This window comes from Lagenorhynchus albirostris, chromosome 9 (assembly GCF_949774975.1).
Source record: "Lagenorhynchus albirostris chromosome 9, mLagAlb1.1, whole genome shotgun sequence".
Lineage (NCBI taxonomy): Eukaryota > Metazoa > Chordata > Mammalia > Artiodactyla > Delphinidae > Lagenorhynchus > Lagenorhynchus albirostris.
In genome coordinates this window covers 84,852,054-84,996,232 of record NC_083103.1, presented here as the reverse complement: position 1 = coordinate 84,996,232, position 144,179 = coordinate 84,852,054, and the positions used below count along the sequence as shown (strand labels likewise).

General features: G+C 39.4%; 3 protein-coding genes across 11 annotated transcripts in view; 2 read left to right on the top strand and 1 right to left on the bottom strand.

The window, feature by feature from the left end:
- The window catches only part of DDX10 (DEAD-box helicase 10), a 288,455-nt gene extending 277,529 nt beyond the window's left edge, over positions 1–10,926 (bottom strand). For all 3 annotated transcript variants that reach the window (XM_060160341.1, XM_060160342.1, XM_060160343.1), the window contains exons 1-3: positions 10,661–10,926; positions 2,758–2,818; positions 399–529 (exon numbers count right to left, since the gene is read on the bottom strand). In XM_060160341.1, coding sequence (XP_060016324.1) covers positions 399–529; positions 2,758–2,818; positions 10,661–10,846 — 378 coding nt within the window. In that variant the 5' untranslated portion in view covers positions 10,847–10,926. The remainder of the gene's footprint in view (positions 1–398; positions 530–2,757; positions 2,819–10,660) is intronic.
- Positions 10,927–36,784: 25,858 nt separating this feature from the next.
- EXPH5 (exophilin 5) lies at positions 36,785–111,855 on the top strand. 4 transcript variants are annotated; one of them, XM_060160335.1, is made up of 6 exons: positions 36,785–36,984; positions 83,883–84,043; positions 85,886–86,048; positions 93,313–93,358; positions 101,581–101,716; positions 104,493–111,855. In XM_060160335.1, the coding sequence occupies exons 1-6, from the start codon at positions 36,866–36,868 to the stop codon at positions 109,874–109,876; spliced, it is 6,009 nt and encodes a 2,002-aa protein (XP_060016318.1). In that variant the 5' UTR covers positions 36,785–36,865; the 3' UTR covers positions 109,877–111,855. The 4 variants fall into 4 exon arrangements, with proteins under 4 accessions (XP_060016318.1, XP_060016315.1, XP_060016316.1 ...); XM_060160332.1 differs by lacking the exons at positions 36,785–36,984; positions 83,883–84,043; positions 85,886–86,048; positions 93,313–93,358 and adding an exon at positions 86,936–87,056; XM_060160333.1 differs by lacking the exons at positions 36,785–36,984; positions 83,883–84,043; positions 85,886–86,048; positions 93,313–93,358 and adding an exon at positions 94,313–94,431.
- Positions 86,953–143,065, top strand: POGLUT3 (protein O-glucosyltransferase 3). 4 transcript variants are annotated; one of them, XM_060160340.1, is made up of 9 exons: positions 86,953–87,056; positions 113,548–113,726; positions 128,826–129,023; positions 131,261–131,547; positions 133,961–134,177; positions 135,588–135,784; positions 137,062–137,256; positions 139,334–139,438; positions 141,038–143,065. In XM_060160340.1, the coding sequence occupies exons 3-9, from the start codon at positions 128,927–128,929 to the stop codon at positions 141,161–141,163; spliced, it is 1,224 nt and encodes a 407-aa protein (XP_060016323.1). In that variant the 5' UTR covers positions 86,953–87,056; positions 113,548–113,726; positions 128,826–128,926; the 3' UTR covers positions 141,164–143,065. The 4 variants fall into 4 exon arrangements, with proteins under 4 accessions (XP_060016323.1, XP_060016322.1, XP_060016319.1 ...); XM_060160339.1 differs by lacking the exon at positions 86,953–87,056 and adding an exon at positions 101,585–101,716; XM_060160336.1 differs by lacking the exons at positions 86,953–87,056; positions 113,548–113,726 and adding an exon at positions 123,298–123,535.
- Positions 143,066–144,179: the final 1,114 nt, after the last annotated feature.

Genomic DNA, 144,179 nt, shown 5'->3' with positions numbered 1-144,179 from the left:
CAGGTGGCAAGTATAAATGCGATTGGCAGGTTTGCAAGGGTGAGTACAGAAACAGCCTTCCCTGCCATGCCACCGGGCTCATTGCAGAGAAGAACCATTCTGACCTGCCACCCTGGAACCTGCCACCCCCACATCCTTCAGGAATTCAGGCTTGTCGGCACACGATAATTCATTCATTCAGTAAGTTATTGAGTGCCCATCCTGTGCAAGGTGCTGTGCTAGGACATGGGGGATACAGTAGAGAACAAGACAGATGTGGCACCAGTCTGATAAAGCTTGCATTCTAGCCAGGGAAACCCAACATGAAACAACTCTTCACGTAGTTATTTCTATCTAGGCACAGAATGTTTTAAAATCATATAACAAAGGATCTGACCCAACATGAAAAAACTACTTACTGGAACAAGGAAAGCCAAAGTCTTGCCAGATCCAGTTTTGGCAGCTCCAAGGACATCTTTACCTCGCAATGCCAACCCAATGGTCTGCTTCTGTATCTCAGTTACCAAACGGTACTGCGCTTCTTGCAAACCTGCCAGTATGGACAGGAAGAAAATGACACTTTAGAGCATCCCTGTAGAACAGTACTATGGGCTGAATTGGGCACCCCCTCAATCGCAGAATTCATATGTTGAACCCCTAATCCCCAGTACTTAGAATGTGACTGTATTCAGACACAGGTGATTAAAGAGGTGATTAAGTTAAAATGAGTCCATTAGGGTAGGCCCAAATCCAATCTGACTGATGTCTTTATAAGAAGGGAAAATTTGGACACAAAAACCACTAGGGTGAGTACACAGAGGGACAACTACTTTGAGAGGCAGCAGAGGGCAACCATCTGTAAGCCAAGGAGAGAGGCCTGGAACATATCCTTCCATCATGGCCCTCAGAGGAAACCACCCCTGCCAGCACCTTGATCTTAGACTTCTGACCTCCAGAACAATGAGAAGATAAATTTCTGTTGTTTAAGCCACCTAGTCTGTGTTATTTTGTTCTGGTGGCACTAGCAAATCAATACAAAAGGTGACACATTTTTGTTTATTCTCTTGCTTATTTTAAACATTTTAATTATTCAGAGGCCCTGGCACCTTGGTTTTTTACTATTGTTTTTTAACCAGTCCAGAAAGAATGAGAATGACAAATTGGTAAAACTTAAATAAATTAATAATGTTTCTTGTTACAGGTTTTCATGATATCAAAATAAGATTTTTTTTAATTTTATTTTATTTTTTTATATAGCATGATTTTTTTTGTTTTAGTTTTTGTTTTGCAGTACACGGGCCTCTCACTGTTGTGGCCTCTCCCATTGTGGAGCACAGGCTCCGGACACGCAGGCTCAGCGGCCATGGTTCACGGGCCCAGCCACTCCACGGCACGTGGGATCCTCCTGGACCGGGGCACGAACCTGTGTCCCCTGCATCCGCAGGCAGACCCTCAACCACTGCACCACCAGAGAAGCCCGCATGTTCTTATTAGTTATCTATGTGATACATATTAGTGTATATATGTCAATCCCAATCTCCCAATTCATCCCACCACTACCACCACCACCACCCCCCGCCTTCCCCCGCTTGGTGTCCATACGTTTGTTCTCTACATCTGTGTCTCTATTTCTGCCTTGCAAACTGGTTCGTCTGTACCATTTTTCTAGGTTCCACATATATGTGTTAATATATGATATTTGTTTTTCTCTTTCTGACTTACTTCACTCTGTATGACAGTCTCTAGGTCCATCCATGTCTCTACCAATGACCCACTTTCTTTCCTTTTTATGGCTGAGTAATATACCATTGTATATATGAACCACATCTTTATCCGTTCGTCTGTCAATGGGCATTCAGGTTGTTTCCATGATCTGGCTATTGTAAATAGTGCTGCAGTGAACACTGGGGTGCATGTGTCTTTTTTTTTTTTTTTTTTTTTGCGGTAAGTGGGCCTCTCACTGTTGTGGCCTCTCCCGTTGCAGAGCACAGGCTCTGGACACGCAGGCTCAGCGGCCATGGCTCACGGGCCTAGCCGCTCCACAGCATGTGGGATCTTCCTGGACCGGGGCACGAACCCGTGTCCCCTGCATCGGCAGGCAGACTCTCAACCACTGCGCCACCAGGGAAGCCCCTGCATGTGTCTTTTTGAATTATGGTTTTCTCTGGGTATGTGCCCAGTAGTGGTACTGCTAGGTCATATGGTAATTCCATTTTTAGTTTCTTAGAGAACCTCCATACTGTTCTCTATAGTGGCTGTATCAATTTACATTCCACCAACAGTGAAAGAGGGTTCCCTTTTCTCCACACCCTCTCACATTTGTTGTTTGTAGATTTTCTGATGATGCCCATTCTAACCGGTGTGAAGTGATACCTCACTGTAGTTTTGATTTGCATTTCTCTAATAATTAGTGATGTTGAGCAGTTTTTCATGTGCCCCTTGGCCATCTGTATGTCTTCTTTGAAAAAATGTCTATTTAGGTTTTCTGCCCATATTTTGACTGGGTTGTTTGTTTTTTTAATATTGAGCTGCCTGAGCTGTTTATATATTTTGGAGATTAATCCTTTGTCCGTTGATTCATTTTCAGATATTTTCTCCCATTCTGAGGGTTGTCTTTTCGTCTTGTTTATAGTTTCCTTTGCTGTGCAAAACCTTTTAAATTTCATTAAGTCCAACAAAATAAGACTTTTTTCAGGTTAAACTTTCTCTAAACATTTTTCCATTTAAAAAAACCATCAAGAAATCCAACAATATGTCCCAAGATCACCATGAACCTACCTTTCAGTGTTTTTTTGGACAAGGGGAAATCTGAAAATCTTGTAATTTCATTTACATTTATCTGAAAAGTAAAAGGGGACTATGTGAGATAAGGCAAAATAACATACTGCATAATTCATTTATTTTACAACAAAACTAATTTTTGTCTACATTGTGCTGCCTAGCGCATCCTTGGTACTGCGGTATTGAATTCAATCATCACTTCTAAGTAAAAACTATCATTCCTTCTGAAAAGAAATATGCCTTGAAGAAGCTATCATCAAAAATATAACTGTAACCATTTCAACTGGTTAAAAAAAAAACTTCACTCAACACACACACACACACACACACACACACACACCTACCTTCAATATCTTCGAACACCTCTAAAATGTTAACAATACAATAAGTCATCATCACATCAATTTTAGGAAGAAAATTTCCCTTCATCCCATCCTTCAAAGAATATCAGTCTAGGAAGTCAAGGGCAAAATGACTATAAACCACAGACCACGATGAGAAAACTTCTCTTTACACACTTTGGAGACTAACTTGAAGTTAGGTGCAGAAATATATCTTGCTAGCACAAACCTTTCAAACGCAACCTGACAACTACTCATTTGGGGGTATATTGGAGGAGGGGTATTATTTAACAATAACCAGGGAAAGTGTCACTGTCATGATCTGAAGTCACAAAAAGTAACATTTTGCCCTTTAACTTTACATTACCTAAATGTTCATCACTGATGTTCTTCATTAGCATAAACCCAATTTTCTGAATTTCATTTCGGATGCTCAGGAGAATTATTTTATCATAGATGCTGAAAGTAGGAACTACTCAGATCTGGGAATGTGCTGCCAAATTATTCATGATTCACAAAAGGGGAAAGCTGCATTTGTAAGGTTCATTTATTAAAATTACACTCCAGGCAGTAAAGGGATGACAGCTTGTATTTCATTTTAGTCTATAGATTCTTAATGTAGTCCAGACAGGGTTATTCTCTGGCCTCAAATGATGAAAACATAATTATTAAAACATTGCCTTAATCCCTACAACTCATTCCAGATAACACTGGAGAGGAGGCAGAATCAGTGTACGAACAGTAGAAGGAGAAAATTTTATTCAAATAATATCCTGTCCTATCAAGGAACCTAAATTAGGAGGTAAGTAATCTCCCAAACCAGACAATAAAATCAGGTGCGGTCCACCCTGCACTTGTGGTATTATCAGCTAAAAATCTGTTTTCACAGCAAGTAGAATGCTTACAGGAGCTAGACGGGCAACACACTCTTTAATCCCCATCATAGATACAGCCCACAGGCAAAGTGGGCTACTCAGACAAAGGACTGCATATCTTTCTAAAGTCTATCAACCTCCTAAAGGGAAAGTCTGGAAGAAACAAACTATTCCAGTACTCTACCAACCATTACAACATAAAACTGCACACCATACGCTTAGAAAGAGGTCACCAAAGAAACAAAAAGGACATTTTTTACTCCACTGATGTCTAGAACAAGGGTCAGCAGACTATGGCCCACAAGCCCAATCTTTTCTTCCCTGTTTTTGTAAATACAGTTTTACTGGAGCACAACTACAACCATTCATTTACATACTGTCTATGTAGTTGTGCCAGAGACCATCTGGCCCACAAAACTTAATATTCACTATCTTAATATTCACAGAAAAATTCTGCCAACCATGTTCTAGAAGACTGTCAATTATAGTCCAAGGAACACTAGGAAGCCACAGCAGAAGATGGCTATGGTTCCTACAAAAAAAATAAAACTCTCTTTCCCCTTCCCTTCATCCTTTTCTTTTCTTAGAAAAAAAATCACTCTTAGAAAAATCATAACATCTCTATCAATCAAAACCTCTAAAAATCTGTATCATCATTCTTCTGAAATCAAAGAACAGATCTTTCAGTGACGGTACTTATTAAGAACGTCCCAGCATTGGTGGAAAAGTTAGAGGGGGCAGAGGAAAGGAGAACAGGGTGGCTATTACTTAACCACTCTCTTATACTTCTTCCAACTGTCTTTTTTTCACAAATGTGAATGATGCTTTTACATCCCGAAGCAGGGAGGAAAAAGTATTTAAAACTTCCTAGAATGCTCCACCTATTGCAATCAAGAGAAGAAAAGCAATCTACTTCAAATTACACCAGACCAAATTCTGATTAAGGAAAACACAAAATCAGATTAGAAAGCAGAGTTCCTATATAGCATAGCTGATTACAATAAAAAATCTAAATGAATCCTAGGTGAGGAGAGCTTGAGTCATTCAGCAAGTGAAAACCATTACTAAACAAATAGTTCAACATTTCTCCATAAGCTTCAATCCCCAGCTCTCCATCAGCCCCTCTAGAACACACACCCTACACAGTGGCCTTAGAAATAAGCCACCCAGAGTTCCCACTTCGGGAAGAGAGCTGACTGATAAATGCCAGCTGTCACCGCTCTAGAGCCACCACTGAAAAAGCCATGCCTGCCTGGCCTGCACCCAGTCAATGACCAAGCACAGCAGCAGTACCCATTCCCGCAGGACAGGGGATTCCTCTATGCGCAACTTTGGTTTGAGGACATCCTGTCAGCTTTCTGAAAACAGTGCTGCAGCCTACGCGCCTCCTACCCCCTCCTCCTGTCCTCTTTCCTTTCCCTCCCTATTCCTGTTCCCTCTCCTTTACCTTTACAGACACTTTCTCCCAATAAATTCCAATTCACTTAACCCCATCTTGGCATCTGCCTCTCAGAGGACCCAAGATCTAGACTATACCAACAGTCTAGCCTCCAGACCCTTTACAGTTTGGATATATTCTCTAATTGTCCCCTGAAACTCACCATTGCTTCTAGATAAAGCTTTTAAAGACAGCCTCTATATAAGTTTCCTACTGTTGCTGTAACAAATTACCAAAAACAGTGGCTTAAACCAATATAAATTTATTACTTACAATTCTGGAAGTCAGAAGTCCAAAACCAGTCTTACTCAACTAAAATCAAGGAGTTGGCAGGGCTGCATTCTTTTGGGTAACTTTACGAGAGAATCCATTTCCTTGCTTTTTCCAGCTTCTAGAGGCTGCCCACATTCCTTGGCTTATGGCCCCCTCCCATCTTCAAAGCCAGCCAGCATGGACAGTCAAGTCTCTCACTTCACAGTGCTCTGACACTGACTCTTCTGCCTCCCTCCTCCACACTTAAGGGCCATTGGATGATTACACTGAGTCCACTCGGATAATCCAGATCAACCAACATATTTTAAAGTCAGCTGATTAGCAACCTGAATTACCCCTTGCCATGTAACTTATTCACAGGTCTGAGGATTAGGATGCTGACGTCTTTAGTAGGTCATTATTCTACCTACTACAGCCTCCAAAGCCATTCAGTCTACTTTCAATCCTCTTCTTCAACCTCATCAACCTCATCAAGCCAATTTTGGAACACATATCACACTCCAAGGAGTATGTCCCCCTCAAAGAACACCATGTATTTTCACATCTTTTTGTATCTCCTCCTGTTGCTCCCTCCACCTACAATGTCCTTGCCAATCCTTTCCACCTGGAGAACACATCATTCAAGAACTGGCTCCACTCATGGCTACCACAAACTGCTGTACAGTTCATGTCCTACCCAAAGGCATCTGGTAAGGCTGAGGTGTGGGTGCTGAAATCCAGCCCACTTTCAGCTCCACCAGCCAGGCCTGAGGCTGCAACCACCAGGAAGAAGGGTAGCGTGCCCAGAGGAAAAACCTTTCTCTAAGTCATCTGGCCAGAAAGGGCTCTGCACATAATAACTCAACCTTCTTCCCCGATTACACCATCCTTTAACTCCAGAGCACTGCACATACTTACTAGCATTACATCTGTCAAAATGTATCAACCCCATCCCACCTCCCTTGAGATACAGACAGGTATTTTTTTTCCACCTACTTTTACCTAAGCCTCAACAACAACCTGTCAAAATGTTCCAAAATGTCTCTGAATCAAATTGTTCAGTATTTCACCAGTGAGGCTACTGAGCACCACCTGTGTACTGTCCACTGTAATAAAACTTCTATGCACAAATTCTACCATCTGAGAGCCATATGGTAGGGTCTGCCCCTTTTTACATACAATCTTCTCTGGTTGTATTCTAGTATTGCTAGCCATGGCAACTGATTCCATGCTGCATTTATTTCTTAAGAAAATATTTCTAAAACTTAAAAAAAAAAACAGAACAATACTTAGCAGGAAAAAAAATGTTCCTTCAACTTAGTGAAAAGATTGGGATTTAAACATTTGTGCAACACAGTAAAGCATGGTGGTCTGGAGCCCTGGCATCAGACCTATACCCGCTGGATTAGAACTTTTCCCCTTACTATCAATAGCATTTTCACTTCCTGTTTAATGTAGTGCAAATTATTTAGCCTTGCTGTGTCTTAAAGTTTCCTCACTTATATAATGGGGACTATCTCATAGGGTTGTTTGTTTTGAGAATATGGCAAATCAACATGTATAAAAACTTGATAAATGTTAATAATTATTATTAAAACAAGAGACCAAAAAGAACGGACCCACGTTACCGAGCAGAATAAAGCCACCTGGAAAAGGTCAGTGTGCACCAAACATCTAAACACTAAAGGTCTTCTCAAGGACAAGCACTGTGGGACCCATCTTTGGGGAGAGCAAAGCAGGTATATCATCAATGACCTAGTGGTAGAGTTGACAAAGAAGTTAAAGCCAGTCATCACAGCCTGCTGATGACTGCTATAATAAAGGCATATACAAAATGCTACGGACACACAGCAGCCCTAACCCTACCTGGGGAGGTCAGGAAGAGAAGCTGGAGGTAAATCTTGGAGGATGAGTAGGTGTCCCTAGGGTTGGGGAAATGGGACTGCTCACTGCAAGCAGTGGAAACATCAAGTACCAGGACAAGAAGCATCAAGGAGCATGGCCAATTCACAAAAGTGCAGGTTGTTCTTTCATGTGTGCCTACCACATACCACTTGGTTTATATACATCACCTCATCTTAGCCTTACAACACTCTGGGTGGTTAATAATCTCTGTTGAATAAAGAAACTGAGACACAGGGACATAAAGAAATTCGGCGAGTCAACACCTGAACTGAGTGAGATTTAAACCAGGTCTGCCTGACCACAAATAACTTACTCTTTCACTGGACTAGAACATGCTGACACATTGAAGTGTTTGACCATTTTCCTGAAAATAACTGTGAGCCAAGGAAGGGTTTTAATCAGGAGTAAAACAATTGGATCTCATCTTGGAAATAAACATTCTAGCAAATATGGAAGACAGATTAGAAGGCAGTAAGGCCTAAGGGACAAATCCCACCACCTGTTTTAGTAACTGAAGTTTTGCTATGCCCATTTAAGTATTTCCATGGCAAGCTTTTGTGTTACAATGGCAGAGTTGAGTAGTTCCACCCTTACAACCTGCAAAGCTAAAACCATTTACTGTCCTGTCCTTTACAGGAAAAGTCTGCTGACCCATGTTACAAGCAATAGCTACTGTAGTAACCCAAGCAAGAGATGATGGAGCCTGAACTAAGGCATGGCACTGGCGATGGAGAAGCATTTGAGAAATTTAAGAAGCAGAGTTAATCACCACTGTGACTAACTGAATGTAAGAGTGGTAAGACGGAGGCCTCTAGGATTACTCCTAGGTTTCTAGCTCATCAGTCTGCTTAAGTGGTGGGGCTAGGATGGGGTAGCCTAAATAATGGTCCCCAAATATGCCCATATCCTAATCTCCGGAATTGTGGATATTATCTTACATGACGAAAGAGACTTTGCACAGTAACTAACGATCTTGAGATGGGGAGATTATCCTCAATTATTTGAGTAAACCCTAAATGTGATCAAAAGTACCCTTACAAAAAAAGGATACAGGTAGATTTGACATAGAACAGGAGAAGGCAGTGTGTCCATGGAGGCAGAGACTGGAGTAATGCAGCCACAGGCCAATGAATACATCCACCAGAAGCTAGAAGCAGCAAGAAACAGAATTTCCCCTAGAGCCTCTAGAGGGAGTGTGTCCCCACTGACACCTTGATTTCAGCCCAGTGAAACTGATTTCAGACTTGTGGCTTCCAGAACTGTAAGAGAATAAATTCCTGTTGTTTTTAGACAACAAATTTGTGGTAATTTGCCATGGTGGCAATACAGAAATAATACACAGGATTGTGAATTTAGAAGAAAAAGATAATGAACTCAGTTTTAGATCTGCAGCATTTAAGGTATCCTATGACACAAATAAAGACATCCAGCACAGTCAGAAAAAAAAAAAAAAGGATATGAACTCAGAAGAGCTCTGGGTAGAATGCAAGAAGGAAGAGTCACAAGAATAAACCTTGGGATTACACAAGAGAAGAGAACAGAGTGAGAAGAAGCAAGGGATGAGGCTCTCCTTCTGAAGTAATTCCAGTCAGATGAAGAAGGGCCCAAAATGCAATCTGACAGTAATTTACCTTACAGTGGCTTCTTGAGGTGCTGTGTATACAGCAGCAGTAATAATGTAACAGGTTATATATGGAATATTTATGCGTCAGGCATTGTGCAGAATACTTTACATGCATTCTTACTAACTGCCCATAACTTATAAAGTAGATATTATTATGCCTTTTAAAGACAAGAGAAGCAAAGTAACTTGCCCAAAGTCACTCATCGGGCAACCAAAAGCCAGAATCAAATCATCATCTTAACTTAAAAGCCCAAAACAAACTCTAAGTTCCATCTAACCTTACTTTTGATCTAATAGTTGTTTAAAGAAAAGCTATACCAGCATGACACATGATGACTTTAATTCCAGATATATTCCATATGTTAAATCCCCGATTACACTGCACTAGAAGGGGGCAATCACTGAAAGGCTACGTGAGGTGGGTGAAGGCCAACAGACGTGGAATTTAGGAGGAAGGAAAAGAAGGGGTAGTGGCAGCCCCAAGAAGCGTGAGCTGGGAAGAGATCTAGAAGTCAAAATGATAACTACAGGGGCTTCCCTGGTGGCGCAGTGGTTGAGAGTCCCCCTGCCGATGCAGGGGACACGGGTTCGTGCCCCGGTCCGGGAAGGTCCAACATGCCGCGGAGCGGCTGGGCCCGTGAGCCATGGCTGCTGAGCCTGCGCGTCCGGAGCCTGTGCTCCGCAATGGGAGAGGCCTCAACAGTGAGAGGCCCGCATAACGCAAAAAATAAAAGAAAAAGAAAAAAGAAAATGATAACTACAGGATAACTACTACATTCATCTGGGAACATCAGCTACATTGTGGGATGGCAGGTACCAGAAACAGACCATGAGTCCAGCTTTTCTATAGCAATTATTGGATGGGGACATGAAACAAGTAGAAAAAATAAGCATAGGAAGGATGGTGATGAGAGATGCAAGACTAGCATAACGATTAAAAGCAAAGGCTTTGGAATCATAAAGACATGAGTCTAGGTTCCAGACAAATTTCTTACCCTCTTGGAGCCTCAATGTTCTCATCTGTAAAATGGAAATAAGACCCAATGCCTCAGATCAAGTCAAATAATTAATGGGAAGCACATGGTGAGTAGCTTAAAATGTGTCATTATTTACCATTACTGTTGTTAGTATTAGTTTTATGAATATTTCTAATACCTATTATAGCAATTAATCTCCCTATGCTTAAGTACCACTGCATTTCCATCATTTTATCAAGACAAGTGTGGTGAGCAGAAGAGCGGCCTGGACGGTCAGGAGGCCTGGGTTGTGGCACCCAGCAGCCCACCTGTGGCCTCAACAGGGCCCCGGGTGGCACCTCTCACCCCACTCCCTTCTCCGGAACTAACGGCTTGTTCCCCAGGCAGGGTACCAGTGACAGGTCGGCCCCCTCGTCTGTGCAGCCCAGCGCGGCAGGGACATGTAGCCCCGCAGCCGGCCCGCGCCCCCTCCCCGGCGCCGGCCTCACCTTCTCAAAGTTCTGCATGAGGCGGCTGATAACCTCGCGCTCGACCTGCCACTCGGGCTTCTTCAGCTGCTTCCTCAACTGTTTTTTTTGGCTCTGCTTGTGGCTGTGTTTCTTCTTCCAACGATTGAAGCTCCGCACCGGGTCGGGCCGAGCTCCTGGACCCTGAGAGGCGGAAGTTTTACCCATCGCGGCGGTGGCGACAGCGCACACGGTGCCCAAACACGAGATCAGGCCAGGAGAACGTACGGCACTAAGACGACGAGGAACCAGCGCGGGGAAAGAGGACGACTACGCATACGCGAAACCACAAGCCCGCCCCCGGGCTTTCGAAACGTGGGCATGCGCGGTGTTCACAGCTAGAAAAAAGTGGGCGGTGATTGGCGACTCGGAATCCACAGAGCGGAGCGGAGCAGGCTCGGGGGAAACGGAAACCGGGCAATCTGAGGAAGAGGGCGGGGCTGAGTGGTTCCTAAAGCACGCCGGCGCTTTAAATACACGCATGCGTGCTAGTTGCTGTTACTATGGTGAGGTCGTACAACTTAATACTTAAAGGCCGTAACTTTGCTCTGGGTTTTCCTCCGCGAACCGGGCGCTAACACCACTGCGCGCCCCTCCACCCCCCGCCACACACACACACACACAGACACACACACACACACACACACACACACACACACACACACACACACACACACACACACACACACACACACACACACACACACACACACACCCGCCCCAACCCCCGCCACACACACATTACACACACCTATCTGTGAATTATAATTGTGATCCTCGTTTTGCATGTTTCAGCCGAGGGAGCCGAATGGTTTGCCCCAAAATCAAACAGCTAGTTAACAACTTCTGATTTCTGTCCACTGCAGGGTAACTCCGTAGGAATAAAAATGAATATTCTGTATTCTTCTTATGTCCTTCTGTGTTTTCCCCTTTTTCTAGCCCGTCAGACTGTAGCTGCAGCAGTAGGGAACTGGAGCAGGGTCAAATTGAATTGCCTTAAAAGGCTATCATGAAGACAAAATAAGTAAAAATAAAGAATTAAAAGAAAAGTTATTTGCAAGTTGGCCATTTAAGTGAATTGGCTTTCAGTGAATTGGTTTTTCTGGTACATTTACCTAGAGCACAAATATACACTAGAGAGGGGTGAGGGCAGAGTTGTGGCAAGGAAAACAGGGAAATTAAGTTCAAAGTTCCCATGTAGAGTATTTGGACCCTCAAATTCCCCTTCCAACCCCACAAAGCCAGATGAATGCCCAAACCACAAGCCCATTCCCTAAACAGAGGATGGAGGGTGAGGGAGTGGGGGAGCAGGTGAACTGGAAAATCTCCACACTCAAGAATCACTAGATGTGGTAGAGAGTAAAGCTCAATATGGAGAGGTTATATAAAAGAATATATACATCCACTAAAAGTTAAAAATAGAACTACCACAAGATCTAGCAATTCTACTTCTGGATATACACACTAAAGAATTGAAAGCACGGTATGGAAGAGACCTGCATTCCCATGTTCATAGCAGCATTATTCACAATAGCCAAAAGGTGGAAGCAAGCCAAGTGTCCATCCACAAATGGTAGATAAACAAAATGCGGTATATGCATACAATGGAACATTATTCATCCTTAAGAAGGAAGGAAATTCTGACAATGCTACAACATTATCGAACCTTGAAGACATGAGGCTAAATGAGATAAGACAGTCACAAAAAGACAAATACCATCTGATTCCACTTATATAAGGTACCTAAAGTAGTCAGATTTATAGAGATGGAAAGTAAAACGGTGGTTGCCAGGGGCTGGGGGGAGGGGAAATGGGGAATTGCTGTTTAGAGGGTAGAGAGTTTCAGTTTTGTAAGATGAAAAGAGTTCTGGAGGTTGGTTGCACAAGGATGTGAATATACTTAATGCCACTGAACTATACACTTTAAACTGGTTTAAATGGCAAATTTTATGTGTACTTTACCACAATTTTTAAAATTATTTTAATTTTTAAGGGTATATACAGAACAATGAGGTTCTCAACTCTAATTCTCACTTTTCTCCTAAATCTGAAGCAGCCAAGCATATACATGCCTCAGGCAAAAAACTGGACCGTTTGTCTCTCAGGAAGCCAACTGGCATAAGAGAAAGACCTGGATATGATGGCATTTAGGCAGTGACCAAATAAATGGCAAGTCACTGACCTCCCCCGGCTCTTCAGTGAAACCTACCAATTAATAAGGCCTTCCAAACACTTGTTTCTGATCAGCCTTACCCATATATGAAATAATAAGTAAAGACCACCAAACATTTGAGGAAATCCTTTAACTAAAAAGTTGGAAGCTAAAACTAACGAATGCAAAGAGCAAAATAAATCTTCAAAAATTAATATTTTTAGAAAGGTTAAGACATGGTATCTACGTGTAAGAACAGAAACTATTCAGAAAATTAAATAGAACTCAATGGAAATTATTTTGTTCATTATATATGTCAAATTTTTGACATAAAATAAGAAAATTCAAAGCTTAATCACAATAAAAAACTCAATATCACATTCCAAAGTCACTAATGGATTTAATGATTTGTAATAACAATAATTCACATCCTGATTGGATAAAATAACATTTTTATGATGGTTTCAATGCTTATTTACTCCAATAACCTGTTTTCTGTAGAAATGACCCTGAGACAGATGTTCAGTGACATTGAGGACATTAAATAGTTGTTAACACATTTTAATTTTCAGACTACATCCTCCACTACCAGCCAATATTCAAAAAGCTCCTGGGAATTCCCTGGTGGTCCAGTGGTTAAGACCCTGCGCTCCCAATGCAGGGGGCCCAAGTTCAATCCCTGGTCAGGGGACTAGATCCCGCATACTGCAACTAAAGATCCCACATGCCGCAAAGAAGATCTCGCACGCAGCAACAAAGTTCCCGCGTGCCACAATGAAGACCCGGCAGCCAATAAATAAATAAATACTTTAAAAAAAAAAAAGGCCCCAAAGGGCTAAAAAGTATATGGAGATATGCCTGGTAACTACTACTACAAATACAGGCAAAACTTCAGTGGGGGCAGGGGCTTTATTAAAATTTAGGGGGAGAAGGATGTAATATCAGTTCCTCATATATTATAATCCACTTAATATTATTCATCATTAGTCTTTAATTTTTACATAGTTATGGTTGTTCATCATCAAAATTCTTCAAATTACATATGTCTCTAAAATTTGAAAAGACCATTATGTGCTTTCTGTACTTTAAAACTGTTTTTTAAAGATTATCTTATCTGCAAAAGCATAGAAGCAATGATACCCAGTAGTGATGAGCCCAACTGCCGCCCAGATCTTGGTCTGTAAATACCCTTTTTTCCAATCAAATGAACCACAGCTCTTTGGAGAAATACCTAATTCTGGGGATGGGGCAGGAAAAGTACAGGATGAGCCTAGAATGTCTTGAGGTGCCAACAAATTTTTAAAAAGAGTTCAAAGAATGATGGGAATAGAGGGCACAGTTCTATTTATTGACCTAGGTGCTAGTCATAAGAATGTTGGCCTCGTAATACTTCATAAGTTCTATACTTGTTTTATATCGTTTTCTATAGGTATGTTATATTTTCAATAAAAATGTTTTAAAATATAAAATGTCCACACCAAAAGAGGCATACAAAAATAGTGCTGAGAAAATACATTTAAACATAGGTATTTTCGGGCTTCCCTGGTGGCGCAGTGGTTGAGAGTCCGCCTGCCGATGCAGGGGACACAGGTTCGTGCCCCGGTCCAGGAAGATCCCACATGCCGCGGAGCGGCTGGGCCCGTGAGCCATGGCCGCTGAGCCTGCGCGTCCAGAGCTTGTGCTCTGCAATGGGAGAGGCCGCAACAGTGAGAGGCCTGTGAACCACAAAAAAAAAAAAAAAAAAAAAAAAAAACATAGGTATTTTCAAAAGTATATCTTTGGCTAGCATTCTAACCTTTATCCAGAAAATTTAGCTTTAAAAATATCAATAATTTATAAAAGAGCATTGTTTATTGCCTCTAATTGAGTTTTAGTGACAGGATGACCTCAACTGGACTTTCACATCATTTATTTTTATAATGATTTCAAAATTAATATTTTAATACCTTTCCATGTTTCAATGAACTAAAAGGTAGATGTATAGTTCTTAGATTATATGAAAATTTCAAATGTATAAAAAAAGATTTTTGCTGTGTTTTTCACCATTAAGTTTGAAGAACGTACAACAGGGATATGGAATTCTCTAGAATTACTTTTTGAGAAACTTCCTGTCAAAATCCATTTGGCTTTTCATTTACAAAATTGTGACACTATCATATCTGTGACTTCCAAGCTATGAATAATAGTAGTAGTAGTATATTAATAATAATATCATTATTACTGCTGAAATTATTATTTGAACCAAATTTTTTTCCAATATCAACCTATGAACCAGAATTTATGTTTTTTTTCTTAAGGATAGATCATTTTCAATTTGCCGTAACATCTTCACCTCAAAACTATAGCATTTCAGGGCTTCCCTGGTGGCGCAGTGGTTGAGAGAACGCATACCGATGCAGGGGACACGGGTTCACGGGTTCACGGGTTCGTGCCCCTGTCCGGGAAGGTCCCACATGCTGCGGAGTGGCTGATCCATGGCCGCTGAGCCTGTGTGTCCGGAGCCTGTGCTCCACAACGGGAGAGGCCACAGCAGTAAGAGGCCCGCGTACCGCAAAAAAGAAAAATGTAGCATTTCAAACTTTAGTCAGGTAACAGTATTTTTTTTCACGGTCACAATTTCTACACTGCTGTCAGAAGCTTTTTTGGCATTTACTTTGAATTCAGCCTTCAGGGAAGCTTTACTTTGGCCAACATGCTCTCATCATGGAGAGAATCATCACAAATCACAAAGATCTCTTCCCTTGACATGATTTTGGTTTCTGTTCTGTGTTTACAAGTAGCCCACTAGATATGTAGATCTGATAATTCTCCAGTTGGGTCATTTGCTGAGCAAAATCTATGTTCATATACAGAAAGAGTGGATTTTAGAAATCCACAAATCTAACAGTAATTGTTATCTCTTTTACATGGGTTCTATGAAGGTTATAACTAAAACAATTGAGCAATATTTAGCATATCTTGCCTTATTCAAATAATCTCATATAATGAGTCTGCTATTGTGTTAATTATCTGGTTTTATATTTTACCCTCTAAGTATAGTCTCTATTCCACAGCACCAACAGTTGCATATATACTTTTCAAATCCAATTTCAATTTTGAATATTTAACATTTTGCTGATGTGCTTTTTCATTCTCTTTATCATTTCTAGGAACATGTGATAAATGAGAGTCTTTGCATCCATTTGCATTTTTTTTCATTCTTTGATAACTTTTGATAAAAACATTCCTTCAAGGTAAAATAAACAGAATCTAGTAAGTTTTCACTCTTTGAAAGAGTTTGTATTTTTTACAAAGTTTCCAAAACTTCCACGTGTGCTGTTTTTTATTTTTTAATTTTAGATTTCTTGCTTGTCACAGATAATTTCCAAGAAGAATGACCTATTCTTTAATATTCAAATTATATGGCCATGTACCTGAATTGGAAGAAAATACATGGGTACAAATGTATATTTAATTTTTTCTCTTCCAGTTTTTATTTCAATTCATGTGTCTTGATTGACATGGAGGTAAGTAAATTCCCACCCTTCTCTCAGTTCCACAGTCTATGAAAATACTATTTTTTCCAGTACTGTATCCCCCCTATATTTTCTCAATTAATCAAATAATATTATTTCACTTTCCTCTATAATAGCTTCCTCTTTTTGTTTTCTGGTTCTATTAATATTTAAAATTATGTTTCTGATATCTAGTAAGAAATTATATGAGCTTTGTATTTTATCTCAAAATTTGTAAAAATTTAAAACAATATATACCCAAAAAAGCTGCTAAATTTCAACACTGATTATTTTTGCCTAATGACATTTTATAAGAACAAGGAAGCGGGGCTTCCCTGGTGGCGCAGTGGTTGAGAGTCTGCCTGCCCATGCAGGAGACACGGGTTCGTGCCCTGGTCCGGGAAGATCCCACATGCCGCCGAGCGGCTGGGCCCATGAGCCATGGCCACTAAGCCTGTGCGTCTGGAGCCTGTGCTCCGCAACGGGAGAAGCCACAACAGTGAGAGGCCCGCGTACCACACACACAAAAAAAAGAACAAGGAAGCATGTACCCTTGTATAATCACATAACGCTTACCTAGGAATTACTAAATTATTGTTATATAACATGTACTTTTGGGATCTTACTTATTTTGACTGCAGAATAAGAGGATCACCCCATTTTCTTAAACAAATCTGATAGTTTTAACAAATAACAAAGGTTGGCAAGGATGTGGGGAAAAGGGAGCCCTTGTACAGCGTTGGTGAGAATGTAAATTGGTGCAGCTGGAAAACATTATGGAGGTTTCTCAAAAAACTAAAAATAGAACTACCATATGACCCAGCAATTCCACTTCTGGGTATACATCTGAAAAAAAAAAAAACACTAATTCAAAAAGATACATGCACCCCAATGTTCATAGCAGCATTATTTACAATTGCCAAAATATGGCAGCAACCTAAGTGTACATCAACAGATGAATGGATAAAGAAGATGTGGCATATATGTACACACACACACAATGGAATACTACTCAGCCATAAAAAGAATGAAATTTTGCCATTTGCAGCAAGATGGATGGACTTGGAGGACATTATGCTAAGTGAAATAAGTCAGACAGAGAAAGACAAATACTGTATGATATAACTTATATGTGGTATCTAAAAAGCACCACAAACCAGTGAATGTAACAAAAAAGAAGCAGACTCACAGATACAGAGAACAAACTAGTGGTTACCAGTGGGGAGAAGGAAGGAGGGAGGGGCAATAAGGGAGAGACAGGCAATTAAGAGGTACGAACTATCAATACTAGGTATAAAATAAACTATAAATACAACATAGGGAATATAGCCAACATTATATAATAACTGTAAATGGAATATAACCGTTAAAAATTGTGACTCATTATATTGTATACCTATAATTTATATAATATTGTACATGAATTATACTTCAATTGAAAAACCCTGATAGTTTTACTATGTTATGTTTTAGAGTTAACTGCTACCGGTCAATTTTTTCCCAGGCACAGAAAGGATCTCTTCAATATTAGTTCTTTGTTTAAGTTTTTCTGCTCCCTATAATGTAACTGCCTCTTACATTGCTACTGAAATTAAATATATTTAAGTTCAAGAGAGTCCCATAGGTGGGAGGGAGGGAGACGCAAGCGGGAAGAGATATGGGAATATATGTATGTATATAACTGATTCATTTTGTTGTGAAGCTGAAGCTAACATACCATTGTAAAGCATTTATACTCCAATAAAGATGTTAAAAAAAAAAAAAAAAAGAGAGTCCCATAGCTGCTGAATAACTTGGCCTAAGAAGCTAAAAGATGATTCATCTAAGTCCTCTTGTCATGTAAAAAGGCAAATAATTTATGGTAAATCAATTCAATTGTATGTCAACTTATTTATTGAAAAGGAAATTAATAACCCTACAACAAAGTATATGCTTATTCAAATAAAAAAATCCCTCTTTGTCTCTTTATGCCTTATAAATATCATCAGTCTGAAGTCATTCTTAGGACACAATACCTCTATGGAATTTTAGAGGTTGCAGCTTAGGTTGGTTCCATCTTCTTTAACTCACATCCTCTAAAACCTGGCAGGGCCAACATGCAGCCACTTTAATCCCAGAGAACCAGAGTGTATGTAACATCTCTGAAATTTTCAACAGCAAAAATATATTTGCTTAATTGGCTAGAACACATAAACTAGAAGGCCAAGAGGTTCTGGCCACAGCTGTCGTGTTTCTAACCTCTGCCAGGAGTCATGAATCAATTACTTTGTCTCTGCACACATTTGTTCATTCATTTATCTAATTTTTGTGGGTGCCTACAGTGTACTGGATGGACATTGTTAAACCTCAAGAATACAAAATGAATAAGAAATTGTCCTTGCCTCAAGGAGTTTATAACCTAGTATGATAATCTCTGAAATTAGCTTGCTGAGAATCACAAAGGGAGTTTTTTTAGAAAATAGTGCTTCCTCAGTTTTACCCAAAAATATTCTGATTCTGCAAGTATGAAATGGAAACTAGGCAATCTGATGTGATCAGCCAGATCAACTGGTCTGCACATTGTTTTTTGGGAACCTCTGGTCTAATAGATTATAATTAATCATAATACTTGAAGCTGATTATAATTAATTATATAATTTGAATCAGTTCAGTTTAATGCCACTAAAATTACACAATAATAAAACTATGAAAGATTAACATATGAAAAGGAAATAGAAATGAATAAATTCTCCATATGCCCTTGAATCACATTTGAACCATAGATAATACTAACAAGCCTAACAAAACCATCTCCACTCATGGAAGTTATCAGTAAAAATTACTGTAGCTCTCACCATAAAGATTCTGATAAAGAGGTCTACTAGTAAAAATATTTGAAAACTCATGCCCTAATCATTTGTCTGAGATAAACTAAACCTCTGCCACTTTTCTCACTTAGTAAGGAATTGAACTTACAGTTAGTTCTTTTTAGTTGGTCATGGCCAGCAGATGGCAGCTCAGGATCACGTACTCTCTTTCCCTTGGGATTAGACCAAATTCAATCTGAGTTTTTATAGCCACCAAGCAGTTGGTTTTCCTTTCAGTTTATCTGCCTTGTAACAATCAGCTTTTAGAACATGGCCTACAATTAGTACTCCTCAAATTCTCTGGAATACTTATGAATTCTTTCTTCCATCACATTACTTTCAATTAAAAGTAACTGCCAGGCTTTCCTGGCGGCGCAGTGGTTGAGAGTCCGCCTGCCGATGCAGGGGACACAGGTTCGTGCCCCGGTCCGGGAGGATCCCACATGCTGCGGAGCGGCTGAGCCCATGAAGTATGGTCGCTGAGCCTGTGCGTCCAGAGCCTGTGCTCCGCAACGGGAGAGGCCACAACAGTGAGAAGCCCACGTACCGCAAAAAAAAAAGTAAAGATCTGAGAAAAATGCCCTTGTGGCCACGGTGAGGGGAAGAGTAATTATTATGAAATATTCCCAAAGCCTTCTCCATGATAAAGGACTACCCTCCAGGAGAAACAACTTTACCAGAACTTTGTCCCAGATTCATGAGGGAAGGACATTCCTCTCACTCCAGCCCTTCCAGTCTTCCTGTCTTACCTAAAGTGAGGGAAGGACTATCTAAGAATAAATACTTGTGAAAATCACAGGCAAGAGACATAGACCCAATAAAAGATTGACACTGAATTGGAAAATTATAGACCCTCCCCCTCCCCTACACCTTACCACCACTCCAGCAAGGCTCCAATGTAATAGTAGTGGGTTATAACTGAAAAAAACTGCAATACACAGGCTCTCTCTAAGGAGAAGAACGTAGGGAAGCCCAAGGTCAATAGAAAATATAAAACCAAGAACACTAGAGGAATCTGAAGCCTCTGGCACCTATAGCTACAGCAAACATTAAACAAAGTTCAACTCCTAGACAGATTACCATAAACTCTCACACACCTCAATTCCTATTACCTAATACAATGTACCAGGCTTCTGACAAAAAATTGAAAAGATACACCAATATACAAGAAAAAAGTCCAAAGAGGCAAAGCAAGCATCAGAACCAAACTTAGATATGAAGCAGATATTGGAAGTATTAGAAAAGGAATTTAAAATAACTATGGCTTCCTTGACTTCATAGGTTTTTACCTTTCTTGCTTCTGCTAAGCCAGTTAACACTGGTCTGTTTGCTTTCCAGCCTCCAAAATTTTTTGCCCAGTTTTTGTTTCTGGACTTTTTTTGTCCTTGTGGATTTTTGGCTATGTTAAATAGTATTTTAGGAGATAGTAAAGGTAAAGGAGTGTATTCAATCCACTCTCTAATAAAACTATATTGCTGAATATTTTAAATATAATGAGCTGTATCATTTTTATGAAGACAATATGTTTTATGAAGAAAAAGTTATTTAGTTGAAAAGAAAAAATATTCCTTTACATCTTCCTGTAATCCTCTCAGAGTTAAGGTCAAGTTTCTCAGCATGTCATGGGAGACCCCTTCTGAACTGGTCCTCTCTCTACACACCCTCACCTATGACCTCAGCAGGACCACTGGAGGAGAAACCATGGGCCAGGATCTTTCAGGTTACCCATGAGATAGATGAGAATTCACTTTACCAATGCTATTGCTGCCCCTAATTTCTCTGTGCCTGTCTTCTTTTTTGTAAGATAGGAACCATGCATGACATTTATCTCATTGAATATGTTTTATCAGATCAGGCCAGGAAATCTATGCTACATTGTTAAAAGTGGCCTTTTTAGAAAGAGGTTTCTATAGAAACACTAAAGTATTGTCAACTGGGTAGCTTACCTTAAGTCTTACCTAGACGACAGCATTTCCAGTTCTTTATACTGACATAAGTGTTTCACCACTCGCTCATTGTGGATTAAGTTGAATTGCCGGTTCCCCACCCACTGTGTCAAAACAAAAGCAACTTAAAAGGAGAAGGCAAGGGACAGAGCATAGATTTTGAAACTGCAGAATCTTAAATGTCATTTAAGTTTCGATCTTTATCCTTTCCTGCTTAATGGAAGCGGAGATTCAGAAGGTGAGGTTCTTCTTCTCAAACATTTCAAATGAATCTAAAAGAACCAGTCAAATGAGAGCTGCTCAATTCTTAAAGGGTAAAAGTTGCTATTTAGCCATAGAACAACTTCACTGCTGTTTGAACATTTGTACTTATAATGTTACTGAACAGGAAGGACATGGAAACTGAGCTCTCCATGGATTTATATGACAATGTAAACCCTGCACCCAGAAAGCATGCTAGATGCAGTGTGTCGATTCTTGAGGTGTGTCTTTCACAATAATCTCAATTACACCATGAAAATTATCTATAATACCCAAGACCCACCTCAAATGAAAAACTTTCTGATGAGACAATGAACATACATTGGCTTGTTTGCTTGGGACAAGCCTATAAACACAATGAAAATGAGCCTGCTACTAGGAAAAAGTTAGAACACCCATGAGTTAAGAAGGCAAATGTTATCAAGCAGATCTTTCAAGCTGGTGGTCTTGAACCCTTGGGAACCTTGAACACAGGTCTTTAAAATTTCGTATTTTTATTTCAATGATAGTCTAAAAAAATTAATATAAGCACTATAAGGCTAAGATTTTTAAAATATTAAGCAGGTTATATTTTTCTTTTCCTAATTAATCATGTTCCCCGGTACCCTACTATCTATCATGCATGCTAAGCCAGATGGAAGCCCCAGGGAAGAAGGTACAAACTAGAAGAAAATTCCATAAATGGGGAGGATATGATAAAAGGCAAAGTAATCCTACTTCAAAATTAGGAAGGGAAGCAGAAGCCCTCTGAAAAGGGAAGGAGATGGGAGAAATGGGGCAAGAGGTCAGAAACTATTGTGTCCTCATTTATCTCCCAAACCTCACTCCTCCTTGTTCCTTTCTTCTCCATTCAAATTGCTTCTTCCTGGAGTAAATCCTTTAGGAGCTTTTTTAGCAAGGATCTGTGAGTGGTAAGTTTTCTCACTTTTGTCTTAAAATATATTTATTTTACCTTACTTTAGCCTTCCAACTGAATGATAATTTAGCTGGGGATAGAATTCTAAGTTGACAGATTTGAAACTTCTATTCGATTAACTCCGAACTTGTTCAGTTCTGTTGGAGTCTACTGTCATTTTAACTAATGTTCACTTTTAGTGTAATTTTTTTTTAAATCCCTGGTTGTTTTAATATTTTCTTTTATTTAAGTGTTCTGTAATTCTTTGTCCTGAGCATTCATGTCTTTCATTAATTCAAGAAAATTCTCAGTCATTATCTCTTGAAACACTGCCTCCCTTTCACTGTCCAGTCTCTCCTTGGAAATTCCTATTAGATAGACATTGTACATCTCCCTTTTTCTTCCATGTCTCTTAAACTCTCTTTCATGTTTTCCATTTCTTAAATAAACCCTTTGAGATTCGCATACTGTATACATTTCCTGAGATCTATAACTTAGGTCATGAATTCTCTATTTAGGGAATAAAGGTTTCAAGTTACAACTATATTTTTCAATTTTTATTTTTAAAAGTTCTGTTTTTTAAAGCTTGCCTTTTATAGTATATCATTTTCCTATGCTTTCTATTTTTTCTTATCTCTTAAACTATTTTAAACATTTGTATTTTGTAGTGCTGTAAGCTGAAGTTTGGGGGAGGGACGTTTTGAGAATGTATCAATCTGCTGTTTATTGAATCTGATAACTTTCACACATGGTGAATTGTTTCCTCCTTTGTTTTGTAATTTTAAAAATGTGAGTTTATCTTCAGTGGGAATTTTTTTCAGTGAAGACTTGGATTTGGAAGTATTCTCCAAAGTAGCTTATTTGTTTATTTGATTTTTGTTTTTTCCAGGCTGCTGAGTGGTACCACCAATGGGGACAAGTTTTTACATTAACTTTTTCATTTCAGGAGTGGGGGCAGGGCAGTTTTTCCTGGACCATGCTGGAAGTTCCAAACCTATACATGGAGAAAACTTGGGGTTTTTGATTTGTTGTTTTGTTTTGTTTTTCATACCTAAAGACCTATAAGCATTGACAAATTCCCTTTGAATCTCCCTGAGACAGTGGGGAGAGTTTTTCTAATCCTTCTTTCACAGAGATACATCCCTTTCAGTGTCCCTGCATAGGTTTAAAATCCATGTCCCTAAATAATAGCATTAATTTCTATGTGTGAAAATTACCTCTGCTCACCAGGGCCACTATATGGTGAGCTATGTGTTCAAAGTAGCACTCATGTTTAACTCTTTTACCAAAGTCAAACTTCTTTTTTTGGAGAGATAGTTCAAAATTAAAAGACATTTCATAGAAAAGTCAATCCATCGAGACTTTCATTTGTTTGTAGAAAGCAATGTGATGCAAGGGAGTTATGAACTACTTTGATTGTTATAGGCCAATGAGAGAAAAAAAAACACAAGAAGCATATATAATACATGAATGATGTGTTCAATCCAAGTGGAGCCTTCATGTATAAATTAGGGAAAGTTTTACAAGTGGTACAAATAAAGACAAGTGGTGGAATAATTGAACTGAGTCATCACACAGCAAGTGCTATAAAGGGCATGTCGTCATAAAAGAGCACTGTGTTATACAGATTCCATCTTTGTACACAGACGCTTTCAAGAGCTCATGACCATTATGTGTAGTGGTAAACATGCAAAGAAAAGTTTCTTTTTTTTCCTTGAATTTTATTTTATTAATTTTTTCACACAGCAGGTTTTATTAGTTATCCATTTTATACATATTAGTGTATATATGTCAATCCCAATCTCCCAATTCTTACACCACCACCACCACCCTGGCCCCTTTCCCCCTTGGTGTCCATACATTTGTTCTCTAGATCTGTGTCTCAATTTCTGCCCTGCAAACTGGTTCATCTGGACAATTTTTCTAGGTTCCACATATATGCGTTAATACATGATATTTGTTTTTCTCTTTCTGACTTACTTCACTCTGTATGACAGTCTCTACATCTATCCACATTTCTACAAATGACCCAATTTCGTTCCTTTTTATGGCGAAGTAATATTCCATTGTACATGTGTACCACATCTCCTTTATCCATTCGTCTGTCGATGGGCATTTAGGTTGCTTCCATGACCTGGCTCTTGTAAATAGTGCTGCAATGAACTTTGGAGTACATGACTCTTTTTGAATTATGGTTTCCTCTGGGTATATGCCCAGTAGTGGGATTGCTGGGTCATATGGTAATTCTACTTTTAGTTTTTTTAAGGAACATCCATACTGTTCTCCATAGTGGTTGTATCAATTTACATTCCCACCAACAGTGCAAGAGGGTTCCCTTTTCTCCACACCCTCTCCAGCATTTGTTGTCTGTAGATTTTCTGATGATGCCCATTCTGACTGGGCTGAGGTGATACCTCATTGTAGTTTTGATTTGCATTTCTCTAATGATTAGTGATGTTGAGCAGCTTTTCATGTGCTTCTTGGCCATCTGTATGTCTTTGGAGAAATGTCTATTTAGGTCTTCTGCCCATTTTTGGATTGGGTTGTTTGTTTTTTTAATATTGAGCTGCATGAACTGGTTATATATTTTGCAGATTAATCCCTCGTCCGTTGATTCGTTTGCAAATGTTTTCTCCTATTCTGAGGGTTGTCTTTTCGTCTTGTTTGTAGTTTCCTTTCCCTTGCAAAAGCTTTTAAGTTTCATTAGGTCCCATTTGCTTATTTTTGTTTTTATTTCCATTACTCTAGGAGGTGGATCAAAAAAGATCTTGCTGTGATTTATGTCAAAGAGTGTTCTTCCAAGAGTTTTATAGTGTCGGTTTTACATTTAGGTCTCTAATCGATTTTGAGTTTATTTTTGTGTATGCTGTTAGGGAGTGTTCTAATTTCATTCTTCTACATGTAGCTGTCCAGTTTTCCCAGCACCACTTATTGAAGAGACTGGCTTTTCTCCATTGTATATCCTTGCCTCCTTTGTCATAGATTAGTTGACCATAGATGTGTGGGTTTATCTCTGGGCTTTCTGTCCTGTTCCATTGATCTATATTTCTGTTTTTGTGCCAGTACCATTTGTCTTGATTACTGTGGCTTTGCAGTATAGTCTGAAATCAGGGAGTCTGATACCTCCAACTCCATTTTTTGCCCACAAGACTGCTTTGGCTATTTGGGGTCTTTTCTGTCTCCATACAAATTTTAAGATTTTTTGTTCTAGTTCTGTAAAAAAATGACATTGGTTATTTGATAGGGGTTGCATTGAATCTGTAGATTGCTTTGGGTAGTATAGTCATTTTCACATTATTGATTCTTCCAATCTAAGTACATGGCATATCTCTAAATCTGTTTGTATCATCTTTAATTTCTTTCATCAGTGTCTTACAGTTTTCTGCATACAAGTCTTTTGTCTCCCTAGGTAGGTTTCTTCCTAGGTAAATTATTCTTTTTGTTGCCATGCTAAATGAGAGTGTTTCCTTAATTTCTCTTTCAGATTTTTCATCATTAGTATACAGGAATGCAAGAGACTTCTGTGTATTAATTTTGTATCCTGCAACTTTACCAAATTCACTGATTAGCTCTAGTAGTTTTCTGGTGGCATCTTTAGGATTCTCTATGTATAGTATCATGTCATCTGCCAACAGTGACAGTTTTACTTCGTCTTTTCCAATTTGTATTCCTTTTATTTCTTTTTCTTCTCTGATTGCCATGGCTAGGACTTTCAAAACTATTTTGAATAATAGTGGTGAGAGTGGACATCCTTGTCTTCTCCTGATCTTTGAGGAAATGCTATAAGTTTTTCACCATTGAGAATGATGTTTGCAGTGGGTTTGTCATATATGGCTTTTATTATGTTGAGGTAGTTTCCCTCTATGTCCACTTTCTGGAGAGTTTTTATCATAAATGGGTGTTGAATTTTGTCAAAAGCTTTTTCTGCATCTATTGATATGATCATATGATTATGCTTCTTCAATTTGTTAATATGGTGTATCACATTGATTGATTTGCATATGTTGAAGAATCCTTGCGTTCCTGGGATAAATCGCACTTGATCATGGTGTATGATTCTTTTAATGTGTTGTCGGATTCTGTTTGCTAGTATTTTGTTGAGGATTTTTGCATCTATATTCATCAGTGATATTGGTCTGTAATTTTCATTTTTTGTAGCGTATTTGCCTGGTTTTAGTATCAGGGTGATGGTGGCCTCATACAATGAGTTTGGGAGTGTTCCTTCCTCTGCAATTTTTTGGAAGAGTTTCAGAAGGATGGGTGTTAGCTCTTCTCTAAATGCTTGTTAGAATTCACCTGTGAAGCCATATGGTCCTGGACTTTTGTTTGTTGGAAGATTTTTAATCACAGTTTCAACTTCATTACTTGTTATTGGTCTGTTCATATGTTCTATTTCTTCCTGGTTCAGTCTTGGAAGGTTATACTTTGCAAAGAATTTGTCCATTTATTTCCAGGTTGTCCATTTTATTGGCATAGAGTTGCTTGTAGTCTCTTAGGATGCTTTGTATTTCTGTGGTTTCTGTTGTAACTTCTCCGTTTTCATTTCTAATTTAATTGATTTGAGTCTTCTCCCTCTTTTTCTAGATGAGTCTGGCTAATGGTTTATCAATTTTGTTTATCTTCTCAAAGAACCACTTTTTAAATTGATCTTTGCTATTGTTTTCTTTGTTTCTATTTCATTTATTTCGCTCTGACCTTGATAAATTCTTTCCTTCTACTAACTTTGGGTTTTGTTTGTTCTTCTTTCTCTAGATCCTTTAAGTGTAAGGTTAAATTGTTTATTTGAGAATTTTCTTGTTTCATGAGGTAGGCTTGTACTGCTATAAACTTCCCTCTTAGGACTGCTTTTGCTGCATCCCATAGGTTTTGGATCATCGTGTTTTTGTTGTAATTTGTCTCTGGTTATTTTTTGATTTCCTCTTTGATTTCCTCAGTGATCTCTTGGTTATTTAGTAACGTATTGTTTAGCCTCCATGTGTTTGTGATTTTTACAGTTTTTTCCCCTGTAATTCATTTCTAATCTCATAGTGTTGTGGTCAGAAAAGATGCTTGATATGATTTCAATTTTCTCTAAATTTACTCAGGCTTGATTTGTGACCCAAGATGTGATCTATCCTGGAAAATATTCCCTGTGCACTTGAGAAGAAAGTGTAATCTGCTGTTTTTGGATGGAATGTCCTATAAATATCAATTAAATCTATCTGGTCTATTGTGTCATTTAAAGCTTGTGTTTCCTTATTAATTTTCTGTTTGGATGATCTGTCCATTGGTGTAAGTGAGGTGTTAAAGTCCCCCACTATTATTGTGTTACTGTCGATTTCCTCTTTTATAGCTGTTAGCAGTTGCCTTATGTTTTGTGATTCTCCTGTGTTGGGTGCATATATATCTACAATTGTTATATCTTCTTCTTGGATCAATCCCTTGATCATTATGTAGTGTCCTTCCTTGTGTCTTGTAACATTCTTTATTTTAAACTCTATTTTATCTGGTATGAGTATTGCTGCTCAAGCTTTCTTTTGATTTCATCTGCATGGAATATCTTTTTCCATCCCCTCACTTTCAGTCTGTATGTGTCCCTAGGTCTGAAGTGGTCTCTTGTAGACAGCATATATATGGGTCTTGTTTTTGTATCCATTCAGTGAGCCTGTGTCTTTTGGTTGGAGCATTTTATCCACTTACATTTAAGGTAATTATCGATATATATATGTTCCTATGACTATTTTCTTAATTGTTATGGGTTTGTTTTTGTAGGTCCTTTTCTTCTCTTGTGTTTTTCACTTAGAGAAGTTCCTTTAGCATTTGTTGTAAAGCTGGCTTGGTGGTGCTTCTTAGCTTTTGCTTGTCTGTAAAGCTTTTGATTTCTCCATGGAATCTGAATGAAGTCCTTGTTGGGTAGAGTAATCTTGTTTGTAGGTTCTTCCTTTTCATCACTTTAAATATAGCATGCCACTCCCTTCTGGCTTGTAGAGTTTCTGCTGAGAAATCAGCTGTTCACCTTATGAGAGATCCCTTGTATGTTATTTGTCATTTTTCCCTTGTTGCTTTCAATAATTATTTTTTGTCTTTAATTTTTGTTAGTTTGATTACTATGTGTCTCAGCGTGTTTCTCCTTGGGTTTATCCTGCCTGGGACTTTCTGCACTTCCTGGACTTGGGTGGCTATTTCCTTTCCCATGTTAGGAACGTTTTCAACTATAACCTCTTCAAATATTTCCTCGGGTCTTTTCTCTCTCTCTTCTCCTTCTGGGACCCCTATAATGTGAATGTTGTTGCATTTAATGTTTTCCCAAGGTCTCTTAGGCTGTCTTCATTTCTTTTCATTCTTTTTTCTTTTTTCTGTTCTGTAGCAGTGAATTTCACCATTCTGTCTTCCAGGTCACTTATCTGTTCTCTGCCTCAGTTATTTTGCTATTGATTCATTCTAGTGTATTTTTCATTTCAGTTATTGTATTGTTCATCTTTGTTTGTTTGTTCTTTAATCCTTCTAGGTGTTTGTTCTTTAATTCTTCTAGGTCTTTGTTAAACATTTCTTGCATCTTCTCAATCTTTGCCTCCATTCTTTTTCTAAGGTCCTGGATCATCTTCACTATCATTATTCTGAATTCTTTTTCTGGAAGGATTCCTATCTCCACTTCATTTAGTTGTTTCTCTTGGGTTTTATTTTGTTCCTTCATCTGGTACATATCCCTCTGCCTTTTCATCTTGTCTATCTTTCTGTGAATGTGTTTTTTGGTCCACAGCCTGTAGGATTGTATTTCTTCTTGCTTCTGCTTCCTGCCCTCTGGTGGATGAGGCTATCTAAGAGGCTTGTTCGAGTTTCCTGATGGGAGGGACAGGTGGTGGGTAGAGGTGGGTATTGCTCTGGTGGGCAGATCTCAGTAAAACTTTAATATGCTTGTCTGCTGAGGGGTGGGGCTGGGTTCCTTCCCTGTTGGTTGTTTGGCCTGAAGCGACCCAACACTGGAGTCTACCCGGCTCTTTGGTGGGGATAACAGTGGACTCTCGGAGGGCTCACGCCAAGGAATACTTCTCAGAACTTCTGCTGACAGTGTCCTTGTCCTCACAGTGAGCCACAGCTCCCCAACCCTGCCTCTGCAGGAGACCCTTGCAAACTCATTATGAGGCCACCATCACCCTGATACCAAAACCAGACAAAGATGCCACAAAAAATGAAAATTACAGGCCAATATCACTGACGAATATAGTTGCAAAAATCCTTAACAAAATACTAGCAAAAGGAATCCAACAGCACATTAAAAGGATCATACACCATCACCAATTGGGATTTATCCCAGTGATGCAAGGATTCTGCAATATACACAAATCAATCACTCTGGTACACCCTATTAACAAATTGAAGAAGAACCATATGATCATGTCAATAGATGCAGAAAAAACTTTTGACAAATTTCAACACCCATTTATGCTTAAAAACTCTCCAGAAAGTGGACATAGAGGGAACCTACCTCAACATAACAAAGGCCATATATGACAAACCCACAGCAAAAATCATTCTCAATGGTGAAAAACTTATAGCATTTCCTCAAAGATCAGGAGAAGAAAGGATGTCCACTCTCACCACTATTATTCAACATAGTTTGGGAAGTCCTAGTCACGGCAATCAGAGAAGAAAAAGAAATAAAAGGAATACAAATTGGAAAAGACGAAGTAAAACTGTCACTGTTGGCAGATGACATGATACTATACATAGAGAATCCTAAAGATGCCACCAGAAAACTACTAGAGCTAATCAGTGAATTTGGTAAAGTTGCAGGATACAAAATTAATACACAGAAGTCTCTTGCATTCCTGTATACTAATGATGAAAAATCTGAAAGAGAAATTAAGGAAACACTCTCATTTAGCATGGCAACAAAAAGAATAATTTACCTAGGAAGAAACCTACCTAGGGAGACAAAAGACTTGTATGCAGAAAACTGTAAGACACTGATGAAAGAAATTAAAGACGATGCAAACAGATTTAGAGATATACCATGTCCTTGGATTGGAAGAATCAATAATGTGAAAATGACTATACTACCCAAAGTAATGTACAGATTCAATGCAACCCCTATCAAATAACCAATGTCATTTTTTTACAGAACTAGAACAAAAAATCTTAAAATTTGTATGGAGACAGAAAAGACCCCAAATAGCCAAAGCAGTCTTGTGGGGAAAAAACGGAGCTGGAGGTATCAGACTCCCTGATTTCAGACTATACTGCAAAGCCACAGTAATCAAGACAAATGGTACTGGCACAAAAACAGAAATATAGATCAATGGAACAGGACAGAAAGCCCAGAGATAAACCCACACATCTATGGTCAACTAATCTATGACAAAGGAAGCAAGGATATACAATGGAGAAAAGACAGTCTCTTCAATAAGGTGCTGGGAAAACTGGACAGCTACATGTAGAAGAATGAAATTAGAACACTCCCTAACAGCATACACAAAAATAAACTCAATGTTTTAGACACCTAAATGTAAGACCAGACACTATAAAACTCTTAGAAGAAAACCTAAGAAGAACACTCTTTGACATAAATCACAGCAAGATCTTTTTTGATCCCCTTCCTAGAGTAATGGAAATAAAAACAAAAATAAGCAAATGGGATTTAATGAAACTTAAAAGCTTTTGCAAAGCAAAGGAAACTACAAATAAGATGAAAAGACAACCCTCAGAATGGGAGAAAATATTTACAAACAAATCAACGGACAAAGAATTAATCTGAAAAATATATAAACAGCTCAGGCAGCTCAATATTATAAAAACAAACTACCCAATCCAAAAATGGGCCGAGGACCTAAATAGACATTTCTCCAAAGAAGACATACAGATGACCAAGAAGCACATGAAAAGCTGCTCAACATCACTAATTATTAGAGAAATGCAAATCAAAACTACAATGAGGTATCACCTCAGCCCAGTCTGAATGGGCATCATCAGAAAATCTACAAACAACAAATGCTGGGGAGGGTGTGGAGAAAAGGGAACCTTCCTGCACTGTTGGTGGGAATGTAAATTGATACAGCTACTATGGAAAGAGTATGGAGGTTCTCTAAAAAACAAAAAATGGAATTACCATATGACCCAGCAATCCCACAACTGGACATGTACCGAGAGAGAACCATAATTCAAAAAGACACATACACCCCAATGTTCATTGCAGCACTGTTTACTATAGCCAGGTTATGGAAGCAAGTTAATGCCCATCGACAGACAAATGGATAAAGAAAATGTGGTACACTTATAGAATGGAATATTACTCAGCCATAAAAAGGAATGGAACTGGCCCATTTTAGAGATGTGGACGGCTCTACAGACTGTCATACAGAGTGAAGTAAGTCAGAAAGAGAAAAACAAATATCGTATATTAACGCATATCTGTGGAACCTAGTAAAATGGTAGAGACGAACCAGTTTGCAGGGCAGAAATTGAGATACAGATGTAGAGAACAAATGTATGGACACCAAGGGGGGAAAGCGGCGGGGGTGGGGGTGGGGTGGTGTGATGAATTGGGAGATTGGGAATGACATATATACACTAATACGTATAAAGTGGATAACTAATAAGAGCCTGCTGTATAAAAAAATAAATAAAATTCCCCAAAAAAAGAATTAGTTCCAGGTGCTATGGTAAAGGTCTGCATGGGTAGAGTGAGGCTTGAGAGAGTGTGTCATCAGGCAGGGATGAATCACATGGAGAGGGTAAGGAAAGTGTTCATATGCAAAGTGAGCTGAACCTTTAGAATGAAACTCTTGTCTTTAAAAGGTTTAATATCAACAAGTTTACAATCTCATTAGAGAGTCCAAATTTAAAATACATGAAAAAATAGTGAATAATTTGGCATTAAGTTGTGTGGAACTGATTAATAGATCTAAAAGCTTTTGGAGAAGTAGTGTAGGTAAGTTGGAGTAGGTGCATAGGGAAGGTATAAAGGAAGTAAAGTTGAGCCAAGCCTTAAAATGAGCAGGATATAGATAAGTACAGTGGAGTAGATGGGTGAGCACAAGGCAGGGAAAGAGTCTAAGCAGACAGAGACCATAATGAAACCAACTGACTGGGGCAGGTTTGGAGGGATAACACGGTCAAATCAAGATGGGGCTTTAGAAGTAGGCAGTTTGGGGATTGACGTAGAAGGTGATGTCCTTTCTCACATATTCCTGATCCTAGAGGAGTGGGATAGGGAGGGTGGGAGGGAGACGCAAGAGGGAGGGTATATGGGGATATATGTATACGTATAGCTGATTCACTTTGTTATACAGCAGCAACTAACACAACAATGTAAAGCAATTACACTCTAATAAAGATGTTAATAAAAAAGATCATTGCTCTCTATCCAACTGCTACCATTAAAAACCAAACTGATGAGTTTCTCTCTAGCTGGGAGGCTGGGCAGGAGGTTGTCAGGTTTACCAAATACTAAGGATGAAAATGGCTGCTTGGAGGTGGCTGAAGGAGTCTGTAAAACAACCCGTTGAGAATTATTTTTACTTTAAAAACACTAAGTTTATAGCCCCACAGAAAGTGCCTCTGTGGTTTCCAGGACAACCCCAATGCCTTATAAATTTCTCAGTATAAAACTTCAATATAAAAATTTCTCAATCATATTCCCCTTTGTGCCATAACCCAAGGCTGAAACATGCCTGGGTGCTGATGTCCCGGGTGGTCATTCAAGGTTCTGAACACAGCCTCTACTTCTATCTCCCCTTTGCTCTGGCCATCTTATCTAGTCTCAGGATTTTGGCAATCATCTTTAAGCAGATGACTTCCTAATCTACTTCTCCATCCATGTGTCAAGAATTTCTGGTCCCACATTTTTCACTTTTGCTCAGTACCTCCATGTGGATAAATTGCAGGTACCTCAAACTCTTTATGTCTAAAACTGAACTCCTAATCTTTTTACAAGCCCTATGCTTCTCCTATAATCAAAAAGACTACACTCCTTTCAGACACTTCTCTTGAAACCTTGCATAATCTTTGTGCCTCTTTCTTTCTTAACTCTCATATCTAATGAGTTACCAAGTCCAGCCAATATCTTTGGACTCCAAGCCTCGTTTCTATTCCCAATTCCACTGCTTTAGTTCTGGTCCTCCTTCCCCTTTCTCCTGCATCAGCTTTCCAACCCAACAGTGCCCCTTGCTACCACCCTCACTCTACTCTTTCTTACCTACTGCTGCCAGAATCGTCATCCCAATATTCAGCTTCAACTTTATCATTGTCATCCTTAAAGCCTGTGTTGACTCCTTACACAGTGGAGTCCACATTCTTACACAGTGGAGTCCACATTCTTCAGCATGGCATTCATAGTCAGGGCTCAGCCTTATTTACTCTTTCCATGCCCTATGCCCTACCTCAGTGGTTTTTCAACCTTTTTAATTATTGTCCCCCAAGGTGTCTTTTAAGGGTTTTATTTTTTTCTTAATCGTCCCTCTCATGAAATTTTAATGCCATAGGTATATTGTCTGTTTATACACTGGGTGTATATCTGTACTTTCCATTTAAAAAGTAAGATGTTTTTACCCTCCAAGAACCAATTTTTGCTCCACCAGGGGCAATATTGCCCCTATTTAGAATTCATACTCTAGCCAAAACACATCTTTTACCAATCCCTGAATATGCCCCTCTATTTCCTAGCTTCCAAGTTTTAACTCACTTTGGCCATTAGCCAGAGGAGTAGAGGAATTATGAGAAGATTCCTAGAGTGTACTTCTGCTACTCAGTGCACTGTTTCCCTTGCCTAGAATAGACTCACACATCTCCTCCCACTACCCTCCATTTCTTCCTATTGAAATATGACTCTTCATGTTGCAACCCAAGTACCATTTCCTCCCCTGAAGCACTCAGCTGGAACTAACTTCTTCCTTCTGTGCTCTAATAGAACTTACTTTATACATCCATTGTGTTCTTCTTTGTTATGTAGTCATTTTTCTATTTGTGTTATCTCCTTCACTGTATTATAAACTTCCTAAAGACAAGGACTATCTTCTTCACAGTGTATAGTGCTTTCATATAGTAGGCACCATTACATGTTATTTGAAATCAATTCACTGCTACACCAGGAACAAAATAAGAGCCTACCTGTGCACACATTTAAAAAGTTCCATATGTATGCTGAATAAATGAACACACTAAAGAGTAGAAAAAATGGACATCATAAACAAGACACATTCCTAAACCATCATTAACACAGAGATTATTTATAAAGAAGTTCTGTGTGTTGTACAACATTGGTGAACTGAATTAATTCCTGTTTCATAGAAATAACAGATGCCCACAGAAGTTAGTTAAAGCCTACCTGCCTAGACATGTCTTAAATAAGTATGATCAAGATGAGTAGAGGATCCAAAGGCCAAAACATAATAGCCATTTTTGACAAATGTTTTTGTTGCAGATAGAAAATCTTTATTGTGCTTATTCACTATGAAAAGAGATGATACATGTGGAAGCACATTTTAACTCTTAGTAACCATCACCACTACATACTATGTGACCACATTAAGGCTATGGGACAATAAAGTTGATCTGATGAAGCTATTTTTGTGTGCAAAGTGAAGCCAAAAGAAGCAAAATGTTTTCTGAAAAAGGCTGGATAATTTTATTTTCAATCCTATCAATCTTTAATGCATTTAAGTGCTGAGGAATCATTCAGTGGAAATGGACAGAGTTCTGTTATAACAGTTTTACTCAATTTTTTTTTTTTGGATGACCACAACAAAAGCAACAATGATTGCAATTACCAAACACGAAACACACTCATACTATGTCATAATATTGACATTCAATCCAGTAATCCTCCACTGTAACAGCTCCTTTACTTTGCAGTGAAAATTGATTTGTATATTTTTTGCCTCTGAGTCCTTGTGGGATTTTTTTTTTAATTCAAACAGAAAGTCACAAAAATTATAATCATCTTCATCAGTTCACTCAGTCCCATGTAATTAATTTTTTTTATCTTGATCTTTGGTTAGCACTTTATGAATTCATCAGTTTTCTATTAGAGTTCTGAAAATGCTTATTCATTCAGTTCAGCAGTATAGTCAGTTACCAGAAACCTGTCTTTTCCATGAATTCCTTGAGGATAGAAACCCTTTTATAGGAACATTTTTGCAAAAGCATCAGCGTATACCCAGAACTGTCTGTAAATGACAAAAGACTTTAAAATGACCATGGTTAAAGATTTGATGAAAGTTCATAATAATGCAATTGACAAGAAAATTTAGTTATTTCTGAGTTATACATTTTAAAGTATGGATAATTTTTTAAATGTATATTTATAAATATATTTAGAAATTTCCATCATATCTTGGAATAGTACTTTCTAGGGAAAGCTATTTCTGTGGTTTCATAAGATTACATTCTACCTTAGAGGATTAGGTGTTTTAAAGTGGCACTTTTTTTTTTTAATTTATTTATTTTATTTATTTATTTTTGGCTGTGTTGGGTCTTCGTTGCTGGGCACGGGCTTTCTCTAGTTGCAGCGAGCGGGGTCTACTCTCCATTGTGGTGCACGGGCTTCTCATTGTGGTGGCTTCTCTTGTTGTGGAGCACGGGCTCTAGGCACGCGGGCTTCCGTAGTTGTGGCACGTGGGCTAAGTAGCTGTGGCTCGCGGGATCTAGAGCTCAGGCTCAGTAGTTGAGGCGCACGGGCTTAGTTGCTCCGCGGCATGTGGGATCTTCCCGGACCAGGGCTCGAACTCGTGTCCCCTGCATTGGCAGGCGGACTCCCAACCACTGCACCACCAAGGAAGCCCCTAAAGTGGCACTTTTATTACTTCCCTGAAACAATTTATTAAGAAGATTATCAAATCTTATAGAAAACTACAAACAGGTGCTTTTTACCATCCTTTGGTCATGTCTTCTGTTAAAATACCACAAACGGCTTTGTGTTTGTTTGATTTTTCTAAAGTCCGAGAATGCCTTCTGTGGACAATGAATTGGGGGTATCTGAGGGATGGGAGACTCGACAAATAATTTATTTCCAAGGATACACTAAATTCAGCCTTGGGGCCTGGTCCGCCTACAGCCAGCTGTATAGTAAATTCAATCCTTCCGGGTCTTTCTAATAGGCTAACCCTTTTGCCAGTTCCAAAGCTCCTAAGCGCAATTCTATTTCCTATAAGCTCTTCTTTGGAAAGGAGGATTAGTCGTGAAACTGTCTCCCTTTCACTCCTGCTAGTCAAGTTCAAGTTTTGTGGGCAAACAACAGCCAAAATAAATACGCTAGAGCCAATACTGAAGCCTCTGCCTCACGAGCAAAATTACGTAGGATCGTCAACAAGTCTGATAGGGGGTGGGGGAGGGAAGGGAGGAGCGTGGAAGGGGCCGCCCCTTTGGAATGGGATTGGTTCCCTCTCTCCCTTCAGCCGTTCATTTTGCATCTCGGTTGGATAGGCTGAGAGAAATATGTCATTGAGAGCCCTGTAGGTGTGGGCTGTTCCCTAGGTTTGTGGTTTTAGATTTTCAAACGGGAGGACTTATCATTGGCTATAGGATCAAGTTCCTGAAACTGGTCTTCTATAGCTTGAAAAATGTCATTGTAACAGGAAGCGCCAAGAGCTTAAGTGTTAATTCACACACAGTAGAGGATATGACGAAAGTTCCTCAGGGGTTTGATTTCAGTTTCCTAAATGAAGAAGAAGCCAGGAAGATCCTTCAGGTGCTGGAAAGAAATGAGGAGCTACAGAGGGCAGAGAAGGACAGGATCAGGTACCGAGCTAATTCCTTTTTCCCCTGGGTCTGGGCCACAGTGGGGGCGTCTGCGGCGTCCCCCGAGCCCGGCGTGAGTGGAGGAAGGGGTCGAGCTTTTGTGGGGCACCTCTCCGAGGCTCGGGGACGCTCAGCGTTCGTCCGGAGCGCGCGGCCCGGCAGGGGGAAATCTGCAGTGAGTCTCTCTTGAGAACGTTGGGAGGCGCTGCTGGTGCAGACACGGCCTTCCGGGCAGGCTGGACTGCGAGCTCAGGTCCCGCAGCGTAGGGCGCGTCCCTGCCCTCGCCGCGCGGGAGCCTGCCTTGGCGCGTTTCTTCTCAGAGTGGATCCTGCGCTGCGGCTCCGGCCCCAGACCGGGACACGTGGGCGGCAATCGCCGCAGGGGGTCCAGGCTGGGTGGCGGATCTCTCAGGTGTCTGCTAGGCTGCCACGTGGCGCAGGCCAGGTGGGCCCATGAAACGGGGTGGGGAGCGAAGTCTTGCCCGCGCGCATCCACGTGCTTACAGAGGCCTCCGGGTCGTCCACTCTCGCCCAACACACTCTTCCTCTGCCCCAGAGAAACCTCCCTCTCCATCCGACGCGGGCCGTCAGCGAGGCCCGGGAGAGCTGGCACCTCACTGGAGGCCAAGTGTTTCCCACCCCAAGGGCTGGAGTTCGAGGAACTTGCCAAATTGTGTGGAGTGAACCCAGCTGGGACTGGGCCGCGTGGGGTGTCTAGAATGGTTCGATCCCCTTGTGTGTGGCGCTTGGGGAAGAAGTTGCTGCGGAATTTCCCCCTTGACTTTACTGTACAGTGTTGGAGGTGAGGGATTAGTTACCAGGAAATGAAATCCAGAGATCATTGCCTGAGATGTAAAGTAACCAGTTTTTCTGCTGGGGAAGTGTGGGATAAGTCTTGGAATGAATTAAAGACTTTCTCACCAATCCTGGAATAAACCCACCCAAGGCCTCCAGTGGACTGTGGAAGAAAATTTAGGGCATCACTCTCAGACCAGAAAGTGTGGCACTGATGGAATTTAGAAAGCCATTTTGTTTGTGAACAACTTCTTGGTGATCTAGGTTCTATGTTTCCACTTCCTTTCAGGCATCCTACTTACCCCTCACCCCCCAAACCCCCAGGAAAAAAACCTCCAAAGATACTCTTCACATAGGGAAACCCTAGCTGGTTTTGTAGAAGCGATTAAAACACACTGGGCCCAAAACCCTGTCTTCTCTCCCCACCCCCTACCCCCCAGATATGACTCTTGTGGGGAGAAGTGAATATTTGAAGTTTGAGGATGTGTATTTCACGCCATCATACTCTGCCTTTAGAAAAATAGGCTCCATAATTTCTTCAAACTATGAAGAAATATGCCCTCGTGAGCACAGTATGTCCACACCCACATACACCCAGGAGCATGTGCCCACACGTATGCACATGCAGTGTACACAGGCACACCCAATGTTGGGAAGCAGAGCTTTAGAACTGCATGCTTGCCTTGTTGTGTTTTCTCTATAGCAGCTCATGGTGCCTGTGGCAGCTGACTTTAGGGGGAACTACACTTAGATGGCAAAGGCCATTGGGCTAGGCCTTAGAAGGAAGGCTAAAACACATTTTCTGATTTCATGGCACTCATATCCTAACTGGAGCATCAGCAAAAAAAGCCATAATGCTAAGACAAAAATCAATACTGTTATGATAGGAATATTGGCATTATCAGAGAGGAAATTTAAAATAATTAAGATTATTTACTCAGGCACAACATTTTTTTCTGCTTTGTTTTTTAAAAAATCTGTTTAATAAAGGTCTGAAGCAGAGAAAAAAAATCAATACTGTTAACTATTAAACAAACTTTGAAAAATAATTACCCCAGCAATTTTTTAAATGTCACCACTAAAGTATACAAATAATTTAAGGAAAGCAGACACTTGAGCCAAATGCTCAAGGCAATTATTTCTAGTACTTTATTTTCCCCTGGTTGATTCCTGTGTCTCACTATCAAATACCTGTCCCTGGATAGCAGTCTCCATGGGATTGCTCTGCTCACCAGCTCACATGCATTGGTTTTAGAAGCAGATACTGGCATGCAGAAAAGTCCTGAGATGACATGCCAACTTAGCTCTTCTGTTCATTTTTGATCATCGTATTTTCCTAATCAAGTCAAGACACGTGACTTATAAATCAAGAGTATTATTTGAGAAAAAATACAACAGTGCTAAGAGACTCTCAGAGGTCTTCTTACTATACTGAGAAACAGTCTTCAGATCTCTTAATTAGGACAAAAAGGGAAGGCACTGGCCTCCCTGGTGGCGCAGTGGTTGAGAGTCCACCTGCTGATGCAGGGGACACGGGTTCGTGCCCCGGTCCGGGAAGATCCCACATGCCGCGGAGCGGCTAGGCCGCTGAGCCTGAGCCTCTGGAGCCTGTGCTCCGCAGCGGGAGAGGCCACAACAGTGAGAGGCCCGTGTACCAAAAAAAAAAAAAGGGAAGGGACTAAATGCAGAAGCTTGGAAGGTTTGCTGGTTAGGGCCTATCTGTGATAGGCTTGAGCTGTCTACAAGACAACTAAGAAGAAGTATCCTACAGTTAGAAATATAGAACTACAGTATCATGCAAGGCCAGAGGTGTCCAGAGGTGGATGTTAATGGCACAGAACTAGTTGAGTTCACCATGCAGGAGACCATAGCCCCACCTGTAGAAATGAGCTTCCCCCGATCTTCCTTCATCAGTACCAGAACTCTTTGGCCCCAGCTTACTGGGAAAGTATTCACATTAAATATTATAATGTTTCCAATATATGAAGAGTTTATTCAGATTTTTAAGAAAAACACCAAGATTCAAACTGATGAATAAGCAAAGATAGAAAGAAATCATTCACACTAGAAGATATCAAAACAGTAAACAAAACATATGGGAAAATGTTCACCCTAACAGTAAAAAAAAAATAAAAAAGAAAAAATCAAAGTAACCTCAAGATATCATACTGCACCTTTAAAAGTAACTAAAAAGACTTGGTGAGGGTTGAAGTGAAATGGATAGATTCTGTATATTGTTAGTGGTATTGTAAGTTGAATATCATCCTTTTGGTGAACAATACTGCAACACCTGTGAAGATATGACTTGCCCTTGACCCAGTTATCCAATTCTTGAATGTTACTCATTAGTCGGAGATTGAGGTGGAGAAAATGACCACACCAACATTTATTAAGTGCTGCCTTTTTAAGTAATAATAGTAATTACTGTGATAATAATAATTGCTAACATTTATTGGTCCCGTACTGTATACTAGGCACTGTATTAAACATGTTGTATATTTTTAATTAATCCTCTCAATAACCTCGTTAGGTACACACTTTAATTTCCATTCCACAGAGAAGGAAACAGCTTAAAAATGTTGAGTATCTTGTTCAAGTTAAGCAGCAGAGCTAGAATTCAAATCCAGATCCATCTCAAAATTATTTTACCCATCAGCATTGACTAATCCTCACAACCATCCCTTGGGGTGAGTATTATTAATGACTTTGTACAGAAGAGAAACTGAAATTTAGCAAGGTTAAGGAACTTGCCCAAGGTCACACAGCTCGTAAGTGGCAGAACTAGAATTTGAACCCAAATCTATCTGGCTCTAAAAACCTGTATTCTTTCCACTATACCATATTTTTCCCTGAGGAAACAATTTAGTAGAGGAAAAACAAGACATATACTCTCAGATATTGCAGTGTTACCTATAATAGCAAAATAGTGGAAAATTTCAAATCTAAGTAAAAGTCCAGTCATTACAAAGGACAATTATGAAGACATCATTATGTCCCATCCAATATGATATTTTAGTTCTATATTTCTGACTACCTTGGTTTTGTAGACACCTCAAGCTTGTCATGGAGGCAGCTGTGGAAAAATGTGTACGAGGCACTGTTCTGTGAAAAAGCAGAACACAAAATAGTGCTTATGTTATTATTTCAGTTTCTTCTGGACATCTGGGCATGTGCATAGCAACTAGAAGAAAATAGCAAAAATCTGTGCTTCTCCTTTCCGTGAATCTCTAGGGCCTGCTGCAGCTCTTGGCCCATGGTGAACAGTCAGTAAATGTTTGCTGAAAGGCATGGGCTTGCCCTGACAGCTGGGGGCTGGGCTCTCCTGCCCTCAAACCCAACACTGCCAAGATGGGATATCAGACCTGGGGGTAAGGATGCTTGGTAGTCTGGGCAGGAATGCCGGACACATGCTTCCTTCTAAGGCTCTGGGAAGGCAGATGAGGGGAAAGATGTAGGATTTCATGGCTAAGAGGAGAGGGAGACCTGGGTCACAAAGGTTTCTGTCTGTATAGGCCCCCTATAAATACTTGATGAAGGAACTAATGGTCTGCACTGGCTGGAGTCAGAGGCTTCTGCTGTCCCAACTTCTCTTCCCATTTCTCAGTCTCTGTTTGTTTCACCTTCTTCTCATCCCTCAATACCCTCTGCCCAGTTACATGGGATTTCTCCCTCCTTTGAACCCTGTAATGGACTATAATCACTCTGTTACATTTATCCTCTTCTGTCCTGTCAGTCTGGGATCTGAGCTACAGAAATTCTCTGAGAGCCAGTTAAAGAAATGGAAATACTTAAATTATAATCTGTCAGTTATGCTTCTTTTTGGATTGTGGAAAGGATTTTGCCTGGAAGTATTCACTTGGTCGTGACTTTTTAAGCCATGTACAGTCTGTGGTTTTAGCTACAGTGAAGAAAAATGGCTGAGAGTTTGAATCACGATTGGCGGGTGAAAAATTTCCCCTTACTACTTCTATCACATCTTGGAGGAAATATATATGTGTGTGTGTATACATATATATACACAAATACTATAGATGATAGATAGATAGATAGATAGATAGATAGATAGATAGATAGATGGAATAAAATCTGAAAAGCATCTTACTTTTTACAAGTCTTTGAAAAACACAACTACCTACCTATAACCCCCACCACCGTCATCTCATAAGTGTGACTGAAATAGAAAGTACCAAGAGATTATATCAACTAGTCAAGCTCACAGAAGAGATATCAATAAATCAAAAATGTTTATTTTTCCTATTGCAGAAAACTTATAAAGTATAAGATGTTACAGCACCAGGTGTACTTAAGTTGAAAAATGGCATGTCTAGATTTAGACTATCTTTGCTCAGTGGCAAGATTGCAGCCCAGGAGAGTTTTCTAGAACTTAGCTGTTTCGATTGATTTACACTAGTGTACTTGAGCTGTGCCTCAGTCCTGAGGGGGACTGTGCATATCAAAGTAGTGAAGTGATCCGTAGCTGGTGGAAACTGCAACATCCTGCGGAGATTAAAAACAAGATACACAAGTCTCCTGTCTCTCATAGGCTTTCTGCCTGCCCTCTCCTCTTCCAGCTGGTGAAATTTGCCTCTGGCTAGGATAGACTTTCAAGAAACTTTGGATGCTTATTTATTGGGCATCTACTCTGTGCCAGACACTGTGTTGGCCCTGAGGATACAGCAAAGAAATTCTGCCCCAAATGGCTTTAGTCTATGAAAGTTTTTGGTTGGTGGTTAAGTCCTCTAAGATGAATACTTCGTACAAATGTAGCTTGCCCTCATGGAGCCCTGCGTGGCTGGGGAAGGGACTGTGAGAACTGCCTGGAGGTCACAAGAGTGCCCTATAGCCTGGAGTGTTCTGATAATATAACAAGGAATGGGATCAATATCATGGATCTCTGAGGCGTCTGCACTTTTCAGTAACATCCAATTTAGTTAATTCCTTTAAACTGAGGGGAGAGCTTTCTCTCAGACAAATTCTCCCGGCTAGTTACTCCTTGGATTGGTCTCCAAGGAGACCAAAAACAGATCAGCACATACACAGTGAGTCAGTACAGCCTTGGCACCTGGGAAGGGAATCATCATCAAAGGAGAACCAGCATTGGTGTCCCAGGAAGGGAGGCATTTAATCTTTACTTTTAACATGGACATTCTTTACTTCTGGTCACTGTGCCCTTTTCTTTAATAATTAAAGCAGATGTACAATGTATGTACACACAGGCTGTTTTAGTTAGCACAAAATTCAAGTTTACTCATGTATAAGCCAGAATGACTTCCCTGTACCTCAATATGTGAAATTTTCTTTTATTGCTGTTTTTTTTTAAAAAAACGTATATGTATTTTGTAAGGATATACTGTAAACTATTAAGATGGTTATCTCTTGGATGTGATATTTAAAGGAACTCTAACCATTTTACTATTATTTTATTCCTTAAAATTATCACGGATTATTTTTTAATGATTATTTCTTTTGATAATAAAGAAATGCAAAATAACTCTTTTTCCTTCATAAATATAACTTTTAAAATATTTGTCTTAAAAATATCTGAATATTTTTCTGCCCTTTTCTTTATAATGTTTTATACATTTTGTAATGTTAATGTATTTATGGGTAAGTTGGTTTCTCTGCATCAATCTCAAGTTCTTTGTGGTCAAGGATTATCTTAGGGATGGAGAGCCTCACACACCTAGTAGGTACTCAGTTCCTAATTAAGTGGACTTTAACTTACTTCTGTGAGGGAGTACAAAGTGAGGGAAGGATAGATCTGGGGAAACCATATGAAGGACAAAGAAGGTCAGATTAAGGTTAATCAGAAAATATTCTTCTTCCTGTTAGCACATTTGGGTTTTAAAACTGAGAACGAGTTGGCTAAGAGCCTTGCTAAAGCAATTCAGGTCCGTTTTTCTGCAGTTAGTTACTGCACAGGCCATAATATTGAGGGTCTAGGTTCACTTCACTCTCCTGCTCAGGAATATTTCCTTATTGGCGTTGCCAATAGCCCTAATTAAAGGCTGTACTCAAAATATCAACTTGGCATACCACAGGAGCCAGCTTCCTCATTCCTCTGTGTGTTAGACTTTCTAATGATGAAAGAGGAAATCAGGGGCTACAGTGACCACCAAACTCCCCACTTCCCAAAGAAAAGTTGTGGTGTTTTATATTTATATCAAGTTTGCCTTGGTTTCAATTTTAAAACAATGCATTTAATGGTAGTTGAAGGAGGGAAGGGTCTGATCTGGTGTGGGGAGAGAGTAACCTGGCAACCACTGCTCTGTTCTTCAGATCTGCTGAAAAGATCTGTCCTCCAGGTATTAAGAAGGGCCATGCTCCCTCTGAAGGCACTTGGGAAGAATCTGTTCCAGGCCTCTCCTAACTTCTGGTAGTTCCTGGGGTGGTGGCAGTGTAACTCCAGTCTTCACATGGCATTCTCCCTGTGTGCATGTCTGCCTCTGCTGTCCAAATTTTGCCCTTTCCATAAGGACACCAATCATACTGATCTAGAGCCCACCCTAATGACCTCATTTTATCTTGATTACCTTTGTAAAGACCCTATCCCCAAAAAAGGTCATGTTCTGAGGTACGAGAGGTTAGGACTCCAACATATCTTTTTTGGAGGACACAATTTAATACATAACAGTAAGGCTGGTTCAATGTTTTTAAATAAATTACTGTAAACCACTATATCAACAGTCTAAAGAAGAAAAACACATGATCATATCAGTTGATGCAGAAAAAGCCAAGATAAAACCTCTTGGCAAGGAAGAAATAGAACCTAATAAAAGGTATCTACAAAAAACTTACAGCTAACATCATATCTAATGGTGAAAGACTGCTTTTCCTTTAAGATTGAGAACAAGACAAGGATGTACAATCAATCCTTCCGTTCCTATTTAACATCATACTTGAGGTCCTAGCAAGGCAAAGAAATGAAAGGTATACATATCAGAAAGGAAGAAATAAAACTATCACTATTTGCAGATGACATGATTGTCTACAAAGAAAATCTCCCCAAAAACCTATCAAAAAAATCCTAGAACTAATAAGTGAATTTAGCAAGGTGGTAGAATACAAGATTAATACACAAAAATCTACTGTGTTTCCATATAATAACAATGAACAGTTAAAAATCTAATTTTTAAAAAATTTTATGAAGAAACAAAGGAACTGAGTAGACAAAACAATTTTGAAAAAAAGAAGAAAATTGAAAGAATCACACTACTTGATTTTAAGACTTACTATAACATCACAGTAATCAAGCTATCATAGTAGTTGTGAAGGGAAAAACATATAGTTTGATGGAACAGAATGTAGTCCAGAAATAGACCCCCAAAATATAGCCAATTGATTTTTTTACAAAGGTATGAAAGCAGTTCAATGAAGGATAGTCTTTTCAACAAAACGTGTTGGGATATTTGGGCACAAGGCTAGAAACATTTTCATCACCCCAAAATTAAACATTAAATAGTTACTCTTCGAAAGACAGATACCATATTATATCACTTATATGTGGAATGTAAAATTTGACACAAATGAACTTATCTACGAAACAGAAACAGACTCACAGACATAGAGAACAGACTTGTGGTTGGTTGCCAAGAGGGAGGGGGTGGGGGAGGGATGGATTGGGAGTTTGATATTAGCAGATGCAAACTATTATATATAAAATGGATAAACAAGGTCCTACTGTATAGCACAGGCAACTATATTCAATATCCTGTGATAAACCATAATGAAAAAATATGAAAAAGAATATATATGTGTGTGTATGTATATATATATATAACTGAATCACTTTGCTGTACAGCAGAAATTAACCCAACACTGTAAATCTACTCTACTTCAATAAAATAAATTTTTTTAAAAGTTACTCTTCATTCCTGCCTCCCTCCAATGCTGGCAACCACCAATCAGCTTTCTGTCTATATGTATCTACCTATTCTGAATATTTCATATAAATGGAACCTTTCATATAATACATAACCTTTTGTGTCTGCTTTACTTAGCATAATGTTTTGAGGTTTATCTACTTTGTAGCATGTGTCTGTACTTCATTCTTTTTTATGACTGAATGATATTGCATTGTATGTACATACCACAATTTGTTTATCCATTCTTCATAAACATTTGGGTTGTTTCCACCTTTTGGCTATTGTGAATAGTGTTGCTATGAATATTTATCTACAAGGGTTTTGAGTACCTGTTCCCAGTTCTTTGGGGTATATACCCAAGAGTGGAATTACTGTGACATTTGGTAATTCTGGGTTTAACTTTCTAGGAATCATCAAAACTGTTTTCATCCACACTCACTTTCATATAATTGTGACTGTACTGTGTATATTTTTGTTTGTGTAATATCTGACATAAAAATAACCCCTTCAAATTAAAGACTCTTAGTCAACATTATTTTTTGTGGCTGCATACTATTCTGCTATATGCATTTTATAATTTAATTAATCATTCCAGTATTTTAGGTTCTTCAGTTTTCTCTTATTCTTTTTGTTTCTCATTGCTATTGTTAACGAGTCCAAGCTCATACTGCTTGCTGCACTACAGGCCAATAAATTGAGAGACAAGTTGTTGGGGCAAGGAATAGTGACTTTATTTGGAAAGCCAGCAGACCAGGAAGAGGTGGACTAGTGTCCCAAAGAACCATCTCACCCAAGTTAGAATTCAGCCTTCTTTTATACTAAAAGGGGAGGGGATGTGGCTGGTTGTTGCAAACTTCTTGGTGCCAGAATTCTTTGTTCTTGCAACTGTCCATTTAGGTCTGGTCACGATGTTCTTGAGAATGGGCTATCCTGTATATTTCAGCCTCTAGGCAACATTCTTGTACAAAAGGTTCAGAACCAGCATGACTAAGCACTGGCAACAGAGCACACAGGTTAGAGCTAAAGGAATAGATTCAATATGGAGTCAGGTTTGTTCTTCTCTGTTACACTATGTTAAATAACACCAGGACAAACATTTGTGCTTACATCCTTAATTCAATTTAAACTGTGTCCCTAAGGTAAATTCCACAATGTAGAATCATTATTTTATAATATAAATACTTGCTAAATTCATGATACCTGTTACCAACTTGCTCTTCAAAAATGTTCTACCGAACACTGACTTGACTTGCAGCGGAAAGCCTCCTATTTTACCATACCCTTCCCAGCCCTGGATCGTATTATTATTATTATTATGTTTAATCTTTGCTAATTTTGTAGGCTAAAATATTCTTATAATAGATTTATCAATAATTTCTGACACTGTGGTTATAATAAATTTGAACTTTTTTCATATGTTTACTATTTATTTACATTTCATGATTTATGAATTCTCTCTTTATACCTTTGCCCATTTATATTTCAGAATTTATATTCAGAATGCTTGTTGTCACAAATAACAGATCTAATCATGGCTTTAATGACTTGGGAATAAAGTTTTCTGACATAAACAAGATATCTAGAAGTAGGCGACTGCTAGCTGGTTTAGTGGTTTAGGATGTCAGGTTGGTGTCTTTGCAATGAAAAATGGCTGCAACTGCTCCAAACATTACATCCATGTTCAAGGCAGGGAGAGAGGGGATAGGGTGGAGCCAACTGCATCTGTCCCCTTTATTATGAAAGTAAAAGCTTTGCCAAATGCTATCCCAGCACACTTCCCCTTATGTCTCATTGACCAGAACCAGGTCATAAAGCCACCCTTTGCTGCAACGGAATTGAGAAATCAAGTAATAGGATTTAAATGTTAGGCTTAAATCATTCGTGATCCATCCCCTGGGGCTGCACACTTTGCTGCCCACAGCAAAACCAAAAAGGAGGGGAACTAGGGGGAACGGATTCTAGAAGGCAAAGAGCACTATCTGACACAGAGTCTCAGTGTGTTTTGGGTTTTTTATTGCTTTATATATTTCTCTATACATTAAGGAAATTGACTTTTATCCTACTTATTACAAATATATTTCCCAGATTTCAGTTTGCACTTAACTGCTATTTATCTGAGAAAAGGCTTGTTTTTTCCTATTTATATAATGTACTAAGTTTAAATTTTTTTGTTTGTTTTTTAGATTAAAAAGTTCTTCCATTTAGAAATTAGATCGACATTTACCTCTAGTTTTTAAAATCTTTTTGAAAATTTAACTTTTTAATTGATCAGATATGTATTTTACCTATAAGGTAGGTTAATTATATAAATTGATTTTTTTCCCAAATAACTAGCAAATTGTCCTGGTACCACTTATTTCCATCTACTTCTAGGGCCCATGGTTATTCCTTTTAGAGAAAGGACTATGGGACAAAAAAACAATATCAACAACAGCAAAGAATTGATGAGGCAAATGCTGCAACATCAGCTTTCATGAAACCTAAGAAGGAAATTGCAGGGAAAAGGCTTTAGTACTGAGAAGTGTGATTGTTTGTTATACGTTTATCAGTGCACAGTTAATGGATCGTGTTTCAGTTTCCTTCCTCTTTCCATTTTCTATGACAGGTAGCAAACCTAATTGAGAGTAGACCTCAATTATCTCATCCTGAGATATCCATCAAGTGACCTGGTTGTCATTTAGATCTGGTTCTTTTCCTAGTCAAACAAATACCTTATTAGGGGGGTATAAGTTTTTAACTTACAACAAAATTAATTTGCTTTAAAAGGATAAGTGATTAACAGGATTACTAGACAAACAAGCAAACAAAATTAAAATCACATATGTTTTGAGTTTAATGTTTACCATTCACAGGGGAACAGGTAAAACTCTTCAGGAGATCATTGCTTATCACTCAGGGTCACACCAGGAAAACAGAAACTACTGGGTATTTAAAACAGAGTGTAGTGCCGTGAATTGGTTAGTTACATGGTGATAAAAAAAGGGAGAGAAACCAATCAGGGGACAGTGAGGCTGACCAGAGATTGGCAGCTGCAGGGAGCCTGGAGGCAGTGGTGCACTGATAACTGGTACTCCTAGAGAAAAAGCCTTGATTTGTAGCATTGGCTAATTTCAAGCTAGAAACAGTTTAACAAACAGCTTGTAAAATTCCTGAATATTTACAATCTGCTCTTGTAAACCAGTACAAGCCAGCTGTAGCACACCACTGGTTAGAGAGGAAAAGGGAGCAGGTGGTGTTAGCCAAGCCCTACAGGCTAGGGTCCCCCATGAGAAACTGGGACCATGGCAGGCCTGTCTGGGGATTTGGAGACGTGGGAGAGACAGTCACTGCCAGAAGTTCTGCATGAGGCAGAGAGAGGGAAGAGGAGAAATACCCTGACTTTTCCCTTCCAGCCCTCCAGTCTTTTGCCAGTGTCTGGCTGAAGCCAGCTGGAAGCATCTAACTGGTAGTGAGAGCCTGGGAAATGCAGCTTACAGGGGTCATCTCCCAGCAGCACAGAGCAGAGCGGGGAAGGGACAGTTTCTTGTCCTCTTTTCCCTTCCATCCCTGTTGTTTTCTTCTGTCGTCCTTTAGATTCTACTTTTTCTCACTGCCCAGTCTTACATTGCTAAGGCTTTGCTTCCCTGCCAGAAAATTGTCTTGAGTTTTCTTTCCAGTTATCCTATACTTATTGTTCCTGCTCACTCTGCTCTTTTACAGTTTCTGTCTCTTGCTTCAGCACCTTTTGGGAGTGGCCCTATTCTGCTCTTGTTTCTCTGTGCTGCTGCTTCTCCCCACCTTTCTGGATATTCTTCCTATGCCATGGTCAGCCTCCAACATGCTCAGGTTAGTCAGGGTCTTTGGGTGGAGAGGAAGAGTCTCACTCAGGACACTTTAGATGGAGAGGGCTTTGCAGAAAGGTTACCTGTGGACTGAATCTGGAATTTGAAGGACTTGGGAAACCAAGACAACTCTAGGGACCAGCTACTCTGCTTGCCTGGCACAGCCCACACTGTTCTTCTCCTAGGATGCCTTTGATTCCCTCACTTCATGCTGCGGCATATTTCAACTGGCTGACTCTTTATACATTCTCTGGTCTGATTCTGGTGCTCATGGCCATTATGCCAGGTCACCTGATGCCTCTCTAGCCAGCCTGTGAATGGGCTGCCCTAGGATAAGGCATCCAATCTGTAGCACCTCCTAGGGAAAACTTATTGCTGGATATTCTAAGTGGGGGCCGTAGACCATCCAGTTCAGCTCAAGATGATATAATATTGACTTGGCAGGCACTGAGATTCACCTGTCCAGGAGGGGGTTGCACTTGGGTTCTTTGTACTCACACTGTCTCTCCTTTCTGTATGCCTACCTGTGCACTAAGATACATTTGATGTGTCTGCTTGGCTTCTGTGATGACAAGTCTTGGACTGCAGGCTCTGCAAAGACAGAGATTCTCAACCCTGGTTGAAATGACAACTACCTGAGGAACTCTCAAAATGCCCGATTCCATGCCCCACCCTGACACTCCAGCCAAATTGGTCTGTGATCAGGTTGGGCATGGGTGTTTTTTTAAAGCTCCCAGATGACCTAATATGCAGTAAGGGATCCCATCTTGGTTGCCTGGACATTGGATTGTGACTTCGCCTGTCACATCTTTCCTATAGGCCACTCCTTTACATGAGTTGAGGGACTGTTGATTTCTCAGGAAACCCTGTGGTTTGGGAAGGGAAAGCCTAGAGTGCTAGTGAAGGACAGTCTGAGAGGAATATGCCTGACACAAATGTAGAAAGCCTTGTTTCTAGTACTTTCCCACTTCAGAATTTCTTGGCAGGATCAAAAAGACCTTCTGCCCCTGGAGCTGTGTAGTCTGACAACTGTAAAAATTGCTTTTCACTTTTTGTTGCTTTTATTTTGTTTTACTGCCCTCTTAGTGTGGTTACACATAAACACAAATGCTGTAATATCCAGGAGCTTATTACATCCTGGCTGTGAACTCGCTTCCTTGAACCAAATTCTAGTCATAGGTTCTTCACATTGGCTGTTGAGTGGTTATGTTCAACGTGAGGAAACAGGACATAGCTAAAGAAGGACAACATGGAAGCCCAAAGAGTTTCTGAAAGGGTAAAGCAGCCTGGTTTCACTACAAGTTGGTCAAAAGAAAGAGAAAGGAATTAGATGTCTTTCTTTGATGATTCTGTGATTATTCAGGAATATGTGATTGGTGACTTTTTAAATATATGCAGTACTTTAAAGCTTACCATGTTCACTGGATCCTCTCAAATATCCTTTAAAGTAGAAACAGCAGATATTATTTTCTTATTTTCCCAGATGAGATATTATTATCCTTATTTTTCTCTTTTCTCAAAATGCCTCAAGACCATAGTAACGCCCAAGGGTGGATGTGAGACTAGAACACAGGACTCTGGGCCCTGTGGCACTTGTGCAGCATGTCCTGTTGCTGTACGGGTGAACCGATCCAGACACTAAGCGATGGAGGTGTGTGGAAATGTGTGGATTCAAAGGGAAGTTAATACCTGAGCTTTAAGGGAGTTAAATAACAGTTGAGAGAATGTGTGAATTGTGATCATAGATTGCTATGATGTGTGTGGGTCAGCTTGGGACCCCTGTGATCTCCGTCAGCCTCACCCCTACAGCCACACCAGATAAACTCACAGTCTAGGTGAGACTCAAGTACTGTCCATGTGACACAGCTTCACAACAAGATCCCCTTTTTCTGAGGCCGACCACTTGCTGTTCTGCAGCCCCTCAGTGAGCTTCCCTGAGGTGCTGCTGTGATACAGGCAGGAGTGACCATGGGGCCAAGGAGTGGTGCAGATAGAATCCTCAAAGGCTCCCGGGGAGCCTGAGGAAAGTCCTAGGGGTCTTAAATAAATCCCCTAAAAAGGCAGCATTCTGATTTAAAATGCATCAGAGCCCAGATGGCAACAAAGGTTTTTCTTTTCTTTTCTTTTCTTTTTACATCTTTATTGGAGTATAATTGCTTTACAATGGTGTGTTAGTTTCTGCTTTATAACAAATTGAATCAGTTATACATATACATATGTTCCTATATCTCTTCCCTCTTGCGTCTCCCTCGCTCCCACCTTCCCTATCCCACCCCTCCAGGCGGTCACAAAGCACCGAGCTGATCTCCCTGTGCTGTGCGGCTGCTTCCCACTAGCTATCTACCTTACATTTGGTAGTGTATATATGTCCATGCCTCTCTCTCGCTTTGTCACAGCTTACCCTTCCCCCTCCCCATGTCCTCAAGTCCATTCTCTAGTAGGTCTGTGTCCTTATTCCTGTCTTACCCCTAGGTTCTTCATGACATTTTTTTTTCTTAACTTCCATATATATGTGCTAGCATACAGTATTTATCTTTCTCTTTCTGACTTACTTCACTCTGTATGACAGACTCTAGGTCTATCCACCTCACTACAAATAGCTCAGTTTCGTTTCTTTTTATGGCTGACTAATATTCCATTATATATATATGTGCCACATCTTCTTTATCCATTCATCCGATGACGGACACTTAGGTTGTTTCCATCTCCAGGCTATTGTAAATAGAGCTGCAATGAACATTTTGGTACATGACTCTTTTTGAATTATGGTTTTCTCAGGGTATATGCCCAGTAGTGGGATTGCTGGGTCATATGGTACTTCTATTTGTAGTTTTGTAAGGAACCTCCATACTGTTCTCCATAGTGGCTGTACCAATTCACATTCCCACCAGCAGTGCAAGAGTGTTCCCTTTTCTCCACACCTTCTCCAGCATTTATTGTTTCTAGATTTTTTGATGATGGCCATTCTAACTGGTGTGAGATGATATCTCATTGTAGTTTTGATTTGCATTTCTCTAATGATTAATGATGTTGAGCATTCTTTCATGTGTTTGTTGGCAGTCTGTATATCTTCTTTGGAGAAATGTCTATTTAGGTCCTCTGCCCCTTTTTAGATTGGGTTGTTTGTTTTCTTGTTATTGAGCTGCATGAGCTGCTTCTAAATTTTGGAGATTAATCCTTTGGCAATTTTTTCATTTGCAAATATTTTCTCCCATTCTGAGGTTCTCTTTTGGTCTTGTTTATGGTTTCCTTTGCTGTGCAAAAGCTTTGAAGTTTCATTAGGTCCCATTTGTTTATTTTTATTTCCATTTCTCTAGGAGGTGGATCAAAAAGGAGCTTTCTGTGATTTATGTATGTCATAGAGTGTTCTGCCTGTGTTTTCCTCTAAGAGTTTGATAGTTTCTGGCCTTACATTTAGGTCCTTAATCCATTTTGAGCTTATTTTTGTGTATGGTGTTAGGGAGTGATCTAATCTCATACTTTTACATGTACCTGTCCAGTTTTCCCAGCACCACTTATTGAAGAGGCTGTCCTTTCTCCACTGTAAATTCCTGCCTCCCTTATCAAAGATAAGGTGACCATATGTGCGTGGGTTTATCTCTGGGTTTTCTATCCTGTTCCATTGATCTATTTTTCTGTTATTGTGCCAGTACTATACTGTCTTGATTACTGTAGCTTTGTAGTATAGTCTGCAGTCAGGGAGCCTGATTCCTCCAGCTCCGTTTTTCGTTCTCAAGATTTGGCTATTCGGGGTCTTTTGTGTTTCCATGCAAATTGTGAAATTTTTTGTTCTAGTTCTGTGAAAAATGCCAGTGGTAGTTTGATAGGGATCACATTGAATCTGTAGATTGCTTTGGGTAGTAGAGTCATTTTCACAATGTTGATTCTTCCAATCCAAGAATATGGTATATCTCTCCATCTATTTGTATCATTTTTAATTTCTTTCATCAGTGTCTTATAATTTTCTGCATACAGGTCTTTTATCTGCTAAGGTAGGTTTATTCCTAGATATTTTATATTTTATTTCTTTTTGTTGCAGTGGTAAATAGGAGTGTTTTCTTGATTTCACTTTCAGATTTTTCATCATTAGTGTATAGGAATGCCAGAGATTTCTATGCATTAATTTTGTATCCTGCTACTTTACCAAATTCATTGATTAACTCTAGTAGTTTTCTGGTAGCATCTTTAGGATTCTCTATGTATAGTATCATGTCATCTGCAAACAGTGACAGCTTTACTTCTTCTTTTCCAATTTGTATTCCTTTTATTTCCTTTTCTTCTCTGATTGCTGTGGCTAAAACTTCCAAAACTATGTTGAATAAGAGTGGTGAGAGTGGGCAACCTTGTCTTCTTCCTGATCTTAGTGGGAATGGTTTCAGTTTTTCACCATTGAGGATGATGTTGGCTGTGGGTTTGTCATATATGACCTTTATTATGTTGAGGAAAGTTCCTTCTATGCCTACTTTCTGCAGGGTTTTTATCATAAATGGGTGTTGAATTTTGTTGAAAGCTTTCTCTGCATCTATTCAGATGATCATATGGTTTTTCTCCTTCAATTTGTTGATATGGTTTATCATGTTGATTGATTTGCATATATTGAAGAATCCTTGCATTCCTGGAATAAACCTAACTTGATCATGGTGTATGATCCTTTTCATGTGCTGTTGGATTCTGTTTGCTAGTATTTTGTTGAGGATTTTTGCATCTATGTTCATCAGTGATATTGGCCTGTAGTTTTATTTCTTTGTGACATCCTTCTCTGGTTTTGGTATCAAGGTGATGGTGGCCTCGTAGAATGAGTTTGGGAGTGTTCCTCCCTCTGCTATATTTTGGAAGAGTTTGAGACGGAGAGGTGTTAGCTCTTCTCTAAACGTTTGATAGAATTCGCCTGTGAAACCATCTGGTCCTGGGCTTTTGTTTGTTGGAAGATTCTTCGTCACAGTTTCAATTTCAGTGCTTGTGATTGGTATGTTGATTTTTTTCTATTTCTTCCTGATTCAGTCTTGGCACGTTGTGCATTTCTAAGAATTTTTCCATTTATTCCAGGTTGTCCATTTTATTGGCATAGAGTTGCTTGTAGTAATCTCTCATGATCTTTTGTATTTCTGCAGTGTCAGTTGTTACTTCTCCTTTTTCATATCTAATTCTATTGATTTGAGTCTCCTCCCTTTTTTTCTTGATGAGTCTGGCTAATGGTTTATCAATTTTGTTTAACTTCTCAAAGAACCAGCTTTTAGTTTTATGGATCTTTGCTATCATTTCCTTCATTTCTTTTTCATTTATTTCTGATCTGATCTTTATGATTTCTTTCCTTCTGCTAAATTTGGGGGTTTTTGTTCTTCTTTCTCTAATTGGTTTAGGTGCAAGGTTAGGTTGTTTATTCGAGATGTTTCCTATTTCTTAAGGTAGGATTGTATTGCTATAAACTTCCCGCTTAGAACTGTTTTTGCCGCATCCCATAGGTTTTGGGCCGTCTTGTCTCCATTGTCATTTGTTTCTAGGTATTTTTTAATTTCCTCTTTGATTTCTTCAGTGATCACTTCGTTATTAAGTAGGGTCTTGTTTAGCCTCCATGTGTTTGTGTTTCTTACAGATCTTTTCCTGTAATTGATATCTAGTCTCATAGCATTGTGGTCGGAAAAGATACTTTTGATACAATTTCATTTCTTAAATTTACCAAGGCTTGACTTGTGACCCAAGTTATGATCTATCCTGGGGAATGTTCCATGAGCACTTGAGAAAAATGTGTATTCTGTTGTTTTTAGATGGAATGTCCTCTAAATATCAATTAAGTCCATTTTGTTTAATGTATCATTTAAAGTTTGTGTATCCTTATTTATTTTCATTTTGGATGATCTGTCCATTGTTGAAAGTGGGGTGCTAAAGTCCCCTACTATGAATGTGTTACTGTCGATTTCCCCTTTACTGGCTGTTAGTATTTGCCTTATGTATTGAGGTGCTCCTATGTTGGGTGCATAAATATTTACAATTGTTATATCTTCTTCTTGGATCGATCCCTTGATCATTATGTAGTGTCCTTCTTTGTCTCTTCTAATAGTCTTTATTTTAAAGTCTATTTTGTCTGATATGAGAATTGCTACTCCAGCTTTCTTTTGGTTTCCATTTGCATGGAATATCTTTTTCCATCCCCTCACTTTCAGTCTGTATGTGTCTCTAGGTCTGAAGTGGGTCTCTTGTAGACAGCATATATATGGATCTTGTTTTTGTATCCATTCAGCCAGTCTGTGTCTTTTGGTTGGAGCATTTAGTCCATTTACATTTAAGGTAGTTATCAATATGTACGTTCCTATTCCCATTTTCTTAATTGTTTTGGGTTTGTTATTATAGGTCTTTTCCTTCGCTTGTGTTTCTTGCCTAGAGAAGATCCTTTAGCATTTGTTGTAAAGCTGGTTTGGTGGTGCTGACGTCTCTCAGCTTTTGCTTGTCTGTAAAGCTTTTAATTTCTTCATCAAATCTGAATGAGATCCTTGCTGGGTAGAGTAATCTTGGTTGCAGGTTTTTCTCCTTCATCACTTTAAATATGTCCTGCCGTTTCCTTCTGGCTTGCAGATTTTCTGCTGAAAGATCAGCTGTTAACCTTATGGGGATTCCCTTGTGTGTTATTTGTTGTTTTTCCCTTCCTGCTTTTAATATGTTTTATTTAATGTTTGACAGCTTGATTAATATGTGTCTTGGCGTATTTCCTGTATGGTGCTCTCTGTGCTCCCTGGACTTGGTTAACTATTTCCTTTCCCATATTAGGGATGTTTTCAACTATAATCTTTTCAAATATTTTCACAGTCCCTTTCTTTTTCTCTTCTTCTTCTGGAACCCCTATAATTCGAATGTTGGTGCATTTAATGTTGTCTCACAGGTCTCTGAGACTGTCCTCAGTTCTTTTCATTCCTTTTTCTTTGTTCTGCTCTGCAGTAGTTATTTCCACTATTTTATCTTCCAGGTCACTTATCCGTTCTTCTGCTCAGTTATTCTGCTATTGTTTCCATCTAGAGTATTTTTAATTTCATTTATTGTGTTGTTCATTGTTGTTTGTTTCATCTTTAGTTCTTCTAGGTCCTTGTTAAATATTTCTTGCATTTTCTCTATTCTATTTCCAAGATTTGGGATATCTTTACTATCAGTATTCTGAATTCTTTTTCGGGTAGACTGCCTATTTCCTCTTCATTTGTTAGGTCTGGAGGGTTTTTATCTTGCTCCTTCATCTGCTGTGTGTTTTTCTGTCTTCTCATTTTGCTTATCTTACTGTGTTTGGGGTCTCCTTTTTGCAGGCTGCAGGTTCGTAGTTCCCGTTGTTTTTGGTGTCTGTCCCCAGTGGCTAAGTTTGGTTCAGTGGGTTGTGTAGGCTTCTTGGTGAAGGGGACTAGTGCCTGTGTTCTGGTGGATGATGCTGGATCTTGTCTTTCTGGTGGGCAGGTCCACGTCTGCTGGTGTGTTTTGGGGTGTCTGTGGACTTATTATGATTTTAGGCAGCCTCTCTGCTAATGGGTGGGGTTGTGTTCCTGTCTTGCTAGTTGTTTGGCATAGTGTGTCCAGCACTGTAGCTTGCTGGTCGTTGAGTGAAGCTGGGTACTGGTGTTGAGATGGAGATCTCTGGGAGATTTTCGCCATTTGATATTATGTGGAGCTGGGAGGTCTCTTGTGGACCAGTGTCCTGAAGTTGGCTCTCCCACCTCAGAGGCACAGCACTGAGTCCTGGCTGCAGCACCAAGAGCCTTTCATCCACACGGTTCAGAATAAAAGGGAGAAAAAGTAGAAAGATAGAATTAGTAGAAGTAGAAAGAAAGAAAGAAAGAAAGAAAGAAAGAAGGAAAGAAAGAAAGAAAGAAAAAGGAAGAAAGAAGAGAGGGAGGGAGGAAGGAAGGAGGGAAGGAGGGAAGGAAGGAAAAAAAGAAATAAGATAAAGTAAAATAAAATAAAGTAAGATAAAATATAATAAAGTTATTAAACTAAAAAATAGTTATTAAGAAAAAAATTAACAACAACAACAAAAAAGCGGACGGCTGGAACCCTAGGACAAATGGTGGAAGCAAAGCTATACAGACAAAATCTCACACAGAAGCATACACATACACACTCACAAAAAGAGGAAATGGGGAAAAAATCATAAATCTTGCTCGCAAAGTCCACCTCCTCAATTTGGGATGATTCGTTGTCTAAAGGAGGGAAGGAAGGAAGGAAAGAAAGAAGATAAAGTAAAATAAAATAAAGTTATTAAAATAAATAATTATTAAGAAAAAAATTTTAAAAAAAACGGACAGATAGAACCCTAGGACAAACGGTGAAAGCAAAGCTATACAGACAAAATCTCACACAGAATCGTACACATACATACTCACAAAAAGAGGAAAAGGGAAAGAAATAATCCATCTTACTCCCAAAGTCCACCTCCTCAATTTGGGATGATTCGTTGTCTATTCATGTATTCCACTGATGCAGGGTACATCAAGTTGATTGTGGAGCTTTAATCCGCTGCTTCTGAGGCTGCTGGGAGAGATTTCTCTTTCTCTTCTTTGTTCTCACAGCTCCCAGGGGCTCAGCTTTGGATTTGGCCCCGCCTCTGCATGTAGGTCGCTGGAGGGGGTCTGTTCTTTGCTCAGACAGGACAGGGTTAAAGGAGCAGCTGCTTCAGGGACTCTGGCTCACTCAGGCCGGGGGGAGGGAGGGGTGCAGCAGAGGCCGCCGTGACATTGCACCAGCCTGAGGCGCGCCGTGCGTTCTTCCGGGGAAGCTGTCCTGGGATCCCGGGACCCTGGCAGTGGCGGGCTGCACAGGCTCCCCGGAAGGGAGGTGTGGAGAGTGACCTGTGCCCGCACATAGGCTTCTTGGTGGCGGCAGCAGCAGCCTTAGCGTCTCATGCGCGTCTCTGGGGTCCGCGCTTTTAGCCGTGGCTCGCGCAGTCTCTGGAGCTTCTTTAAGCAGCGCTCTTAATCCCCTCTCCTCGCGCAGCAGGAAACAAAGAGGGAAGAAAAAGTCTCTTGCCTCTTCGGCAGCTCCAGACTTTTCCCCGGACTCCCTCCCGGCTAGCCGAGCTTCACTAACCCCCTGCAGGCTGTGTTCACACCGCCAACCCCAGTCCTCTCCCTGCGCTCCAACCGAAGCACAAGCCTCACCTCCCAGCCCCGCCCGCCCCGGCGGGTGAGCAGTCAAGTCTCTCGGGCTGGCGAGTGCCGGTCAGCAGCGATCCTCTGTGCGGGAACCTCTCTGCTTTGCCCTCCGCACCCCTGTTGCTGTGGTCTCCTCCGCGGCTTCGAAGCTTCCCCCTCCGCCACCCACAGTCTCTGCCCGCGAAGGGGCTTCCTAGTGTGTGGAAACCTTTCCTCCTTCACAGCTCCCTCCCACTGGTGCGGGTCCCGTCCCTATTCTTTTGTCTCTGTTTATTCTTTTTTCATTTGCCCTACCCAAGTACGTGGGCACTTTCTTGCCTTTTGGGAGGTCTGAGGTCTTCTGCCAGCGTTCAGTAGCTGTTCTGTAGGAGTTGTTCCACGTGTAGATGTATTTCTGGTGTATCTGTGGGGAGGAAGGTGATCTCCACGTCTTACTCTTCCGCCATCTTCCCCTCGTCCCCCTCTTTTCATTATTAAGTGTTTAAACTGCAGAACCTTTTTGTGGCCTATTTTTAAAATATCTATCATGTATTTTATGTGTGGTCCTCTTCCTTTCTTCCAGATGCCATAAAGTAGATAAGCATGACTTTTGGATCATGCACACTTGAGGGCAGGTCTGAGTTGCTGAATCTCTGTGTTTTCACTTGAGCCTACACTTTGCAGTCCCCTTCAGGATCACCGAAGGCCAAAGGAGAACTCTGTCTGCTGAAAGTTGTCCCCGAAGTAGCTGGTGTTGGGTACTTCACTCCTCAGAGTAGAAAAATCACTGGGGCTTGCTGAGGGGACTGCTAACAATGGCCTTCCCTCTAGGGGAGTATGTCAGGAAGGTCTGGCCATCCCTCCACTTGGCCTGCTTGCTAGTGCCTCTTCTTCCTCAAGGACATCAGTTTCTTCCCTATTCTCAGCAACCCCCAACCTCACACCCCACCAAACATTCTTAGTTGTAGGTTAGGCTATAGCACCGCCTCCACCAAAGACAACAGGAAAGGCCAGTAAAGTAGGTCATGTCTGTCCACAGCTGTTTAATTACTTTGTCGCTGTCATCCAGGCAAAACTTTAAAAGGTTTATGAGTAACATATTCCCTCCAGGGTAGTTGTCTCCACCTTCAAAGTCACATGCACCACCCCTCACCTAGCTCTGCCTCACACCTCGTACGCCCAGTTCCCCTGAGCTCTGGCTCCAGCTGCTTCCCCAGCTTTTTTCACTTCCTCCATGTGTCAGCATGTAACCACTTGTTCCGGGCCTCCCAGATCCTTAAGCAGAGTTCAAGGGGAACAAAATGATATGTAAATGTGAATTTTTTTATTATAAACAATCTTCATGTGTCTAAAAGCCAACTAAGTGTTGTAAGTGTCACAGTTTCCAAACAGTGCTGCAAAATAATTACAGTTTTATCATCAAAGTGATTAAAATGTTTTTCTCTTCTTAGCTCATCTGAGCTTCATCTCTGAGGTACTATAGGCACTCCTAGGTGGCAACTCCTAAAGATGGAAGATTCTACACCTCCAGGGGCCTGGGTCTCTTCGGGAGGTAAGCCAGGTCCTCACTACTCCTTTGGCTTCCTTCCTGGGAGGTAGGTCATCATCAGGAGTTTTTTTAATTGTAGGTCAATCAACCGTCAAAGTTACGTGTTGGGGGTAGCATTGCAATTTCACCTCTTTCTCTTGGACCTGCCAGATATGACAAGCTTCTCCATTTGCAGCATTAAGGCAACTGTCTTGGGAACCTGTCACTGCCTCAGGACCCTCCTCACATCACCTCACAGCATCAGGGGTCAGAGTCGGGTACCTCTGTGTTCCTCTTGAGCATGAAAGCCCCATAGGGTAGATTTTTTTCCCAGTATATTGACTCAACAACACTTCTGTTAGGTATCAAACACTCATTTATTCACAGATGAGATCCTACCATGATCTTAGTACCAGAGATACTAAAATGCTCTCCACAATCTCTCAGTGTAGTGAAGGAGATGGGTTTGAAAACAGTATATTCACTATAATGTGGTAGGTGATAAGGTAGTTGCACACAGGGACACAGAGATCATTTAACCCCATGTGTGGTCTCAGGGAAGACTTGCAGGAGGAGATAAGTCACAAAGATGTGAAAGACCCTGATGGAGTTGCAGCACCATTAGCAGTGGCTAGCACTGGAATACAGAGTGAGAGCCAATGACCTGCAAGAGACGGCTTGGTACAAACTGGGGGTGAGGAGGTGCCATTGAAATGCTTAGCAACAGAGTGACAGTGTCACATGTGCCTCTTAGGTAGATGGCTCTGTATGAAGGGTGAAGCCCAGATTAGAAGACAGATATGTTTAGGGGCCTTGACTAGGGATAAAGAGAAGGGGAAAGGTTCAAGAAATATTTGCACAGTTAAATTAGCAGGACTTAGTGGCTGATTGGCTGGAGGAGGAGGGGGAAGGAGTGTTCATATGAACTTAGGTTTCTGGCTTTGATGAGTTTTTGGTATTTGACCTACTGTTTACACTGAAACTGGTAGATGCAAGTGGACTCTACACTTTGTGAGTCCCGGGTGAGGTAATATATATGAATATTAAAGGACATCAATTCCTCCATCCATCAACTTCTAAACATTTAAAAATTACGTTATCTCTTGATGAATGTTATCTCTTAGCAGTTAAGTTCGTTTTAGGCCTGACACTGGGATTGGGGGTGAAGGGAGGAGTAAGCAGATTTCAAAGCAGAGTTCTGACTAGGGAGATTGAAGCTTGTTCCCCAGCTCCAGGCGGCCTGGTAAAGGACATCTGGGGAGAAGCGGAAAGCAGCCACCTGACAGGAGAGGAGGGGACTGATTGGCCCACAGGAACCGCCTGCCAGAGGAAACTGCAGCGGGTTTCATTTCCTCCCTTTCAGCTCTGGACTTCTATCAGGAGCTTTATCTCTCTCCTATTATAAGCAAAAATAATTAAGACCAACTGATCATTAAAACACCTTTTCCCCCCTTCCAAAGAAAAAGCAAGACATTTCATTTCAAGTGGCTGTTTCCCTCTGAAGTGGCAGTGCAGCAGTACCCTTCTCTTCATTCCGGGCTCAGCAGAAGTGTATTTCACCTTCAGCAAGTGGGGGAATCCCCTCTTCTGTGTGCCCTGCCCACCAGCCTAGGGCATTGGGGATCTTGTCCAGAAGCTTGTCCAGAGTCACTGAAGAGAGAGGCAAAGCCATCATTCTACCTTGTGCTACTCAGCACCCATCAGGTAAGATGCTGTGCACCAGGATGAAGCCCCCGGCAAACCACTGGCCCTGGTATTTCAGAATTTGCCTGAATATGTTGAACGCATACCTCTAGGTTCAAAGCAGCAAGGCTGAGAATGGTATCTTCAGTAGGAACGATGATAAAGGAAAAAGGTACACCTTTCCAAGTTTAACATGATGGTAGAGTACTTAAATCCCAACATGTTTGGAGATCAAGATTAGTGATATTTTCATCTTTATTAAAATAAGAAATCATTGACAAATATTTTGAGGACCTACTATTTTTTTTATGGGCTATGCAAACTTCTTTGGTATATGCAAACTTCTATGGTAAATACAAAGTGCAGAACCCAAGAAATTTATAATCTATTTGGGTGGACAATTGAAAATTTAAATAATATTATAAGGTTACACATGACTAAGTACCTAATGGGTAGTACAGACAGTAGGATATTGGAATGAGAGTAAGATGGATGGTAGCTGAAATTATTAGGAAAGACTTCATAAAGAAACTGGCCTTGAAGGGTGGTTGGTTGTAGATAAGTGGAAGGTGGATAAGGGGAGAATGACTTCCAAGTATGGCTTGTTAACACTTCCATCGAATCAAGTTTATATAACACACTTATTGAATTTTAATTTCTAGTTAGAATATGTAAATCTTCAATTCAGGAAGGCTATTCATGTCAATACTGGGAACTAAAGTCCTAAGGAAAAGAGCTAGTGTTTATTTATTGTAGGAAAACTGCTGGCTTGCTGGAGCATTCCATCAACTGAATTGTTTCCCTCATCCTCCCCAGAGATCTATTCACCCTCGGTAACTTCTGCTAAATGTTCACTAATTTTTAGCAATCTTTCACATAGAGAATGAGATTTAGCCTAGCTGTTTATATTTTTTTCTGCAAATGATAAATAGCAGAGCAGCACAAAATCATTTTGATAAATAGAAATTCACTGTGTCTTAAAGTGTTATGTGGCACTTTTCTCCATATCTCAGGCTTTCAGTTGAATCTGCTGAGTCAGGGAGCAGTCACCAGCTGTGTGAGTGATAGGCATGAGGCCACAAAAAGAAATCTTTGGCTTCCCCTCCAAGCCCTGCTCTTTACATAAGAGCATAGGAGCCTCCAGAAGACTTGCATGATCTTAGTGTTGAAATTTCTGTGTATATTTCTGTGTACCAAAGAATTGAGAGAATTTCAAAGTTTCTGGGATTCTTATTTATAACCCAATGACCAGGACAGTATTGAAAATATTAATGGATAATGGTTGACCTCCACGAGTAAATTTGGACGATTTCCCTTGATGCAAGGCCAGCAAATACAAACTTCCTATGACCATTTAAAATAAAACAAGAACAAAATGAAGTTCTTCACTCTCCTACTTCGCTTCCTTTGCTCAGATTACTCTCTGCCAATGATGGCCTGCATGCATCCCCCCTCTGTGCACGCATGCGCGCACACACACACACACACACACACACACACACACACACACACACACACCTGTACCTACTTTCCAAACCATTCCACCATTCACTGGGGATAAGCATCACTAGTGAGGAACAATGGTGGATTCAGACTCTGAGCTAACAAGGCTTATCTCCCTGTCTTTAAGACCCATCTTCAGGAATGTTTTCCCAGCCCGTAGCCAGAATTAATCTTAAAGCAGGAGTCTCGGTTTTCTTTTCTTTTTTTTTTTTTTTTCCAACAGGAAAGCCTGTTTTTATTTTTACTGGAGGCTCAGGTGGCACATGACAGTTCATAAAATGGCTTCAGAGGTAGGGGGTAGTGGGGAAACAAAAATTAAACTGGGATGGGAAAGAAAAACAACCAGGAGGAGATAAGAGCTGGCTGTTTCCTTCTCAGCCTGATTTAGCGGAGGGAGTTAGTGCCTCTGAACAATAAGAATGGATCCCTTCCTTTAATCCTTGGTAAGGGAGAGAAAAAAAGCAAAAGGCTGTTGCTTTGGCCCTCCTGAGTCTCAAGGAAAAAGGGGAAAAGCCGGTGTTTTGATGTCATGAATTGTGGGAAAGGGGGAAGGGAGGTGCTGGGTAGGATACAGGTCAGTTGGAAAAACTGGCAGATACCAGATGGTGGCTCTGGGTGTCCTTTGAGTTGGAATCACTCCAGTATGGTGGTTGGAGGGTCCCCACTGTTGATGGGGGCTGAGGTCTCCGGGGCTGTGGGCTGCCTGGGTCCAGGGGGCTGCTGCCGTCTCTGCTGGATGTAGGGGCAGTTTTGTGGGCGCTGGGGCTCAGGCCGGGAACAGTCAGTGGGGCCTTGGCTGGGCTTGGTAAGAGTCTCGTTTTTCTATTATGTGATTGATATAGTAAGAAATATATATAGTTTAGGTATTCATCCGAGGTTCCTGGCACAGAACGTCTAAAGCCCTTAATATATCCTGAGTGGGAGGGGTAAGAGGAGTATCTTTTGTTATTCATTATAAGCCCCTTTCAACCACCTGAGTTTACATTAATGCAGTGACTCTTGGAGGATGGGGGCTGGTTGCCAGAGGAACTAATCATGTGATTAGAGGGCTGGAAATTTTAGCCACCCCCTAACTTCACCCCCGCCTTAATCACCAATGGCTGGTTATTTAATTAGTTATGCCTACATAATGAAGCCTCCATAAAAACAATAAACAACAAAGTTCAGAGAGCTTTTGAGTTGGTGAACAAGAATGCCTCTACGTGCCAAGAGGGTGGCATATCCTAAACTCCATGGGGACAGAAGCTCCTGTGCTCAGGACCCTTCTGGATCTTGTCATACATATCTCTTCATCTAGCTATTTATTTGTATCCTTTAAAATATCCTTTGTAATAAATTGGTAATAGTAAGTAAACTATTTACCTGGGTTCTGTGAACGGTTCTAATAAGTTGTCAACCCTGAAGAGGGGGTCATGGAAACCCCCGATTTACAGCCCGTCAGTCGAAGTCCTAGAAGTCTGGACTTGAGGTTGGTGTCTGAAGTGGAGTTAGTTTTGTGGGACTGAGCCCTTAACCTGCGGGGTCTGCACTAACTCAGAAGTGTTGTGAATAGAGAATCTGTTTTTCTTTTAAAGGTCTATCATGTCCTGTGTTATATCACAGCTATTTTGTACGTATCTTTTCCTACTGTTAGATCTTAAATTTCCTAGTGCTTTCAAGTCATTCTTACAAATTTAAATTCTCATTATAGTTTAATTGAATCTTTTTTTTTTTCACTCAAAGAACATTTTTCAAACCTTTAGTTGTGTCAGCCCTGAGTTAATCATGGGACCAAAAACTGTTTAAGGAAGGGCATTGCAAACCAAAGAGAAACTTGGAAAAAGGCCCAGAGAGCACGCAAAGAGTTTGGAATGGTTGGTACATAGGGTTTAAATGAGAGGGTAATGGGAAACAAGTCCAGACAGGTAAGTGTGGGGTCTGGTCATGAAGTTTTACATATGAGGAAAATGAGACACATAGATGTTATTTGATCAGCCACAGTAACAAAGGGATTAGAACCCATCTGATTGTTCCCACCATCCAGGCCCAGCAACTTTACATAAGCTCAGACAGTGATGTTATGCAACCATGCCAGTCTGAGGCAACTGGGTGGGAAAAGATGAAGATAATGCAGAGAGCATCTGTGACAATCGTGTCTGTGTGGTCGGGCCACACGATGCCTCTCTTTGTACTTCCATAGAGGCAAGAGCAATAGGAGGCAAACAACCAAGAAAACTAGGTGCTCTGAAGACAACATCTAGCACTGCTCTGTGGCAAGTCGTAGTGGCCAACCTGAGCCCCCACTTAGTAACCCACAGACTGGTCTGTGGGCTACACTTCGAAGCAAATACCAAGAATTGCCAGCTCTGCCATTCTTTTGGCCTTTGCCTTGAGATTCAAAGAACTAATATTTTCAGTGATACCTGAGTTACAATAATAAGCAAAGGTGTTGAGCAGGTAGGTCATTAAAAAAATGACACATAGCCTATAAACATATGAAATAATGTTCAACCTCTCCAGTAATAAAAGAAAATTTTTTATGAAAAAATTATTTTTCTCTTATTAGATATCAGATTATCAAGATTAATAATAACAATAATAACTACTGTTGGCAAGGATATGGGAAAATTGGCACACATGTAGAATCTGCTGGTTGGAGAAAAATTTGATGTAAGCTTTCCACAGAGCAATTTGTCAATGTATTTCATCAGTCATTAAAACATGGTCATTCTTTCTGGCAATTCTACTTCAAGTCCGAAGAAGCTAATTAGAGAGGTGTGCAATGCTAGGCTGGAACTATGTTCATTTCAACATTATGGCTGTGAAAAATTAGAAATGACTCATGTATCTAATGTTAGGGGAGTAGGTACATATCCTATGGCACAAAGACACAATGGTAAAAGGATATTGATGTAGTGCAGCATTCTTAATATAATGCTAAGTGGGAAATGTTGGCTGCAAAACAGTATTTATAGTTTAAAAACATTTTGAAAAATGTATACATGTATAACTGGCATGTTGAGAAATCAGGACTCATGGGATATAATCAGAAAGCACCTTTAGTTTTGCCTTTAAATGCCACTGGATAAAAACATGGGCTGTCCCATGACTTTTCTGCTCACTCTCAGGTAGTAAACATCCTTTGGGCACTTGAAGACACAAAACCACTGTCTCAATTCAATACAATAATTAGATTGTCCAGTCCCTGATTAATTCCAGTGTTATTCAGAGCAGCAGCCATTTCCCCTCACACAGCCACAGCTTGCGGCAGTGAGAAGCCTGTAACAGTAAGGAGGGGTTTGATCCTACCTTTTCCCTGTCAGCCTCTACTCTCCATCCCCTCGAAGGTAGTTCTTGACCATTCCAGAGTTGAAGTGGAGGATGGAGGGGAGGAGAGGTACATGTTTGGGTGGGGGTGGGGGTATATGTTAGGAAGCTCTTTCTTGACTGGGGTGGCTTCACGGTCTCTGAGGCCAGGCAGATGTTTAAATATGCCTCTTGTGTGCTCAGGTGGGGTTTTCAGGCTCTGTTTTGCAGCTCTCTTGATACCATGATGTGCCCTCCCCTGCTCTCTGCCAACCCCTCCATGTCCCTAGGAATCTTGTGATTCGCTCACAGCCTTTCTATTAAGGTTTCTTCGCCTCTTGAGCCAGCTATCGTGGACATGAACTAAGAGAACCTCAGCCCCCCCTCAGCCTCTTCTGTGGCCCATGTCTTGTCCATGAGAAATGCGTAGAACTGTTCATGCATGAGAAACTCTGGAAGTGAGGACTGACTGCCAGCTGAACAATCTCCCTTCAGTCTCCCCTTACTTCCCTCACTCTAGGCTGGCTGGCCCCAGTTTCTCAAACTTATGCTTCTTAGGCAGGAGTTAGACACCAGTTGTCCTTTCCCCAAAACTCTAAAGGACATATATTAAGCTCTTTCAGTGGTACTGTTGAAGCCCCTCTGTAAAAAAAGACTCTGTGTCTCTGCTCTTCTGAACCAATGTGGGTAAGGGGACTTGTTACCCTACCATGAGATCCACCCTCTTAACAGATTTTTCAGTGCACAGGACAGTATTGTTATCTACAGGCACAGTGTTGTACAGCAGATCTCTAGAATTTATTCATTCATGAATAAATGAAATTTTATACCTGTTAATTAGCAACTCCTCATTTCCCCCTCCCCCAACCTCTGGCAACCATCAATATATTCTTTGCTTTTATGAGTTTGACTATTTTAGAAACCTCATATAAGTGGAATCATGTATTATTTGTCCTTCTGTGATTGGCTTCTTTCATTTGTCATAATGTCCTCAAGTTTCATCCATGTTGCATATTGCAGGATTGCCTTCTTTTTTACAGCTGAATAATATTCTATTATATGTATATACCACATTTTCTTTTACCAGTTCATCTACTGATGGGCATTTAGATTGTTTCTACATCTTGGCCATTATTCATAATGGTGCAGTGAACAAGGGAGTGCTAATATCTTTTCTAGACGCTGATTTCAATTACTTAGGATAAATACCCAGAAATGGGATTGCTATATCATATGGTAATTCTATTTTTAATTTTTTGAGGAACCTCCATGCTGTTTTCCATAATAACTGCACCATTTTGGATTCCCATCAACAGTGCACAAGGGTTCCAATTTCTCTACATCCTTGCCAACACTTGTTGTCTATTATTATTATTATTATTATTATTACTACTACAATGGCCATCCCAACAGGTGTGAGGTGATATCTCATTGTGGTTTTAATTTGCATTTGCCTGATGATTGCTGACATTGAGCATCTTTTTATATATCTATAGGTCATTTGTATGCCTTCTTTGGAGAAATGTCTATTCAAGTGCTTAGCCCATCTTTAAATTAGGTTATTAGGGTTTTTCCTATTGAGTTGTAGGAGTTCCTCGTATATCTTAGAAATTAACCTTTTATCAGAAATATAGTTTGCACATATTTTCTCCTATTCCATAGTTAGCTGTTACACCCTACTGGTTGTTTCCTTTGCTGTGCAGAAGCTTTTTAGTTTGATATAGTCCCTCTTGTCTACTTTTGCTTTTGTTGCCTATGCTTTTGATGTCATATCCATGAAATCACATCACACGTCCTGATGTCAAAATATATTACAAAGCTACAGTAACTAAAACAGTATGATACTGGTGTAAAGATAGATATATAGACCAATGGAACAGAACAGAGAGCCCAGAAATAAATCCATACATATATGTCAACTGATCTTTTTTTTTTTAATATTTATTTATGTATTTATTTTGGCTGCACCAGGCTCCAAGTTGCGGCATGCGGGCTTCTTAGTTGCAGCATGCAGACTCCTTAGTTGTGGCACGCAGACTCCTTAGTTGCAGCATGCATGCGGCATTTAGTTCCCCAACCAGGGATCGAACCTGGGCCACCTGCACTGGGAGCATGGAGTCTTACGCACTGGACCACCAGGGAAGTCCTAATGTCAACTGATCTTTGACAAGGGTGCCAAGAATACACGAAGTACAAAGGATAACCTGTTCAACAAATGATGTTGGGAAAACTGGATATCCACATACAAAAGAATGATATTGGACCCTTGCCTTACCGCATACACAAATATCAACTCAAAAGGCTTACACATAAGACTGGAAACTGTAAAAGAAGAAGAAAACATAGGATAAAGTCTTTGACTTTCTTTCTTTTTTTTTTTTTTGGTTTGTTTTTATAAATCCTACCAAACAAATTCTCCTACTGGTCTTCTCACAATTCAATTGAGTATGTGGAATCACTTGCTTTCATGCCTCAGCTAAAACTGAGACAGGCTGGGTCTCAGTATAACATCCTGTTACCCCTGCTTTAAAATGCTCTGTGGACATAGGCACACACAGCAGTATCTCTGGTTGTGGGGATTATGAGTGACTTTTTTTTTCAAGCTTTTCTGCAATTTTCAAGTCTTCTGTACTGAGTGTAACTTCACTTTAGTAATTAGAAAAACAATGAACTTAAAAATTGTACAATAGCAATCAAAGTCAGTTTTGTTGACATTAGAAATTTCCTGTCCCAACCCTGAAGAATTCCCTTGTAAAAAGATTTCTACATGTAGCTATGGCTGGCTGTTTTCATTATGCCCTTTCAGATGACAAGGAACACGCTCTCGTTTACCTCAAGTGATGGGTGGCACTCTATTGTAAGTCTGCAGTGGGGAATTAAGGAAACAACGGCCTCAGCTTGCACAACCAGTCCTTGGGAACAAGAACAGTGATCACAACATAGCAACATTCTGGTGCCAATCAACCAGGCTGGTAATCTACCAGACTTGTGGCTCAACTACTTTGCTCTGCTTTTCCCTGTTCACTTCCATGGCCATGGTTGATTTTCTTCTTGCAACTTTCCTTTCTGCTTCAGGGCTTCTGCCTATTCCAGACTCTGTTGCCTCATGGCTTCTACTTCTGGTACTGCTTAATGCCTTCTCAATGTCTCTCTCAGCCACTGTGTCACTTTAGTGTGTCTTACTTGTCATAATGATTTCAAGACATCTCAAGAGGAAGGATATGAATAAGTTGTTAATTACTCTCCAAAATAGAGCACATCAGTTAGGCAGCATTCTTTTTTTTTTTGAATATTATTTTATTTTTGTTTTATTTTTTTTTATACAGCAGTTTCTTATTAGTTATCTATTTTATACATATTAGTGTATATATGTCAATCCCAATCTCCCAATTCATCCCACCACCACTGTCCCCACCCACCCCTTGGTGTCCATACGTTTGTTCTCTACATCTGTGTCTCTATTTCTGCCTTGCAAACCAGTTCATCTGTACCATTTTTCTAGATTCCACATATATGCGTTAATATACGATATTTGTTTTTCTCTTTCTGACTTACTTCACTCTGTATGACAGTCTCTAGGTCCATCCACATCTCCACAAATGACCCAATTTCGTTCCTTTTTATGGCTGAGTAATATTCCATTGTATATATGTGCCACATCTTCTTTACCCATTCATCTGTCAATGGCATTTAGGTTGCTTCCATGACCTGACTATTGTAAATAGTGCTGCAATGAACATTGGGGTGTATGTGTCTTTTTGAATTATGGTTTTCTCTGGGTATGTACCCAGTAGTGGGATTGCTGGGTCATATGGTAATCCTACTTTTAGTTTTTTAAGGAACCTCCATACTGTTCTCCATGGCGGCTGTATCAATTTACATTCCCACCAACAGTGCAAGGGGGTTCCCTTTTCTCCATACCCTCTCCAACATTTGTTGTTTGTAGATTTTCTGATGGTGTCCATTCTAACTGGTGTGAGGTGATACTTCATTGTAGTTTTGGTTTACATTTCTCTAATAATTAGTGATGTTGAGTAGGCAGCATTCTTGCTCATGTTTAGCTTTTGGGTCAATCGTGAATCCCTGGTTCAGTTGATTAGGGTCAGGAATGTGAAAAATTTTGGATCACATAACCCAAAGCATAGCAACTACCCATGACAATTTTGCTAGTGAAATAGGCTCCCAACGTATCATGGACTGCCCGTATGCTAGAAAAGCGGTCCATGTCTTTCAGACAGACCTACCACCATGTTTAATTCATTACCTCTATGGTTTAATTGAGTCCTATTTTTGGATATCAGTAAAGGGGCCAGAATTTACAAAACAAAACAAGATGGAGAGAATCAGATATCCAGATTTATTTTTCTATGCTATACATTACTTCATCACATCCTACCTGAAAGAAAACAAATTTTTGCAAACAAATCCAAAGTGATTCAAAACCAAATAATGACTTTTAAAATTTAATGTCATTGTTAATAAAGAATAGACCACACCCATCTACAATACCAAGTAAACAGTTCTTTTCATTTCCACTTTTCTTCTGTAAAATACACTGGGCATTACTACTTCATTACAACTGACATTTCTTCTCATTTTTGAGAAATTGTTGACTGTTTACAGATTAAGTACAATTCCGTACCTCTTCTTGATGCACTGAGACATATTCATGTAAAGTACATAATAGCTTCTGATGTTACATTATCATTTTTATTGTGTAACAAAGCTTCATTTAGGACTTTTTTCCAAAGAGCCATTGAGATTTTATGATAAAGCATTTAATACATTATAAAGAATGATCACAATTTTTTTTTGTTATTGAGAAAGAAAAATTTAGATACTAGAATCTGAAAGTTAAAATGATAGTAATAATGCATAACAACAGTATTGCCAGTAAAATATCTTTTATATGTGTTAAGTTTCCATAAGTAAGTTACATAATTTGGAGTAGAGACAAGCATTTGTACTGCTGGCATTACTTCATTTCACCCCAGGTACTGATTTTGTTATAGAATTATTCTAGGAGTGCTTAAGAGTATGTTTGGGTAAATAAATGTAACTACATCTAGAGACAAAACTTAATAAGCTCTTCTGGATGAGATAATACCATAGATGAGATAAGCAGTTTGGAATAACTGATCAGAAGAGTAATAATTATCATTAATACCATTTAGCAGAGGGATTCAAGGGGAAATGTTCAAAGCAAGCCCTTTGGGATATGATTCTGCAGTAATTTCTGATGAGGTGGAATGTTGGCTTGTCAGGTCAGCAAGAAGCCCTTTAAAAAAAACCCAAGCTGATCATTGTGAGGCAAGTTTTCTAGAGAGCACTTGGAAAAGCAGCAGCCCTTTGGATAAGGATTACTTCAAGGGTTAACTCCTTTTGAAAATGTATTGCAAATTGTAATCCAAACCAGTGAGCTTTAATTGATGTCCACGTCAAACTTTCTTTGAATCGTGAAGTGGGTAATGGTTTGCAAGCCATGGACTTTCTGAACCTCCATTATCCCTGATGGGAACCCAGAGGTTCCCATGGTGGTGGCATTTAGGAAACCTCAAGCATTTTCTCAGAGTTCTGTGTCCCAAAGCAAAGACTAAATAGCCATTTGAGAACTATCTTTCTTTCCCCCTCGGCTTACATATTTGGTCAGTGTGTAGGTAGGGGTGTGGCGGAGGGAGTCTCATATTACAACATTAAGTTCCTTAAAGTTAAAGCTACTTCCAAAATGTTGGATTTGAGTTGATTTTCTAACATCTTTAAGTTTTCATGATACAGAGAATGAATTAGTTAAGTACGATAATTGTGGGTTGAGACAGTGAAGGCACTTTCTGCCTTCACTGCCTGGACCTGGAATGAAACTATGGGGGCATCACTTTCTTTCAACCTTGTAGAATTGCCTAGGCTCCTCTGAGAACGTTTCTCTTTCTGTATTTTTTTCCTGTCAGGACACATTATAAGAATTAACATTAAATTGCCTGAATATGTGAAAAAAAAAAAAAACATGCTCTGCATTCTTATTCATGAAAATGAAAGGATGCACCAGATTTGCACGAGAACAGTTGTCTTGCTACCTAACTCTATATAACTAACAGTGTAGAGAGTGTGGTCAAAATTTTGGATGTAGTTGTCTTTGAGAAGAAGCCATGAATAATATAATAAACAAAGCCAAGATGTTGAGGTAATATACTTTATCTATTGATCAAAACTTATTGGCTCTAACCTGCCTTGCAGTTGTCCTAGTAATATAACAGCCTTACAAGAGGCATTCATATCCAATTCTGTAGCTCTGAGCAGCTTCCCTAACATTCAACTTGAATTAACTAACCCTTGCCTTACAAGTTTCAGTGGAAGATGTCTAAGCATCTGTGTAAAGAGAATAAGTGAGAAGCAAAGGCTAAAAACTCTAGTTTTTAATTTTCTTGTATTCCTTTGTTGGGTTATTCAACAAATATTTAGTCACTGTTTGCTGTATGTTCAGAATGTCTGGCACTCTGCTTAAGGAGATGGCAATCCAGTGATGAGACACCCAGTGTGAAAAAAGTTCAGAGACAAGTGAGCATTGAATAATTCAGGCTCTGGAAAACAATCTGGAAATAACTGTACTCACTCAACACATGTTATCATGCTGGGTAGTGGGATCTGAGGCTAGGTAGAAGCCTAACTCTTTCACTTACCACTGTATAACCACAGGCAAGATTTTTCACACTTCATGGTTTCAACTCCTTTTACTGTAAAATGAATATAATAATACCTACCTCGCTGGGCACCCATAGTGATTAAATGAGATAGTGCATGTGGAAGCACCTAACAGAGTGGCTGTCACACAACACATGCTTAACATTTAATTCCAGGTGCACATCCCTCTGCAGGGAATGATGTGCTGTGACAGGGTGCAAGGTTCCCATAACATTCAGCAGCATCATGAAGTTACTAGATATAACATGAAATATTGTCTTCATCTTCCATAAAGTTATTGTCAGTTTGACAATAAATTCTCTTCTAGTTGTTTTATTTTAATCATGTGATGGATCCAGAGTGAAGAAGCAGAAAGAAAGAGTGAAGGGAGTGAAAGGGCAATTGACATATGAGTACAATATGAATAATTGGGACTCTTCAGGCTGAAATACAGAGGCCCAAGGGAGACAGAGTTGGAATCTTATGAACTCTCAGACAGAGCTAAATATGGATTTGTTCACCATGTCTTGAAATATTAGGGTATACCCCTTGAAATATTAACAAAAGCAATCTTAGCATGATAAAATGCAGGAAACCACCCTTGAGAACATCTAGTTCAAATCCTTCATATTATAGATGAAGAAATTCTGGTCCATAGAGAAGAGTTTCCCAAATTCTTACTCATTTGTTCATCAAGGGCTTACTGATCCCCTACTCTATATCAGACATCATTCCAGAAGACAGGGTAGGCAAGGTCTTTGCTCTTATGGATTATATTTTAATCAATAAAAAAGTAAATAAATGAAGAAGATGATGTGATGATAAATGAGATAAAGACAAGTAAACCAATTAATTTGATAGAAAGTGACTGTAGTTTTGGAGGGTCATGGAAGACCTTTCTAAGGATGTGACATTTTAGCTAAGGCATAAATGATACAAAGGAATGGCCGTGAGACAAATAGGGAAGAGCATTCCAGGTGGAGAAAACAGCAAGTGCAAAGCCCAGTGGAACCAGCTTGGCTTGCTGGAGGAACAGAAAGAAGGCCAAGTGCTGAGTGGTGGGGAGAGGAGTATGAGAAAAGTGACAGATAAGGTAGAGAGCCAGATTCTGTACAGACTTGAAGACCAATGGAGTTTGGACTTCTAAGCATGATTGGAAGCTCCTGGAGAGATTTAAGCAGGGGAGTGGAATGCATAATGTAACTAACTTTTTAAAAATGTCACTCTGGCTGCTGTGTGGAGCCTGGATGGAAGGGAGGTCAGAGTGGAAGTAGGCAGAGAAGTAGGGAGTTCTGGTGTTTGTCCAGGTGAGAGATGGTGGTGGCTTGGGCCATGGAGGTGGCCATGGAAATACTGCTACTAGCTAGACTACAAATTCCAGGAAGGCTTGGAGCTGTCTCTTTTGTGCACTTTTATATTCCAAGCTTCCAGAACAGTGCCTGGAACGTAATACCTACTCAAAAAATATTAGTTGAATAAATGAGTGAATAGTTACTTTCTGAAGTTAGACTTGAATCAGGTTTAAGATAAGTAAAAGTGTAAGTTCTTCTCAGTTCATGTATGTTTGCCTTAATAGAGTTTAAAACAGTAAATGTTCTTTAGACCTTCTACTAAAATCAGTGCAATGTTCTTAGCAAATCATGGCCCAAACGCTGGCATCAGCCAATGCATTCAGTGAAGTGTGAGGTCCAGTCCAGTGACGTCAATAAGTCTTACCCAGCGCCCCCCCAACCCCCAGCCCCCCACCGCTGTCTTGAGCATGGCATTTAGGCTGTGTTTGTGGAATCTGCAATGCAAGGTTTGGTTTTCTCACACTCCTGCTATTAATTTAAGTGCAACTTGGAGATCCAAGAGGGGTAGGTGGCCCATGATAAATAATTGATGCTTTTGAGTTTCTCTACAGGAAAAGGAAAAGCCTAAGGGTAATTCTCTTTACTGCCTGCTATCTACCTCTGTTGAGGAAGGTGATACACAAATTCCATTCCCCACTCTCCATCCATCCACCCCTTTACTGCCTGTTCTGTCATTTTGCAGATCGCACTCACTTAGTATTTCATTTGTGCCCGAACAGGTATATGGGCCTTACATGTATTAACTCACTTAATCCTCACAAAAACCCCATGAGGTATTGTTATTACCCTTATCCCTACTTTACAGATGAGAAAACAGAGACACAGAGAGGTTTAAATCACACAGTTAATAAAGATCAGGGACAGCAGTCAAACCAGTCAGTCTGACATTAATTTACCCTCTCGGTATTTTAATTTCCTCATTGGTAGAATGAAATAAAAGTATCTACCTCACAGAGTTCTTGTAAAGGTTAAATTAATTAATATAAGTAATCATGCCTGGTCTAGAATTAGCATCATATAAATCTTAGTTATGACTAGCTTTCCAGTATTATTCCTATGGAGAAATTACGTTTCACATACGTGATTTTTTGTATGTGCAGGGTCACCTCTCTCACTTATGTCAAATACTGACTGAGTTGCTTCACAGCGATGAATGTAGAACTCATTCATTACCCCAGAAGTTGAGCAAATATGTATTGATTGATCCTGGGTCAGAGACCGTGCTAGGCCCTGGGGCACGAAGAGAAATGAGACACAATACCTGTCCTCAAGGAGCTGACAGAGAGTGAAACCAACAGGAGCATGACAAGCAATTCAATACAGTTTGGCAAATATAGAGGTGACAATGGATGTTTTCCCAGGTGGTTTGGGTAAAAGGTATAAATAGATTAAGAAAGAAATAAGACAAACCTAAGAAGACAGAAAGCCCTGAGGCCAGATGAGGGGCTGGCACTTAAACTCTTAGTTTGGCCTTGGTGTGTACAGCTCGTCTTTTCTGTGGCACCTTCCTTAGAGTGATTAATCAGTAAGAAATGACTTTCTGTGATCTGAACCAGTACAGGAAGTATACATCCTTCATGTTACTTAGATTATTTTTTCCTTTTGTTGTGACTTTGTGTCACATGAGAATAAGCATTCAAGAAGATTGCACAGGTCAATTTTTATATATATATATTTATTTTTGGCTGTGTTGGGTCTTCGTTTCTGTGCGAGGGCTTTCTCTAGTTGTGGCAAGCGGGGGCCACTCTTCATCGCCGGTGCGCAGGCCTCTCACTATCGCGGCCTCTCGTTGCGGAGCACAGGCTCTAGACGCGCAGGCTCAATGGTTGCGGCCCACAGGCTTAGTTGCTCCGCGGCATGTGGGATCTTCCCGGACCAGGGCTCGAATCCGTGTTCCCTGCATTGGCAGGCAGATTCTCAACCACTGCGCCACCAGGGAAGCCCAGGTCAATTTTTTAAATATAGAAAAGGTTGTCTTTTATTTTAGGTTGGTTCAATGACAGCCATTCAGGGAGATTAAATGGGCTTTATTATCTAGCTTGGCTTGAATGCTGGTGCCATTATTTCCTGCCACTCTTTGTTTTTGTTGTCTCCTGCTTGCATCCCTTTTCCTTATCTGAGCTTCCCTTCCTCTAGACTTCCTTCTATGTTTTAACTTTTCTATGATCAAAAGAACACATTTTTTCAATACACCTGCTTGCTTTTTTCTAATCTCTGCCCTTTCTGAGTCTTGGCTATGGGCTGAGCCAAAAAATAGCCTCTGATATCAGGGGCCATGGCTGTCAAAAAACAATTCTTTTCAGCAAACAGGGAGAGGAGAGGCCAGGACCTGGATTGTAAAGCTGCTGTTACAACCACTGAACAAGGGCTTTTGCATTCTTTACTTTTCCTCTTCCTGGCTGAGAACTCATAGTAGTTGTCCTAAAGCTTTCCCTAGATCATGAGCGATAAGAAATCTGGACCTGGAAGTATCACCTTTCTGGAGCAGGAAAACAAAAGGGCAACACTTTCCCAAGATGGTGAGTTTCCTTGGGGTTTCAGGGTTTGAAAGGTCCTTGCTTGGACAGACTGATCCTGTGTCTGCTATGACACTAACTCAGTGTTTACGCTGCGACTTGGACACAGTTCCCACCCCGTGCACTCATTTGTGCTTTTCTGTGTGTTGTGGTTGCTGGGCAATATAAAACAAAAATGTGTTTGAATTCCTGTGTGGGAAGCAAACTTTAATGCTGCTTTGATCTCCTACAATTCAAATGACAAATCCACTTTTACAGGATTCAGTGTAATTGAACAATTCGTTCTAGGATTTACTGATGACTGAACCTGTGAGACTAGGATAGGGTGAGGGATTTGGGGAATATTTGGGAAGCGGTCCTCAAGGCAAGAGCAGATGGTTGATAGAGATAAGGATGCTTAGCTGCCTGGAAGGCAGAATAAGGTGTAATAAGATGGGTCATGTACCCGGAAGGTCAGCGAAGCAAACTGATGAGTGTATAGAAACCAAGGAAATAAGAAAAGTGGAGAAAAAAATGTGAATTGAGGAGATGAAAGGAAGATGAGAACAGCCAAAAGTGGAATTGATGCCCTTGGCAAGAGGAGATGATAAGGGAACAATTTTGAGAAATTTGAGATTTTTCTGACAAGAAAATAGAAGCTGTAATTCCTATTTTCTGGTCTGGGGAATTTGTTTGCTTTCAACATTTGTCTGACTGTTCTCAATCACATTTGAATACTCATTGTCACCTTTTTAATTGGGAAAAATCACTTTGAGCTGATATCAATTGCATTGTTTATTAATGGGGTTAATAGTACCCAGAGACAGTGAGATAGGTCATGAGGCCATGGACTTGCAAATGAGGCATGAGTACCCATCCCAGTTCTCCAGCTCCAGCCTGCTGGCCTCTGTAAATGAGGACAGCAATACCTGTGCAGCATTGTGAGGATTATGACTGCAGAATCCTGGGAGAGGGTGGGTGCTCAATATATAGCATCTTCCCTTATTATCTGTTATTGCTATTATTTCATCTGAAGACAGGGAGATTGACCTGATTATGCTTTAAACCCCTTTTCAGTTTTTATAAGATTTCTCAATGATTTAATTCTGATGTGAGAATGATGAGTCTTTTGACCATACATTTTGTTTATTTATTTATTTTTGGCTGTGTTGGGTCTTCGTTGCTGCATGTGGGCTTTCTCTCTAGTTGCAGCGAGCAGGGGCTACTCTTCGTTGTGGTGCACAGGCTTCTCATTGCAGTGGCTTCTCTTGTTGCGGAGCACGGGCTCTAGGCGCGCGGGCTTCAGTAGTTGTGGCATGCAGGCTCAGTAGCTCTGGATCGCAGGCTCTAGAGTGCAGGCTCAGTAGTTGTGGCACACAGGCTTAGTTGCTCCACGGCATGTGGGATCTTCCCAGACCAGGAATCAAACCCATGTCCCCTGCATTGGCAGGTGGATTCTTTAATCACTGCACCACCAGGGAAGTCCTGACCATACATTTTGGTCAGGACTTCTCATCATTTCCTGAGAAGATTTACTGAGAAGATATCTTCCAGATAATCTCATCTGTGTCCATTTTTAAAAATTGTGCATAACAAACCATCCCAAAGCCTAAAGGCTTAAAATGACTTCAGTTTATTAGCTCACAATTCTAAGGGACAGCCGTTTGTTCTGGGCTCAGCTGGGTGGTTCTCCTAGTCTTGCCTGGGATCACTCCCTTGGCTCCAGTCGTCTGGCAGCTGGATGGCATCTGGATGGTCTAAGAAAGCTTCACTCACATCTCTGGCAATTGGTGATAGCACTCTGCTGGGTCCTCCTCTGCACATGAACACATCCTCCAGGAGGCTAGCCCCCGCTTCTAGAGAATCAAGATTCCAAGAGGGAGAGGGCAGAAGCTGCAAGGCTTCTTGAGGCCTAGGCTCAGAAGCCTCACAATTTCCCTTTATCATTTTCAATTGGTCTAAGCAAGCACAAGGCCAGCCCAGATTCAAGGGGGCAGAGGAGGGACAAAGTCACTCCACGAAGGAATATACCTTCTGCCATGAAAGGAACCATGGACGCCTGCTTTGTAAACAACCTACCGTGCCTTTAACTCTCTTTCACAGGTGACAAAGGCAAGAGAGTTAAATATTTGGCCAAGATCACCAGCTGGAACCTGACCCTCATTCAGTGCTCTTTCTACTATTTGATGGCAGCTCAAGAACAGGCCAGAGTTTGGTTCTCAGGGAGCAGACAAGTGGGGCAAAAGACTGGAAGATAAAGAGACAACTGTGTATCATTTACTGAGCACATTCTCAATGGTTAGTACATAATTAGTCATCAAAATAGAGATGAGGACAGAGACCTGCTCAGAAAAAGGTGGACAAAGAAAAGTGAGTAGCAAAGGTCGGCAAGGGCACAGTGGGGGAGTACAAGGAAGATGGGGAGATGGGTTCATTACTCAAGGATGGAAAACAAAGGAAAAGAAATTTAACATAGAAGGAGGAACCTCAGAGGACAGACTCATTCAGCAGGTGCTAGAATGGAAAAAGACAGCACACAGCAGACTAAGATTCCTGTGAATGAAGAAAGAGCATTTTGACTTGGAGCAGAGGGCTGGGACTACGGCCCAGCAAGAAAAGACCTGATTTAGTTTAGTCAAGTTAATCAGCCTAGGGGGTAGAACAAATTACATGTATAGACAGCAGTCCCTTGTGATATGTTGAGTCAAGCTGCACTAATGAAGCAAATAATCTGTGTACTGGTGATTTATCTATATGTATGTTGTATGTCCTTTGTAACCTTGAGGTTATTCTCTTGGGTATAAAGTGGACCGTGTGCTCTAAATGACTGGCTGAATATATAACAAACCAAAATAGATGAGGAAGAGCCCTGTACAGGCTGGCCATGAACTTGGTTCAACTCCATTTGCAAGCAACTGTTACCTCTCTCAGCCTAAGGCTAGCTGAAACTTAAAATATTGTCTTTTTAAGTTTCATACATCAAGATACCCCTGCTTTGTGTTCAGGTTTTTTTTTTCTTTTTTGCTAATGTTGAGCTAATTTGATGTTTTATTTTTTAAGTAAATAAATGAGTCTAAACCACTGGTTTTACAGTTGGTGTGCTCCTTTTAGTACAAGAAGCTCAGTCAACCATTGCAAGTGTACAGACTGTATTTTATAGTGCACAGGGTTTATGGGAATTTAAAGCTTAAGGCAGTAAATTACTGATGCCTAGAGTAATACCTAGAGTAGACTTTTATGTCATTCATAGTTTCCCTTCCTGGGTTATCCTTACTTCAAGGGCCAGAACTATTTATGTTTACTTATTTAGTAACACGTAAACACAATGCCAGTTTTTACTACCTTACCCTTGAATCTTCTCACTCTTGGCTGTACATGTTCACCCACTTCCCTGACAACCTTGGAATACTTCTGCTTTAAAAGCCACTGGATTTCTTCAAAATCTTGCCCTTTCATGTATCTACATATAACCACTATATGGTTTTATATATAGTGACAGTAGTTAATAACACTGTATTGAATATTTCAAAGTTGCTAAGAGAGTAGAGATCTTAAAAGTCCTCATCACAAGAAAAAAGTTTGTAACTATATGTGGTGACAGATGTTAACTAGACATCTGTTGTGGTGATCATTTCACAGTATATACAAATATTGAATCATTATGTTGTACCCCTGAAACTAATGTTGTAAAATAAAGTTTTTAAAATTAAATAATAATGTCAATTATACCTCAATAAATTTGAGATACATCCTTCAGGCCGTATGTCATCTTCTTAGGGAAATATTTGCTTCTGCCTCATATAAGCAGGGCCCCTTGTTATATGCTCTCATAACACCTGTTTAATTTTTTATTGTTTGTCCCCACTCCTACCCCAATAGAATGTAAATTCCATGAGGGCAAGGACTTGACTTGTTCACTGCTCTTTGCCCAGAGTTCAAACATGTGTTGAATGAAGAAATCATACTTACCACTCTTTGTTATCTTATATTTGTATAATTATTGGACTCATATCTGTCTCTTTCATTAGGCGGTAAGCTCTCTAGGATAGTAGCTATATCAGCTCTGCTTTCCATTGTATCCCTGCATCTTCTCTGCAGGAGGCTTTCCACAAATATATATTTAATACATTTTATTACAACCATGTGAAACGTGCAGAGGAAAAGATCACATCAAAAGGGCAATACCGATTGCATTAGGATTGTGAAAATATGACTGATATTTTTCTCTATCTACAAGAAACATTATAATGTAAAATGATAATATAAATAAAAACTCACATTAAAAAGAAACATATATTGTACTTATCGAATAAACATAATTTTACAAAAATTAAAAGTGGAATTGATACCTGTAATTACTGTATTCTAAGAGACCGGGTGTTTGATTTTTTTCCCTAGTGTGTCTAAATGGGTGCATCATTTTCACATAGATATAAGCACAGATAAAATGTTGTACTTTGTTTTTTCTGCTTCATGTTATGTCACATGCTACATTGCCTGAGTAATTATTTTAGCAACTGCATAATGTTCAGTTAAATTAATGTACTTTGCGGGGGGTGGGGAGTGGGAGGGTATTTCTTTAAGATACATGTCCTGGAGTAGAATTCACACTGTCTGAGTATTCACATAGAGGTACAGATTTCTGACTTCATTGGCCAAATGTTAACAAGAAACAGTCAGTGATGGATTTGAGTGCAAGTGTGGAATGAGTGCTTGAGATGAAATTAAATGAAGTGTGATTATTTTAAAAGAGACTCAATGTTATATGGAGGCTTTAGAAAAAAATAATAAAGTTACGTTTATTAGAGAGTTCCTAAGTTGGGTAGCTTGACTGTCCTCTGAAATGAGAAGGATGTGTTGAGAAGGGGGCAGGGATGCTGCTGAATGTTGGGGTCTGATAATTTGGAAGGGTTTTTGAGGAACTAGAGGTCATGTACAAATGTGGGACATTAGGGAATTTCCTGGACATCCAGTGGTTAGGGCTCAGCACTTTCACTGCCTGGGGCCCGGGTTCGATCCCTGGTTGGGAAACTAAGATCCTGCAAACTGTGAGGTGTGGCCAAAAAAAAAAAAAAATATATATATATATATATATATGTATGTATGTATATGTGTATATATATATATATATATATATGACATTAATAAATGAGGTAGTAACAAGTTGGAGGCAGCCAGTACTGGTTAGAAGCTGGTACTTGTGGTCTCTTAGTCTGTTAGTAAGAATAGTAGCAATAGAGACAGGAGTGACCAGGTGTCAGAGGGATGGCAATGGCAAAATGGGAGGCACCAATGCAAATTATGCGGATTAGACATGATGACTGTTGCGTAATGCTTTTCAAAATGCAAGTCTGGGCAGGATGGCCTCTGGCTTCCCTCTTGATTATTTTATAAAATGACAGTATCATAGCCCCAAGCAGGAGCCTGACTTGCAACCATCACAGTTCATTGCCTTTAACCCCAAATTAGCCATTCTGCAGCTGTCTTGCTCACCACTTTCTTAGGAATACAAACTCTCTAACACTTGTGCTTCACAGAGGACCCTGGATAAAAGGCAACTGCGGAGTCACATGAACTTCTTTCCAAAACAGCAGAACTGGGGCTTCCCTGGTGGCGCAATGGCTAAGAGTCCCCCTGCCGATGCAGGGGACACGGGTTCGTGCCCCGGTCTGGGAAGATCCCACATGCCGTGGAGCGGCTGGGCCCGTGAGCCATGGCCGCTGAGCCTGCATGTCCGGAGCCTGTGCTCCGCAATGGGAGAGACCACAACAGTGAGAGGCCCGCGTACCGCAAAATAAATAAATAAATAACAGCAGAACTTCTCGAGCTTGGGGCCCAACAACAAGCCTGGCTTTTTCATCAGAGGTTTGTCAAACTGACCACTTGATGAAATTTGTCATTATGTTCTTCAGACTCCCCTTTCTGCTTTATTTGCCTCAGTCCAGGGCAGTCTCCCTCTGGATTGAATATTCTCTCATTTCCAAACAGTTCTATGGTCCTCCTGAAATGAAGCAAATGATCTGCTTTAAAAAAAAAAAAAAATCACAACTCATGATTTAACTAAGGACTTAGAGCAGCATTTTCATTTGAAAGAAGACTAAGCAGGTAAGGGCAGGGGAGAAGGAAAAATAAATAATGGCAGAATTTCAGTTCTGGCACTCTGGAAGTGTGCATCAGACACATCTGTGCTTTGGATGACCTTTCCTATCCATCTCAAATCGCACTGCCCTTACTACTGAGCATTAGCCATGTCCTCATTCATGGGCTTTTGTGTCTGTGTGTTTAAAGAATTCCATTATCTAAGACCATTACATTCAACAATTTCTTTTCTGCATGTAAGCTTTTCTCTTTGACCACTGAATGGGCAAGTAAGGACACTATCTGTTATATTCACCATTGAATCTCCATTGCCTACATTGCTCAATAAATATCTAATCATTACCGAATGAATGAATGCGTAATCAGAACTGGAATATTCTAGTTTCCCCATGTCATTAAAATATCTATCATTCAGTTGCATTATTAGGTCAGGTTTGCACAATGCTCAACCCACATTGTCCTCAGCAACTTGATTATTTCAACTACTAGCAGACACTTTTAGATTGTCATCGAATTTATATGATTACAGCCAAAATACATCCATGGTGGTGAAGAGGAAACTCCGACTAGAGCCAATTTTTCCCCTGGACTTATAGTTTATGCAACGCCTCCACTAGGTAAAGTTTGACCCACCACGAGTTTGCACTTCATGCAAAGAAATTTAAAGCATGCATTGATATTTTTGTTTTATTTCAGCAAACTCCAGAAGACAAAGAGGGATATCAGATGGCTTCAAGGAGTAACTGGTGAATGGTTTGAAGAAGTTCAAAGGAAAAAGTTTTGCAATGAAACAGATGTTAGCCAAATGTTAAAACAACCAGTTACATACAGACTGAGAAAGGGGATGGCAGAAAATGGTGAGATCTTAGGACACCTCATTGTAGATAAAGGCTCAGTGGGATCTCCAATTTAACCAATCATGTTCAGGATTATTTTTAAATCATAAGGGGCAAAATTCACAATAAAAAGAGTGAACTGAAAATGGGCTGTACTGTCTTGAGGGTATGTTTAGAGTCAGGCAAGATAGCACAATGGTTAAGAACACAGGCATCAGTATCAAAAAGGGCCTGGATTCAAATCTCCACTCTGTCTGTCTCTGTATTCTCTATTCTATCAGAATTCATGTGACTCTGTTCAAATTACTTATTCTTATTCTCTATAAGCCTCAATTCTCTCATCTTTAAATGGGTATGATAATACCTACTTCACAGGGTGGTTGTGAGAATTAAATAAAATAATACATATAAAGTACTGAACTCTAACACAGTAAGCATGTAAATAAATGGGATGATGATGCACAAGGAGGGGGAGACAGAGGAAGGGAGGGAAAGGAGAACAGGACAGGAGGGGGGTTAGGAGGGGGAAGGTGGTAGAGAAACTGCCACCCTTCTGGTACTTTGGTAACTTAAACCCCAAAAATGAGCTCAAACAAATGCCTTCCTTGGACATTCTAACTTTGTGACTACCAGCATGTCTCTCACCTTCACCAATCACTTATTTTTTAGTCTGTAAATGAGGATAATAAAAACTGCTTTCTCAGGACTGTTTGAGAATAACAAAGTGCATTTAGAAATTTTAAGTAGTAAAACAGTGTAAAGTATAGAGTCACATTGACTGCTTTTGTTATATGTTACTAACATTAGTAACATTGAGAAATATGTAACAATATATCTAAACTTATATATTGGAAATATTTTGCAACTCCCATAAAAAAGAAATTTATCTAAAAAGTTCACAATTCAGATTTTTAGATTAACCCCATATATACCATGATGAATTTCCCCTTACCTTGAATTCCTCATTTAAAAACTCAGCATGTCCAAAAGTATTACAGTATGATGGAACTGGTATATGTTGAGCATGGCTTAGAATTTTTAATACTCATATATAATATCATATTATCTATACATATATATTATACATATTTATATTACATGCATACCCACATATAAACCGTATATGTAGCAAATACATATGCACAGAGATTTTAATGGGAATAAGGAGCACTCTAAAGGGCTTAATTTCCTTTTCCTTTACTTTCTTTGATATGAAAAGTCACGTAGTCTATCACTGTGGGGTTTTTTTTTTAATTTTTTTTAATTTTTATTTATTTATTTTTTTTTTGCGGTTCGCGGGCCTCTCACTGTTGTGGCCTCTCCCGTTGCGGAGCACAGGCTCCAGACACGCAGGCTCAGCGGCCGTGGCTCACGGGCCCAGCCGCTCCGCGGCATGTGGGATCCTCCCAGACCGGGGCACGAACCCGTGTCCCCTGCATCGGCAGGCAGACTCTCAACCACTGTGCCACCAGGGAGGCCCTATCACTATGTTTTTAAAGCACCAAAATAAAAATTTGTGAAGGTTGGGGTAGTTAAGACCAGCACAAGAACCGGATGAGGTCCCTAACACACTACCTTTGGCCTTGGATTGCCATGGGGAAAGCGCATTGAGAAAGTGTCCCAGCTGGTATGAGAGGAAGGATGTCCTGCGGAGCTGCAGGCCCCAGCACCTACTGAAAGATGCCCCACTCTTAGTGAGGCTCCTCCGCTCAGTAGAACCAAGAGGCACAGGGCCCCACCTAGTCCCGAGGTCTTCATGTGGGGATGCCTGCGTTCCTAGACTGCATGGGTGGGGGTGTTAGTTCTCCAAGAGTATTTACCTGGAAATATTAATCATGCAAAATTTTTACAATTTTCTTTTAGATCCTATGGAATTACAAACATCAAGATCTAAAAATATACCTAATCAAAGAAACCCAACATCCGTTCCTTCTCAGCTGAGCTTCAGATCATCATTTGCTTCTCTATTCTCATTCAGAAAATCCAGAAAGGAGACTTTAAAGCTTCAACCACTGGGAGAGAAAGGGTGAGTTAAACTCAGCTCCTGTGACAGCTCATTAGTTATCTGATACCAGAGCCCACCAGCCTGTTTTGTGTTCAGAATGTTTAATGTTCTTAGAATTTAATTTCAGATAGTAACAAAGGAAATAGGGCTGAGCCCTCAAAGGGACAAAGTTCTTATGAAACTTTGGGCTCATCTGAAATCTAACTTCTAACCAACTGCACAGGTCTCAGGAGGTGGACATAGTGAATGATGGATTAAATGTTGAGAAATAATTATTGGCAGTTTCTCCACTGCTCCAAGAGCCTGGTCTTTGCCCTGGTCAAGTAGTTACATTTAAATTGAAACTACTCCTTACTTGGGGAGTATGTGTGTCAGGAGAATTGCAGTTTAAAGAGTAAATGAGCATAAATGAGATGAGCAAAGAGTAGAGAAAAACTGAATTATGAAATGGAGAAAAAATATATTACCATCATTAAAAATATTGAGGACAGCCATTCCTCTGTAGTTGCTTGGAATTTAAACTTAAAGGTGAAGGAGGGGAAGCTCTGAGAGCAGTGGAGGTATTGTTCCAGATGGTTCCCAGTTGAGAACTGTGTAAATCAGTTCATCCTGACTCATTACGTTGTTGGATTGTTTTGTGAAAAACAAGCAAGGCTTTGCTTACATGCAATTTGCTGACTGCTAAATATTTTCAGCATGTCTTCCTGGTTGAAAAGCTTCCCACCCTCTTAAGGTGTTGGCTTGGCACATGATGTGTTCCATGTATGCCTTTAAGAGTGCATTGCAGCTCTAAATAAAAGGTGTTGGAGGTCACTCTTGCTGAAAAACAACAGGCAGCAAGCAGCTTGGTGAAGCATGCAATGAGGCTCCTGACTCGTAGAGGAGCTCTTGGGGGAATGGAAGGGTTTTGCTTCCAGCTTTCACTTGAGGCTGTTTTTGTCTTTGATGAAATAGTGAAGAGCTGAACAAAATGTAGATTTATGTGATCGTTTCCACCAGAGTCACTTACGAGGAAGTACTCTTCAAATAGTGAGTTGCTTTTCTTTGTAAAAAATGTTTTAAACTCTAGTAATTCTCTCATTTGGGAATTAAAAATTGAGGAGTATTTCCTTTATAGGAAATATTATTTTTAAGGAGAAAAGAAATATTCCTAATGTGTAGTGTGGCTGAGACTTATGATGTAATTTGTGTTTTAGGTAATTTTCTTCAAGGCAGAGTTTTATTGTAGCTGAACAATCTAACATTAGTAAACTAGGAAAAGTTGAGGAAACTGTTAACTCTATTGACAAGTTATTTCCAAGCTCATATTGTAAGTTGCTGCCAAAGTGGATCAAAGAAGATGAAAGTTCTATAATCTTCATTTTGGGTATCATGTATTTTAGTTATAGACCAAATTGAAAAAAATGAAACTCTTGCAAAATTCTGTTTAGCGATTGTTCTTCTTAAATATCACAATGACTTGTAGCTGTCTTTTAGCCAAACACAGGATACAAAAATGAAACAAATTTTATCCTTTAAGCATGTGTGTGTGTTACAGTTTTCAGAATTTGCCATCTTTAAATACATTTTATGTTCAAACCGTAAGTGGGAATAATTGTGCTGGTGCAGAATGTAATGAAGGCACTGTTTTATGCTCCTAATAGGTTTCAGAAGATAAAACATGAAACTATGCCCTTTTTATTTTTAAATATGAATGTGACCTAAATATCTGGATCTAAATCCTGAATGTGTATGTGTGTGCTGGGGGAAGGGTGTTTTTAAGGGAGCATAGTACTATGGTAGGACTATAAATTGTGTGTCATACATTCGGAGGGGCCCTTTATTCTTAAGTAGAGCTTTTTTCCTTAGGCAGTTCTGATTTTTTTCAAAATACAGAATCAAGCTTCAGCATACAGACTCTGGTTCAGGAGCTCCTCCTTGCCTATATGCGCAGTGGGAGGAACTGACAAAGAGCCCCAGAGGGCCCCAGAGGGGAGCACAGTCATCCTGTGCGAGGCAGGTTTCTACTTGCTGAAGCCATCAAGACTCGACTTTGTCACACACTGTCTTCTGGAGAACAAGTCAGCAAAGCAGTTTAAGAGGATCTTCTGCAAATCACAGAGAGAAAGCCAACCCCTAGAAAGCCATGGGAACATAGTGACTTTATTAATTAATGAAAAGGCAAAAAGTTTTGCTATTTCTGATTCAAATATGACTACTGAAGTTTCTCCTCCCAAATTTATGTACTTCCCAAATTATCCCCTTATTATTTTAATCCTATTTGTAAATGATTGAACTGTACTCTCTATGACTCTACCACAACCCAGGAACAAAGAAAATTTTCCATTAATGTTTTAATTAATTTATTGCTAGCCAAAAATTCAAGGTACAATTGTATATGTATACAACATATACAATTGTACCTTGGTATCTGCGGGGGATTGGTTCTGGGAACCTCCTGCGGATACCAAAACCCACAGGTGCTCAAGTATCTTATACAAAATGTACAGTTAGCCCTCCATAGCCACAAATTCAGCCAACCAAGGTTCCATCTGTGGTTAGTTGAATCCGCAGAACCTGTGGACACTGAGGGCTGACTGGATTGTGTATCTTTCTCCTAATATTTCCCTGTAAGTTATGTTTCCTTGTGTCTTGTTTTGGGGTATTTATTGCCTGAGATATGGAGCTCAGTCCCTGCCACAGAATTTCAGTAACTCCATCACCTCCACATAGTTCAGCAAGTACCTAATAGTGTATATCATGAGCTTGTAAATGCAGCCTTCCTGGCTGCCCAGCAATATCTGCAGTTACTTTTTCTTATTCCAGACCCCGAGTTATTCCATTGATGTACGCCTCACTGTGAATAGGTGATGTGCCACCCTCTGTTCCATGCACCAACACACTCCACAATGAAGTCGTCCCTGCAAAGGGGCCCCTTCATGTCTACACACATTCTTAAAGCTATGAAGCCATGTGCCACCAGTTCATGATGGTGATTTTAGAGATGTTGATTGTTTTCCCCTCTACACTTTCCTTTGTTGTAGTCCCAAGGACTAGGGCAAAGTGGAAGTACAAGAGAACTAGTTCATAAGACTCATGAGTAACATGTACAGTTAAATTTAAGTTGGCTTCTTTCCTTTGAGGACCATCACAGTATATAGCATACAGTAAGCACTCACCACACAGCTGTGATTATAGCGTGACAACTGCTCTCCTGGAGTGAGGGTATGCCTGCCCACTACCCTGTTCCTTTCAGATGATTTTTTACCTGAGGATGCAGAGTTTTTGGTGGGTGCCCAAATTTACCTGATCTATCATAGGATGTACACAGCCTAGGCACTCCAGTTTACATAAGCAAAAGATCAAATGCTATTTTGGAAAGTTTAAAAGGCAGATTATTGTTTTCCCTGGATTCTGTTTTCTCTCTGTCTATCTGTCTCTCTCACTCTTCCTTTTTCTCTCTTTCCAAATGTCCTACTATGCTGCCTTCCTTTTTCCTGCTAAGTGACTAGGCTTCAGTTGGAGGACACAGGCATGTAAGACACCTAGATCAAAGGAGAGATCAGAGTAAGCAAAATCCTTCTCTGGAAATTCTCCTTCAGTGATCCCAGGTGTGGTATCCACAGATAAACAGTAGGATTGTGGTGACAGGAGGGAGAAGCATGACAAAGGGAGTGGTTCCCAGATGATCTGGTTGATCATTATTAGAATTTCATCAGCATTTTAAAATAATGACAGATAACCAGGCCCTAGCCTTGAGATTCTGATTCAGGTCTGAAGTGGAACACTTTATTTATTTTTAATTCCCTAGGATATTTGGATGCTCATCCAGGTTTAGGAGCCATGGTTACAGAGCTTTCTACCCTCATTATGGCAAGGGCCATCAGAATTCCTGGCATGGTACTAATAGCTGTGGTGATAGCTTCTCTTTCATTTGTTTATCAAAGTCCTACTCTGGATCGGATACTGTGTTTAGTGCTGGAGGTAAAATCGTGAAAATAAGGCAAAGTCCCCACCTGGAGGACTTTAGAATCTAGTAGGGAACACCAGATGACTGCGTATGGTTGGGCAGAACTCTAGGAAGTGCTGATCACATCACAATCATCATGGATTTATTCGTATATTCATTATGGCAGTTTCCTGGCAAATGACAGTAAGGATCTTGAGGAAGGGATGCTCTTTAGAAAACACACAGGGGTGACCTCTGAGTGACAGCCTGGATGACAGCCGAGTACACTGATGATTATGGTATCATATGGTGAGTGCTGTGGTGGATGCATGGTATTCCTGCCATGAGAACATTATAGGAGAAGCAGTTAATTCAGACTGGAGGATACAGAAGCATTCCTGGAAAAAGAGAGCCAATTTCTGAAGGACACATAGGACTGAGCTAGGCAATTAAGAGTTAGGAGGTTGCGCTGGGCAGAAAGAATGATACAGCAAAGATGCAGAGACTGGAAAAAAGTAAGAACTCATCTAGGTCATTGAGGTTCAGTGACCAAGTATAAGGTGAGACTGATAAGAGGTGGGGTGGGATCAGCTGGCAAAGGCCAGAACATAGGAACCTTATACATGCAATGCTAAGGAGCTTGGACTTGATCCTGTAGACAGCAGGGAGCCCTTAATCACTTTTTCTCCTTATTATATATATTATATATGTATATGCATTCCTTTATATATATATATATATATATATATATATATATATATATATAAATATATAAAACAGATGAAATCACCCCCCACCCACTGACCTGGACAAACACTAATTATTTTGGTGTATTTCATGTGTGTGTGCATATTGTATATATATTTTTTCATTAAATAGAGAAGTAACATAATGAGATTTTCATTTTAGAAAAATCACTTTAGCACAGTGGTTCTCAAGCAGGGGAAATTTTGCACCCCGAAAGCCACTTGACAATGTCTAAAGACATTTCTGGTTTTCATAACTGAAGGGTGGGTGCTATTGGCATCTAGTGGGTAGGGGTCAGAGATGTTGCTAAACATCATATAACGCATGTGACAAACCACTACACAGAAGAAATGCCAGTAGTACCAAGGCTGAGAAACTGCTCTACCTATAGCTGGTGAAGTGGGAATATATGTGAGAGATCTTTAAGGTATGGCTCAGTAGGACTTGTAAGCAAATGCAGGTGAGATAGCTTTCAATCTCTTGAAATCACCCAGTCCAGAGGACTTTAACCAGCATAGCTTTTGTGATTACACTGTTGTTTTTATTCACTCTACAAGCGGAAGCATACTTATGTTTCTTCAATGGAAGAAACATAAATTAACTTGAAGGTGGGCCTGGAAGTGACCATGGAGACTCTGGGCCTCCAAGCCTCCTGAGTCCTATACCCTGCCTGCAACCTAAATCCACACGGCCTTGCACACTGTCAGGGAACATGCATCCTCCCACTCACAGCACACCCTCCCACTCGGTGACACTCTGTCCCAATTGTGCCACCTGCTACCCTCAGAAACTGATTGTTGCCCCTGCTCCCTTCACTCCAAATCAGACCAGGGGCCTGACTGAGCTGATGAGAGTGTTGAGCTGCGCAGCGACACCATGAAGCCGGCAGCTCCACAGGGCTCCGGAAAGAATCTTCACAATCTGGACAGTTTGGCTCTAGGCAAATTGAATTACTTGCCAGTTCCCGGCCTCCCTTACTCTCTTACACCTCAGGCTTGTGCTCCTGCTGTTCTTTTCCTCTCGTACCTGTTCAACCACCACCTTCTCTCCCTGTTGCCTTCCCATTTATCTCGGCAAGTGCTCACCGGCCCCTCTGCATTTTCAGCATATTATACTTAAGCCTCTGTATTGTCTGTATTGTCCTTTTCACATTGTGGCTTGCACTTTGGCTCTTTATGTATCTAATCTTTCCTATCATAAAGCGTCTCAGAGAACAGGGTCTCTATCTCAGGCATATTTATTTCCTCCAAAGCACTCAAAATAATGCGTAGCATGTAGAAGGCTTGCAGGCTCAATAAAACTGTATGAAAAGGAAGCATATGAATAAAAACAGTATTTTAACTTCTAAATATTATTAGTGTAGAGCTGGTATTTCAAAATAATATGAAAAAAATCCATATTAATTTTAATTTTAATTTCTGTTTAAATTTTGAGCTAAACTATAAAATACATTTTATTTTAATTTCTGTTTTAATTTTGAGTTTAAATTTTGATTTTTAATTTCTGTTTAAATTTTGAGCTAAACTATAAAATACATATTGGTATCTTTTAAATATAAAATTGCTTGGCCTCCCAGGTTTTATGCTCAACTTTCAAGAACCATGAAGCAACTAGGAGTTTGAATGAAGGAAAACTGCATCTTGCCACTTTCAATTGATCTGACCTAGAGTCTCAGTTTGTTTAATTCTTGATTCCATTTTGCTGTTCTCTTAGCGAAGGAGAGGACTTGATTTCATACAAGAGCTCTGAGTCACTATGGTCTATTAACTCTTAAGCTGCAATTCAGGCAGCATACCCTGGCATAGGATTATAGATTTAAAAAAATCAAAATTTATCTCAATTTTGGACCTATGTCTTTAAAATTTTTCACTTTCTACTGAATTTTAGAGGAGCAACATAAATAGTAAAAGCATAATTGTTCTCCTTCAAGATGATTTCATAATAAATAAGACATATGTATAAAAATAAGCATCCTGAAGTCATCTTTATAAGGTTTGCTTTTCAAAAAATTCCCTTAAGAATTGTTGAGTCTGGTTCTGACTTACTCTCTCTTTAAAATAAAAATGTACAGAAGCAGAAAATCTGTTTCCCATTTACAAGAAAATTCTGTGTGCCATACTGATCAAGAATGAGAGCTCTAGATTCAGTCAGCCTGTGGCCGGCTCTGAACTCAGCCACTATGTACCTTGTACAGTGTCTTCTAACTTCTCTAATCTGTAAAATGAGAGTTGTCATAGTATCCATCTGACAAGAGTGATGTATTTAAATGAGATAACATGCCTATAGAGCATGAGAATACTGCCTGATACACAGTAAACACTCAACAAATATAACTGTTTTTGTAATTGTCTTCATGCTATGTTCAAGTACAAATCCACTATTATGTAATTTTTCTTGGCTACCTGAGTGACAAAGATGTAAAACATTGATCCTAAGCAAGAATAGGAAAATGTTTCTGAAAGATTTTTCAACAGTGCACTAAGAAATGTCTCCCTACTAAGCATCAGAAATATATCTTCTCAAGATATCAAGATATAATAGCAAACATGCTATTGATTTTCCAAAAGTTAGGCACTTCTTCAAAGAAGTTATTTCAAATTCTTTTCACAGATGTGACGACCACATACCTCCTGTGTCTGTGAGGGGAACTGCTTTGGTAAGTAACCGAAGAACTAAAGGTTATGCTGAAGAACTCAGAATTAATGTAATTCCTGATTGGCTACCTACTTAAATAGAATTCTTATTGGCACAGTTTGAAATTTCCTTGAGAAGCTTAGATTTCTCCTACAGAGTTCAAAGTTTCCCAGCTGTGATCTGTTTCCAGTTGGCTGTGGTACTAAAATACTCAAACAGCAGGCTCTGCCAGGAGGAGTGAAGCCATTGTGTGTCCACAGAGACTAGCGTTAGTATCTCTGATATTTTACCACGTGTCAGTCCTGTACAGCCCTAAAATGTTGGACAGAGGAAGAATTTATTTGGGGATAGCAGAGGAATCGCAATTTGGGGCATGCAAACTGTAGCAAGCTGCAGGCAAGTCTGCTGAGGATTTGGGGTAGGCTGTATTTGGGCAGGGAATGTAAAGAGGGGAGAGTTCAGTTTGAGTCTGTCAAAATCAATGGAGACCGCTTTGAAAATTTCCAAATAAACTTCAAACCAGTGTGGGTCTGTGCTAGACCTATTCTGGGCAAGATCATCATTTGTATTCAAAGAGGAAGCCACTGATAGGTGAGATGCATTTGGACAGAACAGGTTCACATGAGGGGGCTGACCCAACAGGACCTCCACTTAAAGGGCTTAAATTTAAATTTATCTCTGTGTTTACATGCTTATAAGATTGAGAAGCTTTAAGTTTTCTGTTTCTTACTTTTTTGCTGTCATGACTTTTGATCTACACACACTTGTGTCTTCGTGTGTAACTCATATGGTTTGGAGATGAAAGAAAGACGGAGTTTTGGAAGGTACCTAAGAGTGCAGGAGGAAGGTAGAGGCATTTCTCAATTGATGGCCCTTAGTACTAATATCTACCTTTCTCTTCTTTTTTCAAAAAGCATGAGATAGAATTCTGGTGAGGAGTGCATATAAACAGAGGTTCTTTACTTCACAAACAAAAGTGAGCCTCCTTTCTTCTTCAGAGTAATGCTACTTTCTCTCCTTTATATGCTTGAGCCCCAACCATGATGCCAGCAGCAACAACAGCTACATTCTGATGGAGAACTTGCTATCATTCAGGTACTTGACATGGGTCACTTCATTTGATCCCCAGAGGTAATCTATGAAGTAGGTACTATTATTATTCCCATTTAAAGATGAAGAAACTAAGGTTCAGAGAATTTAAAGATCATGCTCAAGGTCACACTGGAAAATGGTATAATCAGGATTGAAACACCCGGGTCTCTGTTAACTCGGTAGCCAGAAGTCAAAAATGCCTACAGCTTCAACAGCCCCAAAGCCCTGTTTGTTTATGAGCCCCAGTTGCTCGCTACATGCAGACTCTCCTTTAACTGAGCAGTAGACTGAACTGGCACACATGCAGCTTTGTTCTCTAAAAGGACAGAGCCCTACTTCAGGATGCTTCTGTACTCTTGCTTTTCCTCGGAGAAGTGCTCAGAGCTAACCTTCCTTTCCCATTTAAGAGCCATGGGGTCTGAAACAAATGAGGAACATAAAAAGAAATGCGAGCACCTAGAAGTTATAAAACAGGAGAGCTAATCTGGAGTTCTTGGGATTTGAAAGTCCAGTCTGAGGATTAGTAGATATCCTTCTTTGGCACTCTTAATTGCTGCTTGCCTTAAACCATTTTTCTGCTCAGAGCATGTCAATCTAAAAAAGTAAGAACTGGGAATATAAATGAAACTCAAGCCGATGATTGCAGCTCCCAGTTAATAACTATTATAAAAAGTAGGAGAGAGAAAATAATGAAACGATTGTTGAAGACAAGAGTTTTGTATAACATGTAGATCTCCATTATTTATCCATGAAAGTCCTATCCCCTTAACCTGCAGAGAGTTGGAATTTGGCCTTTGATGCCACAGGGATTCTTGCCAAGATTTAAGATAATGAACTTCCTCTCACTTGGTTGGTAGCCTAGCAGGAATTGTACAAGGGGGATTCCAACATTTTGTAGGAGGTTGTACTACATTCTTGGATGACCTTCCATTCAAAGAGAAGGAAGCTGGGACTTCCCTGGGGTCCAGTGGTTAAGACCCCGTGCTCCCAGGGAACTAGATCCCATATGCATGTGCAACTAAGAGTTTGCATGCCACAACTAAGAGCCTGCATGCCACAACTAAAAGATCCTACATACCGCCACTAAGACCCAGCTCAGCCAAATAAATAAATAAATATTTTTTTTAAAAAGAGAGAGAAGGAAGCTGCTATTTATACATATACATCAGGGACTTCCCTGGTGGCGCAGTGGTTAGGAATCTGCCTGCCATTGCAGGAGACATGGATTTGATCCCTGGTCCACGAAGATCCCACATGCTGCGGAGCAACTAAGCCCGTGCGCCATAACTATTGAGCCTGTGCTCTAGAGCCCGCATGCCAGAACTACCGAAGCCCGCGCGCCTAGAGCACCGTGCTCTGCAACAAAGAGAAGCCACCACAATGAGAAACCCGTGCACCACAACGAAGAGTAGCCCCCACTCGCCGCAACTAGAGGAAGCCCGCGCACAGCAACGAAGACTCAATGCAGCCAAAAATAAATAAATAAATAAACATTTACATCAGCTTAAAAGAAGCAAAGGGTTTCAGAAAACAGAATTTTTAGAGCTAGAATGTGTGAAAGAATTTCAGTCTAAAATGGAAGCAGGGCTTCCCTGGTGGCACAGTGGTTGAGAGTCCGCCTGCCAATGTAGGCGACACGGGTTTGTGCCGCGGTCCGGGAAGATATCACATGCCGCGGAGCGGCTAGGCCCGTGAGCCATGGCCGCTGAGCCTGCGCGTCCGGAACCTGTGCTCCGCAACGGGAGAGGCCACAACAGTGAGAGGCCCGTGTACCGCAAAAAAAAATAAAAATAAAAATAATAAATAAAATGGAACCAGAGGATACATTGCATAAAATGGAAAATCTGACACATGTTCCCTGAGGAAGACAAAACTTAAGGACCGAGAAACTGATTTTCCATAAATGCCTGATTTACAGAAAACTGATAATAATATTGGAATTTTCTTAAATGACAGGGAATTGGTCAGGGATTGCCTCCTATCAACCTTGCAAAGTTTTGCTTATGGTTTCCAGAGGCATGAACAAAAATGATCCGGGTCAGGTTGGCCTCACAAAATAAGCTAACTGAGCTTTGTTTGTATGACTGGACTGGTTTTGTCTGCTCAGGAAATTTTCAAAGCTGGTCTCCATTTGTGTGGTTTTTTTAAACATCTTTATTGGAGTATAATTGCTTTACAATGGTGTGTTAGTTTCTGCTTTATAACAAAGTGAATCAGCTATACGTATATATATTTCCCCATATCTCCTCCCTGTTGCGTCTCCCTCCCACCCTCCTTATCCCCCCCTCAGGTGGTCGCAAAGCTCCGAGCTGATCTCCCTGTGCTATGCGGCTGCTTCCCACTAGCTATCTATTTTCCATTTGGTAGTGTATATAAGTCTGTTTTAACAGACTCGAATTGAACTTTCCCCTCTTTACATTCCCTGTCCAAATACAGCCTATCTCAAACCCTCAGCAGACTTGCCTGCAGCTCACTACAGCTTGTGTGTCCCAAATTGCAAGTCCTCTGCTATTGCTAAATAAACTCATCTCTCGATCTTGCCTCAGTTTACCCTTTTATTTAGGTTGACAAGAGAAACTTAGAGATCGTCTAGCTCAGAGTTTCTCTCTACTTCAGCACTTCTGACATCTTGGGCTGAATAATTCTTTGCTGTGGGGCCTCTCCTGTGAACTGTAGGATGTTTAGTGGCATCCTACTAGATGCCAGTATTTCTCCTCCACTAAACTGTGACAATCAAAACTATCTCCAGAAATTGCCAAATGTTCCATGAGGAGCAAATTGACCTCAGCTGAGAACCATCTCCTTAAAGGCAAGGAATCCAAAATCAAAGTAGCCGCCATCTCCGAGAATAGACAAACTGTATGGCCTTGGCCACTTGGTCACTCCTTATTTCTGAACAAATTCAGGCTGGGTCTGTTCTTAGCTGATATGCCAGCTCTGTACCCCTAGAAACATACCTCCAATGTGGCATAACCAGACTAGGCTGGTGTGAGCTGCCTGAGACTGGGACCATACCTGCTCACCTGTGTATCCCCACTTCCTGGCACAACGTGAGTACTCAGAAACTGAAAGAAGAAATGAATGTGTGGTTTTAAGCCACAAGATGCAATGCTGGATTTGACCTTTGCAGGAAAACAGATGCAGAATAAATTCAAGAACACCTTGAAAAATTAACTTGTTGACTTTATCAAGGCATTTGATAACATCCATGAGCTCCGGCTTCAGTTCCAACAGCTGTTCTACAGGTTTGGCTGCCCTAGAAGTTCTCAGATAGTCTGAGGTTACTCTATGACAGAGGTTTGTTTGACTCATCATGTCAGAATTGCAGATGTTATCAGTAGAGTGAATTGGGGTTGGAAAAATGGCCTTATTTTGCTCAGCATATTCTGTGTACCATGTTTAAGAATGTAACTGAGACCCTAAAGCCAGCATTTTGAGACTCTGGCCTCTAATCCTGTAGGACACTTTTCTAACTCATTACACTACGAGTACCTGCAGGAGTCCTCCAGGAAATTCTCTGTAACCACAGAAGACTAGTAATGGCTAACGATGAGGAATTACTAAGTGCTAAACACCATTCTAAAGTGTTTTACAACTATTAATTCATTTAATCCTCGCAGCACCACTATCAGATGAGGAGTGTTGTTGTTGCGTTTTTGTCTTTTTTTTCATTATTCCAAGAAAGAAACTAAGGTACAGAACAGAAACGTTAAGCAACTTGCCCAAAGTTGTACAGCTTTTAAGAGAGAGAACCAGAATTTGGACTTGTTTAGTATTCATGTGCTTAACCATTATGCTTTGCTACCTCAGACATGCTATATTGAGTCAATATTGTAAATACTCAGTGTCTCAATTTCTGTAATAATCTTCACTAAAAATCCTATATATGTAATTTTCTACCTTGGTATATTGAAAATCAATCCATAACTGTGTGCATGGAGGGTATGGAATGTTTAAAGCAAGGTTCCTGTCTTCAGAGAGTTTACCACCTAATTGAAGAAATGTACATTAGTAAAATAAAAATACAAAGCAATGTAGTGGAGAAAATAGGATTAGAGATCAGACCATATGAGTGTCAGTAGCCAGTGTCACCTTTTATTATTCCTGTGACTTGAGTAAGGTACTTAACTGAGACTCAGTTTTTTCATCTGCAAAGTGGGAATGAAAATCCCTACCTATTTCACAAGTTTGTTCTAAGGATCAAATGAGAGAAGATATTTTTAAAGTATATTGAAAACTGAATAAATGAGTAATTTTGTTCAAATATAAAATAGTATCAAAAGAGTGTACAAAAATGTATTGGAGAAGTTCAGAAGTGGGAAATATTATTGTGGGAAGCATCGTCTTTGAATTCAGTTCAGTAAATATGAGTCAATCTCTTATATGCTGATGCTATGCAAGGTGCTCAGGATACAAAGTAGAATACTTTGCTTTCTTAGTTATTTTAGAATTTGGTCCACTTCCAGGGTTTTATTCATGTGTCTGTGAATCCGTGGTTTCCTAGATCAGAGTGGGGATTAGAATGTGTGAGAGGGTAGGGGAGGAAGTGTAGAAGTCGAGTGATAAAGTAAAAGTGGAGAGAATGTAAACAACTTTGATATGAAATAAAATGTATAATACCAGAGGTGCATAAAAAATACTGTGGTAATTAATTATTCCTGCAAGAATTGGAGAAGGACTAACAGAGAGGTTGATATAGGAACTGGACTCCGAAGGATGAGCTGACATTTTCCAGAAGAAGAGGAGAAAGGGCAAAGATCAGGAGCAGAGACACAGAGTCCTCAGAAGTGCACAGCATTTTAAAGGACTGTGTGTAGGGAGCTTGGAGCATGGGGATTAAAGCTAGTTGGGGAAGAAAGGCTTACATCAAAAATTGGAAAAGGATTTTGACACTATTTTGCTGCACGGAGGTGTTTGGGCCTCATCCTCTAGGCCAGGTATGGGAAATAGGCTTCATCTGTTATGATGATGTTATGGCACAGAATATTCTTTGGAGGAAGATTTGGAGTCCAAGATTGACCCCTGACTGAGGATCTGTGTGTGCTCTGAGCCGCAGAAGGATTTACCTCTCTTAGCCATATAATATCTCCATGTGTTGGAAACATCCTTAATATGTTAGGTGAATAGGGGTGGCCTTGAAGCAGAAGATCTGTGCAGAAATATAACCAAGGGATGTTATATTCACGGTCTCTTGGTAGAAACCCTTCCCGCCTAGAGAGGTTCTTCTCTTCACCTGAGTGTTCAGTTCATGTACTTTGCATTTCATTATAAATTCATTATAAAGGAATGTGATCCAGGAGGCCAAAAAGAATGTACTCTGGTCTACATAGAGGAAATCTGAAGTTTATTTGAATGTTAAAATGGTTGGGAGACAATGATGCTTACTATTCTCTTAAATGTATCTACTCTGCACCAACTACCAAAACTGCAGGTTTGGGAAGAATGGGCTTATAAGGTTCATGGCTAATTGTTATTAGCACAAATAAAGACTTGGAGAGACAGTAGGTAAGACACAAAAGAGAACACCTCGATGCACTGTAGAGAGAAAAGTGTAACTGTAACTGATCTGATTTTTCAAATGATTAGTTTCTAGTTTTATTACCTCCAATTGGTATATCCCTATAGTTATATCGTGCTTCTAAATATTTGTTTACTTCTGAATTTAACATAAGTGTGTTAAATTATATCCAATAACCAATAAATTATCATTGGATTATTTTTCTTATTACTAAATCTCCTCTGTATGTATTCAATTACAGCTTACCCATAGAACTGAAAATGACAAGTCAATGAAATTTGGGCAGGGCTTCTGTAAGAAATAACTGACCTAGATCTTGAGAAAGAAAACAAACAGGTATAAAAATACTAGATTATGACGAATGCAAGGATTAAGAGAACCTAGGCTTTAGAATTGGACACACCTGCGTTGAGGAAATTAAAAAGCTGGAGCTTTAGAAATATTAGAGATTTGGCCTTAAGCATTCAAGATGAGATTAAATGTGATAGTGAACATCAAATAAAAGAGAAAAATTGGGGAAGAGAAGGATTCAAGCGGCAAGGACTGGGTAGAAAGTGAACTGAATATAAAGCAACTGGAATGGGAAGAGGCCTTGTGCAGGGATGCAGGCAGGATGAGTTAAAGTGGAGTCATGAGTGGCAGACCCAGTTTGCCAGAGGAAATGCAAATGGAGTTTTGGCAAAAGGAAGTGGAGGTGTGGGAGTGGATAATTCCCCAAGGTTATAAAGACAAATTAAAACTTAAAAGTAGAGCAGTGATGGATTTAATGAAATCAAGATATAATTTGCTAGTAAAGAACTCTACATCATTCTCCTAAATCCTATAAAACTAGCAAAGGTTTAAAAAAAAATTATAAGGTCATGCTTTTCAGCGCCTTTTTTTCAGAATGATTAATCAGTTCCTTATGTGTATCTGGGAGGTTCTACCATGCTACATGATTTCCGTGGATAGAAATACTTTTTTTTCCTAAATCCATCAAGTTTACAAATCTTAAGATCCACCGCAAGTTTCAGCTAACCGCCTCTTGAGAGAAAATAGGTACAGTGTTAAGAAATCTAAAATTACAGCCACTGGGGCCAGAGAGACAACATTCCCCACTCAAGAGAGGTCAATTTTTTTCCTATTTTCCAGGAACCTCCTTAAGATTTTTGTAGTGCTATGTAAATTTGTAGGAATCTTTTGCAGGGAGAGGCTCATACTGAAAGGAATTAATGTAGGTATGGAGAAGTTTGTGATCAGTTGCAAATTGCAAAAGCAACAAAACATTACAACTAGAGAAATAAATGTTAGGAAAATTTATTTGCTGTCCTTAGACTAGGACTTTTTTTTTTTTTTTTTTTTTTTTTTTTGCGGCACGCGGGCCTCTCACTGCTGTGGCATCTCCTGCTGCGGAGCACAGGCTCCGGACGCGCAGGCTCAGCGGCCACGGCTCACGGGCCCAGCCGCTCCGCGGCACGTGGGATCCTCCTGGGCCGGGGCACGAACCCGTGTCCCCTGCATCGGCAGGTGGACTCTCAACCACTGCGCCACCAGGGAAGCCCTAGACTAGGACTTTTAAGCTTGGGACATTTTCGTGGGAACATGTTGGCTGGGGAAGTCCAGAAATAATATTACATTTTCTATTTTAAAATTAGCAGGCAAAAATATACAATTCACCTCTGGAAAATCAACCCATTGGCAGTGCATTTGTCCCCAAGCCAGCAGGCATGAGGGAGGGAAGTAGCATGCCTCCGTGGGATGCTTCACTGCTAGAGGATGAGTTTTTCCAAGGTAAGTCTATGCATTGAATTGCTTTGGAATTCCCAGTACTAAAGGAAAGCAAATAATAATTACAGTCTGTATTAAAGTGCTCAAAATGTATCAAACCCTGTACCTCATTTCTGAAGTCCCTCTTGTTTACCTTACCTGAAGAAGATGTGGTTACATGCTATTAACACAAATATTAAAGAATCATTTTCTTAAATTAATTTATTAATTTATTTATTTTTTGCTGTGTTGGGTCTTTGTTGCTCTGTGCAGGCTTTCTCTAGTTGTGGTGAGCGGGGGCTACTCTTCGTTGCGGTGCGCGGGCTTCTCATCGCGGTGGCTTCTCTTGTTGCGGAGAATGGGCTCTTAGGCGTGCGGGCTTCAGTAGTTGTAGCACATGGGCTCAGTAGTTGTGGTTCGCGGGCTCTAGAACACAGGCTCAGTAGTTGTAGCACACAGACTTAGTTGCTCCGCGGCATGTGGGATCTTCTCAGACCAGAGCTCGAACCCATGTCCCCTGCATTGGCGGGTGGATTCGTAACCACTGCGCCACCAGGGAAGTCCCTAAAGAATCTTATATTTAAATATAATCTAAGCAAATATTCTTGGATCAAGGCCTGATAAATCTATGGAATGGTAATAATGTTTAATATTTAAACCCAGGTAAAAAGGAAAAGATATGTCTTTAGGAAATATATCTATAAAGTTTACTGTCCTTAATAGACTTTTATTGTTCCTGATTAGGACCTAAATGCACTGTAATGAAATCTGATCGTTGTTAAACAATTAACCTTGTACAATAGATAACAATAAAGACTAAAACAGGTTCCAGAAGTACTATATACACATGGACCTTATTATACAAGCATAGCTCACCTTGACATAGTTTATTCTATATAAAATAAGCCTAGCCATTTGAAAAGTGAAGTCTGAAATCATTCACTAGCTTCACCTTGAGGAACTAAATTCAATTTCCAAGGGCAATGATGTCACCTCAGCCCTATAGTTAGGACAGGTGGTGTGATCATTGAGAGACATCCAGCTGGTTGGTTAACTCCTTTCAGTAAGATGGTTACTGGCAGAGAACTTGCTTCAGAGAAAAGAGACCCAGAGGAAAACTTCTGTTCCGAAACAAAGGTTTTGCTAGTAGAGGAGAGCTACTTTTTATGAAATGAAAAAAAAAAAAATGACTTGACCTCTCTGAAAATAAAAAGGAGAAGCAGAACAGGAATTTTTTTGACCTCAAGAGTAGTGAGTCAAATAGCAGTATTAATTTCGGAATCAAAGTAACTTTGAATAATTTAAAGTCCCGTGATACTGATGTTAAGAGTGGTTATCTCTGGGAAGAAGGACTCCAGGTGATTTTACCTCTTTTGTTATATTTTCCTGTATTTACCATATATTGCTTTTGTAGTCAGCAAAAGACTTTATTTAAGGAGGAAGAAAAAACTATGAACAGCTTGAAAGGGAAAACAGAAATCAAAGAGATTTCATTATAATTTGCTTTAAAGACAGATTTATGTAGTTTTCTTTTCTTTTTGCCCTGCCTTATATTTTGGCATTGCTTGATTATTTTATTTGTGGATGTAGGAAATAAATTATTTCAGGGACAGGAGATAAATAATTTTTTTCACTAAAACATTGACGAATGTTTTCCCTGAAGAATTCCTTAGTTACAGATCTTTCATGCTCAAGACTAGTTCTTTTGCTGGCTATGCGAACTTAATAGCACCAACTTACAAATAGAAGAGAGTAGAGAAAATTCAGAGCAGATATCAAAAACCCCTTCAGCACCTGTCCTAACATAATTGGTATATTATAAGTACGTCTCACTTACATTCACTCAGATACCGATATACCTCACTTTCCCTGTCATTGAAGAGTTAAAATTACAATTTTTTTTTTTTTTTTTTTTGCTGTATGTGGCCTCTCCCATTGCGGAGCACAGGCTCCGGACGCACAGGCTCAGCGGCCATGGCTCACGGGCCTAGCCGCTCCGCGGCATGTGGGATCTTCCCAGACCGGGGCACGAACCCGTGTCCCCTGCATCGGCAGGTGGACTCTCAACCACTGTGCCACCAGGGAAACCCCTAAAATTACAATTTTTAATGACAAATAATTTTAATTAACCAAAGAAAGTGCACCATTTTATGTAACTCAGAAGGATAGATTTCTGTAAACCAAAAAGTTCTTCAGCAATTTAAATAATCCCATAACTTATTTCTCATGTCAGATTTTATTTTTTTAATGAACATTTCTTAAAAAAATACACAATCTACTCATATTTATTGTAACATGAATATGATAAAATATATCTGTTACCATCCAAATAGGTATGTTAATAAATTGGATGCTAAACTTTTGTCAGTAATGTGCAACTAAGTACAACTAAGAACTCACATGTTATTTACAGACTTTCATATCTTTTACAATCCCCTGAGGTAAACATAATTGGAAACATTATAGCTACCTAGTGACACAAAAGATTCACTAGAAACCATGATTAAAATTTACTGTTAGGGGGGAAAATGTGCTTTTATGTTCTTAAGACATTTTGGAAGGTCAACTTTGAAAATGTGTGATTTGAAAAAGTGTGAAAATGAAAAAGAAACTTCCATTACAGGCTTGTAAAAGTCAAACTATCTTAAAGACATAATCAAAGTTAATGTCATAACATTTATGGTGATATGATCTAAAAATTATAAGGGATTATGTTTCTTCAAGTGGAGCCTTCAACAACTCAAAATATTATTAGACTGTAAAATCTTATGCAAAAAAATGACGTATATTCTCCTTTTAGTTTTAGATGATTTGGATGGAAAACTGGCTCAGGAACAGTCTCCAAGCTCATTGGATGCCAGAACACCTCTCAACTATGGATCAAGAACACAGTTCAGTCGTTTTTACTCCAGTGGGAATAAACACCGTAATATCACAGCAAGGCACAAAAATTGCTGTAATGAAACTTCTAATATGTCTATCTATGACATCCTAAGACCAGGAACCCCTAAGGAAGGTTTTAAAACCTTTTCTCCTAGAACAAGGACAATCTGTGATATGTACAAGACAAGGGAACCCAGAGTCTTAAAAGAAGATTATGTGCAAAAGAATATTTTTGGTAGTATTTCTCTGTATTTTGACAGCAGACAACAATCAGCCTCACCAGCTACAGGGTATTTCACAGCAAGAAGCTTACCTTTTTCAGCCACAACTCAGATCAAGACTGGGTTTGTACCACCAAGCCACCAACAGAGCCCAAAGAGAACTCCTTTATCATCTATCATATGGAATAGATCAGATTCCTCTAGTGATAGGCAGAACCAGGAAGAGTTCCTGAGGGCACCATCACCAATGGAAATTGACCTTGCTGACCAGTATATGTATCCCAGGTGTTTTCAGGAGGATAGGAGATATGAATTTTACCATCCACAGAGTGTTCACCGAAGTGTTGGTTTAAATGCCCCCATGAATAATGCAATGAGTGCTGACCCATTTGAGAACTCAGAGAATATGCTGTTCTACCATGAAGATAACCCATTTACTGGGTCTTTCCTTAGCAATACCTTTGGATGGAGCAGGGAACAGAGATTTAGACCAAGTCCTTTTGGGGGCCAACAGGAAAAACATTCTTCCTGGTCTGACTTTCATCAAAGCAGGAAACCATTCACTTCTTCTGACAGAGACTTTGAAATGATCTCAATTGAAGCAAATAGTGCATTTTTAGCTGGTCATTGTCATAGTGTTCCTTCTCAACACTGGGGGTCATTTTCTCCTAGGTACAGGACAAATATTTCCAGAAACCAAGAGAAGCCACATCCCTCACAGTTTGATTCTCAGGCATCCACACTGGAGAGCATGGAGGTGTCACAAGTTAAAAGGAACCAGTCTACTTATTTTAGTGCACCAAATGTTTGCCCCATGCCTGGTTCAAGCTATCACATCAAATCTGATGGGTTAGAATGTCAACAGGACAGTTCTCCTATGGAACTACATATAAACAAAGAACCTTACTCATTTGAAATTGCTCAAACTCTAGCATCCTCATTCAAAACTACCTTCCCACAGATTCCTGATGACAGAGGGAATCCTCAGAGTCCCAACTTTCAGAATCCCACAGTCACTTTGCAGAAAATTAAGCCTGCTTCTCTTCCAATCAGAAACTATACAGAAGTCACTGGGACCAACAGTGATTCAGTTGATTCTCCACCTCTGACTGAAAGCCAACCCAATACCTTGGTCACGGAAGTGAATAATGAGAAAGACTTGAATGGATCTGTTTTGGAAAAAGACAAACAACTAAACAAGATAGACCAGACAACCATGACAGGTGAAATACCCCAACTTGTTTCACAGACAGTAATTTCTAACCCTTTACCTGATTTTCAAAATTTCCTCTCTCAGGACTCAGCCAAGAGCAACAGATTTGTTTTTAATGCATCTACGACGATAAGTTCAAAAAGTTTGCCTGGAGAGATTTCCAGGAGAGATATCTCCAAAATTCATAAAGCCAATGAACTAAAAAAAGATAAGAGTTATACTGGGAACAGAAAACTTGGCTCAGCAACTTCCCTTCCTTTCATTCAGGAAAGCAAAACAACATCACCTTCTCTCAGCCCAAATCAAGGTTTTCACCAGGAATTAACAGTAAGAAATAAAGATATTTCAAACATTATTAAAAATAACCACGGGAGTCCTGAATGTACTGATAATCAAAATGCACAGTCTTCAGAAAAGCCTGCTGTTTTAGATACCAAGGAAGAACAATGTACCACAACTTATTCTACCAACTGTAGCAAGTCACCTGCCGACCACAATGTGCCATGTGATTCTTTAGATCTGTCATCAGGTACACTACCAGATTCCTTACCATCAAATGATTCTTGCCTTGATGCTCTGGTGATTCCTTCTACTGCAGGGTTCTCCTGGAAATGTCCTTCAAGCAAAGATCTGTCTCTGGGAGAAAGAGAAGAAAAAGACAATGATTGCAAGAACCAAAATAGTCAATTTTCCCTAAGCTTCTCAGAAAACCAAAAGAGTAATGTTAATTGTATGCCTGTACATAATGAAGTGGTTGATGTTGTCAAATGCCATTCACATCCTCCTTTCAGGGATGGAAAGGGAAAAGGAAAAATAAGACGACGTATATCCTATACCGAAAAATTAAGCAAAACGGAAAGTAGATCAATACCCACAAGTGACAGCAGTAACCTCATTGAGGGAACTGAAAGCAATTCCAAGCCTCCTGAGCTTCACACAATTTATTGTACCTTACCAAGAAAATCAGCCAGTTTTCTCATCAATAACAGGAAGTCTGAAAGTAAGAAAATGCCTTCTTCATTTAGGAATGAGCAACTTGCATTCCAAATCAAAAATGATGTGGAAGATCCAGTAGGGAAGTACACATCAAACAAATTCAGTCCCAGTTCTTGTGAGTCAGAGAGCAAATATTCCGGAGTAGTTTCAGACTCAGTCTCAATACCACCTGAAGCCACAGAGGAGATGACAAATATGACAAACATTGGATCTGCTTCTGTTAGAAAAGGACCACTTCAAGTCCTCATCAAGAGGGCTGTGTCATGTCCCTCAGGGGTGCCATATGCCTCAACTGGAAGAGATGAAAGAAAAGAAGGTTTAGTCTCAGATACAGATGCTTCTATTATAACACTAAAGCCTTGGGAGAGACTCATTAACCCTCTGGGAAGTGACTCATCTGTTCGGGAGTGTTCTTTAAGCAAAAGACACCACCAGAAGGAATACTTTCAGGAATGCACTGAAAAGAATGGTAGAATTTCTGCCTCCAGGACAGGTATATTTTCCCATCCAAATGAACACCCTTTACCTTTTTCTGCAGATTTGTCAGGCAAAGAAAGTGGGAAAACATTACATAAATTTAAGACTACTAGCATGTTTTCTGTTTCTGGTGATGAAGATAATGTGAAATGTCTTGAGGTGATTTCAATATACTATACTCTACCAAGGAAACACAGAAAAAAGTTCTGTAACCTTCTTCAAAAGTATACACAAAATATCGATTCACTTACAGAATCAACTAAAGTGGGGACTGAAATATCTCCTAATGCTTTAGAAAAAGACAAACTAAATTGTTCTACACACGAGCAGTCAGGAACACCTTCCTCTAAAGATCTAAAGATGCAGGTCAGCTCTGCTCAGGAGAACAGCCATCTTTCTCACAGCACTGAAAATATGACTGGTTTACAATTACCAAGTTTTAGGTCCTCAGAGCCTACATTACAGGAAATTGCTTCTATTGAAGCAGATGTTTCTCTTCATAAAGGAGAACCTAAATCTAGAGAGGTTTCCCCACACAACTTAGCTAAAACACCTTTATGTGATTCACAAAGCAAGAAAGAGAAAGGGGGAAAATTGCGAAGTGAAACCCTGTATACTTCACTAATGCTTCAGGGAAAAAAAGTTACAAGAGAGAAATCTGAAAATTGTCAGCAATCCATTAAATCAGGTAACAGTGATTTTTCTAACCTCCCAGCCCATTCAGAAGAGAATGTTGAAAATTCACAAATTATTAGAAGTTCTGGGGAGTGTACAAGTAGTGCTATAACCATTACAGCTACTGGAAGTCTTCAGAAAGATATAACAGGTATAGCTATAGATGATAGCTCCAATGGATTGCAGCCTGGGGAAGTAAGAGGGGGAATTAGAAAAGATTTCCCAAAAAACCCTGATAAACCACTTTCTGACTCAGAAAGCCAAGTCTTTGCTCTTACTCCAGCCTTGCATAAACTACAGCTTGATGAGAAGACTTGTTCAAGTGAACAAGATTTAGACAGTTTACAGTCTGAACCCAGAGAACTACCTCAAAGAAGTCAGGAGGTAAATATGACAGAGAGCAAGGCTAAAGATGAAATGCAGGAGTTGGCATGGAATCAACCTTCACTTCTTGAAGGAAGTAATAAAAGTAAAAAAAGCTTGGATGACCTAGAAAAAGGGGAAAACAGATCTTCAGTTAAACACAGATTGGCAGTTATGTCCAAAGCAAGCAGAAAATTTCCAGCTGAAGATTTATACCCCAGAAGACATGTAACTACTATCTTTCCTCAAAGTGGGAACAATTCTGGCTTTAGCACCTTATCCCCTGGCACACCAGAGTGCAACCCACACTCCCCTGTGCCTACGTTAAAGTCCACAGAATCCACAGATGAAAGCAGGTTAAGTAATGATGGAGTAAATGTGGAGAAATCCGAGGACCCTCTCCAGGTTACTGCAATAACCAACAGAGAAATTTCTACACACTTAAGCAATCAGAAGTCTAACAATATTTCACAGCCACATCAAAATGAGTTTAAAAAAATCTCAGAATCACAACTAAAGTATGAGAATTCTAAGGATGTAACAGTAGCTCAGATTTTGGAAGGAGAGTCAGAAGCCCTGGCCCAACCCTCATTGATCAGCCTCAGGGAAGCAGATTTCCCTGACCATCAGAGGGGGCTGAACCCTCCTTTTCAATTGGAGCCTGCAGAGAAATCTACAGTAAGCATGCCACTGGCCAGTTTTCAGCAACAACAAAGGAGTGCTTCATCTCTGGAGTGGGAACCTGAGCCACACCCCTATCATTCAAAGAGTTTAAAAAGCATCAATGTGCACGGTGCTCTACTACGAAAAAGTCATCCTCCAAAATTCAGAGCGCGTCATTTTTCTGAAAGTACTTCTATTGACAATGCCCTGAGTCAACTGACCCTTGGGAATGAATTCTCTAACAACAGTGGGTACAGTCGAAGATTCAAATCTTTTTCTGAACTACCCTCCTGTGATGAAAATGAAAGTTGGGCTTTGTACAACAGCGGGCCAAAAATGGGTCCTAGGTCTGCAACATCTATATCCAGACCTATTGACTATGGGATATTTGGGAAAGAACAACAACTGGCTTTCTTGGAGAATGTAAAGAGGTCACTCACACAAGGAAGATTATGGAAACCAAGTTTTCTTAAGAACCCTGGCTTCCTGAAAGATGATGTAGTTAACCCTCCTAACCCAACAGAGTCATCAATTTCTAATTCTCCTAGTAATCAGATGCCAAAAGATGGCTTATCTCTAAGTGCACCACTTAATATCTATGAAGATGATCCAGTAGACTCAGATTGTGACACAGACACAACCACGGATGACGAATACTACCTGGATGAAAATGACAAAGAGTCAGAACTGTGAAGCTTTTTCTATAAAATGTATAACCTTTTCACCAAAAGTTTGTAATGTAGGGCTTCCCTGGTGGCGCAGTGGTTGAGAGTCCGCCTGCCGATGCAGGGGACACGGGTTCGTGCCCCGGTCCGGGAAGATCCCACATGCCGCGGAGTGGCTGGGCCTGTGAGCCATGGCCGCTGAGCCTGCGCGTCCAGAGCCTGTGCTCCGCAACGGGAGAGGCCACAACAGTGAGAGGCCCGCGAACTGCAAAAAAAAAAAAAAAAAAAAAAAAAAGTTTGTAATGTAAATAAAGTGCAAATATGTATGTCTACGGAAAGGACAGACATTAGAAAAAAAATATATCTAGTCTGGGCAGTTCCTGCTCTGAAACAATCCAAATTCTCTTTTTTTCCCCCTCCACACCCTATATATAGACTTCCTGAATTCTAGAGCAATGAATTCTTGTTTAGAGGGATTCTCTGCTGTTTTCTTCCCCTGTATATATCCTTGGCCTTCTGCCACTCAGCCCAAACTTAATCTCTAATTCACTGTCCAGTTTTGGTTTTCTGCTCTATTTTCCCCCTAACTTTCTTATACCTTTCATGGTGATTTACAACTTTAATATCCCAGCACAACAGCAAAACTCTGTCTTGCCTCTTCCATACCTTATATTCATGGCATTTAATAAAATATAGGGTGATAACAATGGAGTAAGTATTATTATCCTGTCTGACTCATCAACATTTAGGAGGTTTAGAGTTTGGGTTTTTTTGGGTTTTTTTCTTTTGAGCAAAGATAAGGCCATATCTATAAGGACATCCTGTTTTATCCATAGCGGAGCCAGGGAAACACATATTTAAAGTGCTTGAGATAGTAGGTGAAGAGGTAAATCCCTAGTAAGCCAAAGAACATTAGTACTTCTAGGAATTCCTTTGAAATAGTTTCTAGGATGGTACAGAAGGTGGCTTTGCCACAGAATTTCTGCTTAGGAAGGGAACATAACAGGGGTAGAGATAAGCAGACATCCCTTCATGAGACTGACATCCTTACTGCAGCTCTCTCTGCAACTGTTCCTTTTTTCTTCCATTTCTCCAGAACCATCCATTTAAATTTTTTCTTTATTTGCAGGATAGAACACTTTTTTCCATGTGAGACATTTTAGTTGCAAATGGTAGCCTTGGTCAAGTCCCTAAAGTACTACCAAGTCAGATCTGACACCTTGGGGTTCACAGGCTTCTTTGCCAGATCATTTACCAGACCCTTGGAAATTAGAAGGCAGAACTTCTAAGGGCTCGTCACTATGATTCCTTCAATAATTTATCTAGACTAAATAACTTGTCACACCCACTGATAACTTGGCTTTCCTAACTCTTTATTTGCCATGCGGAATTTTTGGGGTTTTCTCTCCTCCTAATCAGCATAAAGACCAATAAACAGGTGGCAGTGAAGCTAATCTGCTAGAACTACAGAAATCATGCCATCCTGGATCTTAGTACTGTGAGGGTCAGCATGAATGGATTTCATCTTGTTTGGTTTATATTTGCTTCCTGGCCTCATTTTAGTTTCCATTTTTCTCACCTAGTTTGTTTCATCCATATAAATTAAGGATAATGATAGGTGTTGGGGAAGTATGCAGAAATTTGGAACTGATAGAAATGCAAGAAAGGACTATATTATTATTATCCTCCTAACCATTGCCTTGCCTAGAAGCAAAATGCCAGAGCTAATTTGCATTGTTCCCATGAAACTCAAAACTAAGGAAAATGAGGTAATTACATGAAAGCTATTTCTTCAATCTATAAATTGTCTTAAACTTCAAGCTCTGGCCAATCCTGATCTCAAAGAGACTGACAGTAGAATTCTAAATCAACTGTTCTAAACGTTTCCATTTAAATTTGTATGGTGAAGAATAAATAACAGTTTATTCTTTGTTTCATGTATGTTTGTAAATTCTACCTTCCTTTTTCTATTTATCTGATAATTTAAATAAAATTCATAAACCATGACCTATGTTTTCTATTTAATTTTAAAATATTCGAAGTTAATATTTTAATATTAAGATTCTTGGTTTTTTAAATGATCATTTACCAATCTATTTCAGTAAATATTCTGAGTCTACATGTATGTTACAAAAGGTGAGATGAAGTTAGCTTATTTTTCACTGAATTTAGCCTATATCAACAATTAGGTAAATTAAAGTCAGGCTAAACAACTACTTTGGGACCCTGCTTCTCTGTACTAGAATCTACCATCTGAATTCAAAGGTCATTGATGGCCAATGCTCATTGCACTATTTGTAATATTTGCTTGTTGGTTTGGCTCAAAAGTCAAGCAAACAGAAAATTCATGAAAATAGCACCTTCTATAATTTTATACCTTTATAAAACACTTCATTAAAGAAGTATAGCAAATGTCTATGTATTTTAACATACAAACTGCTGCTTTTTAATATTCATTTTTGGTATAGCTATAATAATTTATAGTAGTCATTTTTATACTCATAACTCGTTTTCTAAAATATATAATCATCATTAAAGTAAATAGTCACATAAATGGAGTAAATAATGAAGAAATCAATATTAATAAGTACCTGGTAAATTATTAACTTGTTTAAATGATAGACTTCTATAGCCATAAATTTTACATGTAAAGTCCATTTAAAATAGGGCTTAGGGGCTTCCCTGGTGGCGCAGTGGTTAAGAGTCCGCCTGCCGATGCAGGGGAAGTGGGTTCGTGCCCCGGTCTGGGAGGATCCCACATGCCGCGGAGCGGCTGGGCCCGTGAGCCATGGCCGCTGAGTCTGCGCGTCCGGAGCCTGTGCTCCGCAACGGGAGAGGCCACAACGGTGAGAGGCCCGCGTAACGCAAAAATAAATAAATAAATAAAATTAAAAATAAAATAATAAAATAAAATAGGGCTTAATGAGATTATTTTAATTTTTAGAGACTTCCCTCTAAATAATTTACTCCCTTATATTGTAAATACATCGCTGTTAATAAAACTCCAACTGCTGCTAACAAGGTTTTGGCTGATGATAGGCTAATAAAATCTGCTTTGTGTAGGAGGTACATGTGTGCCTGTACTTGAGGTGGTGAAAGAAAGTCCACTTACGTTATGGTAAAGCTAGGTGTCAAACTGGAATATCCACATGTCCATAAAAGTAATATACTCCATTGAATACCAGAGGGTTAAAGAGGCCTTTTTGCTAAGAGTTTATTGTTAATAATAGTAATAATGCTTCAGAATAACCCATTTAAATGTACAGTGTAGATATGTAAATATTTTACTTTGAGTCTCTTTGTGACTGGCACTTCTGTGTTTCTGAAACATGTAATAAGCCTTAAGCACTTTTGTTTAAAATGTTGTCAAATAATCCTTTTATGTACTTGTTCTCAAACCTGTTCCCTAGATATGAAATGTGTTACAAGACAAGGTACAAATTTGAAACAATGCCTGTGTTGAAATAAATGATTTAAATAGATGCATTATTTGACTTGGTTTTTATTCCCATCCTCAAATGATTATTTTTAAGTGTGAAAGTTTCAGGAAGAATACAAAAAAGAAAACGGGGGGTGGAGTGTGGTGGACGAAAGTATTCAAATAAATCTTACTGGTGGCTATTGAATAAGATCAGCCATATGAGTGGTTTTAGAAAACAATGACTCCTTCTCTCTTCTCCTTCCATTTGTACCAAAAAGCAACCAACCATAAGTGGAGATCAATGTACTTGGCTGCAAAAGAGAGGAGGAATGAGGAGGGTCTGGCATTTCTCTCTGAGAGTTCTCACACTTATAAAGGAAGAGGAAGCCCCGTGGAGTTGGGCCATCTACCGCCCAGTAGCACTTATGAAAGATAAGCAGACCTGTCCAGTTGAAATGTAAGACATGCAATGTTAATTCCTGCTAAACAAATTAGTAGATTTGTACTAATCTTTTATCTTTTCTAGAAGAGGAACCCAAAGCCATCTCTCTACCAAGGACAGGAGAGTGTCATCATCTTGAATATGAGCAGTATTTTATTCAAAATATTTTTACTGTCCTTTATTAAAATTTAAAATACATTAGATCAGCTAGTATTTTTAGTTGTAGACAATATAATCCTCTCTAGGTGGTTCAAATAGAAAAGGATTTATTAAAGCATATATACTTTGCTCAGAAACACATTGGTAGGGCTCAGGGGATAAACATTACGCTGAAATTCTAGGTCCAATTCCTAAAACCATGCCATAGATTATTGGACTGCCATGGGAGCTTCTGTCCTTGTTATGACCAGGAAGATGCAGAATCAGGATGCTGGCTGAATCATATTTATTTGCCCCAGAAACCACTCCAATAGAAATAAAAAGCACTAATATGCATAGAGTTACACATAATCATTTGTATTGCTACAATGTATTTTGTGGCAAAAACCAGAAACAAAGTGAATACCTAATAAGAAGTGACAATATATTATGAACACCCACATATGTAATATGATGAAACCATTAAAAAAAATAAGGTATAACTATACAAGTTGACTTAGAAGAATTTGCATGAGGTACTATTGACTGAGAAATACAAAATCTCATTTTTGTAAAGCATTAACCAAGAAACCTGCATATGCATGTGTATGTTATGGAGGGCTACATACTAGGCTATTAATGTTGGTTGTTTTGTGGCCAGACTGGGGGAGTGAGGTGGGGATGTATGTTCAAGAACAGCAGAAAAGAGAGAGAAGAGGTAGCCAAGACCCCTCCAAAAAAGAAACTATAAATATATACACACATGGGTATACATAGGTATCTATATGTGTGTGTAATTATGATTGTATTTATGCACTTAGAATATTTTATCAGTGGGTATACAGATAAAAAATGAGAGACAATTTTTTAAAAAGATTTACTATCCAGGAGAATATTTAATAAGTTATTTTCTTTTAGAAAATTAATATTTGTACTACAGTCTGTGAAAAATTGTGGGGGTTTTTTTTCAGTTGTATTGAGATATAATTGAGATACAGCACTGTATAAGTTTAAAGTGTACAGCATAATGACATGACTTACCTATATTGCCAAATGATTGTCACAATAAGTTTAATTAACATTCATCATCGCATACAGATACAAAAAGAACGGGGGTAGAAGAAGAAGAAAATTGTGTTTTTCCTTGTGTTGAGAACTTTTAGGAAACATTGTGTTTTAATAAAATAAATGCTAGCACTAATTTTCCCTCTGAGCCCATGCTTTCTATCCCATCCATCCTTTCCAGATTATGCTGTCATTGCAGTCTAGAGTAAACTCAGAAGTACTTGTAGAAATGTTTTGGAGGTATGCAGTGGTTGTTGATATGATTGTCTTCTCAGTAGACACTTCTTTCTTTTCTTTGGCAATTCCATTCTCCAACTGACACCCCATCACCACCACCACCACCACCACATCTTCACTGTGGAAGAATCAGTGTTCTTACAAGACCCTAAGAGTCTGAGCACAATTGATTGGTTCAGGAATGAGTGCCTGATTCAGACTGGACCAATAAGTAGTGTGTTTTAGGAGGAAATACACCTGTATTCTGATTCTCAATGCAAGTTAATATTTAAACCAGTTGTCTCATAATCTAAAATCCACCCTTGGAACTGTAATGTATGGAAAGGCAGCCACTGAGTTTATATCCCCAGCACCTTGCAGAATGCATGACAAAAAGTGGGTGCTGAATAAATATTACTGAAATAATCAAAAATAAATTTTTATGAGATCTAAGCTTGTCTAAGCCCAAGTAAGGTTTTTATTAATAACATTGAAAATTAGACAATTCTCTAATGTTAAAAGATGAATTTATTATAATGACACAGGGATATCCCAGAAACCAAGGGCAAAGATGCTGCTTATGAACTGTACCAAGCCTCTATAGTGCACTGTATACAAAACCCAGAGAGTTTTCTATATTTCTCCTCCATTTTCAGTTTAAAAGGCAAAAAACATGACGTTTACGTTGCCTCTGTTTAAGAGAATAGTTACAAATTGAAATCTCTTAACCCTGATTTTAAACTCCCAAGGAAAAGATTCCGACTTGGTTCAGTATGAGGCAGGTCCTAAACTATGGACCAATCAACTATGGCCATGGGTTAAGGTCATGTTTCGCAAAGCCTCACTGTTAACTCTGGATTGTGTAGTATATTAAAAAAAAAAAAAAAAAGAGGAACAGTTTCTAGAAAAGGTAGAAAATGATGAACTGAGTGAATAATCAATAGCTGTGAATTTTACATAGCTTTAATGTGAAGACTCCAGGGGCCAGTGCAATTCATAAAAGCATACATATTGAATGTTGACCTTCCAGAGTCACACACAGACTGTAATTCTAGGTGTCTGAGATTGGAACTCAATATATAGATGAATGTGAAAGGGAACAGAAAACTTCTTGAAGTGTGTCATTTATTTCAACTTTTGTGCATGACTTTTCTCCTGCCTGGAATGCCCTTCTCCCCCTCTTCCTGCAGCAAATTTTTATTTGACCTTCATGAGTCAGCATAGATGTCATCTCTTTCAGAAAGCATCTCAGTTCTCCCAAGTTTGGGTTAACTGGGCCTCATCTGATGTACTTATGTTGGTAGAGGCAATCTGCCATGGGCCCTGGACATATCTGAACATTTTTGCTGGGAATGCCAAGAATGTAAGTTCTTGACTATTCTTTACCCATAGTGTAAAGGTACAGGGTGTGTTTGCAGCAAGCATCCTAGAGGGATGAGAAAACATCTCCCCACTGACAAAGAACAGACTTAATTCCCCTTACTCTAAAAATGGTAAGCCCCTGAATTTAGAGTGTATCTCTTGTAATGCAACTCACTTCAGGCATCCAGGACAGGTCTTTTGCATTGTCCCCACAGGACTTTTGTTGGGGGGGAGGTGGGTGGAGAGAGTGTATTCGTTTGCTAGGGCCACCATAACAAAATTCCACAGACTGATTGGCTTAAATGGCAAGATTTATTTTCTCACAGTTCTGGAGGTTAGAAGTCCAAGATCAAATTTGATTTCTCCTGACTCCTCTCTCCTTGGATTGCAGATGGCTACCTTCTCACTGCATCCTCACATGGTCTGTCTCCTGTAACCAAGAACTCCTGGTGTCTCTCTGTGTGCCCAAATTTCCTCTTCTTACTAGGACACCAGTTAGATTGGATTAGGGCCCACCCTAATGACTTGCTTTTGACTTAATCATCTCTTTAAAGGTACTGTCTCCAAATACAGTGATGTTCTGAGGTACTAGTGTTAACACCTCTACATATGAATTATCGAGGAACTCATTTCAGCATATAACAAGAGACATGGGGATCCAACACAAACCAAAACAAGCTCTGGTTACTGCTTTTACAATGAATAATATTGTTCTTTGTCTCTGACCCAGGAGTCTTGTGTCTTTTGACAGCATCCATGAAACAGTAACAGACTAACTTATTAGCTTGTAAATAGGGTAAAATCTCAGACACTATACAGTTCTTGACACCCATGTTTTAGCACCTATAACACTATTTACATTTCCTCTTTGTCTTTCTTCTCCACTAAACCACAGGAGCTGTGAAGTCAAAGTATAATGTGTAAAACATAGTAGGCATGGAATAAATGTTTGTTGAGTGAATGATATTTGATTTATTATAAAGAATCTAGTCAAGGCATTGGTTGATTTGAAGAGATATACCTTTTAAGATATGGATTAGGATGAGAAAGAAAACAGGTTGCTATAGACTCAGTACAGCTAAACAAGTGTTCAGATACAATTATATGGCTTCCTTGATCTGTTCTCAAAAATAGTGTTACCACGTGTTATCTAATTTATTAGGCCATATTTTTTTAACATCTTTATTGGAGGATAATTGCTTTACAATGGTGTTTCTGCTTTATAAAAAAGTGAATCAGGTATACATATACATATATCCCCATATCTCCTCCCTCTTGCACCTCCCTCCCACCCTCCTTATCCCAGCTCTGTAGGTGGTCACAAAGCACCAAGATGATCTACCTGTGCTATGCGGCTGCTTCCCACTAGCTATCTATTTTACATTTGGTAACATATATGTGCCCATTCCACTCTCTCACTTCGTCCCAGCTTACCCTTCCCCCTCTCCATGTCCTCAAGTCCATTCTCTACGTCTGCGTCTTTATTCCTGTCCTGCCGCCAGTTCTTCAGAACCATTTTTTTTTTTAGATTCCATATATATGTGTTAGCATACGGTATTTGTTTTTCTCTGTCTGACTTACTTCACTCTGTATGACAGACTCTAGGTCCATCCACCTCACTACAAATAACTCAATTTCGTTTCTATTTATGGCTGAGTAATATTCCATTGTATATATGTGCCACATCTTCTTTATCCATTCATCTGTTGATGGACACTTAGGTGGCTTCCATACTTGGCTATTGTAAATAGAACTGCAATGAATATTGTGGTACATGGCTCTTTTTGAATTATTATTTTTTCAGGGTATATGCCCAGCGGTGGGATTGCTGGGTCATATGGTACTTCTATTTTTCGTTTTTTAAGGAACCTCTATACTGTTCTCCATAGTGGTTGTTTCAACTTACATTCCCACCAACAGTGCAAGAGGGTTCCCTTTTCTCCACACCCTCTCTAGCATTTATTTTTTGTAGATTTTTTGATGATGGCCATTCTGATTGGTGTGAGGTGATACCTCATTGTGGTTTTGATTTGCATTTCTCTAATGATTTGTGATATTGAGCATCCTTTCATGTGTTTGTTGCCAATCTGTATATCTTCTTTGGAGAAATATCTATTTAGGTCTTCTTCCCATTTTTGGATTGGGTTGCTTGTTTTTTTGATATCGAGCTGCATGAGCTGCTTGTAAATTTTGGAGATTAATCCTTTGTCAGTTGCTTCATTTGCACATATTTTCTCCCATTCTGAGGGTTGTCTTTTCATTTGTTTATGGTTTCCTTTGGTGTGCAAAAGCTTTTAAGTTTCATTAGGTCCCATTTGTTTATTTTTGGTTTTATTTCCATTACTCTAGGAGGTGGGTCAAAAAGGATCTTGCTGTGATTTATGTCAAAGAGTGTTCTTCCTATGTTTTCCTCTAAGAGTTTTATAGTGTCCGGTCTTATATTTAGGTGTCTAATCCATTTTGAGTTTATTTTTTGTGTATAGTGTTAGGGAGTGTTCTAATTTCATCATTTTACATGTAGCTGTCTAGTTTTCCCAGCACCACTTATTGAAGAGGCTGTCTTTTCTCCATTGTATATTCTTCCCTCCTTTATCAAAAATAAGGTGACATATGTGCATGGGTTTATCTCTGGGCTTTCTATCCTGTTCCATTGATCTATATTTCTGTTTTTGTGCCAGTAGCATACTGTCTTGATTACTGTAGCTTTGTAGTACAGGCTGAAGTCAGGAGCCTGATTCCTCCAGCTCCATTTTTCTTTCTCAATATTGCTTTGGCTACTCAGGGTCTTTTGTGTTTCCACACAAATTGTGAAATGTTTTGTTCTAGTTCTGTGAAAAATGCCATTGGTAGTTTGATAGGGATTGCATTGAATCTGTAGATTGCTTTGGGTAGTATAGTCATTTTCATAATGTTGATTCTTCCAATCCAAGAACATGGTATATCTCTCCATCTGTATCATCTTTAATTTCTTTCATCAGTGTCTTATAGTTTTCTGCATACAGGTCTTTTGTCTCCTTAGGTAGGTTTATTGCTGGGTATTTTATTCTTTTTGTTGCAATGGTAAATGGGAGTGTTTCCTTAATTTCTCTTTCAGATTTTTCATCATTAGTATATAGGAATGTAAGAGATTTCTGTGCATTAATTTTGTATCCTGCAACTTTACCAAATTCATTGATTAGCCGCAGTAGTTTTCTGGGAGCATCTTTAGGATTCTTTTTGTATAGTATCATGTCATCTGCAAACAGTGACATCTTTACCTCTTTTCTGATTTGGATTCCTTATATTTCTTCTTCTTCTCTGATTGCTGTGGCTAAAACTTCCAAAACTATGTTGAATAAGAGTGGTGAGAGTGGACAACCTTGTCTTTTTCCTGATCTTAGAGGAAACGGTTTCAGTTTTTCACCATTGAGAACAATGTTGGCTGTAGGTTTGTCATATATGGCCTTTATTATGTTGAGGTAGGTTCCCTCTATGCCTACTTTCTGGAGGATTTTTATCATAAATCGGTGCTGCATTTAGTCAAAAGCTTTTTCTGCATCTATTGAGATGATCATATGGTTTTTCTCCTTCAATTTGTTAATATGGCGTATCACATTGATTGATTTGCGTATATTGAAGAATCCTTGCATTCCTGGGATAAATCCCACTCGATCGTGTTGTATGATCCTTTTAATGTACTGTTGGATTCTGTTTGCTAATATTTTGTTGAGGATTTTTGCATCTATGTTCATCAGTGATATTGGCCTGTAGTTTTCTTTACTTGTGACATTTTTGTCTGGTTTTGGTATCAGGGTGATGGTGGTCTTGTAGAATGAGTTTGGGAGTGTTCCTCCCTCTGCTATATTTTGGAAGAGTGTGAGAAGGATAGGTGTTAGCTCTTCTCTAAATATTTGACAGAATTCCCCTGTGAAGCCATCTGGTCCTGGGTTTTTGTTGGAAGATTTTTAATCACAGTCTCAATTTCAGTGCTTGTGATTGGTCTGTTTATATTTTCTATTTCTTCCTGCTTCAGTCTCAGAATGTTGTGCTTTTCTAAGAATTTGTCCATTTCTTCCAGGTTGTCTATTTTATTGGCATATAGTTGCTTGTAGTAATCTCTCATGATACTTTGTATTTCTACAGTGTCAGCTGTTACTTCTCCTTTTTCATTTCTAATTCTATTGATTTGAGTCTCCTCCCTTTTTTTCTTGATGAGTCTGGCTAATGGTTTATCAATTTTTTTTTTATCCTCTCAAAGAAACAGCTTTTAGTTTTATTGAAATTTGCTATTGTTTCCTTCATTTCTTTTTCATTCATTTCTGCTCTGATCTTTATGATTTCTTTCCTTCTGCTAACTTTGGGGTTTTTTGTTCTTCTTTCTCTAATTGCTTTGGGTGTAAGGTTAGGTTGTTTATTTGAGATGTCTCTTGTTTCTTAAGGTAGGATTGTATTGCTATAAACTTCCTTCTTAGAACTGCTTTTGCTGCAACCCATAGGTTTTGGTCACCGTGTTTTCATTGTCATTTGTTTCTAGGTATTTTCTGATTTCCTCTTTGATTTCTTCAGTGATCTCTTGGCTATTTAGTACTGTATTGTTTAGCCTCCATGTGTTTGTATTTTTTACAGATTTTTTCCTGTAATTGATATCTAGTCTCATAGCGTTGTGGTCAGAAAAGATACTTGATACGATTTCAATTTTCTCTAATTTACCAAGGCTTGATTTGTGACCCAAGATATGATCTATCCTGGAGAATGTTCCATGAGCACTTGAGAAGAAACTGTATTCTGTTGTTTTTGGATGGAATGTTATTAGGCCATATTCTACTATCATCCAGTACCAGCTAAACCTCAGATTATTTCTCTGAATAAAAAATTTAATATTTATTTTGAAAGAATGCAAACACAATGTGTTCCAAACAACCTTTTAAGCGATAGCTAGAGCAGAGCAAATTTTTCAATTTAAAGTATGCAGACACTCCCAGAAAATAAAATTTAGCAGTGAAAGTAATGCCAAGTAATGCTACACTTTAGCCCTGCAATTTATCAGTGCTTTACTATTGGTTTCTGAAAATTTTTCTGAAGTACAAAGAATACTATCTACAAACTCTGCTCAGCATTATTAAAATAGGTCAAGAGAAGTGGGGAAAATATGGTAAAGATTTTGCCCTGGTAAACCTTGGTCATAGCGGGAATGCTGAGCAGCCCAAGGGCCTGATTTTGGTGACTCTGGATTAAGAAACTATCAGGAGGATGCAGTCTCTGTTCCAGAGACTTCCCTGGTGGCGCAGTGGTTAAGAACCCACTGCCGGGCTTCCCTGGTGGCGCAGTGGTTGGGAGTCCGCCTGCCGATGCAGGGGACACGGGTTCGTGCCCCAGTCTGGGAAGATCCCACATGCCGCAGAGCGGCTGGGCCCGTGAGCCATGGCCGCTGAGCCTGCACGTCCAGAGCCTGTGCTCCGCAACGGGAGAGGCCACAACAGTGAGAGGCCCGCGTACCAGAAAAAAAAAAAAAGCGAATCCACTGCCAATGTAGGGGACAAGGGTTCGATCCCTGGTCTGGGAAGATCCCACATGCCATGGAGCAGCTAAGCCTGTGCACCACAACTACTGAGCCTGGGCTCTAGAGCCCGGCAGCAACAACTACTGAGCCTGTGTGCTGCAACTACTGAAGCCTGCGTGCCTGGAGCCCATGCTCCACAACAAGAGAAGTCACTACAATGAGAAGCCCGCACACTGCAACGAAGAGTAGCCCCCGCTCGCCACAACTAGAGAAAGCCTGCGTGCAGCAATGAAGACCCAGCGCAGCCATAAATAAATTTTTAAAAAAGAAAGAAATCCTGTGTCCATACTGGTACGTGAATTTTCCCTGGCTCACCCAGCCCGCGAAGAACTTTTATTTCCTTTGAATAGATTAAAACCATAAACAGATAAAAGAAGGAAAAATAATTAACTAATATAGATAAGATGGTCCGAAAAGAGAGGCGGACAGTGGCTTCCCGCTAATAGGGCCCTTTCCAGTCTCTTCCCAGATCCAACTTTCAGCATCTGAGGAGTAATCAAGACCAATCATTCCTCATCAATTACAGGGGACAGCAGCTTCTGACTTTGAGGTGACGCTCACCCACCAGCCTCAACCGTGACTTCTGCTACTCCAGTGCCCAGCTCCTGGCTCCTGGCTTGAGGCTTGGCCCAAACTCAGTGGATGCTCAGCAAACACTTGTTGAAAGAAGGGAAGTTAGGGTTAGGGGATTAGGGAGAATGGAGAGAGTCACAGTCCAGTGAGGGAGACTGCTGAGCAGAAAACAAACAGGAGATAGGTAATAAAATTTGGTGCTGATGTGAACAAAAGGGCTGGGAGATTTGGCCTTGTAGGGGATCAGGGGAGTGATATTTGCTCAGCGTCTCGTAAACCCAGTGAAATTCCTTGTTTGAAGGCATTTCCCTAAACTCTTCAAAGCTGTTCGCCGCTGGGCCTTTTCTCTGGTCCCCTAGCAATCACCATTTTGTTTGCGTCCTTCAAAAGACGGTTTCCACTAAACAGGTGCCAAACTCCAGCAACCAGAGGTGGGGGCCGGGTGCAGCCTCAAGCACCCTGGTCTCAGTGTCCGCCTCTCGACCCTGGTCCTCAACCCTGCGCGGCTGGGGGTGGGGGGGTGGGGGAAGTGACGAGTCCATCGCGGACCCCCGGCAGCGCCTGACGCTGTCGCCTGTGGCGCGCCCTCGCGTTCCGGCCGGAAGGGGGCCGGAGGCGGGACGGCGGGCGGCGGCGCACAGCCCGCCCCGGGGTGGGCCCAGCTCTGGCCCGCCGCGCTCCCGTCCCCTCCCCGCCGCAGCCGAGCTGGACCGCAGCGGCCTGGAGACCATGCGCCGCCTCCCGCTGGTTCCGCTGCTACCGCTGCAGCTCGCCCTGCTCGTGGCCGCGGGGGCCCCCGAGGCTCCGGTCAGCGCGCCGCAGAGCCTGGTGTGGGGGCCCGGGCTGCGGGCGGGCGTCGTTTTGCCCGTCCGCTATTTCTACCTGCAGGCCGTCAACTCGGAGGGCCAAAACCTCACTCGCTCGCCCCCAGGTAGCGTTCGGCCGCGGGCCTCCCTCGCTCAGCTGCCCGCTCCCCTCCGTCCCCGCCGCGCGTCCCCGCCGCGACCGCGCCTCTCGGGAATCCGCCCGCCACCTGCGTGGCGTCCTTCCCCCGAGTCCGGTCACTTCCTCTTCTCTCCCCGTTCCCTGGACCCGAAGGCGGGAGGCAGTTGCAACAAGAGTCTGCTGAATGAATAAATGAACTCCGAGGGCCCTTCCTTAGTTAACGTGCAAGGACTGACATTCCGAATGGATGGCGCCCAGGGTGTTAATGAATGCAGTGTGAGTCTCAAGTTGGAGATGGTCTTTCCACCCCTGACTAGTTGTCTGATCTGTCACAGCTTGCAGGGAGTGCCTTCACGTGTTGAGTCATCAAGCCCAAGAATCGGATGGGGTTACACTGCTTAGGCCTAATGGGTTTGAAACAGCTCCCTCCTACACAAAGGAAATATCAGAGCAGTAGGCAGAAAGGAGGCAGTTTTGCAGACTAGGTTATTTTCTTAGAGTTTTGAGTTCTTGAAAGCAGATTGCAGGAATTAGCGAAACTCAGAACGCATTAGGTTTTACCTCTACCGAGGGTGGATATCGTCCTGAATCCCTTCTGCCCAATCATCCTCCCACGTTCTCTTTAATATCTTACCTTTGCAACGTCTTACAACTTGTCCCGCTAGTTTCAAGTTGTTGCCAGTCAGGATTTGATAATTTATGTCTAAATTATGTCTTGCTAACTGGCACCCTGTTTTATCAACAAAGAGACAATCAGAATACCCAGTGCCCCTTCCGCTGCCGGTGGAAAACTGAGTACTTTTTTTTTTCAGTTTTAGAAAGACTCTCCTTGGCCCTAAGGATCAGAAAAAAAGATTCTTAAACCCAGATTCAGTCTTTCACCATGAGGTGTATTTTCTTCTTTATAGTTTTCTTTGTTTTCTAAAATTAATTTTATAATGTTATAAATGGGGGAGGACTTTAGAAAGAAGATGGAAAACTAAGGAAAAAATTAATTTATACATGAAAAAGGAAAGTTACATGATCCAAAAGGAAATACTGTTAATCTTACTTTTAATGAAAGAACTATAAATTCAAATAAAATTCCATTTTTTTAATCTAAAAATAATGGCAAAAAAATTTTAAGTGGTAATACTCAAAGCTGCTAATGAGATACTCTCAGACAATGACCTACATCCTCCGCTGGTGGGAGCACAATTGGTCAAATGGTTCTGGAAAGTAATTTTCCCAACATATGAAGAGTCTTAAACATTTACAAATCTAATGTGCAAAAATGAGTTTCAACAGTTAGAAAATGTAATTTTTAAAAAATATATCATTTATGAAAAATGTCCATGCCCTTTTGAAACTGATAGGTGTCGTTTCAGGGGGCTCCAAGGAGGCTGGTCCTTTATGTCTCAACACAGAAAGAATTCAGCAAAGGCAAAGTGATAGATAAGAAGTGATTAATTAGAATAGAACACTTGTGAGGCTTACAAGTGGGCAGGCAAGTTGCTCTCCCCTAAGTGCTTAATGGGTTACAGTTTTATAATCAAAGGAAGACAGGGGACGGGGAGAAGACCTTCTTTGTCTCTCTTGGGTAGATGTCACATTTCCATAAATGATTGTTTTTTTGTGTGTGCACAGAGCATGTGCTGGGGGTCATTAACTTGATGACACCACTAGGCAGGTTGTAGGCCTTATTCTCCACTATTGTTTTATTGTTTTTAGGGCATCAGGCAAAAAGCATGTTTTGGGGGTCATTAACTTACTGAGCTCACTAGACAGGATGTAGGTCTCATGCTACTATTGTTTTATTGTTTTGGGGCATGTCCCGTGCTTCTGTTGCATGATTTTGTAGCTAATCAAGTTAGCTTGATTTTGTTGTTAAGCAAGCCAATCTGGCTTTGATGCTAAGCAACTTGTTCTGCTTTATGAGTCAAGCAAGCCCACATTGTTTCAGGATTTTCCCATTACTTTCTTGAGTGATCATTAATCTTACTGTGGTCTCCCAAAGCCCCCTAAATTTCCCTATCTACAATTCCCTAATGGGGTTTCTATGCTAACTATTTGACTATCCTACTCAATCCCTTGTGACCTTGAATGAGGAAAAAAACCAATTTATATCTTTATTTTCACTAATGTCTGACTTAGATTATTTCCTTCTATTATGAATGTAGGCAGAACCTGTTGCCACTGTTATATTCCCAGCATCTAACATAATACCCGGCAAAGTTGCTCAGTAACTATTGTAGAAGAAAAGAAAGAAGGGGTGGAGAGAGGGTGGTTGGAGTATGTCAGGATGGCAGGATACAAGTACTCATTTTCTCCTCAGTCATCCTCTACCTTCATCAGTAATGATATCTTCATAAACTTATCTTACCTCCTAGTTGTGTAGCACTTCAGTGTTTTGAACTGTGCCGTGTTTAATTTGCTCTCCTTAAGCATCCTGTGAGGTAGGAAGGGTAGATACTATTCTCTTCACTTTTTCTATAAGAAACCAGGTTAGTGAAAATAAATGTCTTTCCTGTGGTCCTACAGTGGATAAGGATCAGAGTCAAAACCAGATACCCAACCCTTTCAATATCTAGTTCAATGGTCTTTCCCTTTTATCAAATCACTGGTAATATGATCACTGTGAACCAGTTTTCACTAAGATCCTATAGAGTATGCATGGTAAGCAGGCAGCCAGACATTTGGGAGGATTTCCATTTAGCCTCAAGGTGTAACAAGTTGGCCTTCAGGGACTCTGTTCCCTTGGCCAGATGGAGTCAACACTTTTGTTGCAGCTGTAGAGAGCCTTAATAAAATTCCTAAACAACAAGGGAGGTGCTGACTCCATTGTACCAGGAATGTCAGAGGTTATTTCTCCAACTATGAATTTTGGGAACCTGTATGTTAACGTTACACAATGTGACAAGTTGGATTCAGAATGGGCTTTGAAAGAAGAAAGATTCAAGCTGTGTGCAAATTTTGGCTCTGCTACTCATAGGTATGAGACCTTGGGCAAGGTATATACTTAAATTCTTCAAGGGAGCCTTGGCTTCCTGATCTGTAAAATGGGGTGGCAAATACCTTCCTCACAAGTTCTTGGAGGAAATAAATAAGAAAATGCATATGAAAATTTCAAGCTCAGGGACTGGCCCAGTCCCCCTGGCTAAGTAAGTGAATTTTTAAAAAATGTGTTCTTTCCATATCAAAAGTCTGCAAAATTTCTGATTCTAATGATGTAAGGCTTTGATACTGCCAACCTCCTTTTGTCTCCTTTAGTCACTGCATTCTCATTCAATTAGCTATCTTTCCTAAACAAGTGTGGATCTGTGGAATAGAAAAGCTCAAGCTGAGCTTGATTCTGTTCCATTATATTAGCCCCCAGGGCAAATGAGAATTCACGTACCTTCTATCTGAAGCAATTTGAAATGGCATTCTTCTCATTTTCTCTTTTATGATGTTGGAATTGCTTATTTCTATTTTAGTGTGATCAATTTAAAAATAATGAAGTGTTTTGGAGATAGTTTTCTTTTGTAAATCCAGCTCCTTCCAAAATATCACATAGTCATTAATATGCTTGTCTTATATCTGTTTTGTTTATTTAAAAATCATAAACTTATGGAGAATAGCACTATTTGATAGGAGATAAGAAGACTTTTCTGTCCTGTTTCCAGTCTGGGGAGAGAATGGTGGCTTTTTAGTCTCCAGGCTCTGCCTTCCTGATTTTCAGTCTACCATACCACATTGCCTTTCTGAAACTTAAGCGGGAAATAACGTAAAGCAATAACTTACATGTTTCATTAAGCATTTCAGGTAATTGGCCAACATTTATAATAATTTCACATTAAGTTATTACTCTTTTTTTAATAAATCCCTTACATTTATCTGTTATAGTTCATTTTTTTTAGCAGATGTCTTTCATAATTTTATCACACTTCTTTCAAGAATCCTAAAATGCATGTGTTTGGTACTTAATTATGTAGTAGCAATATGTCAGATACTACATTACTATTACTAAATTGAAGAGACTGAGAAACATTTTTTTCTGACCCACAAGAAAAAATGATACCCTTGAAGATCAAAAAAAGTAGAAACATCACTCACTAGATTTAGAAACTAAGAATAGGAGGAACAAACTTTTTTCTTTAGTAATTTCAAAAATATATGTTAAATATGCTTAATACAATAAAATTAAAAAATAAAGCAACTATATTCCGATAAAAATTAATTTTAAAAAACAAAAAATATGCTTAATATTTGAATATTATGAAATATGATAGTGTGAGATGAAAGACTGATCACAAATTATTGTGTACTAGGACTGTGTATTTCAGAGGATTCACCACTTTTTTTTTAACAATTCCTTTGATAGGTGATTAACTGTGGTTAAGACATTAACTGATCTTTATTCTTAAAGCTCCTGAGGATCAGATCTGTACTGAGTGCAGGTATGTCCACTGTACTCTCTGAAGAAAAAAGTCCCAACATTTATTCCTGCAACAATATTGTTTCAAAGCCTGAAAAGTCAGCTAATATACTGCAAAAAGAGAAGGGAAAGTTTGCTAAGTAGGTATTGTCTATCCTGGAAAAGAAAACCCACAGAATTCTGGGTTTGAAAAGGTTGTTAGATCATCCTAGTAGATCATCCTAGTATAACTGTTTCATTTCAACTTGAGGAAACAAATTTAGAGAAGTAAACTCTAGTATTTACAAAGGTATGTGAGTTTGTGTGTACGTATGAGTGTGTTGCATTTGTGCAGAGTCTAGTAACTAGCTATAATCTCTCTCTACTTAAGGAAATGGGCTTGGAAGTATAGCTTGAAATTTGGGTTAATAAAAAGGAGATTTCTTCAGAATTGAGGTTTATTAGGTATTAAAATGGTTTACAAAGAAAGCTTGTGCATACTTTATAAGGAGTAAGTTAGATTGCCTTAGAGCTATGTCATCCTAAAAGTTTATGGATTTTTAACTACCTGGGCTTTTAAACCTACACAAAGGAGAAAAGATCAAATAGGCAAAAAATTAATCTCTTCCTTGTTTTTTTAAGAATTATTTTATTCAATGATTTTGTTCACTCAATCAATCTTATTGAATGACTAAGGAATCAAATGTTGAATCAGATCCTTGGTTTTGAGACATAAATCAAACGTAGTTCCTGGCCTCAAGGATCTTCCAAACTAAAATAATTTTGTTTACCATTGATAGTACTGAAAAAATAACTTCTGCATAAAGACACTTACCCAATAATTAGTAAAACAAAATAATCATGAAATAGTAGAATTACTTATATATTTTTTTTCTTTCAGGCCAAACACTATTCAAAGTAGTAATCAAATCTCTCTCACCTAAAGAGTTAGTTCGGATTCACATCCCTAAACCTTTGGACAGGAATGATGGGACATTTTTGATGCGATATAGGATGTATGAAACTGTCAGTGAAGGGCTGAAGATAGAGGTCCTTTATGGTGATGAACATGTCGCTCAGTCTCCTTATATTTTGAAAGGTAAGTAATTATTACATAAACCAGAGCCAGCCTTATGAGTAGACTCCATGGCTTTCAGAATGCGTTATGATGACCTTAAAGTATGTGCAACAGGGTAAACATTATATATGTATCTTCTGGAGCTCAATTTAACTAGATATTTTAAGGGAGAGACAAACTAAGTAATTTAAAGCAATTTAAATGACAAGCAAAAAAATCTTGTGTGTTTACCGGGGTAGTTACCATTTTTAGTACTCTTCATTCTTTTGCATACATACATATTTTCATCTAGTACCATTTGCCTTCTACCTGAAGGATTCCCATTAGCTTTTCTTTTAATGTGAGAACGCTGATGATTAGTTTTTCTAGCTTTTGGATATCTGAAAAAGTCTTTATTTTGCCTTTATTTTTGAAAGACAGATGTCTTTCAAAAATTATAGGTTGACAGTTTTTTTTTTCTTTTAGTACTTGAAATATACTGTTCCACTGTCTTCTCAATTGCATTATTTCCCATGATAAATCTTCCATCATCTATATCTTTGATCCTCTGCTAAAGGTTTTCTCTTTATCAGTTTTTTTTGAGCAATTTGATTATTATGTGCTTTGGTGTAGGTTTCTTCATGTTTCTTGTGCTTAGGGTTTGTGGATCTTTGGGTTTATAGCTTTCATTAAATCCAGAAAAAATTTGGCCATTATTTCTTCAAATATTTTTTCTGTTCTACCCCAGCTCCCCTCCAAGAATTCTAATTACCCATACATTAAACTTGAAATTATCCGATGATTCAATTATGCTCTTTTCATTTAAAAATATGTTTTTTCTCCATTTCGTTTTGTATAGTTTCTATTGCTATATCTTTAAGTTCACTAATCTTTTCTTCTATAGCGCCCAATTTGTCATTAATTCCATCCAGTGTATTCTTCATTGCCTGATGCTTTCTCATCTTCTTGAGCTTTTCTCTAGGATGCAGTTAAGTTATTTGGAATTAGTTTGATGCTTCAAATTTTCTTTTACAATTTATTAGGCATGCCTAGAGCCATGTTTAGTCTAGGGCTAATTATTCCTTACTACTCAGGCAATACATCTCTGCATACTCTATCCAACCTCTGTGAATTAGAATGCTTTCCAGTCTGGCTTGTATGAATAGGCACTATTCCCAGCCCTGTATGAACAATGGGTATTGTTGCCTCTAATCCTTATGGATGGTCCTTTCTCTGCCTTGGATAGTTTCCTCAAACATATATATTGGTCAGTATGCCTTAAATATTTGAAGGGAACCTGTACAGATCTCTGGAGTCCTCTCTGTGCAGTGAGTATGTCCTACAACTTTTAGCTGCCTTGATCTCACTGGACTTTCAGCTCTTGTCTCCTCAGCTCAGTGAGACTGCTGGGGTCTACCTGGATTCCTCCTCCACGTTCCACAACCTAGAAACTCCCTTAGGCAGTAAGCTTTAGGAACTGTAGGGTTTACCTCATTTGTTTCTCATCTCTCAAACTCATTGTCCATTGCCTGATGTCCAATGTCTTAAAAAAAAATGTTATTTCATATATTTTATCTGTTTTTTGGTAGTTTCAGGTAGGAGGGTAAATTGGTCCCTATTACTTGTCTGAAGTAGAAATTCTCATGAAAATTGAATAACTTTAAAAAATTATTTTTATATTAAAATAAATATGGATATATTTTGAAATAATATATAAATTCTGCATAAATTCTTTTTTAAATGAGTCTTCAGAATAGTTTTATACTTATGTCTGGCCACTTTAAAATTACACTGCAAGATGCCCTTAGGTTTCATATTTCCTCTTTGAGATGTGCTGATGGAGGTAGTTTTAGGGACTCAGAGGAAGAGACCTCATCTTGTCTTAAAAAATCACCACCCCTACTACATTATCATGCCTGAAAAGTAATACATTCTCTTTTTCCTTGTTAAAAAGTAAGTTGTTTTATGCTCATCAGCCATTTATAACTCATTAGAAATAAATTTTTCAATAAATTGACTGAGAGTAGGTTATATTGGGAGAGAGCATATGCTATACTAGTTTATCTAGGGTGGGATGAAAGGGGGATAGAAGGTGAGAGCACAAGACTCTGACATTACTACTTTTACCACTGATTTGTTTAGGGCAGATTATCCCTGTCTGGATAATCTTAGAATTTACCAAGAAGTCATCCCATGCTCACAGCAGGGGCAGAAACAACTTCCTGTGTTGCAGTGCATGTTAATGAAACTTGGCATTGTATGTGTTTTGCTTTCCTTAGGACCAGTGTACCATGAGTACTGTGAGTGTCCAGAAGAGGATCCTCAGGCCTGGCAGAAAACTCTGTCTTGTCCAGCCAAGGAGCCACAGATTGCAAAAGATTTTTCTTCTTTTCCCAGCATCAATCTCCAGCAGATGCTAAACGAAGTTCCAAAAAGGTTTGGGGATGAGAGGGGTGCTATTGTTCATTACACGATTCTCAGTAACCTAATCTACCGGAGATCTTTAGGGAAATACACAGACTTCAAAATGTTCTCAGATGAGATTTTGCTGTCACTGGCAAGAAAGGTATGAGAATGAATTCATTGATTCTAAAAATAGTTTAATTATTTATTTGTAACCTTTAATTCTTAGAATAATAATGGTAAAGAATGGAAATGGATTCCAGGCTTGAAAATGTGCATCTGTCTGCCACCTGAGTACTCATAAGTTCTTCACCTTTATGGATATCTCTTTCCTTTAATATTTAAGTTAAATGGCTTGAGCCCCCATCCCAGGTAAGTAGGCCATATAGTGCTCTCCCAAGGTTTCTGTGAACTCCCAGACATTTACAGCTGCAAGGTGACTTCTTCAAGTTCCCCAATCCTGCTGAATACTCCTTCCATTCAGATTTCACTTTCTTCTTGTCACCTCAGAATAAGTTGAACTGAGGACACATTTTCCTTGTTTTATCCTAAGTGCATACATTTTCCTTGTTTTATCCTAAGTGCATTGCACACTTCATTGAATGTTGGGGTAACTGAGAGAGGTTATTTTGTGCCAATGCAGAGTAAACAAAACAAAACAAAAATCCTAACATTTAAAAATAGACATCCCTGTGTTAATCAGACTCTCAGTCATCCTTGCCTCTGGGAATTTCTCACTGGCTGTCCTTGATTTTCAAGTCTTGGCTTCTTACTAAATATGACTGGGGCTTCTGTCTTTCAAAAGACTTCTCCACATCCCCAGCAACTCCTCCCCCAATCCCTCTATTCAGCCCCTGTTTCCACATTTGCCAAATTCCTATAAATTCCTCTTAAGCAGAGCAATTCAAACCGCCTTTTGTTCTTTCTTGTTCCTGATTATGCAGAGTAAAAGATGAGGATGGGCATTTTTTACCTTTTTCACCCAGAAAGACCATCAAGGTAGTTTTCTAAATCAAAAGCCAGCTTTCCTGATGTGAGTTATACAATTTCCCAAGCACATGGAATGTAGGGCTGCAATCAATTCTTATTTTAAATAGCAGTTGCCTCCTATCTCCCCATCAGCCCACCGTATGAGCATATTATGGGCATCTGATCCTAAAGGCGGTTCTTTCTTCCTGGGCTACCATCAATCCACTCTGCCCTGTATTTCTGTATCTTGTACTCATGTGGTTTTTAACTAGGAATGATTTTGCCCCTTAGAGGAATTTGGCAATGCCTAGGGACATTTTTGGTTATCGCAACTGGGGAGTTGCTACTAGCATCTGGTGGGTAGAGGCCAGGGATTCTGCTAATCATTCTACAATGCACAGGACAGCCCCCACAGGAAAGAATTATCCACACCAAAATATCAATAGTGCCAAGATTGAGAAATCCTGCTCTACAGTGAGAACTTCTGATGTGGAGCTTACTAATGAGCTACTAAATGATAACAGGGAAGCACTAAGGTGAATAGTCATATCCCTTTGCCCTTCCCTTTTGTTCCAGGTTCTTTGCCCAGTGACTGAAAGGAGACTTACGATAAGTGAGACTCACCTCTGGTCTTTGAACAGCTCACTCTAGTGGAACTTGTTTTTGTTATTCAGAAGTGAGGATGGGATGTAAATACAAACAAGTAATTGTACCACAACACGATAGGCCCATAAGAAAAGTAGGTACCCAGGGTTAAAATGTCTGAGGAAGGCGAGTCATAGAAGAGGTAACATTAGCTCTGAGTGTGAAGGATGAGACAGGAGACTGCCAAGTGGATAAATAGGAGAAGGGCATTCTAGGTGAAGAGAATTACGTATTAAAGTGGGTGGCATTTTCAGAGAGTAACTAAAGTTTTCTGGTATACGGGCAGATGGAAGATGGATTCAGAGCTAAGCTGGAGTAAGAGAGTGGGGCCTGAATTCCAGCCAGAGAGTTTAGACCTTGTCCTATAGGCTTAAATTTCTGTTAAGCTTGATAGTAACATTAATTTGTGTTTTAGAAATTTGGACAGTAATGTGGAGAGCAGATTAGAGTGGGGAGAGGCTAGAATCAGAACATCTAGTAAGGGACAACTATTGCAACAGTCTAGGTAAGAGATGATAAAGGCCTAAACTAAGGCATTGACCATGGAGATAGAAATGGATAGCAGATTCCAGAAACAAACATAGATGTTATAAAAAGGCTTGATAGTGAAGGAAAACAAGGGCTTGGGTCTAACTTTGTAGATTCTCACTTAAGCAGCTGGCAGAAAAGGTGTTTGAAGCCACTCATTCACACCTTTCTACACAGTTTCCATATCTATAATACACAACAGTTTTAAATGTCACCTCTGAACAGAGGTAGCTAACTCCTGCTCAAGTGAATTGTCATGTACAATCCTCACCCTTGATTTTCTGATACTACTGATGACTGAGAGGCATCCTTCTCTCTTCTACTATTTTCAAATTTCAGTTTTATCAGAAATATTTTAAAAGCCAAAGAACTGAAGCATTTAGTACCAGACTGAGGTCTTCCCAGCACTGATAAGCATTCTTTTGTTTATTTAGGTCCTTCTCCCAGATTTAGAATTTTATGTTAATCTTGGAGATTGGCCTTTGGAGCATCGAAAAGTCAATGAAACCCCTGGCCCTTTACCTATCATTTCATGGTGTGGCTCTCTGGATTCACGAGATGTTATCCTTCCAACATATGACATCACCCACTCCACACTTGAAGCTATGAGGGGTGTTACAAATGATCTTCTCTCTATTCAAGGAAATACAGGTAAAAGTCATTCTCTAAGAAAAAGTTTAAAAGTAAGAAAGGTGAAAGGAATGTTCAATCAGAGAGAGTATGTGAATATATTTAAATAACCATTGTTCTTATTTTCTAGCCAGGAAAAAAGAAAAACAGCACTCTAAACTCTAAAGTGGTTTTTGTTTAGGATTCTTCTAATCCAGAAATTAAATATATGTGGATTAGGCTAGTAATGTCCAGAACCTAGTGTAACTGAGTCTCCTTTGAGTTGGTCACTTGTAAATACCATTTGAAAATACATATTTGGTAAAACTATCACTTAACTTAATTCTGACTCCAGTGCCTTTATATTGCTGGATGAAATGAGAGAGAATTCTGAAAAATATAAAATTATATTCATATGTAAGAGAATTGTGATAACAGTATAATTTGGATATTACAACCTCCAGCACCATAAGAAATTCTCCTCTTCCCTCTTTCTGCCTCTCTTGATCCTTTACAATCTGAATTCCTTTCCTCCTATTTGATGACCTTAGGTTTATGGTACTACACACCTTTTTATTAAACCGAACTCCCTGAGTAGAAAAAATCCCTGCCTTGTCTTAATAAGTCTCTATTTCTGTTTAGAGCAGTTTAGTGGACTTATTTAGTAGACAAGTCTAGAGACTCCTTGTAAACTCTCTAAAGGTAATGGGAAATGAAAACTGACCTACTTTTTATTTGATAACAGTAAATTCCTGAAAAGTATGCTAAAATAGTAAAGAGGTTGACCCCCTACAGTTTCTATGTTTTATGATTTATCCCTTAGAACACTGACAGGTGTTAACTAATGACTTCTTTTTAGAATAATAGAAAGAGAGCTAAATTAAGTCTTCCAGATTATTTCCCTCCCAGGAAAGAGAGGATATAAATATATATACATAGTTAAGTTATGCAAAACTTATTTGCATTTAACAACATATTAGAAAAATTCTGCACTGTATTCAAAAGTGATATGCTCAAAATTCTGAGCAACCTAAGAATTAAAGATGTGTGGATGTTACTTAATTCTCTACTTTGTTCTAGTCACTCTAAGAATAAAAGCCTAGCGCTTTTTTTTTTTTTTTTTTGTGAAGCACAAAAGTTGGAAGAAACTAATGCCTTGATGAGTGAGCCAAGTCACGGAATCTCTTTTTGCTTTGAACTTGATCCAGCATTATTTTGGATAATTCCTAATGTCATGCAATAGAAACTCCACTTTTTGAGTGACCTCTCACTAGTACACTAAAGGATAAAATTAGAGCATATTTTTCGAAAGTAACATTTACTTTAGATGTGTTGATGATAAAAGAGCTTTAGCATCTTAAATGACAAAGGTAGATTAAAGATGATTATACTTACCATAATATAAAAATGTCAAATTCATAATTGTATTTTTTTATGGTCTCAAACCTCTAGGACCTTCCTGGATCAATAAAACAGAGAAAGCTTTCTTTAGAGGTAGAGATAGCCGAGAGGAGAGGCTCCAGTTGGTGCAGCTGTCCAAAGATAATCCACAGCTACTAGATGCAGGAATTACAGGATATTTCTTCTTCCAAGAAAAAGAAAAGGAGCTTGGAAAAGCTAAATTGATAGGTTTCTTTGACTTCTTTAAGGTATGCAATTAAGTCTTCCTGGATACATATGAAGTGATAAATTTGTATTAAAAGTCAACCAAATAGCTGGGGTTGGGCAGATTTCTCCCATCTTGTGACCCAACACACACTTTCTTATCAGGCATAGGGAATTATGAAACTCATGCAGTTTCTTTTTTGTTTGTTGTAGTTGTTAACTTTGTCTAACAAATAGCTCAGAACTGTATTTAATACTCAAAATACAGTACAAGGATTAACCTAGAGTTTTGGTATATTTCCCTGTTTTTCTCTTCTTTAATAAACTGGGAATATAAATGTCTTTTACATAAAATGATCTTGTAAATAAAAAGAGTATGAATTCTATGCTAGTAAAATAGGGTTCAAGTCCTGCCTCCGGTCCTGCCTCTGCCACGAACTGTGGGGCTTTCATCTCTTAGCACTTCTCGCCTCTAACATGTGTGAGCCTGCCTAGCTCCTTCAGAGCACCGTATAAGGCTCAAAGGAGGTAGAGGTGTGACAATGTGACAAAATCTGACTGGCTGGTAAAGTCCTTGGTACCAATTATTTAAGAAAAAAGTAATTACCGAATCTGTTAGTATATCCTGTTCCTCTGTGTGATATAATGAAGAGAGCATGGGATTTGGGCTCATAGAATAGAGGTTTATAAATATCTCTGAAACAAATTTTATCATTAATAAAAAAAAAAGAGAGGGAGATGATAACATCTGCTTCACATTATTATAATTGAATGAAAAGTGACTTTAAATGTAAATCAAAGTTTATTAATCCAACAAATATGTCCGTACTGTGTCACCAGCATCACACTAGTCCTTAGTCTTCTCCAGGCTTCTGTCTCCTGAACTCTAAAACCGAACTTTGAGACAATAATGCCTTCCTTTTTTATACTAACATGGGTATAAGGAACAAATGAAATAAATGAAAGTGTAAATTGTTATCAATATTAAGCTTTGCTAAATATAGAGCTTTGGAAATAGTTTTCTTACCTGGTTACAGAAATCTGAATTTCCCATTACATAGACATATTTGAAATAGGTATTCCTATTTCCTAAAATTATTTATTATCTTTAAATGTGTTGTATTTCTTAAAATTGACCTGTTAAATATACTTATGATTTTAATACAAAGAGAAGATGTGTGTTACAAAATAAAATATAAAACTTGTAAATACTAAAGTTGGGAAATAACTTCTTTATATTTAATGTTACAGTGTTGACAAGAAGCAGAAGTGAAACAAATGACTGTTAAAATTTTTGTTTATGTTTGTTTTAATCTTTTAGTACAAGTATCAAGTGAATGTGGATGGGACTGTGGCTGCTTATAGATATCCATACCTCATGCTTGGTGACAGTTTGGTTCTGAAGCAGGACTCACCATATTATGAACATTTTTATATGGCACTAAAGCCTTGGAAACATTATGTTCCAATTAAAAGAAATCTTAGTGATCTACTAGAGAAAGTTGAATGGGCCAAGGTATGCTTTCTGCCATTTTAGTTTCTTTAGGCAATCACAAATTCACCAGTATTAGTTACATGAGTTCCATCATAACACAATTTAATTTGACATAATTTAGTCAAAAGAAATGTTATTTTGTGAAATTTTTGTTCCCTTGAAATATCTGAAGAATCAACATCAGGACAATTTTGAATACCCTCTATCAGTATGTTTGAGGATTTTTAGAAGACTTGAAGTCCAGTGTTATATAGAATATAGATTTTTCTAAAGTATCCTTATTCATGCACACATACCAAATGCAAATTACACACACCAAATGCAAATTAAAGATTAAAAAGACCAGGGTTAAAGTGCTTTATGCACAAGAAAACATTTAAAGCAATTATGGTACACTTTTGTTTTCCCCAGTTAGAAAAAAAGGCACAAGTTCTTTTTTTAATTAATTTTTATTGGAGTATAGTTGATTTACAATGTTATGTTAGTTTCTGCTGTACAGCAAAGTAAACCAGTTACATATATACATATATACACTCTTTTTTAGATTCTATTCCCATATATGTCATTACGGAGTATTGAGTAGAGTTCCCTATGCTATACAGTATGTTCTTATTAGTTACCTATTTTATGTCAATCCCAATCTCCCAATTTATCCCTCCCCTGACTCTTTCCCCCTTGGTAACTATAAGTTTGTTTTCTATATCTGTGACTCTATTTCTCTTTGGTAAATAGGTTCATTTGTACCATTTTTTTTAGATTCCACATGTAAGTGATATCATATATTTGTCTTTCTCTGACTTAATTCACTCAGCATGACAATCTCTAGGTCCATCCATGTCACTGCTAATGGCATTATTTTGTTCTTTTTTATGGCTGAGTGATATTCCATTGCATATATGTACCACATCTTCTTTATCCATTCCTCTCTCAATGGACATTTAGGTTGCTTCCATGTCCTGGCTATTGTAAATAGTGCTGCAATGAACATTGTGGTGAATGTATCTTTTCGAATTATGGTTTTCTCTGGATAACAAGTTCTTAATGAATCACAAGTTTCCCATAAAATAAGAACTCTTTTTTTAAAAAAGGAAAAGTATTTTAAAAGTTCTTGTGTTTTATTGTGAAATTATAAAATTTACCCTTCCACTGTAAGACTTTATTTTGTTTCTGAGAAGCAATGTGGCTATGGAAATAACTGGGTGCCCCTGAGGCAGAATATTTTTGTGACCCTTTATAAAGAGTCAGAATTGCTTGCAAATGGCTTTTCCTGTGGGCACCATGATAGAATATTAGCTATTTTCTAAAAGTATAATTAGGAATGCTGAATATTCCTGGTACTGAAGGAACAACCTATGGGTACTAATAACTGAATTTTTTATTACAACAATAATACAGTCTTTCATAGGTACCATTTTACAACAACTTTTTGGCTCAGACTACATATTTAAATGGAGCTTTTAAGAGATGTTATAAAAACTAATTCATTCTATTTTAGTTGTATTTTAATATCAGGCAGAGAGGGTTAGATTAGGGGAACAGATGATGAGCCCTAGACTTCCTGGGTAGCTAGGAAGGTACCAAGATAGTCACGATAGGGGCTGTATGTGGGTTGTTGCACTGGGTGAGGGGGGATCCAAACAGGTATGATTATTTCTATATAGCAGAGAGTTCTAGGAAAGTACTTTGTCAATTTCCATAACCTAATTCTTAAGTTTTATATATATATATATATATATATATATAAACTTTTTTTTTTTTTTTTTTTTGCCGTACGCGGGCCTCTCACTGTTGTGGCCTCTCCCGTTGCGTAGCACAGGCTCCAAACGCGCAGGCTCAGCGGCCATGGCTCACGGGCCCAGCCGCTCCGCGGCATGTGGGATCTTCCCGGACCGGGGCACGAACCCGTGTCCCCTGCCTCGGCAGGCGGACTCTCAACCATGGCGCCACCAGGGAAACCCTTAAGTTATATTTTTATGTTTCATCTCTCCCATGCTGTTCACATTCAACCCTACATCTGTCCTACCTCATATTCACAATTAGCTTTCTTTGTGAGTCACAGGAGTAATCTTCATTCATTGTTTCTTTTTAAACTTTTCAGGAAAATGATGAAGAAGCCAAGAAGATTGCAAAAGAAGGACAGTTGACTGCTAGAGATCTGCTACAGCCCCACAGGCTTTACTGCTACTATTACAGAGTACTACAGGTCAGTTCAGAGGATCCATCTGCTTGGTTGAGTGTCCTCAGACCAAATGCATGACCTGAATGCTTGCTTCCTGGAGGTGTTCAAGAGTCAGTCAGCCTGTGGAACTCTGGCTATGCTGAGGCGCCAGCCTATAGAAAGATAGTGCTAAGTCCCTTTGTGGCCTCCATATTTTTATCTCCATTCAGTATTATGAAAAACAATGCTTAGCGCCATTACAAATATAGATTAAAATCTCTGAACCTCAGAGAAAATCTTTCCTCATATGGAAAATAGGAGGGTTGGACTAGAGATCATTAACATCTCTTTCTGCTCAAAATATCTACCTCTTTGTTCTCCTTACTGCTTAAGAGCCACGCTTTTGCTATCAGTACAGGATGGAAAACAAATATTTAATTTGTTGTATAAAACAAACAAATGAAAAATACAGTTGACCCTTGAACAACATGGTTTTGAACTGTGCAGGTCCACTTACATGTGGACTTTTTTTTAGTAGTAAATACTACAGTACTACACAATCCAAGGTTGGTTGAACCCACGGATATGGAACCACGCATACTGAGGAATCACATATATGGAGGGCCAGCTATAAGTTATACACAGATTTTCAGCTGTGCCAAGGGTCAGTACTCCTAACCCCGACATTGTTTAAGGGTCAGCTTTATTTATAATCTAAAACCTTAGGGCTGAATTCTGAAGTACAGATATTTACTGTACTTCCAACAATTCAAGGATTGGTTCTTTGTATAATTAACTTGTGTTTTACTCAGTAAAATTTAGCCAGAAGAGAAAAATAAGAAATTATGTTTTTGTTGTTAACCTAAACTTATTTTTCTGTGAGGCAGAAAAAAAATAAATTTCCTCAGATGCCTGAGGCTACTACCCTCTCACAGAAAAATTAAAATGATTAATTACTCCATTTATTAGAAGCAGCCTTTTCCTTAAATGAGTTCTTTTCCCTCTGCTAGTCTGGCTGTAACTTTAATGATAGGAGTTTCTCCCTCTGAAATATTAATTAGGTTCATGTACACATGTCAGTATTTTGTTGGATTTGACCCAGGACCAGGAATGTACAGCTAAATGTACATGGAACCACTGAACTGAAAAATCCAATGTATAGGAATATTTCAGTCAGTGGCCAAAAAGGAGAGACATTTCACAGGCCTGTCGCCATTTACAAAGTGTGTGTGACTACAGGCCTAAAGGGAAGGATGTGTGAAACCACCAACTTTATTGTGAGATGCTTATCATCTTTGTTCACTGATTTGAATATTCAGCAAAGTTAATTATTCATTAACACATGGAGGATGAATTCGAGAGGTGCTGTATTTCAAGTAGGGACATCCCGTTACAAGAGGCTTCTTTCCTATACATAAAATAGTGGATGGGGCTCCTTGCTAAAATAGTGGATGGGGCTCCTTACAGGCACTAGTGCCTGTAATAACTAAAGTTAAAAGGTAACTTTAGGACTGAGATAAACCAGACCTTTGGTTTTAGTCTGAAGATACATAGCCACTAGAAACAATAGCATGAGGGGAACGGGGAGGATTCAGTGGAATGAAGTTTGGACTAATCTTTCCATTGCCTTCAAACACATTCCAGAAATACGCTGAGCGCCAGACCAGCAAACCCGAAATACGTGATGGAATGGAACTTGTTCCTCAGCCGGATGACAGTGCATCTATCTGCCAGTGCCACAGGAAAAGGCCTTTAAGAGAAGAGCTTTAAGTCAGCCCATATTCACACTCCTGTATATGCCGGCAACATCTTTCATGGCAGCATCCAGATGGAATCTAAGCTGTGAAGACTGTGAAGACAGCCTGGAAGACTGTATGCAGGGGACTGCTTCTCTTGGTGGCTTCATATAATGTGGATGGATAGAGCAATATTAGAGCAAGTATTACCAAATATCTTAGGATATTAATATCTTTTGAGTAAACACTGCTATTATCAGCATCATAGTTTCTCTGAAAAGAAAACTTGGGGATCATAGTAGATAGAGAGGATTGCCAAAATATAAATAACTCTGTATGAAACTGTTTACATTGTATTTATTGGTTTGTTTCTATCCCTTGTTCACTTTCCCTCTTCCCTTTCCAATGATGAAGAAAAAATATTTTTGCAGGGCTTTTTTTACCCCCTCACTGCATAACTTCTCCTCCTACAAGCTGCTTTTGGCATTCAGTAATAGCAGGTTTCCTCTTGGAAGGTCTGATATGAATAATGAAGGAAGATGAGAATGACTCTGTTATTAAAGGTAGCTTGGAGACTATGAAGGGAAGTTATTTTAAAGCTCATTCATATCTTTTTAAAAGTTTTACCAAGGGCTGAGACAAAATTAAGGAGAGGTAGTGCCTTAAGCTAGTTAATTCCCAGTCTATCTGAGTTGGACACCCATCAAGGACAACACAGTTATTAAAGTAGATGACAGCATCCTATCGGTATCTTCATTATCTATGTATTGAATAGATAAATGATAACTGTAGTCAGATAGGGATCTTTAATTCTTTTTAATCTTTAAAAGGGATACTTGAAAAACCTCTGAAACAAGCTGCAGGAAGCCTGGTATCTTGGGATTCACTAATAAACTAATGACAAAAGCAAGCATCCATTCTTTACTGCACCCCTCCTCTATTTCACTGTGCTGTATTGCTAAGATAAAAACTTTGGAAATTTCCTTTGCCTTTTAGGACAGGGTGAAGTCTTAAGACCCAGAAATTCATTACACGTTCCTTGTAATACCACCAATATGAGATTCAATTCATTAAGAACACACTCCCAAAGCAAGAAATATCCACACTCCAATTTAAAAATATTTACTCTCCTGATTGAAATATTTACTTAACCTGGAAGACAATGTAACCACTTTAAAATAGTCATATCTATTCTTTACTGAACATTACTAGGGACACAGAATTTTTTTAACTAGACAAAAGCAAAAGCACATTTAGTAACAGTGTAATCAAAGCCAAGTATCCATGGAAAACACTAATACCCACCAGTTGTTCAAAAGCACAAGTGCACAAGTATAAAATAAAGGGCAAGCTGTACAGTGACCAGATCCTAAGGAGAAGAGGGGTGTGACGATATGTAAGTTAATATAATAACTACATTTGTCAAAATAAGCTATCAATATTTTGTTTTTATTAATAAAATGTTGGAAACACCTTAAATAGCCATCATGAGGGAGCTAGCTAAATATATAGCTATACATCAAGGAATACAGTACAACCATTAAAAGTAATGAACTAGCTCTAAATGCACTATCAATCATGAAAGATTTCCATGACAGTGTTCAGTGTAAAAAGCAAAAAGCAAGTTACAGAACAACACATATAATGTGAAAACATTTATGTAAAAAAATATATCCATGTGATTGAAAGTTTAGAAGGATATTCACCAATATCTGAGGAAAATGGAGAGAAGGGAATTTTTACTTTTTGTCTTATACCTGTCTATGATATTTAAAATGTTTTTACTGTAAGTATGGATCAGATTGGAAAATAAAGAAAAATACAAACCTAGGAAAAGAAAATAAATGCACAAAAGATATACATAGGAAAATAAAATGGATATTTATATTTTCCATTATGCTATTTTTAAATCTACTATGTCTAGAATTTTATATCATGTGACATATTATTTACACATTTTAAATAAAGTAAATTTTCTAAATAAAATTTTGAAACAGATAAACTTGTTTTTTAAGAAAGAGGATTGAATCACCTATAGCTTTGGTATTTCTGTAACTGGGTTGGCCTAATTTTAATTCTATTATGTCTTCATGAATAAATGGATCAAAACTTCTACCACAAACACTAAATCCCTAGTGAGTAGAAATTGATATTAAAGGAAAAGATATTTGGGCTTGACACCATTATTTTCTGTTATTTCAGGTGCAAATACTGTTAAGTGCAGTGTCTTTGTCAGTTCACGCTACCATTATAACAAATATACCATAGACTGGGTGGCTTTGACAGCAAATATTTATTTCTCACAGTTCTGGAGGCTGGAAGTCCAAGATCAAAGTGCCAGCAGATCTGATGTCTGATGAGAGCCCACTTTCTGGTTTGTGGACTGATGCATTCTCATTGTATCCTCACATGGCAGAAAGCAAAGAGAGAGGAAGCAAGCTATCCCCTCTCTCTTCTTATAAGCGCACTAATCCCATCATGAGGACTCCACCCTTATGACCTAATTAGCTCTCAAAGGCTCCGTCTCCAAATACCATCACATTAGGGATGAGGGTTTCAACATATTAATTTGGGGGGGTGGGGTGGGGACAAACTTTCAGTCCATAGCAGGCAGGGAGAGGAAAAATTCTCCCCTGACATAATAAGGCCAAAGTTAGAAGAAATATAAATTTCTTATTTGGAGGGATAAGAAATCATCCTTGTGGTGGTAAGGCATGTTTGACTTCAAATAGTTGAGGACAAAATTAACCAGACTGTAAAAATCCCTCTTTTATGCATAGAACCACAGTTTACCCTATCCCAACCACTGCTTTGCCTACCCCACACCAGCCTCTTGTGGAGCCATTCCACTTGCTGAGATCAAAGTTGTCTCTTTTAAGCCAAGTTCTCTCTGTAGAGCTGTGTGGAAGAAGCCACACTAAACTTTACTGTGATAACCAACACCTTAACATTTCTTAGACACAAGAAAAGAAGAAGACTGGAGTTTGTTTATTCTATGGGAAGAAATAGCAAATCCTGGAAGTGTGCACGGGGAGGGTAGGGGGTGGCTT

Coding starts and splice junctions, on each gene's coding strand:
- EXPH5 (XM_060160335.1), top strand. CDS start 36,866: ATGACGAAAGTTCCTCAGGGGTTTGATTTCAGTTTCCTAAATGAAGAA. Junction 36,985..83,882: donor GCAGAGAAGGACAGGATCAG/GTACCGAGCTAA, acceptor GTTTTATTTCAG/CAAACTCCAGAAGACAAAGA. Junction 101,717..104,492: donor AGAGGATGAGTTTTTCCAAG/GTAAGTCTATGC, acceptor TTCTCCTTTTAG/TTTTAGATGATTTGGATGGA.
- POGLUT3 (XM_060160336.1), top strand. CDS start 123,334: ATGCGCCGCCTCCCGCTGGTTCCGCTGCTACCGCTGCAGCTCGCCCTG. Junction 123,536..128,825: donor CCTCACTCGCTCGCCCCCAG/GTAGCGTTCGGC, acceptor TTTTTCTTTCAG/GCCAAACACTATTCAAAGTA. Junction 129,024..131,260: donor GTCTCCTTATATTTTGAAAG/GTAAGTAATTAT, acceptor TGCTTTCCTTAG/GACCAGTGTACCATGAGTAC.